The 144,179-nt window shown below is 45.4% G+C and overlaps 1 protein-coding gene across 3 annotated transcripts; it reads right to left on the bottom strand.

Moving 5' to 3' along the window:
- Positions 1 to 28,613: 28,613 nt before the first annotated feature.
- Positions 28,614 to 142,336, bottom strand: LOC134909375 (otolin-1-like). 3 transcript variants are annotated; one of them, XM_063916178.1, is made up of 5 exons: positions 134,590 to 134,849; positions 112,785 to 113,150; positions 50,701 to 50,790; positions 44,930 to 45,001; positions 28,614 to 29,811 (listed from the first exon to the last, which is right to left on the bottom strand). In XM_063916178.1, exons 1-5 carry the CDS (start codon positions 134,645 to 134,647, stop codon positions 28,910 to 28,912), a joined length of 1,488 nt encoding a protein of 495 aa, XP_063772248.1. In that variant the 5' UTR covers positions 134,648 to 134,849; the 3' UTR covers positions 28,614 to 28,909. The 3 variants fall into 3 exon arrangements, with proteins under 3 accessions (XP_063772248.1, XP_063772249.1, XP_063772250.1); XM_063916179.1 differs by lacking the exon at positions 134,590 to 134,849 and adding an exon at positions 142,276 to 142,336 and having other exon boundaries at positions 28,615 to 29,811; XM_063916180.1 differs by lacking the exon at positions 134,590 to 134,849 and adding an exon at positions 142,289 to 142,330 and having other exon boundaries at positions 28,615 to 29,811.
- Positions 142,337 to 144,179: the final 1,843 nt, after the last annotated feature.

The following is a 144,179-nucleotide window of genomic DNA, read 5'->3' as shown; positions in this document are numbered from 1 at the left end:
GTCCGTCATTATATAATATATACCTGTCCGGCTGCAGTAGTGATATTTATATATTTTATATCTCATTATCATCCAGTCTATATTAGCAGCAGACGCAGTACGGTAGTCTACGGCTGTAGCTACCTCTGTGTCGGCAGTCGCTCATCTATCCATAATTGTATACCACCTACCTGTGGTGTTTTTTTTTTTCTATCTTCTTGATACTACTAGTAGCTTACTTTAGGAGTCTGCAGTGCTGAGCTGACAGTGTCCAGCAGGTCCGTCATTATATAATATATACCTGTCCGGCTGCAGTAGTGATATATATATATTTTATATCTCATTATCATCCAGTCTATATTAGCAGCAGACGCAGTACGGTAGTCCACGGCTGTAGCTACCTCTGTGTCGGCAGTCGCTCGTCCATCCATACTTGTATACCACCTACCCGTGGTGTTTTTTTTTTTTCTATCTTCTTGATACTAGTAGCTTACTTTAGGAGTCTGCAGTGCTGAGCTGACAGTGTCCAGCAGGTCCGTCATTATATAATATATACCTGTCCGGCTGCAGTAGTGATATATATATAAATTTTATATCATTATCATCCAGTCTATATTAGCAGCAGAGGCAGTACGGTAGTCCACGACTGTAGCTACCTCTGTGTCGGCAGTCGCTCGTCCATCCATAATTGTATACCACCTACCCGTGGTGTTTTGTTTTGTTTTCTATCTTCTTGATACTAGTAGCTTACTTTAGGAGTCTGCAGTGCTGAGCTGACAGTGTCCAGCAGGTCCGTCATTATATAATATATACCTGTCCGGCTGCAGTAGTGATATATATATATATATTATATCTCATTATCATCCAGTCTATATTAGCAGCAGACGCAGTACGGTAGTCCACGGCTGTAGCTACCTCTGTGTCGGCAGTCGCTCGTCCATCCATAATTGTATACCACCTACCCGAGGTGTTTTTTTTTTTTTTTTCTATCTTCTTGATACTAGTAGCTTACTTTAGGAGTCTGCAGTGCTGAGCTGACAGTGTCCAGCAGGTCCGTCATTATATAATATATACCTGTCCGGCTGCAGTAGTGATATATATATATAGTATATCTCATAATCATCCAGTCTATATTAGCAGCAGACGCAGTACGGTAGTCCACGGCTGTAGCTACCTCTGTGTCGGCAGTCGCTCGTCCATCCATAATTGTATACCAACTACCTGTGGTGTTTTTTTTTTCTATCTTCTTGATACTACTAGTAGCTTACTTTAGGAGTCTGCAGTGCTGAGCTGACAGTGTCCAGCAGGTCCGTCATTATATAATATATACCTGTCCGGCTGCAGTAGTGATATATATATATTTTATATCTCATTATCATCCAGTCTATATTAGCAGCAGATGCAGTACGGTAGTCCACGGCTGTAGCTACCTCTGTGTCGGCAGTCGCTCATCCATCCATAATTGTATACCACCTACCTGTGGTGTTTTTTTTTTTTCTCTCTTCTTGATACTACTAGTAGCTTACTTTAGGAGTCTGCAGTGCTGAGCTGACAGTGTCCAGCAGGTCCGTCATTATATAATATATACCTGTCCGGCTGCAGTAGTGATATATATATATTTTATATCTCATTATCATCCAGTCTATATTAGCAGCAGACGCAGTACGGTAGTCCACGGCTGTAGCTACCTCTGTGTCGGCAGTCGCTCGTCCATCCATAATTGTATACCACCTGCCTGTGGTGTTTTTTTTTTCTATCTTCTTGATACTACTAGTAGCTTACTTTAGGAGTCTGCAGTGCTGAGCTGACAGTGTCCAGCAGGTCCGTCATTATATAATATATACCTGTCCGGCTGCAATAGTGATATATATATATATTTTATATCTCATTATCATCCAGTCTATATTAGCAGCAGACGCAGTACGGTAGTCCACGGCTGTAGCTACCTCTGTGTCGGCAGTCGCTCATCTATCCATAATTGTATACCACCTACCTGTGGTGTTTTTTTTTTCTCTCTTCTTGATACTACTAGTAGCTTACTTTAGGAGTCTGCAGTGCTGAGCTGACAGTGTCCAGCAGGTCCGTCATTATATAATATATACCTGTCCGGCTGCAGTAATGATATTTATATATTTTATATCTCATTATCATCCAGTCTATATTAGCAGCAGACGCAGTACGGTAGTCCACGGCTGTAGCTACCTCTGTGTCGGCAGTCGCTCATCTATCCATAATTGTATACCACCTACCTGTGGTGTTTTTTTTTTCTCTCTTCTTGATACTACTAGTAGCTTACTTTAGGAGTCTGCAGTGCTGAGCTGACAGTGTCCAGCAGGTCCGTCATTATATAATATATACCTGTCCGGCTGCAGTAGTGATATATATATATTTTATATCTCATTATCATCCAGTCTATATTAGCAGCAGACGCAGTACGGTAGTCCACAGCTGTAGCTACCTCTGTGTCGGCAGTCGCTCGTCCATCCATAATTGTATACCACCTACCCGTGGTGTTTTTTTTTTTTTCTATCTTCTTGATACTAGTAGCTTACTTTAGGAGTCAGCAGTGCTGAGCTGACAGTGTCCAGCAGGTCCGTCATTATATAATATATACCTGTCCGGCTGCAGTAGTGATATATATATATTTTTTATATCATTATCATCCAGTCTATATTAGCAGCAGACGCAGTACAGTAGTCCACGGCTGTAGCTACCTCTGTGTCGGCAGTCGCTCGTCCATCCATAATTGTATACCACCTACCTGTGGTGTTTTTTTTTTTTTTCTATCTTCTTGATACTACTAGTAGCTTACTTTAGGAGTCTGCAGTGCTGAGCTGACAGTGTCCAGCAGGTCCGTCATTATATAATATATACCTGTCCGGCTGCAGTAGTGATATATATATATATTTTATATCTCATTATCATCCAGTCTATATTAGCAGCAGACGCAGTACGGTAGTCCACGGCTGTAGCTACCTCTGTGTCGGCAGTCGCTCGTCCATCCATAATTGTATACCACCTACCCGTGGTGTTTTTTTTTTTTTCTATCTTCTTGATACTAGTAGCTTACTTTAGGAGTCTGCAGTGCTGAGCTGACAGTGTCCAGCAGGTCCGTCATTATATAATATATACCTGTCCGGCTGCAGTAGTGATATATATATATTTTATATCTCATTATCATCCAGTCTATATTAGCAGCAGACGCAGTACGGTAGTCCACGGCTGTAGCTACCTCTGTGTCGGCAGTCGCTCGTCCATCCATAATTGTATACCACCTACCCGTGGTGTTTTTTTTTTTTTCTATCTTCTTGATACTAGTAGCTTACTTTAGGAGTCTGCAGTGCTGAGCTGACAGTGTCCAGCAGGTCCGTCATTATATAATATATACCTGTCCGGCTGCAGTAGTGATATATATATATTTTATATCTCATTATCATCCAGTCTATATTAGCAGCAGACGCAGTACGGTAGTCCACGGCTGAAGCTACCTCTGTGTCGGCAGTCGCTCGTCCATCCATAATTGTATACCACCTACCTGTGGTTTTTTTTTTTTTTCTATCTTCTTGATACTACTAGTAGCTTACTTTAGGAGTCTGCAGTGCTGAGCTGACAGTGTCCAGCAGGTCCGTCATTATATAATATATACCTGTCCGGCTGCAGTAGTGATATATGTATATTTTATATCTCATTATCATCCAGTCTATATTAGCAGCAGATGCAGTACGGTAGTCCACAGCTGTAGCTACCTCTGTGTCGGCAGTCGCTCGTCCATCCATAAGTATACTAGTATCCATCCATCTCCATTGTTTACCTGAGGTGCCTTTTAGTTGTGCCTATTAAAATATGGAGAACAAAAATGTTGAGGTTCCAAAAATAGGGAAAGATCAAGATCGACTTCCACCTCGTGCTTAAACTGCTGCCACTAGTCATGGCCGAGACGATGAAATGCCAGCAACGTCGTCTGCCAAGGCCGATGCCCAATGTCATAGTACAGAGCATGTAAAATCCAAAACACCAAATATCAGTAAAAAAAGGACTCAAAAATCTAAAATAAAATTGTCAGAGGAGAAGCGTAAACTTGCCAATATGCCATTTACCACACAGAGTGGCAAGGAACGGCTGAGGCCCTGGCCTATGTTCATGGCTAGTGGTTCAGCTTCACATGAGGATGGAAGCACTCAGCCTCTCGCTAGATAAATGAAAAGACTCAAGCTGGCAAAAGCACCGCAAAGAACTGTGCGTTCTTCGAAATCACAAATCCACAAGGAGAGTCCAATTGTGTCGTTTGCGATGCCTGACCTTCCCAACACTGGACGTGAAGAGCATGCGCCTTCCACCATTTGCACGCCCCCTGCAAGTGCTGGAAGGAGCACCCGCAGTCCAGTTCCTGATAGTCAGATTGAAGATGTCAGTGTTGAAGTACACCATGATGAGGAGGATATGGGTGTTGCTGGCGCTGGGGAGGAAATTGACCAGGAGGATTCTGATGGTGAGGTGGTTTGTTTAAGTCAGGCACCCGGGGAGACACCTGTTGTCCGTGGGAGGAATAGGGCCATTGACATGCCTGGTGAAAATACCAAAAAAATCAGCTCTTCGGTGTGGAAGTATTTCAACAGAAATGCGGACAACATTTGTCAAGCCGTGTGTTGCCTTTGTCAAGCTGTAATAAGTAGGGGTAAGGACGTTAACCACCTCGGAACATCCTCCCTTATACGTCACCTGCAGCGCATTCATCATAAGTCAGTGACAAGTTCAAAAACTTTGGGCGACAGCGGAAGCAGTCCACTGACCAGTAAATCCCTTCCTCTTGTAACCAAGCTCACGCAAACCACCCCACCAACTCCCTCAGTGTCAATTTCCTCCTTCCCCAGGAATGCCAATAGTCCTGCAGGCCATGTCACTGGCAATTCTGACGAGTCCTCTCCTGCCTGGGATTCCTCCGATGCATCCTTGCGTGTAACGCCTACTGCTGCTGGCGCTGCTGTTGTTGCTGCTGGGAGTCGATGGTCATCCCAGAGGGGAAGTCGTACTCGTAAGACCACTTTTACTACTTCCACCAAGCAATTGACTGTCCAACAGTCCTTTGCGAGGAAGATGAAATATCACAGCAGTCATCCTGCTGCAAAGCGGATAACTGAGGCCTTGGCATCCTGGGCGGTGAGAAACGTGGTTCCGGTATCCATCATTACTGCAGAGGCAACTAGAGACTTGTTGGAGGTACTGTGTCCCCGGTACCAAATACCATCTAGGTTCCATTTCTCTAGGCAGGCGATACCGAAAATGTACACAGACCTCAGAAAAAGACTCACCAGTGTCCTAAAAAATGCAGTTGTACCCAATGTCCACTTAACCACGGACATGTGGACAAGTGGACAAGTGGACCAGGGCAGACTCAGGACTTTATGACTGTGACAGCCCACTGGGTAGATGTATGGACTCCCGCCGCAAGAACAGCAGCGGCGGCACCAGTAGCAGCATCTCGCAAACGCCAACTCTTTCCTAGGCAGGCTACGCATTGTATCACCGCTTTCCAGAATACGCACACAGCTAAAAACCTCTTACGGCAACTGAGGAAGATCATCGCAGAATGGCTTACCCCAATTGGACTCTCCTGTGGATTTGTGGCATCGGACAACGCCAGCAATATTGTGTGTGCATTAAATATGGGCAAATTCCAGCACGTCCCATGTTTTGCACATACCTTGAATTTGGTGGTGCAGAATTATTTAAAAAACGAGAGGGGCGTGCAAGAGATGCTGTCGGTGGCCAGAAGAATTGCGGGACACTTTCGGCGTACAGGCACCACGTACAGAAGACTGGAGCACCACCAAAAACGCCTGAACCTGCCCTGCCATCATCTGAAGCAAGAAGTGGTAACGAGGTGGAATTCAACCCTCTATATGCTTCAGAGGTTGGAGGAGCAGCAAAAGGCCATTCAAGCCTATACAACTGACCACGATATAGGAGGTGGAATGCACCTGTCTCAAGCGCAGTGGAGAATGATTTCAACGTTGTGCAAGGTTCTGCAACCTTTTGAACTTGCCACACGTGAAGTCAGTTCAGACACTGCCAGCCTGAGTCAGGTTATTCCCCTCATCAGGCTTTTGCAGAAGAAGCTGGAGACATTGAAGGAGGAGCTAACACAGAGCGATTCCGCTAGGCATGTGGGACTTGTGGATGGAGCCCTTAATTCGCTTAACAAGGATTCACGGGTAGTCAATCTGTTGAAATCAGAGCACTACATTTTGGCCACCGTGCTCGATCCTAGATTTAAAACCTACCTTGGATCTCTCTTTCCGGCAGACACAAGTCTGCTGGGGTTCAAAGAACTGCTGGTGAGAAAATTGTCAAGTCAAGCGGAACGCGACCTGTCAACATCTCCTCCTTCACATTCTCCCGCAACTGGGGGTGCGAGGAAAAGGCTCAGAATTCCGAGCCCACCCGCTGGCGGTGATGCAAGGCAGTCTGGAGCGACTGCTGATGCTGACATCTGGTCCGGACTGAAGGACCTGACAACGATTACGAACATGTCGTCTACTGTCACTGCATATGATTCTCTCCCCATTGAAAGAATGGTGGAGGATTATATGAGTGACCGCATCCAAGTAGGCACGTCAGACAGTCCGTACTTATACTGGCAGGAAAAAGAGGCAATTTGGAGGCCCTTGCACAAACTGGCTTTATTCTACCTAAGTTGCCCTCCCACAAGTGTGTACTCCGAAAGAGTGTTTAGTGCCGCCGCTCACCTTGTCAGCAATCGGCGTACGAGGTTACATCCAGAAAATGTGGAGAAGATGATGTTCATCAAAATGAATTATAATCAATTCCTCCGTGGAGACATTGACCAGCAGCAATTGCCTCCACAAAGTACACAGGGAGCTGAGATGGTGGATTCCAGTGGGGACGAATTGATAATCTATGAGGAGGGGGATGTACACGGTGATATATCGGAGGATGATGATGAGGTGGACATCTTGCCTCTGTAGAGCCAGTTTGTGCAAGGAGAGATTAATTGCTTCTTTTTTGGTGGGGGTCCAAACCAACCCGTCATTTCAGTCACAGTCGTGTGGCAGACCCTGTCACTGAAATGATGGGTTGGTTAAAGTGTGCATGTCCTGTTTATACAACATAAGGGTGGGTGGGAGGGCCCAAGGACAATTCCATCTTGCACCTCTTTTTTCTTTCATTTTTCTTTGCGTCATGTGCTGTTTGGGGGGTGTTTTTTGGAAGGGCCATCCTGCGTGACACTGCAGTGCCACTCCTAGATGGGCCAGGTGTTTGTGTCGGCCACTAGGGTCGCTTAGCTTGCTCACACAGCTACCTCATTGCGCCTCTTTTTTTCTTTGCGTCATGTGCTGTTTGGGGAGTGTTTTTTGGAAGGGCCATCCTGCGTGACACTGCAGTGCCACTCCTAGATGGGCCAGGTGTTTGTGTCGGCCACTAGGGTCACTTAGCTTACTCACACAGCTACCTCATTGCGCCTCTTTTTTTCTTTGCGTCATGTGCTGTTTGGGGGTAGTTTTTTGGAAGGGCCATCTTGCGTGACACTGCAGTGCCACTCCTAGATGGGCTAGGTGTTTGTGTCGGCCACTAGGGTCGCTTATCTTAGTCACACAGCTACCTCATTGCGCCTCTTTTTTTTCTTCTTTGCGTCATGTGCTGCTGTTTGGGGAGTGTTTTTTGGAAGGGCCATCCTGCGTGACACTGCAGTGCCACTCCTAGATGGGCCAGGTGTTTGTGTCGGCCACTAGGGTCGCTTAGCTTACTCACACAGCTACCTCATTGCGCCTCTTTTTTTCTTTGCGTCATGTGCTGTTTGGGGAGTGTTTTTTGGAAGGGCCATCCTGCGTGACACTGCAGTGCCACTCCTAGATGGGCCAGGTGTTTGTGTCGGCCACTAGGGTCGCTTAGCTTACTCACACAGCTACCTCATTGCGCCTCTTTTTTTCTTTGCGTCATGTGCTGTTTGGGGAGTGTTTTTTGGAAGGGCCATCCTGCGTGACACTGCAGTGCCACTCCTAGATGGGCCAGGTGTTTGTGTCGGCCACTAGGGTCGCTTAGCTTACTCACACAGCTACCTCATTGCGCCTCTTTTTTTCTTTGCATCATGTGCTGTTTGGGGAGTGTTTTTTGGAAGGGCCATCCTGCGTGACACTGCAGTGCCACTCCTAGATGGGCCAGGTGTTTGTGTCGGCCACTAGGGTCGCTTAGCTTACTCACACAGCTACCTCATTACGCCTCTTTTTTTCTTTGCGTCATGTGCTGTTTGGGGAGTGTTTTTTGGAAGGGCCATCCTGCGTGACACTGCAGTGCCACTCCTAGATGGGCCAGGTGTTTGTGTCGGCCACTAGGGTCGCTTAGCTTACTCACACAGCTACCTCATTGCGCCTCTTTTTTTCTTTGCGTCATGTGCTGTTTGGGGAGTGTTTTTTGGAAGGGCCATCCTGCGTGACACTGCAGTGCCACTCCTAGATGGGCCAGGTGTTTGTGTTGGCCACTAGGGTCGCTTAGCTTCCTCACACAGCTACCTCATTGTGCCTCTTTTTTTCTTTGCGTCATGTGCTGTTTGGGGAGTGTTTTTTGGAAGGGCCATCCTGCGTGACACTGCAGTGCCACTCCTAGATGGGCCAGGTGTTTGTGTCGGCCACTAGGGTCGCTTAGCTTACTCACACAGCTACCTTATTGCGCCTCTTTTTTTCTTTGCATCATGTGCTGTTTGGGGAGTGTTTTTTGGAAGGGCCATCCTGCGTGACACTGCAGTGCCACTCCTAGATGGGCCAGGTGTTTGTGTCGGCCACTAGGGTCGCTTAGCTTACTCACACAGCTACCTCATTGCGCCTCTTTTTTTCTTTGCGTCATGTGCTGTTTGGGGAGTGTTTTTTGGAAGGGCCATCCAGCGTGACACTGCAGTGCCACTCCTAGATGGGCCAGGTGTTTGTGTCGGCCACTAGGGTCGCTTAGCTTACTCACACAGCTACCTCATTGCGCCTCTTTTTTTCTTTGCATCATGTGCTGTTTGGGGAGTGTTTTTTGGAAGGGCCATCCTGCGTGACACTGCAGTGCCACTCCTAGATGGGCCAGGTGTTTGTGTCGGCCACTAGGGTCGCTTAGCTTACTCACACAGCTACCTCATTGCGCCTCTTTTTTTCTTTGCGTCATGTGCTGTTTGGGGAGTGTTTTTTGGAAGGGCCATCCTGCGTGACACTGCAGTGCCACTCCTAGATGGGCCAGGTGTTTGTGTCGGCCACTAGGGTCGCTTAGCTTACTCACACAGCTACCTCATTGCGCCTCTTTTTTTCTTTGCGTCATGTGCTGTTTTGGGAGTGTTTTTTGGAAGGGCCATCCTGCGTGACACTGCAGTGCCACTCCTAGATGGGCCAGGTGTTTGTGTCGGCCACTTGGGTCGCTTAGCTTAGCCATCCAGCGACCTCGGTGCAAATTTTAGGACTAAAAATAATATTGTGAGGTGTGAGTTGTTCAGAATAGACTGAAAATGAGTGGAAATTATGGTTATTGAGGTTAATAATACTTTGGGATCAAAATGACCCCCAAATTCTATGATTTAAGCTGTTTTTTAGGGTTTTTTGAAAAAAACACCCGAATCCAAAACACACCCGAATCCGACAAAAAAAATTCGGTGAGGTTTTGCCAAAACGTGTTCGAACCCAAAACACGGCCGCGGAACCGAACCCAAAACCAAAACACAAAACCCGAAAAATTTCCGGTGCTCATCACTAATGCAAACGCATTGTCGCCGCCCACAGGGGAGTGTATTTTCTCTTTGCAGAAGTGCGAACGCTTGTGCAGCACAGCGCCTGCAAAATCATTTTGTGAAAAACAAGACCAGCCCTGTAGTTACTCTTCGTGTGCATTGATTCTAATGTCGGAGGGACGGCTTTTGATGTCACACACCCGCCCAGCGTTCGCCCAGCCACACCTGGGTTTTCCCCAACACGCCTGCGTTTTTCTAAGCACTCCCTGAAACTGGTTGGTTGACACCCAGAAACGCCCACTTCATGTCAATCTTCCTGCGTTCGCCGTGCGACTGAAAGCTTCGCTAGAACCTGTGCTAAACCACGATGCTCTTTGTACCCGTATGTTGTGCGTGTATTGCAGTGCATACGCATGCGCAGATTAGCCATTTTTTTCACTGATCGCTGCGCTGCGAACGGCAGCTAGCGATCAACTCGGAATGACCCCCATAATGTACAATGCATGAACAAGACTACTGTTTTTACAATACATGGTACAACATGAGCCAAAGGTGGTCATTCCGAGTTGTTCGCTAGCTGTTTTCGGTCACTGCGCAGTGATCAGGCAAAAAAATGGCACTTCTGCGCTTGCGTATGTGGCGCAGTGCGCACGCACGACGTACTTTCACAACTGCCGATGCCGTTTCACACAAGGTCTAGCGACGCTTTTCAATCGCACTGCTGGCCGCAGAGTGATTGACAGGAAGTGGGTGTTTCTAGGAGGTAACTGACCGTTTTCAGGGAGTGTGTGGAAAAACGCAGGCATGTCAGATACAAACGCAGGCGTGCCTGGGTAGACGCAGGCATGGCTGGCCAAATGCAGGGCGTGTTCGTGATGTCAAAACAGGAACTAAAGAGTCTGAAGTGACCGCAAACTAGGAGTAGGTCTCGAGCTGCTCAGAAACTGCACAATCTTTTTTTTGTAGCAGCGCTGCGATCCTTCGCACTTCAGCTTAGCTAAGATAAACTCCCAGAGGGCGGCGGCTTAGTGTTTGCACGGCTACTAAAAGCAGCTAGCGAGCGAACAACTCGGAATGAGGGCCAAAGTGCGTATTGGCTGCAAAAATGGTTGCCACAACACTAAGGGGTAAATTTACTAAGATGGGAGTTCTATTTAAGATGGGATGTTGCCCATAGCAACCAATCAGATTCTACTTCTCTTATCTAGCACCTTCTAGAAGATAATACCTGGAATCTGATTGGTTGCTATGGGCAACATCCCATATTAAATAGAACTCCCATCTTAGTAAATTTACCCTAAGTGAGGTATGATATTTCTGCTTCCTTGCTTACAGTGTGCGTATGTATGTATATGTATGTATGTATGTATGTATGTGTGTGTGTGTGTGTGTGTGTGTGTGTATATATATATATATATATATATATATATAATTTAACAGTATATACATGGGAAGTGTCCACCATACCGCTAGTCAGGATCCCGGATGTCGCAATGCCGATGCCGGAATCCCGACTAGCGGTGAAATAACAACGCCGGAATCTGAATGCCGCAGGATTTCCTCCCTTTATGGGTGTCCACGACAACCATAGAGGGAAATTACATCCTGTGGCGAGCGTAGCGAGCCACCGTGCCCGCAGCATGGCGAGCGCAGGCCCGCTGCCAGCAAACCGGTGGTCGGGATACCACTGTCTGTATACTGACGGCCGGGATCCCGCCCACCGGCTTCACATACCGATCCCATATACATATACTGTAGAGCAGGCATGTCAAACTCAAAATCCCAACTGGGCCAAATAATTAAGGTTAAGAGAGTGATTCAGACCTGATCATAGATGTGCTAAATTTAGCACATCTACGATCAGCTTCCCTGACATGAGTGGGGACGCCCAGCACAGGGCTAGCCCGCCCCGCATGTCAGGCCCTATCCCATCATACAAGTACAAATGCATCGCACAGCGGCAATGCTTTTGTACTGTAGGAGTAGCTCCCAGCCAGCACAGCTCGTGCGCACTGGCAGGGAGCTACCCGTCGCTGCCCAGGTCGCAGCGGCTGCGTGTGATGTCAAGCAGCCACACCTGCGTTGCCCGGACCACACCCCCTAAAGAGTGGCCAAACGCCGCTGGCCCGTCCCCTCCCGCCCAGCGACCATGTCACTCAGGCAGAGGCGATCGCAGGGCTAAGACAACCGTCGGCTGTCTGCCATGCGCCGGCGCACTGCGGTACCGGTGCATGCGCATTTCAGACCTGATCGCTGCTGTGCAAACACGCACAGCAGTGATCAGGTCTGAATTAGCCCCTAAGTCTTGTGTGGGCTGCAAGAAAAAGAAACAGTCTTATATTAATTTCTCAAAGGTTTTTTCTCTTGCATCCTAGAGGATACTGGGGATCCAGCTAGTACCATAGGGTATAGACGGATCCACTAGGAGCCATGGGCACTTTAAGAATTTGATAGTGTGGGCTGGCTCCTCCCTCTACGCCCCTCCTACTAGACTCAGTTTAGAAAATGTGCCCGGAGGAGCCGGTCACGCTTATGGAAGCTTCTGAACAGTTTTCTGCATTTATTTTTCTGTTTGTTATTTTCAGGCAGGACTGGATGGCACCAGCCTGCCTGCTTCATTGGACTTGGGGGGGGGGGGGGGGGCAACCTCTTGAAGGGTTCCGTTCCCCACTGACAGGACACTAGCTCCTGAGGGAACTATTCTCAAGCCCCACCACGGCGAGCGTACATTCCCGCAGCACGCTGACACCCCTAACAGAGCCAGAAGAAAGAGGAGTGGTGAGTACTAAGCCGGCGTCCAGGTTAGCAGGTCGCCGGCCTTTATGGAGGCATGAGGGTATGGAGACGCACGGCTTCTAACCGGAGCGGATTGCGTCTCCAGACTCAGTACACAACTGCGTCTAAGTACACCGTACACAGTACCAACACTGGCGAACAAAGCCTTAAAACGGTTCTCTTTCCATTTTAAGCACAAATGACCTCAGCCAGTACAAAAAAAAGTGGGAATACCACGCGCCATTGAAGGAGCAGGGCTTCACTATGAGTGGATCCAGCAGCTCACAGCACCATTTTCCCTTTACAGTGGACACAGACGCTGACTGGAAAGGACGCACAGCTCCTCCGGTGTGACTCCAGATTACCTCAGCGGTACCAGGGGGTCATAGCAGAGGGAGAGCGATTATTAGTGTACTAAGTCCCCAATCCGGGTACTTGGTCTGCGACCCGGCTAAGCTTAGCATTAGCAATAAGGACGCGGAGTGCTGGCTCCAGAATACCTCTGTGTCTCCCTGGAAGGGTTCTTTGTGGGTTAATTTTGCTTTTAACCTTTCCTGTGTGTGTGTGCTGTCACATTTACAATATGTCAGGCAAAGAGTGTGTTTCATGTACGGCAGAGTGTTCATCTTCCCCAGGGAGCTCACTACTATGTACTCAGTGTAGTGCACCTTCTCAGATTAGTGGGGCTGAACCAGCGTGGTTGGATGGTTGGATTCTATTAAAGGAATGATTTACAATATCTCTAATAAATTGTCCCGTAATGAAAAAGAGACACAATACTTAAGATAGTCTGTGGATGAGATTATTAATAGAGACTCAGTCCCCAAACAAGCGTCTCAGTTCCCTGCCATTTGTCCGCAAAAACAAACTCTGGCCCATATCCTGCAATCTGACTCTGACGCTGATGGGTCAGACATGGAGGAGGGTGAGGTGGATATGGAGGGGGGGGGGGAATGCTGCTCTGTCACAGGGAATAGAAGCTCTCATAGAAGCTATCAGAGATGTTTTAAAAAATCCCTGATAAGGTGGCAGAGGAGTGTGAGCAATCTTATTTTAATGTAAAAAAGAAGTCCTCATTCACTTTTCCTGTGTCAAAGGAATTGAATACCATGTTTGAACAACCGTGGGTTAATCCTGATAAGAAATTTCAAATCCCTACAAGGTTACTCTCATCTTTTCCTTTTCCTCCTGATAGGAACAAATGGGAAAGCCCACCGATAGTGGATGCATCAGTGTCCAGATTGTCACGAAAAACTGTATTACCTGTCCCTGGTACAGCATCCCTGAAAGACATGGCTGATCATAAAATTGAGACTAAACTCAAATCCTTGTACACAGCTGCTGGGGTGGCCCAGAGACCCACTATAGCATGTGCTGGGATTACTAAAGCCATTGCTAAATGGTCAAGTAACCTAATTGAGGGGTTGGATTCCTTATCTAGGGGGGCAGATCGTTTTACTCCTGCAACAAATACAGGACTCTGCGAACTTTGTGGTGGAAGCCATAAAAGAAGTAGGTTTCCTTAATGCACGCACCACTGCTGTGGCACTGTCAGCACGCAGGGGCTTATAGTTACACCAGTGGACTGCAGACGCGGAATCCAGGAAAGGACGTGGAAGGCCTACCCTTCACAGGAGAGGCCTTATTTGGAGACGAACTAGACAAATGGATCTCCAAAGCTACTACGGGTAAGTCCACATAGCTTCCTTCTGCAGCTCCTCCAACCAGGAAGACCTACTCAGGACCTACTATACAGTCCTTTTGGACTGCCAAGTTCAAGGGCAAAGTCAGAGGATCTTCTACAGCCAACAGAGGCGCTAGAGGTAAACCACGCAAACCAACAACTGCCGGTTCTCAGGAACAGAGCTCCAGCTCTGCTTCCTCAAAGCCTTCAGCATGACGGTGGACCGCGATGCCTGGAAGACTGGCAGGTGGGAGCCCGGCTAAAAAAATTCAGTCACATCTGGACGACATCATACCAGGATTCCTGGGTCATAAATCTTATTTCCCAGGGCTACAGACTAGAGTTTCAGGAGCTCTCACCTCACAGATTCTTCAAATCAGGCTTACCAGTTTCACAAAAGGCAAGTATAACCTTACAGGATGCCATTCAAAAACTGGTACAGACTCAGGTCATTGTTCCAGTTCCACCTCATCTCCAAAACAAGGGATATTATTCCAACTTGTTTGTGATACCGAAACCGGATGGTTCTGTAAGGCCGATTTTGAATCTAAAATCGTTGAACCCGTACTCACGAGTGTTCAAATTCAAGATGGAGTCTTTGAGAGCAGTGATCTCAGGTCTGGAGGAGGGGGAATTCCCAGATAGAGGTTGTTGAATAGTATTGGCCTCACAACCAAACTATTTCTGGATCAAAGGTGGATTCTAAATCTTACGAAATCTCACTTAGAGCCAACTCGGAGGCTCCCATTTCTGGGAATGATACTGGACACACAGTTGCAGAAAGTTTTTCTTCCGTTGGAGCATGGATTTTTTAATCCAGTCGATGGTTTGGGATTTCCTGAAGCCAACCTGGATATTGATGCATCTATGTATTCGCCTCCTGGGGAAAATGGTGGCCTCTTACGAGGCTCTTCAGTACGGAAGGTTTCATGCAAGACCCTTCCAGCTCGATCTGTTGGACAAATGGTCCGGATCACATATTCACATGCACCAGAGGATCTCTCTGTCACCAAAGGCCTGGATCTCCCTTCTGTGGTTGCTACAGACTTCTCACCTAATCGATGGCCGACAGTTCAGGATTCAAAATTGGATTCTGCTAACCACGGACGCAAGCCTCTGAGATGGGGGATCAGTCACTCAAGGGGTGCAGTTTCAAGGTAGATGGTCAAGTCAGGAAGTCATCCTTCTGATCAACATTCTGGAACTCAGGGCTATATACAACGCCCTTCTGCAGGCCTCACATCTTCTTCAAGATCGGTCCAGTCGGATTATGTAACGGCAATGACATACATAAATCGACAGGGCGGAACGAAAAGCAGAGCAGCAATGTCAGAGGTGTCAAGAATTCTCCTCTGGGCAGAAAAACACGCTACTGCGTTGTCAGCGGTCTTCATTCCTGGAGTAGACAACTGGGCACAACCTGCACCTGGGGGTGTGCAGGTGCTTTACACATCGATGGGGATGTCCACAAATCGACATGATGGCCTCTTGTCTCAACAAGAAGCTCAAGCGGTATTGTTCCAGGTCGAGAGACCCACAGGCAGTGGCAGTGGACGCTCTGACGACTCCATGGTTCTGTCAGACAGTGTACGTGTTTCCCCTACTTCCTCTAATCCCAAGAATTCTGAAAAGAATAAAAAGGGAAAAAGTTCATGTAAGTCTCATTGGTCCAGACTAGCCAAAAAGGACCTGGTACGCAGATCTTCTCGAGATGCTCCTGGAAGATCCATGGCCTCTACAGGAGGATCTTCTACAACAGGGCCCATTCGTCTATCAAGACTTACCACAGCTACGTTTGACGGCATGGAAGTTGAATGGCGGATTCTAGCCAGGAGAGGCATCCCTGACAAAGTCATCCCAACTATGATCCAAGCCAGGAAGGGAGTAACATCTAAACAGTCATACCGTATTTGGAAGAAATACGTTGCTTGGTGTGAGAGCAGAAAATATTCTGCGGTGGAATTTCATCTGGGACATTTCCTGCTTTTTCTGCAGTCGGGTGTGGATGTGGGCCTACATTTGAGCTCCATAAATGTCCAGATTTAAGCCTTGTCCATTTTCTTTCAGAAACAATTGGCTTCTCTTTCTGAGGCCCAGACATTCTTGAAAGGTGCTCTGCCCATCCAACCTCGCTTTGTGCATCCCACGGCACCTTGGGATCTCAATTTGGTGCTGCAGTACCTCCAATCAGAATGGTTTGTACCGTTACAGGAGGTAGATGTTAAATATCTTACGTGGAAGACCGTCACACTGTTGGCCTTGGCTTCAGCAAGACGTGTGTTGGAACTGGGGGCGTTGTCCTACAAGAGCCCCTATTTAATTTTCCATGAGGACAGAGCTGAACTCAGGATTTGTCAGCAATTTCTTTCTAAGGTGGTGTCTGCGTTTCATATCAACCAACTTATTGGGGTTTCGGTTGTTACTGTCGACCAATAGTGGTCGTCCTAGACACTGTCGACCTATTTACTATCTACCTTCCATACCACACCCCCTGCACTGTTACTTGGTTAAGTATTGTTGTTTGGTTCAGCTGTTGCTGTTCCTGTTTCAAGTTTGGTTAGCTTAGCTTTCCTCTTGTTTGTGTGTGCTGGTTCGGAATCTCACCACTATCCTTTTATAGCCTTCTCTCAAATATGTCCGTCTCCTCGGGAACAGTTTCCTAGACTGAGTATGGTAGGAGGGGCATAGAGGGAGGAGCCAGCCCACACTATCAAATTCTTAAAGTGCCCATGGCTCCTAGTGGACCCGTCTATACCCCATGGTACTAAATGGATCCCCAGTATCCTCTACGGACAATGAGAAAAGGATTTACCGGTAGGTTAAAATCCTATTTTTAGAAAAACCAACAAAGTATAATCAAAGAGATGTCAAGTATCGTGAAGAAAACATTTACTTTAATGCAGTAGTGCAAGTAGTAAAAATTTCTTAGTGGTACTGTGTGGGCGCATCGAAGGAACGTGCGCCAAAATAATGGGTGTGTGATACACACATGGGGGCCAGACACAAATATGACCTCAGTAGTGCAGTGCCAGATACATATATGCCACCAATCAGAGCCGGATTTAGACCTTATGGGGCCCTAGGCAAGATACCAGTTTGGGGCCCCCCTCATACCTATTTGATACCCCTTAAATTATTTTTACAATTATAGTAATGCCCCTTGCACATTATGCCACACACCGTAATGACCCTTACATATTATACACCACACAGTAATGCCCTTTACAGAATATGGCACACACCGTAATGCACCTTACACAATATGCCACATACCGTAATGCCCATTACACATGGGGCCTAAATAAGACCTGATTACACCTCTGCAAATTTGCAGAGGTTAGCGATCGGATAGTCGCCACCCAGACAGAGTGCAAATCCGCCCATGCAAGTCTGCGTACGCTGTGCTAAAAGCTTTGCAAACGCTGGCCAGCTGCAAATCCGTTTGCAACTCACTCACCATCAAATGTTTTTTCCAGTCTGTGCGTAGCCCACTGCAGTCTGTGTGTAGTTACAGTGCGATACAAACAGGTTGATCAGGGCCGGAACTGAGGTCACACACCCTCCCTGAAAATGCTTGGGCACGCCTGCGTTTTTTCTCGACACTCCCAGAAAACTGACAGTTACCACCCCCAAATGTCCGAATCCTGTCAATCAGCCTGCGTTTCCCCTAGCGATAAAAAAACCCGCAGGATTTTTTATTTTCCAAGTTAGCCTTGCGCCTGCGCTTAACAATCCATACGCATGCACAGTCATTCGATAATTGGCTGCTGTTCAGTTTTGCATAACAGCGATCAGGTCTGAATTAGGCCTATTATGCCACACACCATAATGCAGCTTACATAATATCCCACATACCATAATGCCGCTTACACATTATGCCCCACACAGTAATGCCCCTTACATGTTATGCATCACACTGTAATGTCCCTTACACGTTATGCATCACACCGCAATGCCCCTTACACGTTATGCATCACACCGTAATGCACATTACATATTATGCCAAACACTATCATGTCCCTTACACTTTATATCACACACCATAATGCCCCTTACACAATATGCCACACGCCGTAATGCCCATTACACATTATGCCATACACCGTAATGCCCATTACACATTATGTCACACACTATAATGTCCCTTACAATTTTATACCACACACCATAATGCCCCTTACACATAATGCCACACACCATAATGCCCATTAAACATTATTTCACACACGTTATACCCTTTACACATTTTGCCTCATAGTAATGCCTCTTACACATGGCAGCCTCATACTTACCAGGCTGGGAGGCTGCTTTTTATCTGGGTGCTCTTAGTTGCAGCTGCCCTGCTTGTACTGCTCGTTGTCAGGAGTTTTATGTACCCATACTTTTCCTGGCAAGTGGTACCGACACTTCCGTGCACTACTATATATACAAGTCTGAGACAGACTGAGGCGCCACAGCTGGGTCAAGAAGTCTAAATCCTGCTCTGATACACCCTGTGGCTATGAGGGCACGATGCTCACGGCCTGCCCACCACTGCTGTCGAATCTTTCTCTGTGCAGCTTGTGAAGATGTATATGGCATTATAGCGCTCGGCCCACTTACGGTCACTGCACACCAATGAGCATGGAAATCTGCTGCACTGTGAGGGCACCCATAACTCAAATTGCGTCACCATGACACCATAGACTTCCCGACCTACAACTGGCATAGGCAACACTGTAATAGCAGTTGTATCCTTATGAAACACTGGCAGCTTATTCCTATAGATTTATACTGGCCTCACATTTACAAGAGTGGTCAATTTACAAGAGTGGCCATTCCCCACCTACAGAATAACTATATAACAGGGCTGCTGCAGTATGTACATTAACAAATGAAAATAATGACCTCAAATGAAAGCACTGGGAATAAAATGGGCATAGATCTCACCAGTACAGAACACACCTCCCATGCTGTGGTTCCTGAGGTGCTTTTGGCATCATGTACATTTCCAGTACGTTTGCACTGCAGCAGCCCTGTTATATAGTTTCCCAGTGTCCCCTGATGGCACATGAGTGAGAGGTCAGGCACAGCATATTTGTTATAAAGACCTGCAGCTCTGCTCCCTGTCCCTCTACATGTCGGGAATCTCAGGACCACCGCATGACAGGGGACAGATCATACTTGCCAACTCTCCCAGAATGGCGGGAGGCTCCCAAAAATCGGGTGACCCTCCTGGCCCCCCAGAAGAGCAGGCACGTCTCACAATTTCTGGGGTCCCCCCTGCCTGGCCACCCGCTTAGCGAGTAAAGTGGGCAGTCCGGGCAGTCGATGATGTGATTCTTGTTGAATCGCGTCATCATAGTCACGCCCCTTGCAGTATAATGCCGGTAATAGTGGCATTACACAGTGGGGAGCGTGGCTTACATGATGCGATACATCAGCCACGCCCTTTTCTGCCTCCACCACACCCCCATCACACCTCTGGCCTGCTCCCCTCTGCACATCACTTCACTGCCTGCCCCCTGCTTAGCCGACCTGGCTGCTCTCTCTTGGAGAGAGCAGCCATAAAGTTGGCAAGTGTAGGACGGATACCAGCGGTGATTTCTACTTCCCGCCTCCCATGATGGTGCCCAGTGAGCTCAACACTTAGAATATGCGTCACCAGGGGGCAGGGTCCCAGTACACGTACTTCAGTGGCAGACTGGGGATCCCCGGATCCTCCTCTGCTGTTAGCAACCCGCAAATCTTTTCTGCAGACAGTAGCGTGATCGGGTCCGGATTTCGGGGGCCTTCGTACCGCCGTACCCTAGGCATGGACCTAGGTTGCCTTGCAGTAAATCTGCCTCTGCCACCAATAGTGCCAGATACACATATGCCACCAGTAGTTCAGTGCCAGATACACATATGCCCCCACATATGCCCCTAAAAGCTCCGGATACACATATACTCCCACAGTGCCAAATATACATATGCCCCCACAGTGCCAGATATACATATATGTCCCCACAGTGCCAGATAACATATGCCCCCACAGTGCCAGATACACATATGCCCACACTGTGCCAGAAAACATATGTCCCCACAGTGCCAGATATCCATATGCCCACACTGTGCCAGATACACATATGCCCACACGGTATCCGGACTCTAGGTCGACACAGTCTAGGTCAGCACACATTAAGTCGACACCTATTGGTCAACATTGGTTAGGTTGACACATGAAATAGGTCTACGTGACCATTGGGTCGACACGAACAAGGTTGAAATTAGTTTTTCAGGTTTTTTTTCAGTTTTTTAACTTTTTCATACTTTACGATCCACATGGACTACAATTGGGAATGGCAGCGGTAGCGGAGCGAGGCACCTTGCCCGAAGCATGTCGATTGAAGCGAGCCATGCGAGGGGACATGGTGCTCTAATTGGGGTTCCCCATCACTTTACGAAGAAAACGACACCAAAAAAACATGAAAAACTTTTCCCATGTCGACCTTGTTCATGTCAACCTAATGGTCATGTTGACCCATTTCCTGTGTTGATCTAGTCACTGTCGACCAATAGGTGTCAACCTAGACACTGTCAACCCTGAGTCCCATACCTGCCCGCACTGTGCCAGATACACATATGCCCACACTGTGCCAGATAACATTTGCCACCGCAGTGCCAAATAACATATGCCCCTAATGTGCTCACCGCCGCTGCTGCTTGGGATCTGCTGCCTGGCTGTGTGTGAGAATCAACAAAGAAAAGGGAATGGGGATATCTTCTGCACAAGTTGAAAGTCAATTATTCTTTTAAATGTAATAAATGCCCCAAAAATACATATACTATGGTTACAATACCTAATCATATGTTGGGGGTGCTGCCATAGACAATAAGATTGAGAACAAAAGAGAGGATAGAGAGGATTGTCTCTTGGTTGGCGCACGGAGAGAAGAAAAAATTATAATGTATCTAAAATATAACTTTTATTATCAACCAATTAAAATGATGTGAAATATATAAGGAAACATTTTTTAATGCAATAAAAGATACTGTAGCAATTAAAAATTGTATTCACTGTGTGTAATTTATTGTATTGCTGTATATAATATTATAAGTGTTTATGAAACCAGGATCAACACACAATAGTCTCACTATTGGCACTGGCACTGGCTGTGTGTGAGGACAGGAGAGCGCAGTCCAGTCTCGTGGGTATCTTAAATCAGGCGCTGGTTCGTGAACCAATCAAAGCTCGCGGACTGGCAGCTCCTGATTGGCTGCCGGTCTGCAAGCTCTGATTGGCTCATGAACCGGCACCTGATTTAAGATACCGGTGGCGCCGCCGGAGAAGGCAGTCGAGCCACAAAAGGACCCCTGTCTGAGGGCTGCAAAAGGATGCGGTAGGGGCCGAATGTGACCCGCGCACCGCGAGTTTGACACCCATGCTCTAGATAGTACTATATCCTAATCTGTAGGATAATAGGTAGCAGGAACATGGTAGCTGTACTTTACTGCAGCAGAGGGCTAGATAATACTGATAATAATGACCAGTAGGATAATATACAGCAGGGACATGGTAGCTATCCTTTACTGCAGCAGAGGGCTAGACAGTACTATAATATCCTGGGTTTGGGTAAAAAACTTAACAGTCCAGACCCCAGACAGCCTCCCTGTATATTCCAGACCGTTCTGGTTTTTACCCCATGCCCAGACCATACAGGGGGCTGTAATCTCTCTCTCCCCCTCTTCCCGGAGACTGCTATCACATACATTCCACTGTGCGGGACACCCCTCAGGGAGCCAGTCATGCATTCTGGGGTCCGGTTCCGTCCCGGTTTTTACCCAGGACCTAGTGTTAACTAGCCCTCTGCTGAAGAAAATGATAGTTACCATCCCCCTGCAGCACATTGTCTTGCTGTTGAGAACTTATGGCCTTCTTCAGAGATGTATGCAACCGCTGAGTTCGAATGCAGCAGATGCATCCATAGGGTCTGCGTACGCGCACCAGCCATAGTGCGCGTCCTTTCACCATGCAATTGTAACCCAGAAGGATACAATCGCATGGTGATTGACAGGTGACTGGCATCTGGGGGCAGTGAAGCGGCTTTGGGGATGGGATCGAGAAATGCAGGTGTGTCAGGGCTTTTTTCGGGGACAGCCTATAATGTCGCCTGAGTTTCCTGAGTATGGAAACATGGTAGCGGTTCCCCTGCATACCTAGCTAGGCTGCACAGGCAGGGGTGGACCTCTATTCGATTTGCGGGGGTGGCGCCACACATGCTTGATGGCCCCCAGGATGTAAGTATGTATAGTTGCAGATTTTGCTGCGAGAGCCAAATCTGCGACCAACTCTGTAGAGCCCCCATAGGGCCTTATTCAGGTTCAGTTGTACATTACCAAAATCTCAGATCGGCTGGATATTGGCTGTCTGCGCATGTGCTGCGAATGCATTGCATGTGTGCAACCCACGATTTGCAATTCTCTGTGATCACATCTTGCCGGGATGTGATCGCAGGTTTATTGACAGGCAGCGACCGTTCGTGGGTATACACATGGGGGTATGTTTACTAAAATTCACATTTCTGCCGATTTCAGCTGAGATCAATCAGTTTTTTATTTTATTCTTTTTTTAACCCTGTGGAGAAGAGGACCGATCTTCGCTGGATAATAGATGAGTATTTTGTTTGTTTTTTCTACAGGTACACCAAAGGATTCTACTTGACAAGGGGACCGATGGGCTCCATGGGACACTAGGTAAGTATGTGTGAGTGTGTAAGTGTGCATGTATGTGTAAATAAACTTGTACTTTCACGGTGTGTGTGTTGTTTTTATGGGGGTATTTCTTTTGTTATGGAACTACAGGTACCAACGGGCCCGTTAATTCCACGTATGCTGGTACTTGTGGTTCTTCAAGTACCAGCAAGCAGGGGGAGGCTTGCTGGGACTTGTAGTTCCACACCAAAAGACAAAGGGACAAATTCAGAGTTGATTGCAGCAGCAAATTTGTTAGCAGTTGGGCAAAACCATCTGCACTGCAGGGGGGGCTGATGTAACATGTGCAGAGGGAGTTACATTTGGGTGGGATGTGTTCAAACTGAAATCTTAATTGCAGGGTAAAAATAAAGCAGCCAGTATTTATCCTGCACAGAAACAAAATAACCCACCCAAATCTAACTCTCTTGTCAAATTTGCTGCTGTGATCAACTCTAAATTTCCCCCCAAATTCTTTTTTCTTTTTTATACTCAATTTTGGCTATCAGCCCCCAATCCACTGCCCAGGGATGGGGGGGACAACCTTGCGCTTCACTCCTGGCCCTTGGGTGCCTGGAGGGGTGGACCCCTTAATTTAAGGGGTCCCCACTCCCCCAGGGAACCTCGGCCAGGGGTGACTAGTTGGGGGGAATGATGCTTTGGCCGTAGGGACCTATATAAGTGTCCCCCAGCTGCGGCATCACCTCCCTGGCTAGTGGAGCCCGGTGCTGGTTTCAAAAATACGGGGGACCCCTACGTCTTTTGTCCGCCATATTTTTGGAACCAGGACCAGACCAAGAGCCCGGTGCTGGTTGTATAAATACTGGGGGACCCTATGCAATTTTTTCCTGGTATTTAGACAACCAGGACTGGCTCAAAGAGCCAGAGGCTGGTTATGCTTAGGAGGGGGGACCCCACGCAATTATAGTTTTTTGTACTTTTAACTATTTCTGACACTTTTACATAGAGAAGCATGCACAGATCTCACTGATCCGTGCATGACTATCAAAACACGCCAGCCAGAAGCAGGTCTATTTGAAAGCTCCATTTTTGTACGAATTCTATGCTTTCCCGGCAGTGTTTGGCTATTGTCGGCAGTGATTGTGAATACAAATTCTTAGTAAATTCACGTGTTGTATAAAACAACAGCCATGTTAGACAGAATCTTAGACTGTATCTCAATATGAATAGCCCCAACATTGCCGAGATTTGTGTTTAGTAAATTCCCGAGATGATACTTAGGGGGGAAAAAAAAAACTTGAATGGTTTTGGGAGCTTAGTAAATTTCCACCATGGCATTTGTGAGGAATGGTTGAGAAAATGCAGGCATGTCATGGCCATTTTCGGCACCCGGTTCATCTGCATTCTCATTATTCTGAGTAGCCATGGGTCAACCGCAACTATCGATGGTGCTTGATTTTTGTGATGCATTTGCAATTCTGCGGATGCATTCACAGAGTTGCAAACGCATCTATGGGTGGCTTTTCTGTGCAGGGCGGACTCTTAACATGCTGAGCGGCTCTTGCTGTGCGATTCTCAACAGTTGTAGTTCTGCTACAATCTCAGAACTGCAACTGAAGGTGAATAAGGTCCAAAGTACTATCTAGCAATCTGCTGAAGCAAAGGATAGCTATTTTGCCCATGCTGCTCATCATCTTACTGGTGAGGACATACAAATGTGTCCTCACCAGAGGCCCAATATTAGCTGGAAATCTTCTGAAATGAGAAAGTCTTCATGTTTTGGAAACAACAATGGAGTCTTTGGGTCTAATTTAAAATTGATCGCAGCAGCAAATTTGTTAGCAGTTGGGCAAAACCATGTGCACTGCAGGGGGGGGCAGATATAACATGTGCAGAGAGAGTTAGATTTGGGTGGGGTGTGTTCAAACTGAAATCTAAATTGCAGTGTAAAAATAAAGCAGCCAGTATTTACCCTGCACAGAAACAAAATAACCCACCCAAATCTAACTCTCTCTGCAAACGTTATATCTACCACACCTGCAGTGCACATGGGGGGTCATTCTGACTCGATTGCTCGCTGCAGTTTGTCGCAGCACAGCAGTCGGAACTGCGCATGCGCCGGCGCCGCAGTGCGCTGGCGCATGGCAGTCATCGGTGCGGACCGTTGGGGGGGCGTGCGGCGGTGGCTGCGTGACGTCTCACACAGCCACTGTGGCCAGCAGCAGCGACACACAACTCCCGGCCAGCCGCAGGAGCTGCGCTGGCCGGGAGTTACTCCACAGACACAAAGGCATCGCCTCTGTGTGATGCTTTTGTATTTGTGAGGGGGGGCCAGCACTGACATGCTGGGCGGACTAGCCCTGTGCTGGGCGTCCCCCCGCATGTCTGAGTTTAAGATCGTAGCTGTGCTAAATTTAGCACAGCTACGATCAACTCGGAATGACCCCCATGGTTTTGCCCAACTGCTAACAAATTTGGTGCTGCGATCAACTCTGAATTACCCCCTTTTACCACTTTTCCACCAAAAGCCGGGGTCTGACACGGTATTTACAATGTTCCAAGCTGGGTCAGATTCGGGATTTACCCTGTTTCCACAGCAGGAGGAGTGCCAGGAGTCCAGCGGCAAGTGGGTGGCGTTTTCCAAGTGCTGCAAAAAGCAGACCGGAGACCGACTGTGGGCGGCGTCGGGCAGCGGGGTGGGTGCTGAGCGTTCGAGAGGGATTTGAGCTAACCACCAGGCTGTAAACAGGTTATCCAGGTCAGGTGACCCATGTAACCAGTTTCCACTGCAGCTCCTACAGGAATGACTCGGTAAAAACCCTGCTTGTTACCAGGGTAAAAATCCCAGGTCACTTTTCCTTGGATTTTTGACTTGCAGCCTTTTCCACGGACAAAATTCGAGGGTTTGTGAGCGTTCTTATGCAAAAAAATGGGATTTTCATATCAGTGGAAAACGGGTATAAGATTTTGCTATTGACCCAATCCTGGTACATAAATGAGGGAAACTCAGATGTTCAATACAATGATCCTAGATGTGATTTAAAAAGGGTCATGAAAACTCGAAACCAGGCAACATTACCGCCACCCCTTTGTTTGTCTTAAACATGTCACCTTCTATTAAAACTAGAGATGAGCGGGTTCGGTTCGTTGAGATCCGAACCCCCCCGAACTTCACCTATTTTACACGGTTCCGAGGCAGCCTCTGCGCTCAGTGGCCCTCATTCCGAGTTGTTCGCTCGCTAGCTGCTTTTAGCAGCATTGCACATGCTAGGCCGCCACCCTCTGGGAGTGTATTTTAGCATAGCAAAATTGCGAATGAAAGATTAGCAGATTTGCGAATAGAAAATTCTTAGCAGTTTCTGAGTAGCTCCAGACTTACTCTTACATTGCGATCAGTTCAGTCAGTTTCGTTCCTGGTTTGACGTCACAAACACACCCAGCGTTCGCCCAGACACTCCCCCGTTTCTTCAGACACTCCCGCGTTTTTCCCAGAAACGCCAGCGTTTTTTCGCACACTCCCATAAAACGGCCAGTTTCCGCCCAAAAACACCCACTTCCTGTCAATCACACTCCGATCACCAGAACAATGAAAAATCCTTGTTATGCCGTGAGTAAAATACCTAACTTTTGATTAAAATAACAGCGCATGCGCTCTGCGAACCTTGCGCATGCGCAGTAAGCGACTAATCGCAATATAGCGAAACTCGGCAACGAGCGCACAACTCGGAATGAGGGCCGGTGTGCTGCAAATATCTGTGCTTAGTGTGCTGCAAATATCTACGTTCTCTGCCTGAAAACGCTCCATATCTGTGCTGCATTGTAGTATATAGTAGGAGGACAGTGCAGAATTTTGCTGACCACCAGTATATATATATAGCAGTACGGTACAGTAGTCCATTGCTCTACCTCTGTGTCATCAAGTATACTATCCATCCATATCTGTGCTGCATTGTAGTTGTGCGCAGTATATAGTAGGAGGACAGTGCAGAATTTTGCTGACCACCAGTATATATATATAGCAGTACGGTACAGTAGTCCATTGCTCTACCTCTGTGTCGTCAAGTATACTATCCATCCATATCTGTGCTGCATTGTAATTGTGCGCAGTATATAGTAGGAGGACAGTGCAGAATTTTGCTGACCACCAGTATATATATATATAGCAGTACGGTACAGTAGTCCATTGCTCTACCTCTGTGTCATCAAGTATACTATCCATCCATATCTTTGCTGCATTGTAGTTGTGCGCAGTATATAGTAGGAGGACAGTGCAGAATTTTGCTGACCACCAGTATATATATATATATATATATATATATATATATATATATATAGCAACAACACAATTACCAGCACTCAATAACTCACATGTGGGATGCCCAGGTGCCCTCCGTCACTTTCGTGTATATTAATCCAAATGTACAATGGCGGCACTCAGATGGAACTTGTACAGCAAATGAAAAAGGAAGAGACAAAGCTCTTATCCGTAGATAACGTTTCAGTTTTTATAACTTTCGTCAGACGAAAGTTATAAAAACTGAAATGTTAACTACGGATGAGAGCTTTGTCTCTTCCTTTTTCATTTGCTGTACAAGTCCCGGCTGAGTGCCGTCATTGTACATTTGGATTTATATATATGTTTGGGTACTATTTTTTTAAGTGCCATCCTGCCTGACACTGCAGTGCCACTCCTAGATGGGCCAGGTGTTTGTGTCGGCCACTTGGGTCGCTTAGCTTAGCCATCCAGAGACCTTGGTGCACCTCTTTTTTTCTTTGCATCATGTGCTGTTTGGGGACTATTTTTTGAAGTGCCATCCAGTCTGACACTGCAGTGCCACTCCTAGATGGGCCAGGTGTTTGTGTCGGCCACTTGGGTCGCTTAGCTTAGCCATCCAGCGACCTTGGTGCACCTCTTTTTTTCTTTGCATCATGTGCTGTTTGGGAACTATTTTTTTAAGCGCCATCCTGTCTGACACTGCAGTGCCACTCCTAGATGGGCAAGGTGTTTGTGTCGGCCACTTGGGTCGCTTAGCTTAGCCATCCAGCGACCTTGGTGCACCTCTTTTTTTCTTTGCATCATGTGCTGTTTGGGGACTATTTTTTTAAGTGCCATCCTGTCTGACACTGCAGTGCCACTCCTAGATGGGCCAGGTGTTTGTGCCGGGCACTTGGGTTGCTTTTCTTAGTCATCCAGCGACCTCGGTGCAAATTTTAGTACTAAAAATAATATTGTGAGGTGTAAGGTGTTCAGAATAGACTGGAAATGAGTGGAAATTATGGTTATTGAGGTTAATAATACTATGGGATCAAAATGACCTCCAAATTCTATGATTTAAGCTGTTTTTGAGGGGTTTTTGAAAAAAAACACCCAGATCCAAAACACACCCGAATCCGACCAAAAAATTTCAGAGAGGTTTTGCCAAAACGCGTCCGAATCCAAAACCAAAACACAAAACCCGAAAAATGTCCGGTGCACATCACTAATTAAAACATCTAATTGTCTTGCCATAAAGCAGATCTGTTTGAGAAATATCAGTCAGTAGTGCTTCATATATTCTGTTAGCAATGTGTGTGTCCACTACTCTAGTCATCTGCTTTTGTATAGGTACCGTATAACATGGTTACACAGAGCTGGGTCCAAGGCATGATCTTAACAGGAACTCAGGTTCTCTATTATGGAACATGAAAATGTTAATCTATTGTGTAGCAATGTAAGTTATCAGTATTGTTTATTATCAGTAACAAAAGATAAATGTACTTGTTGTTCATCCAAAATATTTATTGTTAAGGTTTATTTTTATTTTACATAGAACTGAGCAATCCTTGAGAATATATTAAAATCTATACATCACTGAAATAGTTGATATCAGATAATACAGCACATATAGTTACAGTATGTCATATATATGTGATTATTAGAAGCTTGTGATTAGTAGTTCTGGATGTTCATATCCTGAGTTTAATGATAGAATATTTATAATGATCTTATTAGAAGTTACTGGACATTCATAAACCAGCGTCTACTTTAACAATAATCTAGCATCATATTTCATACAATTTACCTAAACTATAGTAACAAATCATGGTTATATTAATTGTGTTTCAACTGTGTCATCCGGATATAAAAGAAATCCTGTAAATATGCTATCATCTTCGTTGCTAACATAAATCCCATTCCAGTCTCTTGAAACCTCCATCCAAACCAGGTCCCCAGCATTTAATTTCAAAACCAGCATTGCTGAAGCCTGGTCTATCTCTTGGCCATACAGGGTTTCACGGCTTTTAAATACCTTCTTATTTTGAGCGACAATACTTATGCGAGCTGGGCGGCCTCTGACTGTCACATGAAATGCAAACACATAGGTTCCTGCAATTGTGCAGTTAAACTTCCCTGTTGTAGGGTTGTAGTCTTCTTGTTCATTGTACAATAATTTGTCAAACTTTACAGGAGCATTAGGAGCAGGAAAAGGTTTTGATAGACCTACGGTGAAAGCAGATCTCAAGGGTTTGGGATTTTCCCCTTTAGATCCTTTAAGACCCCTAGAACCTTTTTTTCCAGGAATGCCTCTAACTCCTTTTATGCCATAATTGCCTTTTGGTCCCAGTGGACCTATTAAGCCAGGTAACCCAATCTCACCCTTATCCCCTTTAAGTCCTTGTTCTCCCTTCTCTCCTTGAACTCCTTCTAACCCAGTTATACCGTTCAGTCCTATGTCTCCCTTAATGCCCTTATCCCCCTTTATCCCTCTCTCTCCTGTTTCTCCTTGATCTCCTTTTTCTCCAATATCTCCATTATTGCCTTTGTCTCCTAAATCTCCCTTTTCACCTTTGTCTCCTTTTTCCCCATCTACACCTATTAAACCTTGCTCCCCTCTTTCACCCCTGTCCCCCTTTGTGCCATTTTCACATATATCTCCTTTGTTTCCTTTCTGTCCTTTTATACCAGCAAGTCCAAGATTTCCTTTTTCACCTTTTGGGCCGATCTCACCTGTAAGAGTAAAAAATCATTGATTGTTTTATAATGAAACATAATGTTCTGTGTTTTCATTAGATTTAGTAATGGCATCACTTTTACCCATGGAAATTACAGGTAGGAGGTCTGTTATCTGAAATCAGTTGGAATAAAATAAAATTCCCATAACTTAGAACAGTGATGGCTAACCTTGACACTCCAGCTGTTGTTGAACTACACATAATAACAAAACTGTAGAAGGGCATGCTGGGATATGTAGTTCAACAACAGCTGGAGTGTCAAGGTTAGCCATCACTGACTTAGAATATAATATAAAATATTTTTATCCTTAATAAGCAGTGTGTCCAAAACTTAGTCTAAAATATCCTACATTACATTTAAAAATGACATTGGTCACCTCATTAGTGCTGTTTAATGGTGTTCATCACCGAAACACTGCTTCTTTATATGCCAAACTTCATATGAACCAGTTCCAAAAATTAAATGGTCACTCTTTGTACAACAGAAAAATCTAATTTTTATAGTAGTTGTCAACATTTGAAAAAGATTTTATGGACAAGCAGGTGAGTCTAAACCCATCACGTGTTAGCCCTGTCTAGGTCAGCACTTCTCAAACTGTGGGCCTAATTCAGATCTGATCGCAGCAGCAAATTTGTTAGCTAATGGGCAAAACCATGTGCACTGCAGGGGGGGCCAGATATAACATGGGCAGAAAGAGTTAAATTTGGGTGGGGTGTGTTCAAACAGAAATCTAAATTGCAGCGTAAAAATAAAGCAGGCAGTATTTACCCTGCACAGAAACAAAATAACCCACCCAAATCTAACTCTCTCTGCAAATGTTATATCTGCCACACCTGCAGTGCACATGGTTTTGCCCATTAGCTAACAAATTTGCTGCTGCGATCAGATCTGAATAAGGCCCTTTGTTGCAACTGCTTAATGGGTCACAAGTTGGTACCTGGTGTGTCACACACAACAGTGGGGTTAAAAAAAAAAAAAAAACAGGCAGAGTCCCGCATAATGCACTCTACTCAATCAGCTGGCAAGAGGAGAAGCGTGTGCTTGCCCCTCTGCTCTAGGATATGCTCTGACCAATCAAGCAGGGCAAGAGGAGGAGAGTGTGCTTGTTCCTGTGCTCAAGGACACATTCTGGCCAATAAGCATGGCAAGAGGAGAAGAGTGTGCTTGCCCACCTGCTCTAGGACATGCTCTGGCCAATCAGCAGAGCAATGGGAAACTCTCACCCCTGGTCCATGGGTTTTCATGTGGGCTTGTGATAACAAAGTCCTGTATACCAGCAACCTTCTTCAGAATCAGCTGGGAGCATTGTGACATCTGTCATGGAAAGATGGCGGGAGCAGAAAGCAGTAGACTTAGTAGGATGAGAAATGAAGAGGAAAGGAGTCCTAAGGTAGGTAAACTACATAGGTTAAAGAGAATGGGGAAAGGGGTGGTTTGTAAATAACTATTGCGAGTGTGTGCTTTGGACACAATAAGGTTAATTTACATATAGTTTTATACCTTTAAAATTTTGTGTCACATACAAGGGGTGTGCAATAAGGGGGTCATTCCGATCTGGTTGCACGCAGGCTATTTTTTGTACTGCTGCGACCAGGTAATCGCTGCCTACAGGGGAGGGGGTAAATGCTGTGCAGGGCAGCGATCGGTAAAATGTTTGTGCAGTCTCTGCACAGCTCAGGACTTACCCGCTGCAATGATCCTTCCTGGAGCTGATACAGGATCCATCCCTGCAAACGGCCGGGCACGCCTGCGTTTTCTTCGACACTCCCAGAAAACGGTGAGTTGACACCCCCGGACGGCCCCTTTCTCTCAATCTTCTTGCGTTCGCCGATGCGAATGCTTTCTTCATTCTTCTCGTTGCTGCCCGGTGACGGTCGCCGCCAGGCAGTGACACACCTGCGCATTGCGGCCCGCATGCATGCACTGTTGTGACCCGAACGCACGGCTACAAAAAACTGCAGCGTGCGATCGGGTCGGAATGACCTCCTAAATTTCCAGATGTGCAGTGCACAGGTAAAGTAACACAATCTGACTGGTGGTGACCTGTAATCTCTGACTAAAGTTCTTGTGAAATTTCAAGGCACAGAACCGCATAAACTATAAAGTATAGCGGCCACCAGAGAGCCATAATCTTTAAGTACAATAGTAGTATGTGACAGCAGGAGTGCTTTGATTGACTGCAAAATGTTTTTGGGGAGGAAGCACCATTCCAAACCACTGTGTTTCAGTGGTTTGCAGAATTTTGACGCAGTGGATGGTCCCTGGAAGACAAAAAGCGTTGCAGCTGACCTGTGTCATCACCAAGGACAACCTTGCTGCAGAGCGGGTCATAGTTGAGGTGGGTGCTAGGCTGACCATGGCTCAGTTAGAGAAGCAGATAGGGATACATCTGCTTGGCCTGAACAAGTTTTCTGCACACTAGGTGCCCCATCAGCTGACTCGAGAGCAGAAAGAGGCTCTGGTGACTTGGTGCTACAACATGCTGGCCAAGAGTGATAAACTTTGGTAGATCATCAGTGGTGATGAATCCTGGATCTACAGTCGGCCCAGTGGACCCCAGTTGGAGGTGCAAAACCACAGAAGTACCACAGAATTTCCGAAGTTTGCGCAGTGTGACCAAACAGATGGTGACTGCTTTTGTGGCCCACTAGTCATGTAGCTGCAGTACTATTCGTGCAGCAGCACACCATCACTGAGGACTGGTACTCAATGCCTGCTACAAGACATTTCCAGGCGCCGTCCTAGAACTCGTGCTCATGATGCCCTTTTCTGGCCCATGAACACATCCAGGAGATTGGTCATACTCCATACAGTCCAAGCCTGGCCTCATTGTTCCCACAAATAAAGCACAAGATGTGTGGGATTCGTGTTTAGTTACCAGAAGCTGCATTGGAGACCTTCATCCAGCATGTAGAAGACATACCATACCTGCTTCAGACTGGTCCAGCTGCTTCACTAAGTGGTTTGAGCACATGCAACTTTGCATAGACTCCTCTGGCAAATACTTTGAAAAAATGTAATGTTCACTTTTTTGTAAATATAATACTGGAAACTTCTTTCACACCACAAATGTCTTTGCTCAGTGATAAATGCCCCACCCGGGACCTTTTCCTGTAGTCAGTGGGGGTCATTCCAACCCATTCGCACGCAGCGGTTCTTCGCTGCGGTGAAACAGGTTGGAAATGCGCATGCGCGGCGGTCACATTGCGCATGCGCGGTGTTGCCTGGTGCCGATTGTCGGCGGGCAACGCCTCCGCCAGTGACAAATGTGATCGCAGCGGCGATCGCAAGAAGATGGTCAGGCGGAAGGTGTTCCGGGGGTGATACTCACCGTTTTCCAGGTATGGTGAGTTCAACACAGGCGTGGCGAGGCGTTTGGAGGGCGGATGTCTGACGTCAGGATAGGGGACCTTCATCGCTGGATCCGTCACACAGGGAAAGTAACTCTTACCCTGGTCTTGTTTTGCAGGAAACTTTTTTAGCATAGCAGGGCTGCACAAGCGTTCGCAGCCCTGCTATGCTAAAATACCCTCCCCCATAGGTGGAGATTAGTTGATTGCACCAGCAGCAAAAAGTTGCTTGGTGCGATTAACTCTGAATGAGGGCCCGTGTGGAGGGATCTGCTTTATGAGGTATGAGTAAGCTGATGGTGAGTAAGGGGATGGCAAATGGAGCATGGTTAATAGACAGGAATCTTTTTCAGTCTTCTTTTAAATGTAATTGAAGATAAGGAAATCTGTATACAAAGCACAACGGAACTTTCCATTAAAAAAAAGCCATTGACGCTGCATCGTAGCACTTCGTATACAGATGAGGATTCAGTCGCACACAGATATACAAGTGTCACATATCAAATTGATTGTGTATTCATATAAAGCAGTTTTTTTGCATTGCATTTCAACTAAGCCGGATATTAGCATACATGAGGAAGAACAACACTTGCAGCAAATCGGAAGGGCTGCTGGATTGGGGGACATCCTAGTGATTAGGGATTTAAATTATCCTGATATAAATTGGAGTAACGATTCAAGTGTTAAAGCTAGGGGCAACAGGTTCTTAAATATGTTAAAGGATCACTACTTGTCTCATTTAGTCAAGGACCCAACTAGGGGCAACACTACTCTGGATCTAGTAATTACTAATAATGTGGACATAATAACAAACACTAACGTTGGGGAGACTTTGGGTAACAGTGATCACTATATGATCACATTCGACATCAGTTTCAGGAAACATAGCTATAAGGGTTCAACCAAAACATTTAACTTTAGGAAGGCTAATTTCAGTATGCTGAGATGTGCACTTAACGACATTGAGTGGGAAGTTTTGATTAATAGCAAGAACACTTCGGAAATGTGGTATGCTTTAAAAGGGTTGCTAGATCGCAATATTCACAAATTTATTCCCATGGGCAATAAAAGCAGGAGTACTAAACTCAAACTGATGTGGCTTAACAAGAAGGTCAAGGCAGAAGTGAATAAAAAGAATGGTGTTTTTAAAACATTTAAATCTAATGGAAAGGAGGAGTCATTCCAGTATTACACGGAATGCAATTAAAAAAATGCAAAAAAGCAATAAGAGCAGCTAAAATGGAAAATGAAAAGCAAATCGCTATAGAGAGTAAAACGAGTCCTAAAAAGTTTTTTAAATACATAAACAGTAAAAGGTTAAAAATGGAGAACATAGGTCCAATAAAAGATGAATTTGGAGTATTGATAAATGATGATGAAATAAAAGCGGTAATACTGAACATTTTTTTTAAATCAGTGTTCACCAGAGAAGAACTGATGGTGGGAGTAGTGCATAACGATAGTGACAGTAAAGATTCATGTTTAGATACTTGTTTAAGTGAAGAAGTAGTCCGGGAGAGACTAAGCAAAATTAAGATGAATAAATCACCTGGTCCTGATGGACTTCACCCGAGGGTTCTTATGGAGATAGTATGGTCACAACTAGCAAGACCCCTATACTTGATTTTCAATAGTTCAATTAGATCAGGCATGGTAACGAAGGATTGGGGTATAGCTGAGGTAGTGCCATTATTTAAAAAGGTATCAAAAATCATCCGGGTAACTACAGACCAGATAGTTTGACATCTAAGGGATAGCATACAGGAGTATCTACAGACCGCTAAGATTATTAGCAAGAACCAGCTTTGGTTTGTGAGGGACAGATCATGTCAAATTAACTTATTTAGCTTCTATGAGGTAGTGAGCGACTGTCAGGAATCGGCGTTCAGTGGCATCTCACTTACTAGCGCACTGGTGTGCAGGCCTCCAGAGGTCATGGCCCCAGTTTGCGGCTGCACTAATTCTTTGTCCACGGGCGCGTTGCCCATTGTCTTCGTGTACCCCTAAAGTCCATCTAGTGTGTACCCACCATCTGTGCAGCATGGGTGCCACCATGACACTTGCGGTCAGCTGACCTGTAAACACCCAATCCTGCACTGTGTCTGCACACATGATTCAAGCATCCAATGCCTGCTGACCAAGGGGTATAAATCCAGAACATCGGCTCAGTCTCATCACCTTGAACAACGCATCACATCCAGTGTACAGCATCTGCTGGCTCCAGTCTTCTGTCTCCAGTGATTTCCTTGCTCCGGTGTCTCCGTGGAACTACAGGCTCCAGCCTTCCAGCTCTGCTACAACTCCTTCCACAGTCAGCTTCCACCTCTGCATGCAGTAAGAGACTCTCTCCAGGTGCTACTTACCATTCTCACCTGTGTGTTGTTTATCTGCGTTCAGCACTGTGCTATTCCATCTGGCACTTAAAACAACCAGCTTGCAATTTACAAACTGTCTCCTGCTTTGGCCTTGCTTGGCTTTGTGGACTTGTGCATATATACAGACTGTGTGAATCTACTGCTGTTGGTTTCCAGAACAATTACCAGAGTTACTATTGCCTGTGTTCCCTGTCATCAGTTGCATTATCATCATCTGCAAATTTGATCCTGTTACCATCGACTTCCAAGTCGACCATCGATGTTTGCCATTGGCTTCCAGGCCGGTCATCACTGTTGTTCATTTAACTGGTTTACAGATTATCACCTGTGACTGTTGTCATACCTCTGTCAGCTTCCTTGCTCAAACCATCGGTATTGTTATTGTGCTACAGTGACTGTCATACTTCTGTCTGCTAAATAAATATCATTGCGCACATGCGCAAAGATCTTCTACAGCCTCCTCGTTTCCTCCACCGCACCACCACTGACCCAGTTACAAACCTGACAGTTTGTTCAAGGCCCATGGACCCGGACGGCGGTCAGAGTGTGGGGGCAGGAGCTCTTCAAAGTTTAGTGTCATGACTCGATGGTCAAGAGGCTGCACAACAGCAGATTATACAATTCCTGCAAGTGATGTCTTCCCGACTGGACACTGGTCTCTTCCAAGTTCTGTTACTCCAGCTTTAGCTCCAGCTCCAGTTTCCAGTTCCACAGCTTCAGATCCTCCAGATGCTACCTATCCCGGGTCTCGTCTCCATCTTCCTACACCTAGTAAGTTTGATGGCAATCCCAAAATGTGTTGTGGATTCCTGAATCAGTGTGAAGTCCACTTTGAATTGCTGCCGCACAACTTCCCAGCACCTAGGACAAAGGTTGCATGCATTGTGTCCCTCCTGACTGGTCCTGCCTTGAATTGGGTCTCCCCGTTATGGGAGCGAGCGCACTCCTTTCTAAACAACTATACAGAATTTCTTGTTGCATTCTGACTAATCTTTGATGAACCTGGGCGTACAATATCTGCCTCTTCTGACATTCTCCAGATTCGCAAGTGAACACGTACCGTGGGACAATATGTCATCCAGTTCCAGAAATTGACATCAGAGGTTAAATGGCATAATCAAGCGTTGGTTGCTGCGTTCTAGCATAGACTGTCCGACCATATAAAAGATGAGTTGGCAACCCGAGATCTCCCAGAGCAACTGGAAGCTTTAATTTCCCTGTGTGTGAAATTGGACCTGCGTTTACGCAAAAGAGCCAGTGAACATTCTCAAAGTGACTCTCGCAAGCATTGGGCTATGCCTCAAGTACAGTCCCTACCCACTACTTCTGATGAGCCTGTTCAAGTGAATAGGTCCCGTTAAACCCCTGAGGAGCAGTCAAGAAGGTTACGGGAGAGACTGTGTCTATATTGTGCTGCTGGTTGTCATGTCATTGGTTCCTGTCCTTCTCGTTCGGGACACGCCAGATCCTAACTTGCAAAGGATGAGTCAAGTTAGGAATTTCAGCCAAAGCTCCTTCTTCTCGAGACCTCATTCTCCCTGTCACATTGGAAACACAGAGAGAATTACATACCTTTTCTGCTTTAGTAGATTGTGGTGCTGCTGGGAACTTTATTACACAAGATGCAGTTGATAAGATCCATCTTCCTGTTTTAAAGTTGTCTTGCCCAGTATACCTCACTGCCGTGGATTGTAGTCATATTGCCGAGGGTTCCATCAACCAGCAGACTAAGCCAGTGGTCCTGGGAGTGGGCTTACTCCATTGCGAGTTCATTGAACTGTTGGTCATCCCTAAAGCCACTCATGAGATCATACTGGGCATGCCCTGGTTTCAAATACATAATCCACAAATCAACTGGTCCACACTACAGCTCACAGCATGGAGTCCTTCCTGTTTCCATACCTGTTTGGCTCAAATCTGTCCCGTGAGATCTTCAGGGTTAAAACCCCAGTCTGAACTTCCTGAGGCCTACAAAGATTTTGCTGACGTCTTTAGTGAAAAGGCCGCTGCGTTCTGCCTCCCCATCGAGAATGGGATTGTCCCATTGATCTCCTAGCAGGGAAAATCCCACCCAAATCCCACCCAAAGGACGTACATATCCTCTCTCCGTTCCTGAGACCCTTGCTATGAGTGAGTACATAAGAGAAAATCTACAGAAATGGTTCATCCGTCCTTCCTCATCTCCAGCAGAAGCGGGGGTTTTCTTCCTCAAGAAAAAAGATGGATGATTACGCCCCTGCATCGATTACCGAGGTCTAAATGGCATCACTATTAAGAACAGCTACCCTCTGCTGTTATTCACGGAACTATTCAACAGAGTCAAAGGTGCCAGTATCTTCACCAAACTAGATCTCCGGTGGGCATATAATCTCATCAGGATCTGAAGTGGCGATGAGTGGAAAACCGCCTTCAACACTCGTGATGGCCACTATGAATATCTAGTGATGCCCTTCGGCCTAAGTAATGCCCCAGCAGAATTCCAGAACTTTGTCAATGAGATATTCCAAGACATCTTATACAAGTATGTGGTAGTCTACCTCGATGACATCTTGATCTTTTCCCATGACTTGGCCTCCCATCACCAACAAGTGAAAGAGGTTCTTCGACGTCTTCGACAGAATCGTTTTTATGGTAAACTGTCCAAGTGTACCTTTGAAACTTCTTCAATGCCCTTTCTTGGATACATAATATCCGGTTCCGATCTTCAAATGGATCCAGCCAAGTTGGAAGCCATAGAGAACTGGTATCTTCCCACTACACTCAAGTCGATTCAGTGTTTCATTGGCTTTGCCAACTATTATAGAAAATTTATCAAAGTATTCTCCACATTGATAGCTCCCATTACTTGCCTCACTCGGAAAGGGGCAAGTCCTTCCCAATGGTCTGAAGAAGCACTGTCTGCCTTTCAAAAAATTAAACAAGCTTTTGTTTCAGCTCCTGTGTTACAGCAGCCAGATGTCAACAGGGCTTTCATGTTAGAGGTGTCGATGGTTGGCATTGCTGCAGTCTTGTCCCAAGCTGGCACCGATGGTAAGACTCACCCTTGTTGGTTCTTCTCCCATAGATTCTCACCTGCTGAGATGAACTACTGCATCAGAGACCAGGAGCTGCTAGCAATTAAACTGGCCCTCGAAGAATCGAGGTATCTGTTAGAGGGCGCCAAGTTTCCCATTACCATCTATACCGACCGCATAAACCTCCTTAACCTGAAGGCAGCACAGTGTCTGATTCCTCGACAAACAAGGTGGGCCTTATTCTTTTTCCATTTTAATTTCAAGTTGCAGTTTCGTCCTGGCTCTCAGAATGTTAAAGCGGACGCTTTATCACGCTCCATGAGTGCGAGTGAAGAATCTTCAGAACAAGTCTCACATCCAGTTCTCAATCCTGTGGTTTTTGCTTCCACTAATGTGTCTCCAGCTTCGCCTCCTGGCAAGATGTTCATTTCACCTGAGCTTTGTCTGAGTCTCCTGTCTTGGGCTCACACTTCCAAGTTCACTGATAATCCTGGGATTCTTAAAACTTATAAGTTCTTGTTGCAAACCTACTGGTGGCCGCATATGAAAGCCGATATCCAAGAATTTGTAGCTTCATGTCCCAAATGCGCCCAGCATAAAGTTCCTCGTCAAGCTCCTGCTGGTCAACTGTTGCCAAATTCCATACCAAGTCGTCCCTGGTCTCATCTGTCGATGGATTTTATTTCAGATCTACCTCCCTCCAAAGGGTACGATACAATCTGGGTAGTGGTCGACAGGTTCTCTAAGATGGCATGTTTTGTTCCTCTCATTGGCTTGCCCTCTGCTCCAAAACTTGCACAATTATTTTTACGTGGAATCTTTAGATTACATGCACTTCCTACCGAGATTATTTACGACCGTGGAGTTCAATTTGTGGCAATATTCTGGAGGGCCTTATGTTCTGCCTTGCAAGTCAAACTCAAGTTTTCCACAGCATACCATCTGCAAACGAATGGGCAGACAGAGAGAGTAAACCAGGAGCTTGAGACCTTTCTAGGACTCTACAACTCTTCCTCGCAAGATGACTGGGTGGATTTGTTGTCCTGGGCCGAATTTGCTCACAACTTCCGTTATCATTCAGCCACCGATACTACTCCTTTCTTTGCAGTTTATGGTCAACATCCCAGAGTTCCAGATTTTCAAGATCTTCCTAGTGTTGATGTACCCACTGCTTCTTCAGTTCTTCAGCAGTTCACTCAGATTTGGAAAAAGATTCACCTTTATCTCAAGAAAGCATGTAACCAGTACAAAGTCTTCGCAGATCGGAAAAGGCGACCAGTTCCAAGTTTAAAGCCAGGTGATAAAGTCTGGTTATCTACCCGTAACCTCCATCTCAGAGTTCCTTCTATGAAGTTTGCTCCATGGTTCATTGGTCCATTTCCTGTTGAACGTGTCATTAATCCAGTGGCATACAAGTTGAAGTTACCTCCTTATTTAAAAATCCTGAACTAATTTCATATTTCGATCCTCAGAACTTTGATTCTTAACTGTTTCCAGAAAGCTCTTCCAGCGGCTCCAAAGGTTCAAACTCATCAGGGCGTAGAGTATGAGGTTGAGAAGATCTTGGATTCCCGACATCGGTATGGTCGTCTACAATATCTGATTAATTGGTCCGGGTATGGTCCTGAAGAGAGGAGTTGGGTCAACGCCACTGATGTACATGCTCCACGGTTAGTCCAAGCCTTTCATAGACTTTTTCCTTCCAAGCCTCGTGGGTGTTTGGTGCCCACCCATAAAGGGGGGGTACTGTCAGGAATCGGCATTCAGTGGCATCTCACTTACCAGCGCACTGGTGTGCAGGCCTCCGGAGATCATGGCCCCAGTTTGCAGCTGCATGAATGCTCTGTCCGCAGACGCAGTGCCCATTGTCTTCGTGTACCCCTGAAGTCCATCTAGTGTGTACCCACCATCTGTGCTGCATGGGCGCCGCCATGACACTTGCGGTCAGCTGACCTGTAAACACCCAATCCTGCACTGTGTCTGCACACATGATTCAAGCATCCAATGCCTGCTGACCAAGGGGTATAAATCCAGAACATCGGCTCAGTCTCATCACCATGAACAACGCGTCACATCCAGTGTACAGCGTCTCCTGGCTCCAGTCTTCTGTCTCCAGTGATTTCCTTGCTCCGGTGTCTCCATGGAACTACAGGCTCCAGCCATCCAGCTCTGCTACAACTCCTTCCACAGTCAGCTTCCACCTCTGCATGCAGCAAGAGACTCTCTCCAGGTGCTACTTACCATTCTCACCTGTGTGTTTTTTATCTGCATTCAGCACTGTGCTATTCCAGCTGGCACTTAAAACCAGCTTGCAATTTATAAACTGTCTCCTGCTTTGGCCTTGCTTGGCTTTGTGGACTTGTGCATATATACAGACTGTGTGAATCTACTGCTGTTGGTTTCCAGACCAATTACCGGAGTTACTATTGCCTATGTTCACTGTCATCAGTTGCATTATCATCATCTGCATATTTGATCCTGTTACCATTGACTTCCAAGTCGACCATCGATGTTTGCCATCGGCTTCCAGGCCAGTCATCACTGTTGTTCATTTAACTGGTTCACAGATTATCACCTGTGACTGTTGTTATACCTCTGTCAACTTCCTTGCTCAAACCATCGGTATTGTTATTGTGCTTCAGTGACTGTGTGCTAAATAAATATAATTGTGCACATGCGTAGGAATCTTCTACAGTCTCCTCGTTTCCTCCACCGCACCACCACTGACCCACTAGTGCCCCCTCAGGGAACAGACACAGTTACAGACCTGACAGTGACAATCTTGACCAGGGAAAAGCAGTGGATGTGGTCTACTTAGATTTTGCAAAAGCCTTCGATACAGTGCCTCACAGGAGACTGATCATCAAATTAAAGGAGCTTCACCTAGGAAAAACTGTTTGTACATGGATAAGTAACTGGCTGGCTAACAGGGTACAGCGAGTAGTGGTCAACGGGAAGTCCTCATGCTGGACACCAGTAGTCAGTGGAATACTGCAAGGGTCCGTACTCGGGCTATTACTGTTCAACATATTTAAAAATCACCTAGAAATAGGCCTGGAAAGCACAGTGTCAATCTTTACAGATGATATTAAACTGTGTAGGGTAATTAATTCGAAAATAGATGTGGAGTCTCTGCAGAATGATTTATCTAAACTTGAAATCTGGGCGTCTAAATGGAGAATGAGGTTCAATATAGAAAAATGCAAGGTTATGCATTTCGGAACAAAAAACAAACTTGCATCCCACATATTAAATGTGGAAAGTCTAGGGGTAACAGTATTGGCAAAAGATTTGGGGGTACTCATTGATAATAGGCTTAATAACCGTATACAGTGTCAAAGCACAGTAAAGAAGGCAAGTAAGGTGCTAGCATGCATAAAACGGGGAATTGAGATAAGGGACGAGGATGTAATCCTGCCGCTGTACAAATCATTGGTACATCCGTACCTGGAATATTGTGTTCAGTTTTGGGCACCACTGTATAAAAAAGATATCGGTGAACTCGAAAGGGTTCAAAGGTGAGCTACTAAATTGATTAAAGGGCTAGAGGGACTGGATTACGAGGAAAGGCTTACTAGGTTTAATATGTATACACTGGAAAAGAGGCGTCTAAGAGGAGACATTATTAACATCTTCAAATATGTATGTAAAGGGTCATTACAAAGAGTTATCAGAGGAATTATTTATTAAAAGAACTCTGTTTAGGACACATGGGCACTTGCTGAGGCTGGAGGAGAGAAAATTCCGTACGCAACGGAGGAAAGGGTTCTTCACTGTTAGGGCAATAAGGATTTGGAATTCCATGCCAGGGAAGGTGGTAATGGCAGACTATGTAAATGCATTTTATACATTTCTGATTGAAAATGATATCCAAGTTATAACATTTAAAATATTGACGTTGATAATCCAGGTGTACATTATAATCAATTCAATTTAATAAAGAATACAGGTTGAACACGATGGGCATTTTGCCTCTATTCAACCTCAATTACTTTGTTATTATGTTACTATGTTAGCCACTCCCTGCCTTTTGTGCTGCCTAATCTGGCTTCTATGGGCTGCAGCTGATACAGTACATAGAAGCTGGTGTTTCACATCTGCGCCAGTCCCGGCACCTGCCAGATTAATTGTGCAGGTGCCGGGATCTGGCTGACAGGGTTCAGCTCTCCTCTTCTCCTCTCCGGGCAGTAGCAGCCACCTACCCCAGGCAGGTTGGAGCCACTGCTGAAAGCAACCAAAAGGAGACTAAAACCACAGTAGAGTGTGCAAGAAGAATGCAGGAGGAGGATGCCGTGAACAGTACCAGAAACACAAGGTACTACTGACAGGAGATATAGCAGTCAGGAACAGAGCACTTGGTAATGCGGGAAAGAGATACTGCAGTCAGGAATAGAGCATTTGGTAATGCTAGTAGCAGTCAGGAGCAGAGCACTTGATAATGCTGATAGGAGATACTGCAGTCAGGAACAGAGCACTTGGTAATACTGCAACAGGATTGGGGGCAGGAGCCCTTCACCTAAAACACAAGAGTTGTTCTGACAATGTGCAACCAGTAACCAGTAGTTCCTGGTTTAAGCAGGGTGACCTGTGTCTGGAGTTGCTGGAGACTGGATTGTCAGAATGGTTCATGTGATGCAATCAAAGATGGCCAACACTCAGGAGGCAGAACAGCAGGGAGTGTTTGTTTACAGATAGTGGCAAATGACTCATGAGTACAAGTGGCATCCAAGAGGGGCATGGATGACCATGGGGGGCGACACTGCTGGACAAGGTAAGTTGGGCTAAGACTGCAATGTGTGACAGGAAGAAAGCAAGCCAGCAGAGGAAGTCTGATGCTCTGGGCAATGTACTGCTGGGAAACCTTGGGTCCTGGCATTCATGTGGATGTTACATTGACACATACTAGCTACCTAAACATTTTACAGATCAAGTACACCCCTTCATGACAAAAGTATTCACTGTTGGCAGTGGACTCTTTTAGCAGTGTAATGTGCATCTTCACACTGCAAAAAATGTTCAGGAATGCTTTGAGGAACATGACAAAGAGATTAAAGTGTTGACTGGCCTCTATGGTGTCTATTTACTAAGCCTTGGATGGAGATAAATTGGATGGAGATAAAGTATCAGCTCCTAACTGTCATTTTTCAAACACAGCCGGTGGCATGGCAGTTAGGAGCCGATTGGCTTACTAAATAGACCCCTAAATCCCCAGATCTCAATCCGATTGAGTATCTGTGGGCCATGGAGGTCCCACCTCACAACTTACAGATGGATCTGCTGCTAGCATCTTGTATCAGATACCAGAGGACACCTTCAGAGGTCTTGTGGAGACCATGCCTCAATTGGTCAGAGCTGTTTTGGTGGCATGAAGAGGACCTACACAATATTATGCAAGTGGTTTTATGGCTGATGGGTGTATGTTCTGTATGAGCTGTATTCACCAGGCAATAGAACGGAAAAGAGTACATTTGTAAGAGCCTTAACTCCTGTAAAAAGCATTTGTACAAACTACACAGAATTTAGAAAATAGACAATTTGATGCTCCTAAATAATCATAAAATATTTATGTCAACAAAGTACCATCACCATACATTATATAGTTAAGGCAAATAGGATTACAAATACAGAGCAGAGCACTGTGCCATACTGTATGTAAAATAGGTGAAGTTGGATGGCATTAGCATATAGTGATGCCATGACCTATAATAACTGAGCAGTGAGATGATGCCTTCAGTATTCATCAGGAACACGTATATATTATACAGTATATGACAGAATCTACACCTTCCTGCAGGTTATGAGTATTTTTTTTTTTTTTTAAATTTCCTCCTAGCAACGTCATATAATTAATCATTCCCTTAATTCACCATAACATTCCCAAATTAGAATACTACAATTATCAGTGAAGCATATGCATTAAGTGTGTACAGTTCTTCAGTGATGAATCTACACATTCTGCAATGCTGCTGTAATTAAAATGTATTTAAATACCACAAAATGTAGCAACTGACTCTAGTAACATTTATGTTTCTATAATTGCTATACAGTTATCAAGAACACATATCACATTCCTTGCCGGAGGGAACTACTAGAGTAACAATTTGTTAAAGGCTTTCCCCTGGCACCAAATGGGTTAAATCAATTATTTAAACATTATTCCTTAAGCAGAAGCACATGTTTGCTCTCCAGCCACACAGGCGGGTTTCAATGTATGCCTGTCTGCTACCTGCAGTATGTATCTGTCAGATCTCTCAGGGCATTGTTTCTCCTTCAACAGAATCAATTTGAACAGAGGTCACTGGAGCAGTTTCATTGCAAGGGAGGCAGAATGAAAAAGAGACAAGCATAACTGTATATCATTCATTATCATTACCTGCTTCTCCTAGCCTTCCTGGTATTCCGGCAATCCCACTAGCTCCCTGTTCACCGTGCTCACCTTTCTCACCTACATATAAACAAACATCTGCATTAACATTAGCACTCATTAAGGAAGAAAAGTCCCCAAACACTAAAGTAAGGGGACATGTAGCTATGTCATTTCTTAAAAATCTTTTGCATTGAAGAAAACAATCCAAAACCAACACAGGAACAGTGAGATGGGTTTTTGGGCTGTTCGTGCTGCTGTGTATCAAAGTGTTTCTACTACTTTTTTTAAGCTCCATGCTGTTAAAGAAAATAACGTACTGTATTATGATTATACACTGGCATGTCCCAAAGGGAACTTCATTACCTCCCACACTTTCCAATTCTGGCAAGATAGTGCTGACGGGATGCGGTCAAGATCCCGCCGGACGGGATCACGGTGGTCGGAATACCAACACCAGGATCCCGACCGGCATGTAGAAACGGTCCCTCTCTCTGTGGTCAAGATGTTTGTCCCAAATGGTGGGTGGATGGGGGAGGTATTCCCCTGCTGCAGGCATATGAGGCAGGAACCATGAACAGCATGAAGCCGCTATTGAATGCTTTTTGCAAAAAATTTTTGTCATGTAGTCTCTTCTATGGCAAGGCTCTTCCCTTTACTCTCATGTCCATCATTAATGGGCAACAACAGTTTTCCATCAGTGGTACAGTAGCTTGTTGGAGACCATCAATGGTAGACACATCGATGGACAACCCTTGACTTTAGGGCAGAGGTTCTCAAACTCGGTCCTCGGGGGCCCACACAGTGCATGTTTTGCAGGTAACCCAGCAGGTGCACAGGTGTATTAATTACTCACTGACACATTTTAAAAGGTCCACAGGTGGAGCTAATTATTTCACTAGCGATTCTGTGAGGAGACCTGCAAAACATGCACTGTGTGGGCCCCCGAGGACCGAGTTTGAGAACCTCTGCTTTAGGGCATGAGGCAATAATATGGCATATATTTGTAATAAGGAGTTGAGGCCATGCCCAACAGAGGTGTCACCATGCCTTCTCTGAAGTGGTTAAACCCTAATATACAGTACCACTCGCCCCAACTTGAAAGTCTCAGATATTGGGAGGTTTGCATGATATATTGCAGTTGCTGTCTACAACACTTTTCTCCAACAGACTACAACAGTACCTGCATTTACTTAGCATGTAATACAACTGTTGCATCATGTAGAAGAGTTATGGGTATAGGCAGCATCATTGCTCATGCAGTAGAATTTGGTTACATTTAGCTCAGAATCAGGAATTATTATAATATAAATGTAAAACTTTGGGCCTAATTCAGACCTGATCGCAGTAGCAAATTTGTTCTCTAATGGGCAGTGCAGGCGGGGCAGATATAACATGTGCAGAGAGAGTTAGATTTGGGTGGGTTGTATTGTTTCTGTGCTGGGTAAATACTGGCTGCTTTATTTTTACACTGCAATTTACATTTCAGTTTGAACACACCCCACCCAAATCTAACTCTCTCTGCACATGTTATATCTGTCCCCCCTCCCCCTGCATTGCACATGGTTTTGCCCATTAGAAAATACATTTGTTGCTATGGGGTGTATATTCAATAACTGTCGGAAGCTGCCATCTTCTCGGACAGACAGCAGCTTCCGACAGAAATAGGTCGGAAGGGGCTCCAACCTATTCAATAGGGGCAGATTTTTTCCGACAAGTCGGGAATTCCCGACTTGTCGTAAAACGCATGGATCGGCAGAATAGGCGCCGATCTGCATGCTTCTGTTGGAAATGGGGCGAAATCCGTTTTGGCCCACTTTCCAACAAACTCAATCCGACTTGAAAACAAGTCGGATTGAGGTGAGGAGACGAGTGGTGCTGCAGGCAGCTGGGAGAGCTGAGATCGGCGGCCGGCGGAAGGAGCTGGCTGCGGGGGACATGTCTGCAGCAGTGGGGGGAAGTGCTGCAGGGACAGAGGTGCCTGGCTGTCCCCCAGCCAGGCACCTCTCTCCCCGCAGTGCCTCCCCACGCCGCCGCAGACATGTCCCCCTGCAGCCAGCTCCTCCCACTGTCCGCCGATCTCTGCTCCCCCCGCCGCCATCCCACTCACGCCTGCCGCCATTAATCCCCCCGCTGGCCACCACCATCTGCACCCCTGGCCGCTGCTGTCAGCGCATCTGCAGCCGCTGACAGCAGCAGCACAGGACCCTGTGTACGGCCAAATCCAACAGTCGGATTTGGTCGTTCCATTGAATAGGGGTTGTCGGATCCATTCCGACAACTGCATGTCGGAATGCATGTCGAAATGGATCCGACTCTTATTGAATATACCCCTTAGTCTGCCTTTGTTTTATATCTAGACTATATAGATTGAAAAATGTGAGACACTAACAAAAATTATAAAAAGTTTTACCTACAGTTTCCTCAAGACACAAGAAACAGCAGTAGTTGCACTTTGTATCAATACAATGCTTTTATACTATGAAAAAGGTGTCAGTACAGGGGGCAAAAGGGACATTTGACCCCCTTGGAAGTTGACTGTTACCCCACCAGTCCCCTCCAACAAGCCTGGGCCCGGCTAATTAGTACCTACTCCACCCCTTCTCCTCACCCCTGCATGTACTCATCTAAAGTTACAAGTTAAGCCAAGGTTTATAGGAGCTTCCTCACTCTGGTTATTCATTTTTTAAATGAGTTCACTGATTTATTTCTATTTCTTGAACTATTTAAATAATTAGACCAAAAAAAAGTTATGTACTCCTGAGTACCAGCACAAAAAGAGCACTGTATCAATACTGCAACTCAATGTCCCCAGTGACCATGGTAGATTTTGGAGTGTTTTTTTTATTTCAGGTACTCTCAATTGAGTACCCTTGATGTTATAATGAATCATTTCATTGTAATTTTGATTGGACTTATCAATACACATTTTAAGAACATTGTCGGTTGTTAATCTGGGATGGCAGCGCATTACAAAACTAAAAAAGGGAAGCCACACCAATTGCTGGCAGGGAGTAAGCAGGAAGCCACCAGGGTTCAGGTGGGTGCAGCAACAGACAAGCCAGCCTCCAAGACTCCAGTGCCAACCAGCTCCCATTGGCTAGCTATCTGCTCGGCCCTCAGAGTCCTGATACAAGGTTTTCTGAATCATATCATACAGTATAAAGCAATCCTGCTAAATGCATTTTTTATATGTTCAGTTCTAAAAGGCCATCCTAACAAGCCTATTATGCACAGTCAAATAGACTTATAAACAATATTAACGACAGGTAGTTCCTTTGTGTCTTTATGAGCACTGTCTTGGAAGTAAAAAGGGTAACTTTTAGTCTACCATATTCTTCCATTACTATATAACTTACTACGCAAATATATTAAGTATTGAAAAATGTAGCTGAATTATTGATAACCTTTTATAATTGGTAGATCTATTATGGAAAACTATGCAATAAAATATGCAATCACTGCTGATAGATGTACTGTAGAGTGTGGTCACATGTGCTACTTACTAAACAATAATTACTTCTGGAAGAGTTATAGCTGTATTTCAATAATTATAACAGACACATGTACTGCAACTTCCAAATGATACCAGGCCCAGTCTATCAGTGACATCATTACATTCATTATATACTATTTTTCTTAATTTGACACAAATCAGTGTCTCTCAGGTGTATATTCTATATACAGTAGCTATAATTATGAATCTAGATGCTTCAAACAAAACATAAGTAGTTCCCCAACAAATGTAATTAATAGCTAGTGTATTAAAGAACATCCAGAGAAATAGAATGTTATACCAAGTGCATTAACTATAAATGATGCATATTTTCTTAACTCAATCATTAGGACCCCAAACAGTGCATGTTTTCCAGGTCTCCTCGCCGAATCACAAGTTAAATAACTAGCTCCACCTATGGTTTTTAAAATGTGTCAGTGACTACACCTGTGCACCTGCTAGGTCCTTTGTAAAATGTGAGCTGTTTCAAGTCCTGAGGACCGAGTTTAAGAACCACTGGACTAATGCATAGGGATAATTATTACTTTTAATGGAGTGGGCCTTTTAACACCCTTTTCACATTATTTTAGTATCACAAATGTACTAGTGGGCAATTGGAGACTTCACAAAATTCTCCTCCAAGTCCTTAAATTTGCATACGTTTAGTAATCAGATTGCATTTCCCATAATTGTAATTGGAAATATGATCTGGTCACATTTACTAAAACAAAATTGTAAAAAACAAATAAAGCAGGGAGCCTTGTGAAAATAACACTATCTTCACATGGCATTATTCAGACCCCTCCTATTTTTTACCAACTACTGTTCTGGTCTGACACGCCTGTGATCAGCCATGTGTGTCTAAATAGACTACAGGCTGATCACAGTTAAAACAAATAGTACAAAAAAAACTCATCTCCATTCAGTGATTGGTGATCCAGTGAAGTACAGCCAGTCAGCTGATCACCGTGCTCCTTCTGTACCCCCAGTCATCTGATCTGCTGTGAACTGAGATGCTGTGAAGTTCCAGCTACAGTGCCAATGCAAGGAATCTTGGCACTCTAGGCAAACATTCAGCCTACTGCCCCCCACCACCACCTCCAATACCCACTTCCCAGCCCTTCAGATGAAAGTGTGACTTATAAAGTTACACAGTGGCACGACTTGCATTAAGTTTCTTTCAGAAAAGGAAGACTCAGTGATGCCCCCCATATCCTGGTGCCCTGGGCAGCTACCTAATGCTGCCTAATGGTAGAACCAGCCTTGCCTGGCCGTCATCTCCGTTTACAGCAATGATCATATGACCGTGGTCACAGAGCAAGTGCCCAGTGATGAGATGAGCTCACCAGATCACCTGAACAGAGGTAAGTATAAGTTTATTGAAGAATAGGGTGTGGTATGGAGGGTAGCCAGAAGCGCATGCACAGTCTCTGGGTATTTTTTTTCAAAACAATTCCCTGAGAAGTGCAGGGGGAGAGATTCTCAGGGACAGAGCTTCCTCACAAGCTCTGTCTCTGCATGTGCTATTTGGTACGTTCTTGCAATGTATTCAGATATCGTAAAGCAATTTTTTCACATCTCATCCACATCTGATATGGGGTGTGTGATAAAAATGCCCCAAAATCTATAGCACACAATATTTATGTGTCTATCATTTAAAGTCCCCAAATAATACCTTTTATTTTAATTGTGTGCACCAAAGCTGTTTATCTTTTTGATGCCAGAAGGGCCAATGGGCTGCTGGGCCTGTCCAGGCACACAGAGAGACCGGCTGGCCAAGCAGTTCTGCCTACCGGTGCTCTGCTCAGCTGCCCAGCATAGACGGGGCCTGCCAGAAGGCCAGGACCCTGCGACTCATGACATGCCCCTATGAGCAGTAACCATACCCCTTTTTCAGGCAAAAGCACGCGCAATTTCATGCCAGGGCTATATTACAGTCCCAGTCAGTCCCTGGGCTGTGTTATTTGTTCTTTAGTTTGATAGGTACTTATTATTATTTTAGTCCATAGACATGCAACCTTTGGCAAGTCTAGTATATACTAGGTTACACCTCCCGTGATGCTCAGGTATCACTGAGACAATTAGGACCACATAGTTTAGAAAAAGTAAAAGGTTTCGCTTCACTGAGAGAAATGGTGTGACAGAAACACTGGACCTCTGTGCATGTATAAGGTGCAATGGCGCACTGTAAAGCTACTTTGTCCGATATCATTTGTCCTATTTTCTATTTCCATTATGCTGTATACACTGGAACTGAAATCAATACACAGTCACTCATACGCACCTTTGTTCCCTTTGTAGCCTTTTGGACCTGGGGGGCCAATAGTTCCATGTGGACCTGGCAAGCCAATGTCCCCAGTATCTCCTTTGGGACCTGCAAAAGGAATGTGTTAAATACTGTATGTTTTTTCAGCAAACAAAGAGCAATTTATTTTCTCGACACCATCAATGCAATCAAGTACCAGTCTAGATCAACATTAACATAGTGGTTTTCAATGATAGAAAATCCTTTGACAGCTCACAAGCCCTATTAAAGTTATTTGGTCCAGAGGAATGGAATCGATATATAGTCAAAATCACCTTTCATGAAACAAATGCTAGTCACCTTGAAGCTTAGCTTGAAAGCAGTTTCACTATTTATTCAAGAAGTGCTTTTATGGAAAAAATAAATACACATTTAGTAAATGGGTCACCTTTATGTCAGAGAAAACTATTGTTTATGATCTTCTTGACTTATCTGTAATTTGCCATTTCAACCAATTGGAAAGATTACAATCCTATGCTTTGTAGCACAAAACTAACTTTTTACAGTTCCTCCCATTATACTGTTGTTGATGTGAGATTAGAAAGAATAAAATATCTTTACATATTTAATCAGTAATGTAAAAACCCTTTAGTAGAGATTTAAAGAGATTTCTACACATCTGATGCTAAGAGGAACACAACTCGACTGTAGATACTCCTACATTGGGGTAAATTTACTAACCAATCAGATTCCACTTCTTATTTATCTAAGATAATACCTGGAATCTGATTGGTTGCTATGGGTAACATCCCATTTTAAATAGAAAACTCATTGTGTGAATGAGGATAAATGCATATACTGTATATTCACCCATACAGTATATATATACACAGATAGATAGATAGATAGATATTGTCAAAGTCGAAAAATATCGTGATTCACAATGCCTTGTACTAACCCCAATGCACATGCCCGCTGCTCGTGCACCCACTACCCCGTGCGTACGCATCCCCTCAGGTTGCGTAAGGGACGCTCCGACGTCTCCTGCGCATGGAGATGTGTATTTACGGCGGAGTTTGTGAGCATCTAGCGAGCGACTCGATCGCTACATATTTAACCTAAATAGTGTGCTTTATAGATAGTATTTCCCTTAACAATGTCAGAAAGTATGTTTAGTGTAAATGGTTCTTGGACAGAGAAATTCCTCTTTGCATGATATGAAAGGTCAGACAAAGGTAGAACGGTGATGTCTAGTATCCAGCTGTAGAGTATTTTAAATGTAACATTTCGGTGTTGGTTAGGAAGAGATTGTTCGCTCCTGCGTATAGTTATGTTTAAAAGTAGTTTCTAGACATTTACTGTATTTACTGTTCATTATCCATGCGGCGGGAATCCTGAGGATACCTCCCACCTGAGCAGTTGGAAATAGACACAGCCCACCTGTTCGAACCCACCTATGACCTTTTGTTATAATGCAGAGACACATTCCTGTGTCCAATGAACAATGAGATTGTAGGGACCATTGTATCGTACTGTATGCTGTGTATATAAAGGCCACCATTCCTGGACCAGCACTCACTCTCTCTACAAAGGTTTTCACACTGAAGGCTAAGGGCTGGTCCAGGACGCGCTTGCGAATCATTCCCACGTGTGTAAGTTTCTCTGTAGCCATTTTGTTATTCTTTATGTACGCCATTCGTTCTCATTTTGTTATCCTTTAAGTGTTTGCCATTTTATTCTCTTTGTGTTTATTCTGTTTGCTATCGTTTGCTATTGTTCACATTTATTTCTTGTTATTCTGTTTAGATAATGATGTTAGGTCTGTAGTGTATAAGTTGTAACTGTTTTTCCCCTTTTTATACTAAAGTATCTTCTACGAAGGTGTTGGAACCTTACCAGGTCTTGTGTGTTTCACCAGTTATTGTATAGGGTTTCTGAGCATCTCAATCGCTCAAACAGCTTTCATATTATCAAGGTCAATAAGCGTTACTTTGTGGTAATATTACAGTACTAAGGTTTACAGTATAAGCATACCCTTACAGTGTGTTGTTAAACAAGGTTTACAGTGTGTCATTCAGTGTGCGTCAGCGCCGCTCGTGTCTCACTCTCACGGCACAGCGTCCGCTACGCCAACAGCGTAGCAGTACGGTACTCGGGCCACCTATAGCGTGCTCGATACCAAGCGTAAGCCCGTGAGCGTACGTGCCGTCACACCCACGGTTTAGCATCTGCTACGCTAAGTGCGTACCCTTACGGTACTCCGTGCGCCGATTGCGTACTAGTCCATAATAAGTATATAGCTTATGTTTAAAGGTAAATAATTGACTTTATCAATTGGGGGCATCATCCAGTCCTCCTCATACCCACAGTCAAGCGGAACCAGGCAGACTTTTATCCATCAGCAAAGGGCGGGAAGGTAGTATCCCATGTATCCGTGTTTATGGTTGGGGATACGGTAGTGCTGATCAGATAAGCGTCTGCTCCGCTTGGTTTGTAGGGATGCTGGAGGGATCCGGAACCGAAAGGTAAGAACGTTAAGCTATTGTCTTTTTAAACTGTTTTAATTTCTGTTTGGTGCAAATTGCATACGCAACACACACACACACACCTGTATTTTCACTTGTGTATTTTCACATATCTACTTTCCTGTTTGCCATTTGCATTGATAACGTGCTGAGAAAATTTGTTGCTATTTTAGTTAAAAGTAAAGAGTAATACTTAAGGGAGTAATTGTAAAAACACGCACGCAGCATAGAAGATACTGTGTGGTGTTTGGTAAGCATTTATAGTGAAATATCGCTTACATTTATAGAAGCGTGTTATTTGTGTTACTGCGGACGTATCCGGCCTGTGTACACGTGTCTCTCACCGAGTGCGAGTCAAGCATACGCGAAGCAAAGGCCTACACACGTGGCGTAAATTACGCAACGTGCGTACAGATACGCCCACTAGATACAAATCACACGATAGCATTGTTTTAGTAAGACGATACGGAAGCCACAAGATAATAGCACAATTTTTTTCAGTGTTCTAAAACTAGTTAAAGGAAAAAGATCCTCCTCTTGCTGCATCTCCTCTAGGATTAACCTGTGTTACCTGAATGAAAGTAATTTTCTGTACAGAAAAATCAAAGTATATTTGAAGTGAAAGAAGCGTGTGTATGCAAGTGAATTTTTCTTTGGGTGAACCTTGAGAAAAATCGGGATCTCGTAGAAGTACACCCGTGAAGTGAAGCACGTGGTGGCGTGGGAGGCATCTCACGTTAACAGTGAAATAAGGTAAAAGGAGCAAGTAGTGTTACAGCAGACCAGAAGGTCGCTAAAATCAGAAATCCGTTAAAAGTACCTATACGAAGTTCTGAAGACCCTGACTTAAGAAAAGTCAGAGGTAAGTGAGCGCAACCCAGAGGGGGGTTGGCGCAAAACCCATATAGGCCCGTGTTGAGAATACGCTCCGGCTGAAGGTTTCGCAGCCTAAACAACCGATTCTGCTGGTCGTAAGGTGGATAAGTAATAGTTACTTATATGAAGTGCGACTGTACCGCACGTAATTGTGTGCATTAGTTGGTTACCTTGATACCCATTCAGTTTTTGTGGGATCATAAACGCTATTTGTACATTCTAACGTGATTTGTGTAGGTTTTTTTATTTTAAAGGAGGTTCGCTGTTCACTCAGGAATTCTTCAACGGCCAATACTTACTGGGGAGGGTAGCATACTCCCACACGCCCCAGTAAATAGCGGTTCATAGGGGCCCTAGGTTGAGTACAGCAGCGCTAATGCAGTTTCTGGGTGTATTGGTCAACGTGGGCGAGAGGGAGTGAAGGCACTCGTTGAGCTTTCACCGTCGCCTTACCTCAGGCAACTTGGTTTTTTGTAGGAATTCTCAAAGAAGGCAATACCTGCAAATAATGGGGGCCAGTTGCTCAAGTAAGGGACGATCAACCAAGGTTCAGGTTGATTTAGTACCACGACCAGTTGGGTCGGCGAGGTATATAATGTGTGAAAAATATGGATCACACACAGAGGTTTTATGCAATGAGTGGGAACATATGACTGTGAACGATGGAGAACAGTTCTCCAGGGTGGGCAGTTTTGATCCTGAGGTGTTGCAAAATTTAAGGAGAAGGATAGGTCTCATAAAATACGGAAAGCAACGGAATAGACATTATAATTGTTTATATTTATGGCAACAGGAAAGTGAGATACAAAGGGAATTAACTTACACAGCTTGTTCTCACTTTAGCAGGAAACACATGGCAACTGGAGAAACAATGGCTACAGAGAATGGCATACTGGGATATGATGATAATAATGCACTTAGTAACTGTATTAACGATGATAAGAGTAAATGTAATAAATGTAATAAATGTAATAATGATAGAAGGAAAACTGATAAATGTACAAATTCTAACCCATGCAAGTTGCACCCCATATTAAACTTCCCTCAGGATTACAAGCAAGAAAGTGAGCCCAGCACGATGTCGGCACCTTTTCCAGCAGCCATCATACGAGACACCCAGGTGGGCACGGCCCAATCGGTATAGGCAGTAGTCAAGCCCCCTAACGGAGGGTCAGGTGAGGTCGTGTCCACAGGTAAGTACGGTATTGTATATCATGCACAGACAATTGCACCTCACATTGTAGAGTCAACACAAGATGGTGTAATTGAACTAAATTCTGTCAAGGTGATCACAGTCCCCAATGGGAGGACTGACGCTCAGGGAGTCACTCCCGTCAGAGACATTGCTATGCATTGTCCCTGGTCCCGGACAGAATTGAGGACAATTATGTCTGAATTTCCCGATCCCAGGAAAGATCTAGCTGCATGCCAAAGTTTCATTAAAGAACTAGGTAACGCCACTGAACCCACTACCAAAGGTTGGCGAACAGTACTGCGGGCATGTTTCCCCTCTACTATTGACCCCTTGAAATTCATTTCTGATTGTAAGTTAGACGAAGAGAGACCTCTCACTGATGCATACAATCAGGAACATGTTAAGCAGATAAACATTCAATTAGGAGTATACTTCCCAACTGTTGTCAAGTGGAACAAAATCTTCTCCATAAGACAAAAAGAATGTGAAACTGCTTCTAATTATTTCAATCGAGCACTGCAAGTAATGGCTAGATACACTGGGATCGCGGACATTGAGGAAAATGTACACCATAGAAAAGTAGCAGTTTATGTATTGATGGAAGGTTTAACAAAAGCGTTGAGAACAAGAGTACAGACCACTAAACCTAACTGGAGAAGTATCTCGGTGGCTGCGTTAAGAAAGTCTGCTGTTGGGCACGAGCGGAACATCAGCAAACATAGTGAGACACAGGGCGGTAAGCAGATGACCATAAGTAAGCTACCTCAGTCAAAACCCCAGACCCCTGTGGGTAAGTCAAATGTGATAAGATGTTATAGTTGCCAAAGGGAAGGTCATTTTGCACGAGATTGTATGTTTAAAGATGCACATAAGGTATATAAACCCCCTAGACAACAGCATGACTGTAATATCCAAAGAACCAGGAAAGTACAGGGAGAGCGGTTGATGGTGATGAGCATCCAAGCACCAGAGGAGGCATCAAATCGACCAAAACCCCAGGCCACTGGCACATGGAGGAAGCCGAGGGTTTGTTTTCTTTGTAAAAGGAAAGGGCATTATGCCAGCAACTGTAACAGCCCACAAAAAGTCAGACCCCCTATACAAGAACACGAGCAAAGTTATGACACACGTAATTATAATCAGGGATCATATATGAAGAATTTTGGGCCGCACCTGTAATTTGCAGCCAGTAAAGTTGATCATTAGCCTTGATAGTAAGCCTGAGGTTACAGTCAATGTAATTGGGAGGTCAGTTCCTTGTAGACACAGGGACGGCCGGGTAAACTTTGTAATTTATCTTTAAATGTTTTCTTCTCATCTCTAACATTCACCAACGGAACTCAAACGTCACATGACTACTTGGTCTTTTCAGAGGTCTACCCAACCCCAGTATATCTTACCAGCATCGTTGTGTTTGGCCAGACACAAAGGGTGGAGAGTGGAGATACTGGTGGGGGAGACTGTGCAGAGATACCGGTGGACATGTTGATGCGACAGCCTGTTGATGAATCTGACAATGTTTTTCTTTTCTATTTGTTCTCTCTCTCTTTTTGTTCTTTCATGTTGTACGGATAGTATGTCACACCTCAGTTAGACAAATGGTAATGCAAGATTTATGCTCCTTACAGAAAGATCGCTGATTTGGAAAGAATATTGTATCACCGGAGTGTTCGTTTTGGGAAGACTGAGAGACAGCACCTTTGAGATGACAGCCGAGCAAGAAGAACAACAAGACTAGAGGACAAATTATCGTAACAAGTTTCTTTCCCCTTCAATTATTTTCTGTACCCCATTACAACTTTCCCTTTCTCCTCCTGTAAGATGGACTCGCCTCAAGAGACTGCAGTCCGTGTTTTCCTGTTGACCCTGATGTTGACCAGAGCAGTCTGTTTCGGTGAGAGTACCAGTGAGGTCGAGAAAGGATCTGGAATGGGTTCTGATGATCAGGATGGATTCGTAGAATTCCAAGAGCAACACAATCACTGAGTAAAGGCGAGTATCAGAAAACAATCTGGTAGCCATGACATTAATAGACATTGTGAAGGATTGTTAGCTGAAGAGAATTGTATCTGTAGGAATTGTGACAACATAGTTGAGGACGGGTGCATCCAGAGATGTCAGTCCAGCATTAATATCAATATGGACCATCATCCATTGAGTGACTATCACTCATTAGTGGGTAAGGTTTTAAACCAAACTGAATGCTGGGTGTGCTCACAAGTACCTCAAGGTCATAGAAAGTCAGGACTAGTGCCATACTCTTTAACGATAGATGAGGTACTTGAATTAAGGGATGGGAGACCGGTGGACAAGAAATTTAATATTTCTAGGCCTCCTAGTTTGAAGCTCCACCAATACCATGTGGATAGGTCCCTAATATGTTTTAACATTTCCAATCCCCGAAAGCCGGGAAATTGGGAAGTGACATGGAACAACCGAACCATGACATTCTCACACAGAGCCGATAGAATGCCCATCGACTCAGAACTTATACGCCAAATAACCAATATAGGTACACTCTAGGAAGTAGGCCCATGCGAGTTGGAGAAGTATCACCAGGATACTGTGCGCATATCATACAACCTGATACGTGTACTAGTCAGATGAGAGAGATAGGAATAGGAGTTTTCACCTGGAAGGTTTGTAATATGGTGATGTCATATTCTGTCCTATATGTCCTCCACGATGACTCATATTTCATATGTGGGAGGAAGGCGTATAGGTTCCTTGCCCCAAACTCAGAGGGATTGTGTTACATTGGAAAAGTGTTGCCTGAAGTGAATTTATGACCCAACGATTGAGACAATGTTGTGATAAGATGTGATTCCACGGACTGTTTCTTTCACCCGTTTCTCCTTTGGTTTTCTCAAATGTACAAAGACCTCCACTTGGAAGAAGAATTTGACGACCTTTTATACAGACCACTGATGAACTGTGTCACCGACACCTGATGGACCCTTAGAGACTGTAATTTTATAAACACCTGATGAGCTTTTAGAGACTGTAATTTTTTATGGACACTTGAAGAAGCTTTGCTTGCCAATTACCGCAAAGCTACAGTAAAGATACGACAACCAGACAAGACATCAGACAAGACATCAGACAAGACATCAACAAGACTCCAATCGGCGACCACATACATAATCATATGAATGCATTTATGACGCATGTTTCTTATCTTCATCTCTACTATCTTCAGGTAGTGACACACATAGTCGACAGGCAATATAGGCACATATATTAGCACTCACATTTTTTCCCCTTTCATGTATCATCAACTAATGTGCACCCCATTTGTTGTAACCAAAAGCCGAAAAGAGCTCGGTAGAGTTTGACAGCCCATCCACAGACCCTTAATACGGGATAAGAAGGATTCAATGTATACTTCGCAATACCTCGAAGCTTGATTTAGAACACGTACGGCACGATGATACATGACCCCTCAGACATGGATTTCATACACACATGCTATTACTATCTCACTAGGTCATACATTTCCCACCTCCTCCTCTCCTCCCTACTCCCAATCATAATGAGGTATTTCATGATAACATATATTTTTCTGTTTGATTATTTAGATAGTGTCAGTTATTGGTGACTGCCAAAGGGTGAACTGTCAAAGTCGAAAAATATCGTGATTCACAATGCCTTGTACTAACCCCAATGCACATGCCCGCTGCTCGTGCACCTACTCCCCCGTGCGTACGCATCCCCTCAGGTTGCGTAAGGGACGCTCCGACGTCTCCTGCGCATGGAGATGTGTATTTATGGCGGAGTTTGTGAGCGTCCAGCTGTAGAGTATTTTAAATGTAACATTTTGGTGTTGGTTAGGAAGAGATTGTTCGCTCCTGCGTATAGTTATGTTTAAAAGTAGTTTCTAGACATTTACTGTATTTACTGTTCATTATCCATGCGGTGGGAATCCTGAGGATACCTCCCACCTGAGCAGTTGGAAATAGACACAGCCCACCTGTTCGAACCCACCTATGACCTTTTGTTATAATGCAGAGACACATTCCTATGTCCAATGAACAATGAGATTGTAGGGACCATTGTATCGTACATCATTTCCACGTGTTTTAAGTTTCTCTGTAGCCATTTTGTTATTCTTTATGTACGCCATTCGTTCTCATTTTGTTATCCTTTAAGTGTTTGCCATTTTATTCTCTTTGTGTTTATTCTGTTTGCTATCGTTCGCTATTGTTCACATTTATTTCTTGTTATTCTGTTTAGATATTGATGTTAGGTCTGTAGTGTATAAGCTGTAACTGTTTTTCCCCTTTTTATACTAAAGTATCTTCTACGAAGGTGTTGGAACCTTACCAGGTCTTGTGTGTTTCACCAGTTATTGTATAGGGTTTCTGAGCATCTCAATCGCTCAAACAGCTTTCATATTATCAAGGTCAATAAGCGTTACTTTGTGGTAATATTACAGTACTAAGGTTTACAGTATAAGCATACCCTTACAGTGTGTTGTTAAACAAGGTTTACAGTGTGTCATTCAGTGAGCGTCAGCGCCGCTCGTGTCTCACTCTCACGGCACAGCATCCGCTACGCCAACAGCGTAGCAGTACGGTACTCGGGCCGCCTATAGCGTGCTCGATACCAAGTGTAAGCCCGTGAGCGTACGTGCTGCTCGTGTGTCGCGCCCACAGTTTAGCGTCTGCTACGCTAAGTGCGTACCCTTACGCCAATTGCGTACTTGTCCATAATAAGTATATAGCTTATGTTCAAAGGTAAATAACTGACTTTATCAATATATATATATATATATATACACACAGATATATATATATACAGATATATAGAAAAAAGGGCAGAGACAGCACTCAAAGCCACAAACAAAAATATTGAGGGAGGTGCAAGGCAGCAAAATAATATACAGGCACTCACTTGATCCAGTAAAGGAAAAAGCAGAACAAGCCTGCACTCACGGTTTTGATGAAAAGAAAACAAAGATTTATTCCATGTTGAAACAATGAGTGTACATACAGGCACAGCCCGACAGCTGTTTCGACCAACTCTGGTCTTATTCAGAATAAATAAAAAAAGGAGATTTATGGTAAGACTTACCATGGTTAAATCTCTTTCTGCGAGGTACACTGGATTCCACAGGGAATAACACCGGGGTGTAGAGTTGGATCTTGATCCGAGGCACCAACAGGCTAAAGCTTTGACTGTTCTCTAGATGCACTGCACCGCCTCCTCTATATCCCCGCCTCCAGGCACTGGAGCTTAGTTTTTTTAACCAGTCCAATGCAGTAGCAGGTAAAAGAGATGGTAGATGTTAGCCACATAGAACCACATTCTCACAACAGGAGAAGGTACCAGCGGCTAATGCCATACAAACCCAAAGAAGCTAACTGCGTCAGGGTGGGCGCCCTGTGGAATCCAGTGTACCTCGCATAAAGAGATTTAACCATGGTAAGTCTTACCATAAATCTCCTTTTCTGCAGCGGGGTACACTGGGATTCCATAGGGAATAACATCGGGGATGTCCTAAAGCAGTTCCTCATGGGAGGGGACGCACTGTAGCGGGCACAAGAACCCGACATCTAAAGGAGGCATCCTGGGAGGCGGAGGTATCAAAGGCATAGAACCTGATAAACGTGTTCACTGAGGACCACGTAACCGCCTTGCACAATTGTTCTAGTGACGCGCCACGTTGGGCCGCCCAAGAAGGTCCAACCGACCGAGTAGACTGGGCCTTGATAGCAGCAGGAGCTGGAAGTCCAGCCTGCGAATAAGCTTGTGCAATCACCATTCTAATCCATCTGGCCAAAGTTTGCTTATTCGCAGGCCAGCCACGTTTGTGAAAACCAAAAAGGACAAAGAGGGAATTAGATCTCCCAAGGGAGGCGGTTCTCTTCACATAGATACGGAGAGCCCGTACCACATCCAAAGACCGCTCTTTGGAGGACAAACCAGGAGAGATAAAGGCCGGAACCACAATCTCTTGGTTAAGGTGGAAAGATGACACCACCTTAGGTAGATAACCAGGGCGAGTTCTAAGAACTGCACAGTCACGGTGAGAAATCAGAAAGGGTGACCAACATGATAAGGCACCCAAGTCTGAAACCCATTGAGCAGAGGCAATAGCCAGCAAAAATAAGACCTTAAGTGTAAGCTATTTAAGGTCGACAGACTCAAGAGGCTCAAATGGAGACTCTTGCAGGGCATGACAAATCCCATGGAGCCACAGGAGGGACATAGGGAGGTTAAATCCATAAAACACCCTGAGTAAAAGTGTGAACATCAGGAAGAGATGCAATCTTTCTCTGAAACCACACCAACAAGGCAGATATATGAACCATGAGGGAGGACAGATGAAGGCCTAAGTCCAGGCCTTGTTGCAGAAAAAGCCAAAAGTTTGGCAGTTCTGAACTTGTATACATCGTAATTCTTAGCTGCACACCAAGTGAAGTAAGAATACCAGACCCTATAATAAATCCGAGCCAAAGCTGGTTTACGGGCTTTCAACATAGTTTGAATGACCGCCTCAGAAAATCCTTTGGCCCTCAGGAGTGAAGCTTTAAGAGCCACGCCATCAAAGCCAGTCAGGCCAGATCCTGGTAGACACAAGAGCCCTGAACAAGGAGGTCTGGGCATTGCAGAAGCAGAAGAGGACGCTCTATCGAGAGACCCTGCAGGTCTGAGAACCAATGCCGTCTGGGCCGCGCTGGAGCGATTAGAAGTAGTATTCCTCCTTCTTGCTTTAACTTCCTTATTACCCTGAGCAGGAGTGACACCAGAGGGAACACGTACGGCAGCCAAAAGTTCCATGGAATTGCCAGTGCATCCACGAACGCTGCTTGAGGATCCCTTGTTCCTGCTCCGAAGACCGGAACCTTGTGATTGTGTCGAGACGCCATCAGGTCTACATCTGGTAGGCCCCACTTGTCCACTAGGAGTTGAAATACTTCTGGATGAAGGCTCCACTCTCCGGCATGTACGTCCTGATGACTGAGGAAGTCCACTTCCCAGTTGAGGACCCCCGGAATGAACACTGCCGATATGGCTGGCAGATGGCGTTCCACCCATTGAAGATTCTTTGACACTTCCAACATTGCCATACAGCTTCGCGTGTGCCTTGATGATTTATGTACTCCACTGTGGTGACATTGTCCGACAGGCCTGTTCTGTACCAGATTCTCCTGATGAAGCTGATGGAGATATAACCAGTGAAACGCGTTGAACCAATACCACCTCTCTTTCCTGCAATTATCACCACTCATTTCCATTAATTCAACTTCTGCAACCACCTTGGCACTATTTGGATGTTTGCTCCAGCATTAGATCAGCAGCACAGCACTCTATCCGGTATTCCCTCCAGCCACGCATGGAACCTTCCTAGGCTGAGACTTCTACAAGGGACTCCTGTACACCACTATCCAGTAAACAATCTGCATCACAGTGACTGTAGAGAATTGGAAAAATGTCCTAGCCAAGGTATTGGAACTATCCACAATAAATATAGAGTGGACATTTCTTACAGAAATTATTCAGAGGGGTGGTCTTATTGCAATACTGCACACGTACATTCTTTTAACCTAATTTTTATTTATGTTTTATTTTCATTGTATGCAATAAATTGTGCATATATATTTTAAGAAAACAAACCGTCCTATTGTGAATAATTATTCTTGACAGTCAGCGCTGGTTTACCTATTTATTGTTTCTGTTCTGTACCAGAGGCAGAGCAAGTTTCAGAGCATTGAACACTGCCCGCAACTCCAGAATATTTATCGGGAGGAGAGATTTCAACACTGCGCCCCAACCCCACAGACTGGCATCTGTCGTTAGGAGGACCCAGATGGACATCCAGAAGGGACGACCCCTGCTCAATTTTTGGTCCTGTAGCCACCAGCTCAGTGACAGATAAACCTCCGGAGTCAAGGAGATCATGTGAGAGAGATCTAATCTGGTGAGGCAGGCCATCCCACCTGGCAAGGATTAGCTTCTGCAGAGGGAGAGAGTGAAATTGAGTGTACTCTACCATGTCGAAAGCCAACACCATGAGGCCTAGTACTTGCATCGCCGAGTGTATCGACACTCATGGGCGAGAGAGGAAGCATCTATCCTGTCCTGAAGCTTCAGGACCTTCTCTGGAGACAAAAACAAATGTTGGTTGTGTATGTCCAGTAATGCCCCCAGGTGCACCATGCTCTGAGCAAGGACCAGTGAGGATGTCTTCCAATTGATGAGCCACCCGTGTGCTTGTAGAAATTGGACCGTCAGTTCCAGATGATGTGTGAGAACCTCTGGGGAGTACATCAGGATCAGCAAGTCGTCCAGATACAGCAGGATCCTGATACCTTGCCAACGGAGAATGGCCGTCATGGCTGCCATGACCTTGGTGAAAATCAGAGGAGCTGTAGTCAGTCCAAAGGGCAAGGCTTGGAATTGATAATGTAGGTTGCCAATAGCAAACCGCAGATACTGCTGATGCGATACGGCAATAGGTATGTGTAGGTAAGCATCCTGTATGTCTAGGGATACCATATAATCCTTGGGCTCCAAAGCCAGAACAATAGAGTGAAGAGTTTCCAAACGGAATTTGGATACCTTCACAAATTTGTTCAAAGATTTGAAATGAGTATGGGCCGGGAGGATCCATTCAGCTTCGGGACTAGGAACAGCATTGAATAGTACCCCCTGCCCCTCTGAGACAGAGGCACCGGCACTATCACTCCTGTGTCCAGGAGTGATTGCACCACTAAATGTAGAGTTTTTGCCTTTAATGGATCTGAAGGGATAACCGTTGAGCAAAAACTGTGAGGGGGACGTGTCTTGAAAGAGATTGCGTATCCGCGAGTGACGACTTCTCTCACCCAGGCATCTGAAGTGGTCTGTAACTATACCTGGGTGAACCGCAGAAGTCGGCCTCCCACCCTGGGATCCCCCAGGGGGAGGCCCACTCCATCATGCAGCAGGCTTATCTGGTTTGGAAGCAGGCTGACGAGCAGCCCAAGAACATCTAGGTATCTGCTTAGATGTTTTGGACGTGTGAGCCTGTTTCGGGTACGCCTGGCCCTTTGCTTTACTTGGAGGTCAAAAGGAACAAAAGGAGGTACTTTTAGCCTTCGGAGCTGAAGGATTAGTACTTGGTAGACATGCAGTTTTAGCACATGCTAAATCAGCAATAATCTTGTTCAAATCTTCCCCGAATAGGATGTCTCCCTTAAAAGGGATCACCTCCAAGGTCTTTTTAGAGTCCAGGTCTACCGACCAGGACCGCAACCACAGAATCCGGTTAGCCAGAAGGGACATAGTAGATGCTTTGGCCGCCAGAACATCGGCCTCAGAGGCTGCTTCCTGAATGTAATGAGAGGCTGTGGTAAGATATGAAAGACACTGTCTGGCATTATCAGAAAAATCCACAGGTAGCTCTGCCTCAACAGCTTGAACCCAGGCTTCAATACCTTTTGCAGCCCAGGAAGCAGCTATAGTGGGTCTATGTACAGCACCCGCAAGAGTGTAAATAGACTTCAAACAACCCTCCACGCGCTTATCCATCGGTTCTTTCAGAGAGGTGACGGTAGTGACAGGCAGAGTAGAAGACACCACAAGATGAGCTACATGTGAGTCCACCGGCGGTGGTGTTTCCCAATTCTTACTTAACTCTTCAGAGAGGGGATAACGAGCTAGCATCTTTTTAGATAGGGGGAATTTCTTCCCTGGTAACTCCCAGGATTCCTGATGTATGTCAACCAAATGGTCAGAATGTGGCAAAACTAATTTAGTAACCTTCTGATGTTTAAACTTATCAGATTTCTTAGACTTATCTGGAGGATCAGTTTCAGCCTCAATCTGAAGAATCACTTTGATAGCCTCCAAGCGGTCAGGAACATCAACCTGCATTGTAGATTCCTCATCAGAAGCATCTGCATCAGTGTCTAATGGGTCAGTATATACCCCATCTTCATTGGATGAAGTATCCGAAACATGAGTGGATTGTGAGGAAGAAATGGCCCGCTTAGAAGACACCTTGGTCCTAGGAGGGCGTGGGTTAGGATTTTGTTTAACCAAAGACTGATTTAATTGCTGTAACTGAGTAGACAGAGTATCCGCCCATGGCGTATTAACTACAGGGACAATATGTGGCTGTAATGGCACAGGAGGTCCCACAGGGGGGCGTAAGTCTCGTTATTAGCGTAGTCAGTAAATTAGAAAAAGCAGCCCAAGGTGGTCTTGGTGTGCCACCGGTGCTGCAGACTGACTGAGGGGTACAGAGCCCCCGTTACCTGGACCCTCAGCTGGAATATTTTCCTCAGATAAATCCACGGCATTAGCACTGCATGATGCAGGTTCAGCCCTGGTTCTCCCGCCCTGTGTATCAGACATGATATGGAGATGTAGCCTTAGGGCGTAACAGTACAATATAGCCAAACACAGTACCTGACATAAAAACCCTGTGGAGTGTGATTGCGAATACAGAACACAAACAGAGGATTTAAGTGGAGAAAAATACAAAAAAACAGTATATCCTGTGAAACACTATATATATATATATATATATATATATATATATATATATTGTAACACTGTAGGGGTGCAAGGCGCCTTTTCCTGGGGAATATGGCAGCATGCAGCAGCTGAGGAACAACACAAGTCCAGTTTCTGGTACAACTGACCCCGGCCAGTTTTAATGAAACAGAAAATAAAACAAACCCCAAAATAAAAATACCTTGCCTGTCCGGCACTAACTAAACATAAGATATTCCTAACTGTCACTAAACAAAACACAGAGTTCTTCAGTACATACTGTACAGCTCACTTGCATCAGAAAGCATGTCTCTCACACACAGATCCTGCAGCCTTCCCAGGCAGTCTGCCCATACTAATCAGGTTAGAAGCACTATATCACTCTTACACAGCTGAAACCCTGATTAGCCCTCTGTGAGGCCAAAGACCCGAACTGGGCCCAATGTCTAGAACTCGCCTTATCTCTCTCTCAGAGCCTTTACCCAGCTTTTACAGCAAACTGAAAAGGTTCAGACAAAACAAAAAGCATTTTTCCTAGAAGTTAACATTTTCTAAAACATGTAAGACAAGAACCTGGGACAAATATACCTGCCCTCAAACACTATCCCAGTGTTCTTGTCACATATCCCCCTCCCCTGTTTCGACCTAGGGGCCGGAACACTTGTAGCCCCCAAACAGAAGATGCGAGACAATGCATCTGCGTTGGCCAATTGTGTTCCCGGTCTATGTTCGACAGTAAACTTAAAGTCCTGCAACGCTAGAAACCATCTAGTTACACGAGCATTCTTGCCTCTATTTACATACATCCATTTTAAAGGGGCATGGTCTGTCACTAGTCTGAATTGTCTACCCAAGAGGTAATATCTCAAGGTATCTAGTGCCCACTTAATGGCCAAAGCCTCCTTTTCCACAATGGCATACCTTTTTTCATGCTCATTGAGTTTCCTACTCAAATAAATGATAGGGTGTTCGTCCCCATCTCTGGTTTGGGACAGCACAGCACCTATCCCTACCTCTGCGGCATCTGTCTGTACCACAAATTCTTTTGAAAAATCTGGTGTTATCAACACCGGTTGTGAACACAAAGCCACTTTTAACGCTTGGAACGCCTTTTCTGCATCAGGGTTCCATTTCACCACATTTGACTGCTTCCCTTTGGTAAGGTCTGACAACGGCACCGCTGTGGTCGCAAAATTAGGAATAAACCGTCTATAGTACCCAGTAATTCCCAAAAAAGCCCTTACCTGTTTTTTATTCACTGGACGAGGCCAGTTTTGAATAGCATCAACTTTATTCAATTGGGGCCTAATCAGACCTCTGCCTATGGTGAAGCCCAAGTATTTGACCTCCTCCATTGCGAGGCAGCACTTCTTTGGGTTAGCAGTTAACCCTGCCTCTCTGATTGAGTCCAGTACTGCTTGTACTTTAACCAAATGGGACCCCCAGTCTGTACTGTGAATTACCACATCATCCAAATAGGCAGCTGCATATTTTCTATGGGGCCTCAAAATTTTATCCATCGCCCGTTGAAAGGTTGCTGGAGCCCCATGCAACCCAAAGGGTAACACCTTATACTGGTACAGCCCCTCCGGAACCGAAAAGGCTGTTTTTTCTTTGGCGCTATCAGATAAAGGTATTTGCCAGTAACCTTTGGTCAGGTCCAATGTGGTGAGAAACCTGGCTGTTCCCAGCCTTTCTACAAGCTCATCCACACGGGGCATGGGGTATGCGTCAAACTTGGACACCTCATTTAACTTACGAAAGTCATTACAGAAGCGTATGCTACCGTCGGGCTTCGGGATGAGCACTATGGGACTGGACCACTCACTGTTAGACTCCTCTATGACTCCAAGTTCTAACATGGTTTTAACTTCCTTAGAAATAGCTTCTCGCTGAGCTTCAGGAATCCTATATGGCTTTAAATGAACCCTGACCCCTGGTTCTGTGACAATGTCATGTTTTATTATGGTCGTTCGGCCAGGCAGCTCTGAAAATACCTCCCTATTTTGGATGAGAAATTCTTTAACCTGATTGTTCTGATCAGCTGATAATGTCTCTGACACCTTCACTGCGGGAAGCAACCGGGGTGAAGACACCGAAGGGCAAGGCTCCGCTGACAGAGACAACCTATCTTTCCAGGGTTTGATTAAGTTAACATGGTAGATCTGTTCGGGTTTTCTCTTTCCCGGCTGGTATACTTTGTAATTAACCTCATTCACTTTTTCCCTAATCTCAAATGGACCCTGCCATTTAGCTAGGAATTTGCTTTCCACAGTGGGTACCAAAACAAGAACTCTATCTCCAGGAGCAAATTCCCGTATCTTGGCACTCCGGTTATAGACCCTCTGTTGAGCACTTTGGGCCTGTTCCATGTGCTCTCTGACAACAGGTACCACGGCTGCAATCCTATCCTGCATTTGTGTTACATGCTCAATAACGCTTCTATAAGGAGTGGGCTGTCCTTCCCACGTCTCTTTGGCAATATCCAACAGCCCTCTGGGGTGTCTACCATACAACAAATCAAATGGAGAAAACCCCGTAGAGGACTGAGGGACTTCTCTGATGGCCATTAACAAGTAGGGCAACAAACAATCCCAGTTTTTCCCATCTCTCTCAACAACCTTTTTTAACATACTTTTTAATGTTTTATTAAACCTTTCCACCAACCCGTCAGTTTGGGGATGGTAGATGGACGTCCTGAGGTGAGTGACCTTAAATAACTTGTACAATTCTTTCATGATCCTTGACATAAATGGAGTACCTTGGTCAGTCAAAATTTCTTTTGGTATTCCCACTCTACTAAATACCTGCACCAGCTCCCTAGCTATCGCCTTGGTTGTGATAGTGCGTAAAGGGACAGCCTCAGGATATCGAGTGGCATAGTCCATAATTACCAGGATATACTGATGGCCCCGAGCAGACTTTAACAAGGGCCCCACGAGATCCATGGCTATTCTGTCAAACGGGACCTCTATAATAGGCATGGGAACTAGTGGGCTCCTGAAATGGGGTCTAGGGGCATGATACTGGCATTCAGGACAGGAAGAACAATATTCAGACACTTCTTTATAAACCCCTGGCCAAAAGAACCTTTGTAAAACTCTTTCAGTGGTTTTTTCTGCCCCTAAATGTCCTGCGGTAACGTGACTATGAGCTAAATCTAGTACCGTTCTCCGATAAGGCTGGGGAACTACCAGCTGTTCCACCACATCCTCACCCCTTTTGACAATGTGGTACAAGAGCTCATTACAGATGGCCATGTGGGGATACGTAACCCTGTCACCTGGTACCACAGGTTCCCCATTAACAATCTTAACATTCTCTCTAGCCTTTATTAAGGTAGGATCCTTTAACTGTTCAGACGCAAACAGATCCTTCTTTACCTCCAGGTCAGGCACGCTTTCAGTTCTAACTACTATGTCTCTGTTCCCGGCAAGAGGGTCCTCACTGGACTCCCCATCTGTCACTTCCCCAGCCAAACTAGCAAAAGGCAAAGGGACAGAAAGTTCCGAAGACCCACGTACATCCATAAAATCACCGGTATTATCAACTGGGTTTTTACTTCTCACATCTGTTGATAACCGTGATTCCCACAGTTTCCAAAAATGAGGAAAATCCCTCCCTATTATGGCCTCATGCACCAAGGTAGGGACCAGTCCCACTTTAACCATTGCTGACCCACAACAAGTTTCTATATTCACCTCAGCAGTGGCATAATGTTGGGTATCCCCATGTATGCAAGTTACCCCAATAGGTACTTGCTGGACCTTTAAGGGGTTCACTAACCCAGCTTTCACGAGGGTAACTAAACTTCCTGAATCTAGCAAGGCCTCTACCCGGTTACCCTCTAAGAACACATCGCACATTTGTTTTTCCAGCTCAGGTGAAGGTACCACAGTACAGGCTAACCTAGCAAAGAAAGACATTCTGCGACATTCAAAGGCAGCATCACATTGCATGGGTTCTTGCGTGACTGGGCAATTGGCAATAACATGACCTGGCATACCACACCTAAAACATTTAACCACACGATTATCAACCCATTTGGGCAGCATAGACCGTTCTAGCCCCATTGGCCTGTTTCCAGGGCCAGTGTTTACAGTCTCTCCAGCCTTGCGTTCTCTTAACCGCCCAGCAACGTTTTCCCACGGAACAGTCTTACCAGTCTTTACTGAAGGGCGCTGTCGAGGATCTATGGGTTGCTGGGTGGTCATCAGTAGTTCCTCTGCTGCCAAATACCTCTCTACCATGTCCACTAATTGGTCAGCAGTACCCGGGTTTCCATGGCTCACCCACTTGCGCAGGACCATGGGCAAAGATCTCAAGTAGCGGTCCATGACGACTCTTTCCACCATCTGGGGACCAGTTAATGTCTCTGGCTGTAGCCATTTTTTTGTTAGCTGAATAAGGTCGTGCATCTGGGAGCGCGGAGGCTTCTCCATGGCGTACAGCCAACGGTGCACCCGTTGTGCTCGTACTGACAGCGTGACTCCCAGGCGGGTCAGGATCTCAGTCTTTAGTTTATCATAGTCCCGAGCCTCAGCAGGGCTTAAATCAAAGTAAGCTTTTTGGGGCTCACCTGACAGGAAAGGTGCCAGCAGACTGGCCCACTGTGCTTTCGGCCAGTTCTCACGCTCGGCAGTCCTTTCAAACGTGGTCAGATAGGCCTCCACATCATCAGCCTCTGTCATTTTCTGCAGGAAGTGACTGGCCCGTATAGAACTAGAGCTGGTTGGAGCACTGACGGCCACATCTCCAACCCGAGCTGCAAGTCTCTGCACCACTTCTGCTAAGGCCTCTCTATCCTGACGCTGTTGCCTGTAAAGTTCATCAACAACTGCCTGCTGTTGTCTCTTATTTTCCTCCATTGCCACCTGCTGCTGTCTGTTGGCCTCCTGCTGTAGTCTCCAATTTTCCTCCATTGCCACCTGCTGCTGTCGGTTGGCCTCCTGCTGAGCCGCTGTAGCTTGCAGCAAGGCTTTAAGCAGATCCTCCATGTCGACAGATTTTTCAGGCGGCTTTGTAGCTGCTTTCACCCAGGACATATATCAAACCTTCAGGGGTGAGTCTCAGTAACTTCACACTGGGCTGTATCTGCATAAACCACCGTTTTCTGCAGGCTTCACCAAGCTGCTGCTTTCACTTATGCGCAGAACGGTGTGCTCGCATTCTCCACCAAGTTGTAACACTGTAGGGGTGCAAGGCGCCTTTTCCTGGGGAATATGGCAGCATGCAGCAGCTGAGGAACAACACAAGTCCAGTTTCTGGTACAACTGACCCCGGCCAGTTTTAATGAAACAGAAAATAAAACAAACCCCAAAATAAAAATACCTTGCCTGTCCGGCACTAACTAAACATAAGATATTCCTAACTGTCACTAAACAAAACACAGAGTTCTTCAGTACATACTGTACAGCTCACTTGCATCAGAAAGCATGTCTCTCACACACAGATCCTGCAGCCTTCCCAGGCAGTCTGCCCATACTAATCAGGTTAGAAGCACTATATCACTCTTACACAGCTGAAACCCTGATTAGCCCTCTGTGAGGCCAAAGACCCGAACTGGGCCCAATGTCTAGAACTCGCCTTATCTCTCTCTCAGAGCCTTTACCCAGCTTTTACAGCAAACTGAAAAGGTTCAGACAAAACAAAAAGCATTTTTCCTAGAAGTTAACATTTTCTAAAACATGTAAGACAAGAACCTGGGACAAATATACCTGCCCTCAAACACTATCCCAGTGTTCTTGTCACAATATATATATAACACTGATGCACTTAGCAAGACGTGATCCACGGAATGGAAACCACACGGCAGCTATAGGCACACACAGTCACATGTACAATGCAGAAATTATTACACACAACAATAAGACTGCACTGGACTAGTAATACTGCATAAAACTATGTATGTATACAGATAGAACAAAGCACAGTAAACACTGGATGTATATCACAGTAATACTTGTACTAAATATTCCTGTAGTTATGCACTTGTTCTTAACTAACACTGTCTAAACAACATGCAGAATACGTAAGTGTCCTGTAAATGCACAGCGCTGGTGAGGCAGGTGGCTCTACAGAGGGGACAGTGCCCAGCAGTCCCAGAATCAGCACAGCTCTGTGTAATGGCACCCAAACACTAACAGGGAGTGAGGGAGCAATGCAGCTCCAGGGCGGGAACATCTACTGTAGATTGCGATGGGGGTTGGGGGAGGGGCTACAGGTCAGCGCCTAACCCCCCTGCTTTGCTTCACCACTGGGGACTATGGAGCCTGTAATAAATGGATTTTAGTAAATCCGACCTGTGCTCCTTGCCCTGGTGGATATAGTGGGATCCATGCATGGCCACAGTGTCCATGCCAGCGGCGTGGTCCATCTCCTGGGACCGCGTCCGGGTCGCGGTTTCAGCGGGTCCCACCTGGGGTACCCTCTAACCTCCTCCCTGTAAGTGCGGCCATGCGATCCAGGAAAGCAGCAGCGGTGATGTGTGCCTGATGAGACCAAAGTGCCTCCACCACTGTAAGTACCCGGCAACCAGGGTGCGGGAGTATACAGTGCCACTGGGGGAGGTGATGGAGCCACGGCATGTGTCAGTATACCATATAGCATCTAGTGCCTGTGCTGCAGCCCTTGAAGTCTTCTTTCTTCTCAAAAAAGCTTTTTTCAGGGCTGCCTAACGCAGCCCTCCATGTTAGCTGCCTGCACTGCAGGCACCAACTTACAAACTGAGCTCCAGTGCCTGGAGGCGGGGATATAGAGGAGGCGGTGCAGTGTATCTTGGGAACAGTCAAAGCTTTAGCCTGTTGGTGCCTCGGGTCAAGATCCAACTCTACACCCCGATGTTATTCCCTGTGGAATCCCAGTGTACCACGCTGCAGAAATATACAGTGTCAGACTGAGGCATGGAGGGCCCACCGGGGCAATCCAGTGATAGGGGCCCATACTTATGGGAGTGGCCAGCCTACAAAGGGGGTGTAGATAGCCTCCACAGAGGCTTGAAATACACAATTGTCTTTTGCAGTGTAATACAACATATCTACCATGTATAATACAAGGGCACAGTCTGGAACCTGATCCCTAGAGGAAGGAGTGGGCCCTAAGGCAGTGGGGCCCACCAGTGGTTTCCCTTGTACCCCTGTGGGCCAGTCCGACCCTGGAAATATATATACAGTATATACACTGTATATGTATGTATCGTCTCAGTACACAAGCCCACTATTAGTAAACTTAGTTTGATACTCATCATCATCACCATCGCAACTGTCCTATACTTGGTACAAATTATCCATCCTGATGCAGTATATTTTCACTTATGTCCAAATTTGCATAGCCTGCTGTTCTGCAGAAACTTCCTCACTAACCTTTGTCTGTGTGAGCCCAGAAATATGTCTTCAGTTGATGGAATAGGTGTGTACAAGTGGCGGTGGTATGGCAGAGTGTAGGTACACACCAGCAGATGCCCTGAGACAATGAAAAGACCAGTACTTAGCCAGTGAGGTTGTTTATTCAGCAGTAATGTGAATGGTACAGCCGTACCTACAGTTATGCTTATACAGACAGTATGCGGTCAGCATAACGCTTGTCGGGATCTCGGCAGTCTCAACACCGATGTCAGTATCCCGACTGGGTTACCATACCACTGCCAGTACACCGGTGAGGTAGGTGATTCCCCTCCATGACACCCATAAAGGGAGAATAGAACCTGTGTCGAGCGTAGCTCGCCTCTGAGCCTGCAGCGTGGGAAGCTCAACTAGCCCGCAAGGGGCTTTGTTGCACTCGCCCCCCTGCCGGCATTCCACCACTCAGGATGCTGATGTCGGTATACTGACATTCGGCATCCCGAGCGGCAGTATAACATACCAATCCCATACAGACACTTGGCATGGAGCATACAGGATAGCGGCAATCACAGGGTCTCAATGAGAGAAGTGGAAGACAAGTGTCTATCACAGTGGTGCTCTGGCACAGTGACAAAAGGGAGCTGCGCATGGGCAGAAGTAAGGTTGGTGGCTTTCTTGCTCAGGGATTGAAACCTCCCTGAAGGAAACAATATAGAGTATGCGCACTAGTGCTGCACAGCTTCAACATCAGTCACAAGCAGAAAGGCAGTTGAAATGTGTTTGACTCTGCATTGTCTATATTTGGATATGCCTGGTTCTGGAGACAATGGGGTCTATTTACTAAGCCTTGGATGGAGGCAAAGTGGATGGAGATAAAGTACCAGCTAATCAGCTCCCAACTGTCATTTCGCAGGCTGGGTTTGAAAAATGACAGTTAGGAGCTGGTTGTTTGGTACATTATCTCTCCGTCCACTTTATCTCCATCCAAGGTTTTGTAAATAGACCCCTAGGTCAAAGTTGATTAGTTAATTTTGAAGCCGTAAAGCCCAAACTGGGATTATTTTGGGTATGTGTTCCTGTTTTCTCCTTCCACTTTGAACCTGCAAACATGTGAATATACAGTTGTTAACTAAACTGAAGTATCCTGGGCTACGATAATAATCTTATGCTCTGGTGATGAGTTGCTTTACCATATATACAGACAAACACACATATATATAAATTTGAATGTTCTGTCATGTTTAGTGGGAGTCGGAGCGCACGCCTATACTGCATGAAGCCCTTGTCTACACTGTGTAAAGGTCACCTGCTAATGTCTCCATCTACTGTGATGAGAAGGAGTAATACTGTAGATGCCCAATCAATATGTCCGATTTCACAACGCCAGTCTATGGCTCTGTGAGAAACCAGTGTTGCCCAATTCTCCCATACAGTACACGCCAAACCTTCTCCTCTTCCTAATGGATTCCTGTGTACTCCCTCTCACAGGGATCAGGAAGCTCCATTGTCCATCTGAAGATCCTTGACTGTGCTTTTTGCATCCCAGTGTTACTGTGTGTAACCAGAACCAGTCCCTTGGGCCACTCTCATTGCCTTTCCTGGCAGTGCAGCACTTATAAGGAGCAGAGCCAGGGAGACAAACTCAACTAGCCCAGCTCAAAGTCTGCTGGATCACTTAGCTGGAAACAGGTGACAGGTGCTTCATGAGTAGAGAGGGAGAGCTAGGTTAGAAAGGCAGAGAGAGATAGGAGGGAGAGAGAGAGAGAGGTAGGGGAGAGAGAGACAGTGAGAGAGAGATAGGGGGAGAGACAGAAAGAGAGGGAGAGTGAAAGAGACAGAGAGAGAGGAAAAGAGAGACAGAGAAAGAGAGAGAGAAAGAGAAACAAACCAATAAGAGTATAAAGATGTACAAATAAAGAAAAATATGACATCATTAGATTCTTTTGGGGTTTTCTTGATATTATTTGATTATTCATAGAGAACTGAATGTGTCTGTTTCCATATATGCATTACGAAGGAACTATAAAGGACTAAACATAAATTGGGAATTAATTATTCCACAGTTACATTTCACTGACTCGCTGGTTTTTAATTAAAAGAACAGTTTTCTTTTCCAATTTGTAGAATATTATACAAAATCCCTCTTATTGTCACTTCATTCGAAGATTAATCCTTAGATAAATACACTGATCTGATGCATTGTATCTCCTTTATCATTTCTTTTTGCAGTCATACCTATATTAATATTTATGAACTGTATCAAGTGGAACACTTCTACATGCATTGCAAACAGAAGGGTGTTAGCACCACTCAGAAGATAGATCTATAAAAAATGATACAAGTGTATTCAATTTTCATAGGATTTCCTCACAGTGGCTGATTCTAAGTCATATGCAATGCCAATATTCATGCATAATTGCATATTCTACATTTTTTATAACTGCAGATGCATCTAAGTCACTCAGAAGTTGCACAGCACCTGCATCCCACGGTGTGAGCGCACAGAGTTGTAGGACCAGTTGAGATCACTGTCTCAGAAATGTATTAGAAATGTATTGGGCGTTACTGGGCGGTGACTGAGAGGTGGCTATTCAGATGTATGGGCATGTTATGGGAGTGTTGTCGGTGTGTCACATACTGTAAGTGATTGCTAACTCAGATGCTTAATCACTGATATTGGAGGCCATACAGATGGGTCCACGGTTATCTTGACTAGTTTTCTGCGCCTAGGCACAACATGATTTATTAGCATAAACCCTTCATCTATTGTTCTCAGCTGCAATACAATACAGAGAACAATACAGCAGGGGATTAAGTCATTACAGCAGGGGATTAAGTCCGACTGGCCAGTCTCAGTTAATCCTATTAAAGGCCAAGATAAACATCTGTACTTTAATGGAGATTCTGCACCTAGCATAGAGCTGGTAAAAATTTCCATGGTGTGTCCGATGAATGCTTCTAAAGATGCACAGTGTCGGTGTTGCAGTCCTTGCACAGTCAGATGCAAGGGTGTACACAGAGAAGAGCCGCTATCAGTTATCTGCTATATAAAAGTGAAAATTTGTCTCTCTGTCTTGCTATACAAATCCACCGTTTACAAGTGAAGATCGTGAAATTTGACATACAAGCGTATTAAAACACAGCGGAGGCAACTAAAAAGAATAGAAATCCCTAGCACCCCTAGGAGGGGGGAGGGAGACAGCAGCACAGAGTGTATCAGGAGACAGCATAACGCCGGAATTGGTGGAGCCATGTACTCACAAATTGGTAAACATATGCCTCACAGTCTGGGAACAAACACTGTGGGGGAAAACACCCCTAGCACCCCTAGGGATGAGGCAGCAGCACTGAGTATTTCAGCAGACAGCATAACTCTGGAATGCTTGCAGCAATTTACACCAAACTTGGTACACATATGACACTCTGGGAACAAACGCTGTGGGGGAAAACACCCCTAGCACCCCTAGGGGCGAGGCAGCAGCACTGAGTATTTCAGCAGACAGCATAACTCTGGAATGCCTGGAGCAATTTACACCAAACTTGGTACACATATGACACTCTGGGAACAAACACTGTGGTGGTCAGACACCCCTAGGGGGGGGGGACAGCAGCACAGAGTACTGTATGTCATCAGACAGCATAACTGTGGAAGGCCTGGAACACTTTACACCAAACTTGGTACACATCTGACTTACAATCCAGTGACAAACTCTGTGGGGGTTAGACACCCAGGGCCGGCGCTACCACTAGACAGCTTTAGGCAGCTGCCTATGGGCGGCGACCACTGGAGGGCGGCACCGCACAGGGAATAAAAGAGAGAACGCTTCAGCTCAGCTAAACTCCTATTCTTTAAGAGACGAGGAGCAGCTCGTGGGCACCCACCAAGTCTGTCTTCAACGTGAGTTCATTACTGCAACCCTGCCGTCATCCCCCCCCCACACACACACTTGTGCTCAGTAAGCAGTTAGCCGCTGGGGCGCTCTGCTGCCGCATCCTGTTACCCGATCCGCCCCCCCCCCCCCCAAGTTTGGGCTGAAGGATCAGTCACCCGCTCCGACGCTCTCCCTCTCGCCCCCCCACGATCGGCTCCTGCAACTTGTCCGCGCTCCTCCCTCTCCATGAGATCCCGCATTCTATCACCATACCTGCTGCCTCACCGAGTCCGTCCCCCCCCCCTCCTGTATCTTGTCACCTGCTCCCCACACGGCTATTCGGCTCCCGCTGCCTTTCCCCCCCCCCTCCTGCATCTCGTCACCGACCTGCTACCCCCCCCCCCGCGCGGCTATTCGGCACCCGCTCCCGCTGCCTCCCCTTCCCCCTCCTGTATCTCGTCACCGACCTGCTCCCCCCCCCGCGCGGCCATTCGGCACCCGCAAACAGCTGCCCCCCCCCCCTCCTGCATCTCGTCACCGACCTGCTCCCTCCCCCCCCCCCCCCTGCGGCTATTCGGCACCCGCTCCCGCTGCCTCCCGCCCTCCTGCATCTCGTCACCGACCTGCTCCCCCCATGGCTATTTGGCTCCCGCTGCCCCCCCCCCCCTCCTGCATCTCGTCACCGACCTGCTCCCTCCCCCGTGGCTATTCGGCACCCGCTCCCGCTGCATTTTGTGGGGCCACATATAAAAGCTAGCGCAGATTCCAGGTTTTGTGACGGGTTTGCAGCAGGACAGGGATTTAGAAACAATGTGAACAAAAAGGGACACTGTCTGCCGTAATGTCTAATAAGGGGGACGTTGTCTGCTGTAATATGACGCTGTCTGCCGTAATGTGTAATAAGGGGGACGTTGTCTGCTGTAATATGACGCTGTCTGCCGTAATGTGTAATAAGGGGGACGTTGTCTGCTGTAATGTGTAATAAGGGGGACACTGTCTGCCGTAATGTGTAATAAGGGGGACGTTGTCTGACGTAATGTGTAATAAGGGGGACGTTGTCTGCTGTAATGTGTAATATGGGGGACACTGTCTGCCGTAATGTGTAATAAGGGGGGCGTTGTCTGCTGTAATATGACGTTGTCTGCTGTAACGTGTAATAAGGGGGACGCTGTCTGCCATAATGTGTAATAAGGGGGACACTGTCTGCCGTAATGTGTAATAAGGGGGACGTTGTCTGCCGTAATGTGTAATAAGGGGGACGTTGTCTGCTGTAATGTGTAATAAGGGGGACACTGTCTGCCGTAATGTGTAATAAGGGGGATGTTGTCTGCCGTAATGTGTAATAAGGGGGACGTTGTCTGTCGTAATGTGTAATAAGGGGGACATTGTCTGCTGTAATGTGTAATAAGGGGGACGTTGTCTGCCGTAATGTGTAATAAGGGGGACGTTGTCTGCTGTAATGTGTAAAAAGGGGGACGTTGTCTGCTGTAATGTGTAATAAGGGGGACTGTCTGCCGTAATGTGTAAAATGGGGGACGCTGTCTGCCGTAATGTGTAATAAGGGGGACGCTGTCTGCCGTAATGTGTAAAACGGGGGACGCTGTCTGCCGTAATGTGTAATAAGGGGATGCTGTCTGCTGTAATGTGTAATAAGGGGGACGCTGTCTGCCGTAATGTGTAAAAAGGGGACGCTGTCTGCCGTAATGTGTAATAAGGGGGATGCTGTCTGCTGTAATGTGTAATAAGGGGACACTGTCTGCCATAATGTGTAAAAAGGGGGACGCTGTCTGCCGTAATGTGTAAAAAGGGCGACGCTGTCTGCCGTAATGTGTAAAAAGGCACGCCGTCTGCCGTAATGTGTAAAAAGGGGACGCTGTCTGCCGTAATGTGTAATAAGGGGGATGCTGTCTGCTGTAATGTGTAATAAGGGGACGCTGTCTGCCGTAATGTGTAAAAAAGGGACGCTGTCTGCCATAATGTGTAAAAAGGGGGACGCTGTCTGCCGTAATGTGTAAAAAGGGGGATGCTGTCTGCCGTAATGTGTAAAAAGGCACGCCGTCTGCCGTAATGTGTAAAAAGGGGCTCTACCTGGTGTAGTGGCGCTACTGTGCAGCGTAATTTGAATAATGGAGACTACTATGCACCGTAGTATGAATTGGCATTATTTTGTGGCCACGTCCCTTCCCCATGAAGCCACGCCCCTATATATTTTTGGCGCGCCTGCAGCGCGCACTTCTCCTATCTTACGTGGGGGGGCCAATATTGTGCATAGTGGTTTATTTGTATTTTTGGGGGAGGGATTGTTTCCCTATTTGACAATGGCAGCTGTGAAATGTCTAAGAAGCCACTCTGATATCCAGGGGAGCTGGAAAGTGGGTATTGGTATGTGTGTGTGTGTGTTTAGGAAGGGGGGGGTAGGCAGAAGGTTTGCCTAGGGTGCTGATAAACCTTGCACTGGCCCTGTAGACACCCCTAGTACCCCTAGGGGTGGGCCTGCAGCACAGAGTATTTCAGAATGCAGCATAACTCACGAATGCCTAGACCAATTTTAAACAAACTTGCTACACATATGAATTACAATCTGGGAATAAACACTGTGAGGGTAACACACCCCTAGCACCTCTAAAGGTGGGGCAGCAGCACAGAGTTTTTCAGCAGACAGCATAACTCTGCAATGCCTGGAGCAATTTACACCAAACTTGGTTTACATATGACTTACACTCTGGTAAAAAAAACACTGTGGGGTAAACACACCACTAGCACCCCTAGGGGTGACCCAGCAGTACAGACTATTGCAGGACATGCATAATATGTCAGTGATGATTTACAAAATGTTCTATTGTTTTGAAGTCAAAAAAAATAAAATGCCACCAAAGAAAACAACTACAAATGGTGGAAATAAAAACAATTCCATGAGGAATAAAATGTTAGCGGCAACCTGTGTGTTTAATCTCTACATTGATTTTTGTAAACAAACATTCTTAAAATCCTGGGCAATGCCGGGTACCCTAGCTAGTATTTATTTAGTATAAAACCGCAGTTGGGACTGCAGCAAAAGACACACACAACACTGATGTGTCTGTCTCCACCACAGTGTATCCAACCAGTCAGAACCTGCTCTGCAAAGAAGCAACTTCCTGTCTGGTAAGTAAGTCATCTTCTACCTGTTAATGGAAACAGTGATGCAGCCAGCCACTGATCCAGTGCAGGGATGCACCCAGAGACTGTCCCATCACAATTTGTTATTCACTCACAGTGGCGGAGGCGCCGCCGTCACCGCCACTGATTGTGCTGTTTTGGGAAGGACACGGAGGGCACAATGCGTGCCTCTCCTGTGTGTCCCTCCTGGGTCTCTGGCAGCAGCGCGTGTCTGTTAAATGAACTGCCGGATCATGAGCTCTGATTGGCTCATGATCCGGTAGTTCATTTAACAGACACGCTGCTGCTGCCGGAGACCCAGGAGGGACACACAGGAGAGGCGTGCACTGTGCCTTCCTGTGTCCTTCCTCCTTTTGTATCAAGGGCATTGCAGTGTTTAGCATAATGTATCAAGGGCATTGCAGTGTGTAGCATAATGTATAATGGGCATTGCGATGGGTGTCATAATGTGTCCCAGGCATTACGGTGTGTGGCATAATGTGTCGGGGGCATTATGGTGTGTGGCATATTGTGTCATGGGCATTATTGTGTGTGGCATAATGTCTAAGGGCCATTGCAGTATGTGGCATAATGTATACTGGGCATTACTATAAGGAGGAAAAATGACAAATAATGTAAGGGGCATGAATCAGGATAATTTTTTTTCCTGTGGTGGCCAACTTCTGGGCGTGCAGGTTGCAAAACTGGGGTATAAGGTAGTCTTTCCTGCAATGACACGCCCCTTTCTGCAAAGCTATGCCCATTTCAGCAAGGGCACGCCCCTTTCTTGTGGCGCGCACCGCAGGCGCCCGCAGATTCATCGCTTTGCTAGTGCCAATTATGGGGGGGGGGGGGGGCGCCAGAGAATGTTTTGGCTTGGGGGAGAAAAATGTCTAGTTACGCCCCTGTTCACTCATATTCTCACAAGTCCTAGGTGTGGTATATTAAGTTGACAGTTCCCATGTCGACATGCATTATGTTAACATGAAAATGTCAACATGGTCAAAATGTTGACATGCTTAGCATATCAACAGTGACCATGTCGACATTCATCATCCCTACACAAGTAAACATGATAGAATGTCTGTCTTATGTCCATGTTGGCCCAGTGGTTACCTGATACCGGTGGCAGTAGCATTTCCATATCTTCTTCTGGGTCCCACTGATCATGTGACCATCAGCTACAGCAGAGTGATCTGGTGCACATAGTCCCTAACACTCCCTCTAGTTCCTAACTTTAACTCTAACCTTACTAATGGGGACATTACCACTGGAGGAACTACTACAGGGGGCATTACTACTAGGGGCACTATTACCACTGGGGGCTTTACTACTGGGGGCACTATTACAGGGTGCATTACTACTGGGGGCACTACTAATGGAGGCATTGCATAGGGGACACTGCGTAAGGGGCATCACTCCTGAGGGCATAGGGGTCACTACTACTGGGGGTACTGCATAAGGGGCACCATTACTATAGGCTCTGCGTAAGGGGCACTACTACTCTGGGCATTGTGCGAAAGGGACACTGCTGTGTGTCATAGCATGAATAAGGAACACTACTATGTGGTGTAATGTGAATAAGATTGTGCTACTGTGCAGCGTAACTTGGATTGGGGATACTATTGTGTGCCCATGCCCCTTTCTGTTTGAGACCATGCCCATTTTGAGAGCACACCCCTTTTGTGACGCGCACAGTCCCTTTATTAAATAAACGCTGGGGGGTGAGTTCCACCACTTTTCTCGGACCACTTTAAGCACTGCCTTTGTATGTAAGTAACTCTCTATTTATTTCTTCTTGAGCTTCAAATCCAGACATGCAGTATATCCCTAAAGGTGCGTACACACTGGGCAACAAACAGATGACATCACTCATTTTCCACCTTCTGAGTGTTATCGTTTGTAATATCGCCCAGTGTATGTTACGGGCGATGAACGATGCGTGGCCCCACGCATCATTATTGTCCCCCACTGTCGGCTGTGCATGCAGCTCAATCTGGACATATCGCTCAGTGTGTACACACAGTGTTAGTAGCCCGGGTCAGGAGGAGAAACGCTATAAGGTATCACTCACAGAGTAAATCGTAAAGTGTGTATGCACCTTAAGACATGCCCACTTACTAGATCCACACCCTTACAAGTGCAATATAGAGCCGAACATCAATTTGAAGTCAGCTATGACTAAGCTGGCAGTGGATCAGTGCATACTGATTAGGGAATGGAATCAGTACAGAGAATGGCAAGGAACATGATCAGTGAGAGGTGGCAAAATAGTCAGTGCATGGAGGACTAGCTGTAAGGATGGTGCCAAGAGGATTGACAATGGCAGCCAGAGCCGGCCATAGGCATATGCAAACTAGGCAATTGCCTAGGGCATTTGATATGCCTAGGGGCATCAGCAGCTTCTGCTGATTAAAATGATATGCGGCATGCCTATATTCTGTATGTAGCATTTCATATGCAGATACAGCCACAGCCGCACACAGTATATAGGCATGCTGCATATCAGTTTAATCAACAGAAGCTGCTTGTGTATCCTAGCCACATAACAATGCAAATAAGATGCATTTTCATTAAAAAAAAGGTTCCAGATGTTAGCATTGATGCAAGATTTCTGAGGACACATATGTATCCAAACAGAGGCAGAGGTCACAGTGTTAGTGGCAGTGTGAGTGCTGTGTGCATGTGAGTGGGTTGGTGGTGCAGTAATGTTCGGAATATGTGTAAGGAGCATTATGTGTGTCATGTAAAAATGCATTAATAATGTGCAACATATGTGTAAAGGGCATTATGTGTGTCATTATGTGTATAAGGGCATTAATAATGTGCGGCATATGTGTAACAGGGTACTACTGTATGTGTGTCATTATGTGTATAGGGGCACTAATAATGTGCAGCAAATGTGTAGGGGGCACTATGTGTGTCATTATGTGTATAAGGGCATTAATAATGTGCGCCATATGTGTAAGGGACATTATGTATAAAAGGGCATTAATAAAGGGGGTTCAGTATGGTATGCCGGCGGTCGGGCTCCCGGCGACCAGCATACCGGTGCCGGGAGCCCGACTGCTGGCTTACCGACAGTGTGGTGAGCGCAAATGAGCCCCTTGCGGGCTCTCTGCGCTTGCCACCCTATTTTATTCTCCCTCCAGGAGGGTCGTGGACCCCCACGAGGGAGAATAAGTGTCGGTATGCCGGCTGTCGGGATTCCGGCGCCAGTATACTGTGCGCCGGGATCCCGTCAGTCGGCATACTGAAGACCACCCAATAAAGGTTGTCATAATGTGTAAGGCGCATTATGTTTATAAGGACATTAATGTGTCTCATATGTGTAAGGGGCATTACTGTGTGGAATTGTGTATAAATGCATTACTAATGTGTGGCATTATGTGTATAAGGTGCTCTACTATGTGGCGTTGCATATAGAAAGAGCACTACTGTGTCGTCTAATGTGAATAAATAGCAATAAGGTGTGGTGTAATGTGAATAAGGAGCAATTCAGTGTGATGTAATGTGAATAAGGGGCTCTACTGTGAGGAGTAACGTTTATAAGGTAAAGTGATACTACTGTGGGACGTAATATGAATTATGGACACTATCGCAAGATAAAATGTGAATAAAGTTGCAGTACTGTGTGGTATTATTGGAATTGGGGTTACTATTGTGTGGCCATGCCCCTTCCCAGAAAGAAGATGCCCCTTTTTGGGCTGTGCATCAAATGTGCGAACTGTTCCTATTTAAAATATAGGGGGTACAAGGACTGCTATGGGTGAGGGGTGATGGTGCTGTGAAAGAGGTGCAAGGTCAGAGGCAGAACCAGCGGTGGTGCTAGGGGGCACCAGCCAAAATCTTGCCTAGGGCATCATATTGGTTAGGGCCGGCTCTGATGGCAGCACAAAGTGTTTCCTACTCTCTACATGCAGAAACTGTCTGGAAACTTTTAATCTGGGGGAGAAATGCAAAACAAGTGGCCCTGGCTTATCTACCAATGCACAACAGTGCCAATTTAACAAGTCAGCTGGATGGCCACCCATGGTGTACCATACACATACAGTAGCTACATTACAAACAAGAGGGCAATGTGACAGTTCAACTAAATTATAACCGCCTCAACCAAAGTAATGACAAATTTTACTATATTATAAATAATGATGGAAACAGTGTATATGTATACTGTATAAATTTACAATGATTACATATTAGCAGAAAATGGTGTCACGGCATCCTCATACAGACAGCCCCAGACTGCTCACTGCTTGGCGTCTAACGTCACACAGTCCAGACTGCCCACTGCTTGGCGTCTAACGTCACACAGTCTCTCTCTGCAAACCGGCACATGCAAAGTATACCCACACTACTTCCCCTACCCTGTATGCTTTGCTACACTACATCTCCACCTAAACATTGCACAATGGGGGGTCATTCCGACCCGATCGGTCGCTGCTGTTTGTCGCAGCGCAGCGATCGGGTCGGAACTACGCATGCACCGGCACCACAGTGAGCCGGTGCATTGCAGCTTTCGTTACCTAGCGATCGCCTCTGAGACAGAGGCAGTTGCTGGGCGGGAGGGGGCTGAACGGCGGCGTTAAGCCGCCGTTTAGAGGGAGCGGTTCAGCAGGCGTGGGACTGACGTGCGGGGTGCACTAGCCCTGTGCTGGGCGTCCCCCCGCATGTCAGGGAACATGATCGTAGCTGTGCTAAATTTAGCACAGCTACAATCAACTCGGAATGACCCCCAACATCTGTTCACTACATGACCTAACTATACACTACAGCACTTAGATAAACTACACTCCAAAACTACTTTCCTCTATGTAAAAGCTGCACTATATCTATAAACTACTCTACCCCCTTATACGTTACACTACACCACATCTCCACCTATACTCTGCAGAATAATTGTACACCACACCCCCTCATATGCTACTCTACACCACTACAAACACCCCACTTAAAGCTGCACTACATCACCACTTTACATTGCTCTATATCAGTACACTACTGTACACTACTGTACTTCCCTTTCCGTAAATGTTGCACTACACCATTACACTACACCCCTCCCCACTACATCCCTTTATCTATACGCTGCACATTACACATCCCCACCCCTATACACAACATCCCCATTACACAACATCCCCACCCCTATATACTGCACAACACTACATCCCAACCTATACAATGCACAAAATGACTACACCACATGCCATCCCTATACACTACACCACCTATATAAACTATGCTACAACACGAGTTCCTCAATCCTAAACACTGCTTTATATCAGTACACTACAACCACCCCACCCTATGCACTGCTCTACAAGGTCCTACATTACCAGCATTAACATAAGAACACCCCGCTGTCTCCCATCGGTATCCGGTTGATAGATAGACAGTATCTAGTTAGACAGTCAATAGATAGACACCATATGTTAGACAGATATTAGGTCAACAGGGTCAAAAGGTCGACAGGGTAAAAAAGTAGACAGTACAAAAGGTTGGCAAGGTCAAAAGGTCGACATGAAAATGGTCGACATAAGAAAGATAGACAATTTTTTTTAACATTTAACATGCTTTTGGACTATTTTATACCTTCTCTATCCATGTCGGCATAGAGTCGGTTATAATAAACCTTGAAGCATGCGAGCGAAGCATGGCGAGCGAAGCGAGCCCCGCTAGGGTCTGCCTTTTTACAATTTGGGGTCCCAGATGACAAAACTATCCACACAAACCACAAAAATGCAAAAAACATGGTGTCTATCTTTTTTATGTCATCCATTTTCCTGTTGACCTTTTGACCCTGTCCACCTTTTGTACTGTCCACCTTTTTCATGTCGACCTTTTGACCCTGTCGACCTAATGTCTGTCTAACATATGGTGTCTATCTATTGACTGTCTAACTAGACACTGTCTATCTATTATACCACACCCCTCCCATCACAAGAATTTGTCAGAATAAAACATGAACCTACCAAGATTGTTGTGGCACTCAGAACAATGTGGAGCCCCCCACCAAAAAAAAACTAAATAAACAAAAAAAAAATAGGAGTTCAAGTTTAAACATATAAAAAATTATTAAAATCATTGGTGGAAACCATGACACTTACCTCGGATAGTAGCTTAGAATTTGACAGCAGATAAAAACCACTTGGCACATCTAGTCTGCCCTAACCACATGTACTGTTCACGCACATTCACACTAGGGATAATTTTGTTGGATGCCAGTTAATTTACCAGTATATTTTTGGATTGTGGGAGGAAAACCAGAGTACCCAGTGGAAACCCATCAGAATCAGAATCAATTTTATTGGCCAAGTATACTCTGTACACCTGGAATTTATCTCCGGTTTACTGCACGCCAAGAAACTCACATAAATAAACATCTTACATTTCAATCGCAATTCACAAAACAGTACATACTGTAGATAATAAAAAGAGCCTATTACAAAAAGAAGAATAGTACAAAACTAAGCAGACACTTCCATCAATTGTTCAGCAAGCGAACTGCCTGAGGGAAAAATTATTTTGATGTCTGGAGGTTTTTACAGACAGAGCCTGCCTGATGGACACAGTTGGAACAGGGAACAACCAGGGTGTGACTGATCCCTTACAATATTACTTGCCGGCTTCCTCACAAGTACAGCTCCTGAACAGTTAGCAGATCGGCCCGTGAGCTTTGATTGGCTCACAAGCCGGCGCTATATTTCAAATGGCCGCCGGAGACAGGGAATCAGTGAAGTAAGGCGCTGCGCTCTCTCCCCCTCAGCATCAGAGACGGGAATTGGCGGCACTAGCAGCAGGAGGGTAAGCACTACTGGGACTGGGGGCATTTGTATCTGGCACCACTGGGGGCATTTGTATCTGGCACCACTGGGGGCATTTGTATCTGGCACCACTGGGAGCATTTGTATCTGGCACCACTGGGGGCATTTGTATCTGGCACCACTGGGAGCATTTGTATCTGGCACCACTGGAGGCATTTGTATCTGGCACCACTGGGGGCATTTGTATCTGGCACCACTGGGGGCATTTGTATCTGGCACCACTGGGAGCATTTGTATCTGGCACCACTGGGAGCATTTGTATCTGGCACCACTGGAGGCATTTGTATCTGGCACCACTGGGGGCATTTGTATCTGGCACCACTGGGGGCATTTGTATCTGGCACCACTGGGAGCATTTGTATCTGGCACCACTGGGAGCATTTGTATCTGGCACCACTGGAGGCATTTGTATCTGGCACCACTGGGGGCATTTGTATCTGGCACCACTGGAGGCATTTGTATCTGGCACCACTGGGGGCATTTGTATCTGGCACCACTGGGAGCATTTGTATCTGGCACCACTGGGGGCTTTTGTATCTGGCACCACTGGGGGCATTTGTATCTGACACCGCTGGGGGCATTTGTGTATTTGGCACCGCTGGGGGCATTTGTGTATCTGGCACCGCTGGGGTCATGTGTATCTGGCACCGCTTGGGGCATTTGTGTATCTGGCACCGCAGGTGGCATTTGAGTATCTGGCACCGCTGGGGGCATTTGTGGATCTGATGTGAATTTCGGCTCATTCTGTGTGCTATAATGTGAATTTCGGCTCATTCAGTGTGCTATAATGTGAATTTCGGCTCATTCTGTGTGGTATAATGAGAATTTCGGCTCATTCTGTGTGTTATAATGTGAATTTCGGCTCATACTGTGTGCTATAATGTGAATTTCGGCTCATTCTGTGTGCTATAATGTGAATTTCGGCTCATACTGTGTGCTATGCAGGAATGGCGATTCGGCAGTCTGTATCACCAGTGCGCAGAGTTCTCTCCACTAACTGGCAACATTTTATTAGTAATGGCAACAATAGGACATTTTAGAAATGAACGGGAAGGACATTTCTAAGTGGGAGGAGCTATGATTAGGGGGAAGAGTCATAATTCTTAAACCGCCCCCCCTAAAACTTAAGTCTAGATCCGCCACTGCCGGGAAGGACCCGTTTCCAATTCTCGGGTGGGATCTGGCATTGGCAGTGTGTAAGGGGTATAAGTGTGATCAAAGAATAGCTAAATTCTCCTTACTCTTCTGGCAAACTTAGTATTTAAGGTTGCATTACAATTCATAACATTGATCCTACTCAGGACAGGGCTAATAAACCGAGCCAGAAATAAAGCACCTCAGTACTTGCGGATATTTCTAACTATTTTTACCGCTTTCAGATCGCAAGCCCAGGAGCCCAGGTCAGACCTGGCTTTTGAACCCAGGTCCGACCCGCCTCAGACCCTTTCATATTGCAGTTTCGACCTGGGTTATTCCCAGGTTGGTGCATTTCACACTGAACCCGGGTCACCCATGGTAAACACTGTGATGTGATTTAAAATGGACTTTTCTGGCTCACATTGATGAGGTTTCAAAGGAAATAAAAAAAGAGGCTGGGGACTACTCTGAGCAGACACAGAAACAGCCAATCAGCACCTTTTTCTGAATCCCGAGTTGAATATCCCGGGTCACAGACTTTCACACTGCACAAGGGGGTAATTTAGATCTGATCGTAGATGTGCTACATTTAGCACATCTCCGATCATTTACTCTGACATGCGGGGGGACGGGACGCCAGCACAGGGCTATTCTGCCCCGCATGTCAGGCCCTACCCCACCCCTCCCCCGCATAGGTGCAAAAGCATTGCGCTTTTACACCTGGCGAGTAGCTCCCTGCCAGAGCAGCTCCTGCACGCTTGCAGACCACTATCCGCCGTGTCCCATGGTCCAGACATGCCTGCGTTGTCCAGACTGCACCTCGCCAGCGGCATTCTAACACGATTGGCATGCCCCCTCCTGCCCTGCGACCGCCTCTGCCTGTCAATCAAGCAGAGGTGATTGCAGCCCAGAGATGCTGTTAGCATCTCACTGGGCTCCCGGGGTGCGCAAGCACACTCCACATAGGGATTCAGACTGCAATCGCTGCAACTGCAGCGATCCAGTCTGAATTAGGCCCAATAAGCCGGGTCCGACACTTGTTTAACCCTTCTTTTAACCCGGATTGACATGCCGTGTTGCTCGACCTGGGTCAATCCAGCGATGCAAAAGGGGTATTAATGATAAACACAATAACAGTATACTGTATTAGGCCATGCTTCACTACTCTGAAATGCCAGATAGGAGGTACAGCCATGAGTTACAGGGGTGAGTTGCATCATCGCCGCCCTGCCCACCATGAAGTAATACAGCAAATCACAGCATTACAACAGTGTGTGGGGGGGGGGGGGAGTGGGATCATGATGATTTCACAGCTAATTGTATCATCCAAGGGAATAGGCAAGAATGTATTAGACATATCTTATTAAACACCAATTTCTGTATATTACAGACTCAAACACTACAGATCCTCTTCCTCTAACTGTTCAGCTGTCAAGGTTTGCCACTACCGATATTCTGAACCTCTTCCTTACCTATACCAGTTTACCTTATAACATTCAATGCCACCTCATATCTGAAACCATCCCTGACTACATAAGTATTAAGCCAGGGGAGAGGATCAGATTGCTTTTGCTGGTTTCTTATAAAAAAAAATAAAAAAAAAAGATTTACAGTAAGCAGGCCCAGAGCTACCCACTCAGCAAAAGGATGCAAAGCAGGGAGGCGTCATGCTGGAGAGGAGCTCTCCCTGCTCTCCATCCCTGTGCATATGTCCCCTGCTGCTGCCAGCTGCCACTGCGCCTGTCAAAGTGGCAGTGTTGTGGATATGAAAAGGGGGCTGAGCTAAATTGAACAGAGGGGGCAGGGCTACACTGGAAGAAGGAGAGGAGACTGCTACAGATCCAGCCAGCCAGACTTAGGTAAGTGTGAGGAAAGAGAGTGAGTGAGTGAGTGAGTGAGTGACAGAAAGTAAGTGTGTGGGGGGGGATTATGGACCCTATTCAGGTTGAGTAGCAGATTTTGCTAAAAAGTAGAATCTGCTTCTCAGTACGATCGCATACCGTGGACCACCCAGCACAGGACAAGGCCATCCAGTATGCCATATCTTGTCCAGTATTGAGATCGCAATCCAATCACTTCCCTGCAACACTGCCCCCTCAACGGCCGCCGCTATCAATCAAAATTAAATGCAAACACAGTTTGTACTCCTGCACATGTGCATTCACAGTGCTGCGCATTCGCACATGGACGATAATTAGCCGATCTGCATTTTTGCAGCATTGCATGCAATGCTGAATGACGGCCTATGTGTACAAGTGGCACTACTACTGGGGGCATTATGTATAAGGATGCTACTACTGGGGGCACTATGTGTATAAGCAGTGCTACTACTGGGAGCACTATGTGTATAAACTTCGATACTACTGGGGGTACTATGTGTATAAGTGGCACTACTACTGGGGACATTATATGTATAAGCAGCGCTACTACTGGGGGCACTATGTGTATAAGTGGTGATACTACTGGGGTACTATGTGTATAAGCGGCACTACTACTTGGGGCATTATGTGTTTTAGCAGTGCTACTGCTTGGGCATTATGTGTATAAGTGGCACCACTGTGGGCAATGGGCATTATATATAAGGGGTGCTATTGTGGGCATTATGTGTATAAGTGGCATACTGTGAGCATTATCTATAGGCAGCACTAAAACTGTGGGCAGTATGTGTATAAGCGGCATACTGTGGGCATTATATTTAAGTGGTACTACTACTGGGGTCATTATGTGTATAAGCAGCATACTGTGGGCATTACGTATAAAGGGCGCTACTACTGGGGGCATTATGTGTATAAGTGGCACTACTACGGGGGACATTATGTATAATGGGCGCTACTACTATGGGCATTATGTATAAGCGCCACTACTCCTGGGGGAATTATGTGTATAAGCAGCACTACTATGCGCAGTAAAATGGGAATAAGATTTTGCTACTGTGTGGCGTAATTTGAAATGGGGGTACTATTGCATGGCCATGACCCTTCCTTCTTAGACAACTGTCGAAGTCGAAAATATTTCAGAACACACATCACATACAAACTACACACAGATGGCTTCCGTGCGCGTACTTGTTCTGCCGTGCATGCGCATACTCGCAGGTTGCGTATGATCGCTCCCGCGGTACTGCGTATTAGTGCGTGGTATGAGTAATTCCGGTAGTATTTGTAATCGCATGGAAGAGCCATAAAAACATATCACATATTTAATCCACATAGTGCACAATTTTCACATAGTCTACATGCACCACACCAGCGAGTTACACTTGCTTAAAGGGTATGATAACAAAGGGATTCACCTTTACAGGATAGGAGGGGACAGAATTAGGTTAAGAGGTAGTGTTTGGTATGCTGCTGTAGGGTATTTTTAGAGCAATATTCGGGAGTTAGTTTGCAGAAGATCGCACGCTCCTGCAAATAGTTATGCGCAGGAACAGAATATTAATATCAACTGTATTTACTGTACTCCTGATATTCGGCGGGAACCCAGTGGAGAACATCTGCAAGTGCACCTGGACCAGACATCGCCCACCTATTCAAACCGACCTATGACCTCTCCTGTACTGTAATTGACCATCCCAGTGTCCAATAGACAAAGAGATTACAGGTTCCATTGTGTTAGGTTTTGGACAAATGTATAAAAAGCCAGCTGCAGGCCCGGTCACACACAAATCTCTGAAGATCATCTACCTTGATGATTGAGGACCGGACCAGGAAGCGCAGGCGAACAAACGTATGTACCATTGACTGTAGCCTTTTTCTCTTATTGTACTGTATTACTCTTATAACCCCCTGCTAGTAAAATAACCGTTGGTGGGTTGGACCCCAACATAGTTTTGAAATACAATTGGTGTCGTGTCCCATTTCCTTGCTAAGATTTAAAGTGTATTTACAGCCACTCGGGCTGCTGCATTGTGATAACCGAGTGTAGGCCTGTGTGCTCAAATTGTAGTTACTATGCCCGTTCGGCGTAAGTATGCAGAGTGTGCACACGGTACGATCTTGTGTATGTAAAGAGTGTAAACAGTACAAAGGTGAAAGGTTAAATACAGCGGCCGCAGCGGCTTGAACTTTGGTGAAATAAGGTAAAGCTTTCTGTCCTGTAAGATAATCAGCATTCACACCACACACCCAAGTAATGGATGTGGATGAGAGATGTAGATCTTGTGAAGAGCGGAGTGGTCGGGTTGGGAGATATTTTGAGATGAGCGAAGATATGTACATTGGTGTAGTATGGTTAATGGCCTTATGTGTGAGTAAAAGTATTTTATATTGAATACGGTAGAATACAGGTAACCAATGGAGGGACTGACAGAGTGGATCTGCAGACAATGAATGTCTAGCAAGGAAGATTAGCCTTGCAGCTGCATTCAGAATGGATTGTAGTGGTGAGAGTCTCTTTTTGGTAAGACCAGTAAGAAGACTATCGCAATAATCAATGCGGAAGATAATGAGAGCATGGATTCGAGTTTTAGCAGTGTCTTGTGTAAGGTATGATCGTATTTTAAATATGTTTTGTAGATGCATGTAACATTTTGAGACAGATTGAATGTGGGGAGCAAAGGACAGTTCTGAGTCAAGTATGACACCTAGGCAGCGAGCTTGTGGAGTAGGATTGATTGTTGAGCTCCCAACAGTGATAGAGATATCAGGTTGGTAACTACTATTGGCCGGTGGAAAAATAAGTAGCTCTGTTTTAGAAATATTAAGTTTGAGGTGGTGAGATGACATCCAAGATGAAACAGCAGAAAGGCATTCAGTGACCCTGACCAATACAGATGGTGACAAATCTGGGGAGGATAGGTAGATTTGAGTAACATCTGCGTACAGATGATACTGAAATCCAAAAGAGCTGATTAGTTTACCAAGAGATGAGGTATAGATTGAGAAAAGCAGAGGACCTGAGACCAAGACTTGTGGTACTCCAACTGAAAGAGGTAACAAAGAGGAGGTGGATTCAGAGAAGCAAACACTGAAGGAGCGATTAGATAGGTAGGATAGGACCCAAGAGAGGACTGTGTCTTTAAGACTTAGGAATTGTAGTGTTTGTATGACAAGAAAATGGTCAACTGTGTCAAAAGAAGCAGAGAAATCTAGAAGAATAAGAAGTTAGTAATGGCCTTTGTACTTTGCAGTGACTAGATCATTCACTACTTTAGTCAGTGCTGTGGAATGTTGGGAAAGAAAGCCTGACTGAAGTGGGTCAAATAAATTGTGTGATTCAAGAAAGTGTGTGAGGCGAGTGTAGGCAAGTCTCTCAAGTAGCTTGGAGAGGCATGGCAGCAGAGAGATGGGACGGTAGTTTGAGAGAGTGTTTGGGTCAGAATTTAGTTTTTTCAGAATGGGAGTAATCAGTGCATGCTTGAACAGTGAAGGAAAGATACCAGTAGAGAGAGATTACAGATGTTAGTTAAGGTTGGGATGAGCACAGGAGACAGAGATTTACTTACTTGTGAGGATATAGGCTCAAGAGGAGAGGTAGTAAAGTAGCAGGCTGAGAAGAGTGTTGACACTTCATCTACACTTGTGCGATCAAATGAGAGAGTGCCAAAGGGTTCAGGTAGAGAATTGAGCAGGTCACTGGCTGTGCAAGAGCATACCATTTAATCTCGGATCTCATCAATCTTGTCCTTGAAGTAGGAAGCAAGATCTTGCGCCTTGATAGTGGCTGGTGGGTTGGGTGAGGGAGGGTTCAGAAGTGATTTAAATGTATAAAAAAGTCAGTTGGGGTTAAAGGCTTGAGCAGAGATGAGAGTTTGGAAATACGTTTGTTTAGCAGAGTCCAGGGCATTACGATAAGGGTGGTAGACAGTCTTATATGTGAGAAAGTCGCTAGGAATACGTTTTTGTAGGTGTCTTGTTAATTTAGAGTGCCACGGTTGACATCTTGACCTACGTGGAATGTGATGGGTAGCTTGAGCCACTTGGTCAAGGGCTATTTCTAGAGTCTGGTTCAGGTGTGATACAGCAGTCTCAGGAGAAGTAAATGCAGAAACAGGTGAGAGCAGTTGTTGCAGAGAGGTGGACAGTTCTTGAAGATTAATAGAGTTAATATTTCTGCGGGTTTGAGGAGGATTAGAGGACTTCAGTTTGAAGTAATGGTGGAGAGCATGCAGGTGATAAGGTTGTGATCTGAGAGAGGGAAAGGGGTGTTAGTGAATTCAGAAACTAAGCATAGTCTGGTGAATACTAGATCAAGGCAGTGGCCCTCCTGATGAGTAGAGGAGTCAGTCAATTGGGAGAGGCCAAGAGAGGAGGTTAGAGAGAGTAGTTTGGAGGCATGAGCAGCAGATTTTGGACAATCAATAGCAATATTGAAATCACCCATGATGATGGTTGAGATGTCAGAGGTTAGGAAGTGAGGAAGCCAGGCAGAAAAATCTGTGGCATGGCAGTTAGATGCTGATTGGCTGATACTTTATCCACTTTATCTCCATGAAAAGCTTAGTAAATAGACCCTATGGTCTGCAACATGACAGGAGCTGATTGGATGGTACTGTACTTTTTCTTCATCCACTTTATCTCTCTCCAAGTTTAAGTACATAGACCCCAAAGTCTATTTCAGATCTGAGCAACTAACCCAAAGAAATAGTGTATAAAACTACCCTGTAATAAAATTGCTCATATGATATGAATAGTTCCTTAACCTTCTGCAAAACATAAGAACATCCTGAACGGCTTGTATATTAGGTCATAAATAGTTCACAACCTAGGATGTAATGAACTATAAAACTGTTGACAAAACAAATTAGCAACTGGTAATTTTCTATGAACTGAAACAAAAGAGTCATTCTTTTTATTAGACTGTCATATAGTTTACTGTGCAGAAGATTTTAGCTCTTGCTAGATTTGAAAACTGTGTTTCAGACGCTGGTTTCGGCAAGTGATTTGTTGAGTCAATAAAATCGGAGTCTTTTTTCCTTCACTAGTTTCAGCACTGATGCAGTAATGGAGAGCAAAATACAAGATGAATTATTAGTGAATACACAATGGAATAAAGTGCAGCGTGATTAACAATGTGTAATCACAAAAAAAAGTTAATCTACAAACGCACCAAGTCTGAAACAGATTTTTGAACTTTCATTTTAATATATTTACTGGAAGATTCTTTTATAGGATTTTATTTAGATAACAGAAAATATTGTGTCACTTCTTTATGACTGTGAATGGAGGAAAGTGTACATCTTTATGTGTACAGCATTTGACAGTATGTACCCCTTGTTATTCATGGTATACTAAACATTTACTTTCTGGCATACCATACAAGTATTACCAAGGTTAGCATACAGTGTAATGGTTAGAATTGCGGCCAAAAAGCACTGAGGTCAGAATCAGAATCAGCTTTACTGGCCAGGTATACTTGCGTATACTAGGAATTTGTCTTCGGTTTGCTATACAACAGCCAAGTAGATAACAGATAAGTAAGTGGGGGGGCAGGGGGGGGGGAGTAAAGTCATACAGATAGGAATACTGTAGGGACACATCCCTGGCAGGGATGGTCCTGTTACGTCTGCCTGAAGGAAGCAAGTTAAACATGCTGTGGCCGGGGTGTAGCTGGTCCTTTACTATCTTTGTTGCCCGCTTTTTAGCTCTGGACAGGCACAGGTCCTGGACTGAGGGAAGGGCGGCCCCGATGATCTTCTCAGCGGTTCTGACCACGTTTTGGAGCCTGCATCTGAACCGTACCAAACCAGTATTGAGGAGCACAGTACCGACTCCACAATCGCAGAGTAGAAGAGGAGCAGAAGCTTCTGTGGGATGTTGAACTTCCTTAGTTGCCTGAGGAAGAACAACCTCTGCTGCACTTTCCCGACAGTGGCATCAGCGTTGGGTGTCGTCTGCGAATTTGAAGATCTTTACTGATTGCGCCTCTAAGGTGCAGATGTTTGTGTACAGGGAGAAAAGCAGGGATGAGAGGACACAGCCCTGAGGGGCCCCCTTGTACTAATGGACCGCTCTTGAGAGGTGAATTCCCCCGCTTTCACAACCTGTGTCCTATCTGTCAGGAAGTCTACTATCCAGGAACAGGGACCATTAGGCGAAGTAATTTGGGGTGGAGGATGCTGGGGACAATTGTATTGGAGACCAAGCTGAAATCGACAAACAGGACCCTCGCGTAGGTACCGGGAATGTCTAGGTGCTGTAGAATGTAGTGCAGGCCCAGGTTGACTGCATCCTTGACACACACCGATTTGATCGATAGGTGAACTGTAGGGGGTCCAGTTGGGGGCCAGTCACAGTTCTCAGGTGATTCAAAACCAGACGCTTGAACGTTTGCATGACCACAGACATCAGTGCTATCGGCCTGTAGTTGTTCAGGTTCATGATAGAGGGTTTCTTGGGGACCGGGATGATAGTTGACCTTTTGAGGCAGGAAGGGACTTTCTGTAGCTCCAGCGATTTGTTGAAGATCTTGGTGAATATGGGGGCGAGCTGACCCACACATGCTCTCAGGGCAGATGGTGACACTCCGTCAGGACCCATAGCTTTCCTGGGTTTGGCCCTTTTGAACAGAGCCTCCACCTCTTCTTGGGCGACTTGCAGTGCCTGGAGTTGGCCATCGGGATTTGGGGCATCGTAGAGGTGATTGTTTGGGCCGCAGGGAACTTCTTTTGCGAACCTGCAATAAAAGTGGTTCAGCTCATCTGCTAGGTCTTGGTGCATGGTGATGGACTTCGATGTTTTCTTCTAGTTGGTTATGGATTGCATTCCTTTCCATACAGATACAGGGTCATCGGTGGAGAGATCGTTTGTCAGCTTGTCCGAGAACCGCTTTTTTGCTAGCCTGATTTCTTTAGTCAGAGAGTTCCTAGTTTGGTTGTATAGTGCTCTGTCACCACTGCTATAGGCCTCCTCTTTGGCCTGCCGAAGTTGCCTGAGCTGGGTGTTGAACCAGGGCTTGTTGTTGTTGTAAATGTGGTAAGTCTTGGTAGGTACACACATGTCCTCACAGTAGCTGATGTAGGATGTGACAGTGTCTGTCAGGTTGTTCAGGTCAGTTGCCAAGGCTTCGTAGACCTCCCATTCCGTGCAGACGAAGCAGGCCTGGAGATTCATCTTAGCCTTGTTGGTCCATTTCTTAGCAGTCTTGATGACAGGCTGAACAGCTCTCAGCTTCTGTGTATAGGTATGGAGTAGGTGGATGAGGCAGTGGTCAAATAGTCCAAGTGCAGCTAGCAGGATAGACCGGAAGGTAGATTTGAGGGTAGTGTTGCAGTGGTCAAGGGCGCCTTTACCTAGTGGGACACGGGACTTGTTGTTTGTAATTAGGTAGCTCCTTGCTAGGTTAGTTCTGTTGAAGTCGCCCAGCACTATAAGCAGAGAGTCTGGGTATTTTTGTTCTATGTTAGACATGCATAGGGCCAGGTGGTGCAGGGGTTGGTTCGCGCAGGTGAGGGGAGAGATGTACTCTCACACAAGTACAATTGAGGCAAATTCCCGGGGGGAATGGAAGGAGTTGCAGTTGATACTTAGCATCTCCAGGTGAAGGCTACATGATTTCTAGAAACAGATGCCACCACCTTTCGTTTTTCCTAAGAGAACCTTGGAGCGATCGGCCCTGAAGAGTCCGACGCCCGGCAGAGACATCGGCTTGTCCACAATATAGTCGTCCAGCCATGTCTCCGTAAAGCAGAGGATGGATGACCCTATAATGCCTGACCCTGCGCTTCACAGAAGGCGGGATGGTTCTTCAAACTTGTTTGCCAATGAGTGCACGTTCAAGAGCAGGATTGCGGGAAGTCTCTCCTCTGAGCCCAGGTCCTTCTACTATGGCCGACATGTGGGCCTCCGTCATTCTCTTTCCGGGGCCGCCAATCCACCTGCCAGTCACTGCCCGGGCTGCGGGGGGCCGTGACCGCTCGGTCAATCCACTTCAGCGTCCACGATGTCTGCATCCCTGCCACACAGGGCAGCGAGGGCAAAAAGGGATGCAACGGCCGCTGATCCGCCCACAGATGGACCTGAACGTGGGGTAAGCACCGCGGGAGCGCTCCAATTTAGGAGGACTTCCCTGCTGTATTTGGTCACCGGTGGGGTAGACAAGGGCAGGGAAAACCATGTCCCTAACTGAGATTGTATATTTTTCCTCTGTGTACTCCAGTTTCCTCCCACAGTCCAAAAATATACTGGTAGGTTAATTAGCTCTCAACAAAATGAACCCTAGTGTGTATGTGTGTGCCTGTACATGTGGTAGGGAATATAGATTGTAAGCTCTATTGGGGCAGGGACTGATGTGAATGGCCAAATATTCTCTGTAAAGTGCTGCAGAATATGTGTGCGCTATATACATAACTGGTAATATTATATACAGTTTGTGCTAACTAGGCAAGAATAATATAGTTCCACATGAAGTTAATGTGGAATATCAGGATTTCCCAAGTTAGCAGAGCATCAGCAGCAGGACTGAAGTGTCCAGTCCAGGTTTTGCCTCAATCAGTTGGCAGCCAGAAGCTAGGCTAATTATTTAACAGCGCCTGTAATCTTTAAATATGTGTTCAGTGAACAGAGACATTGCTTCTGATGGCAGTTAGTGCCCAGGCAATAGGTGAGAGTGTGGGGTTACGTTAGGAACCATTTGGAACATACTCTGCTTGTGACTACCAGTATCTGGACAGTTATCTGCTGTTGTGAGAACTACCTGTAAACCTGACCTGCAAATCCTGCATAATGTATGAAGCTGTATGATGCCTGAGGTGAAAATAAAAGTGTGTTGGACTTTACCACGTCTATGTGATTTCTGTCACAATATATATTAGAGATGAGCGGATTCGGTTCTCAGAGAACACCCCTGAACTTAGGGGATCTGAGGCAATCCCAGTCACAGCTGAGATCTCCCTGCCTGCCCCAGATCCCCAATCAAGGCAAAACCTCAGAATCCCACTGTTGGATCCTGAGGTTTGGCTCAAAAAGCAAAGTACCCATTATATTAATAGGAGACAGCTGATTGGCTGAGAGAGCCACCTGTCACAGCTCTCAGCCAATCAGCTTGTCCCCATTGATTATAGTGGGGCTAGATGGATGCCCCCACTGCGTGCGCAGCTGCCCGCACTGCCGACACCGCCACCCGCACCCCTTCACTGCAGACACTGCCGGCACCCCTGCGCTGAGGACACTGTCGGCACTGATGCACTTAGAACACCTTCGACAACCCTGCACTGCTGACACTGCCGACACCACCACACCGAGGACACAGCTGGCACCCTTGCACTGCCGACTCTGTCAGCACCACTACAATGAGGACACCGCTAACACCCCTGCACTGTAGACACTTCCAGCACCACCGCACTGAGGACACCACTGACACCCCTGCACTGCCGACACTGCTAGCACCACCACATTGAGGACACCACTGACACTCCTGCACTGCCGATACTGCTGGCACCACCGCACTGAGGACAGCGCTGGCACCCCTGCAATGCCCACACCACCACATAAAGGACACCACTGACACTACTGCACTGCCGACACTGCTTGCACCACCGCATTGAGGACACCCCTGACACCCCCCTGCACTGCGAACACTGCCAGCACCACCGCATTGAGGTCACCACTGACACCCCTGCACTGCCAACACTGCTGGCACCATCGCACTGAGGACACCGCTGGCACCCCTGCGCTGCCCACACCACCACATAAAGGACACCGCTGACACCCCTGCACTGCTGACACTGCTTGCACCACCGCATTGAGGACACCCCTGACACCCCCTGCACTGCCAACATTGCCGGCACCACCGCATTGAGGACACCACTGACACCCCTGCACTGCCAACACTGCTGGCACCATCGTACTGAGGACACCGCTGGCACCCCTGCACTGCCCACACCACCACATAAAGGACACCGTTGACACCCCTGCACTGCTGACACTGCTTGCGCCACCGCATTGAGGACACCCCTGACACCCCCCTGCACTGCCAACATTGCCGGCACCACCGCATTGAGGACACCACTGACACCCCTGCACTGCAAACACTGCTGGCACCATCGCACTGAGGACACCGCTGGCACCCCTGCATTGCCCACACCACCACATAAAGGACACAGCTGACACCCCTGCACTGCTGACACTGCTGGCACCACCGCATTGAGGACACCACTGGCACCCATACACTGCCGACACCACCGCATTGAGGACACCGCTGACACCCCTGCACTGCCGACACTACTGGCACCACCGTACTGAGGACACCGCTGCCATCCCTGCACTGCCAAAAACTGCCGGCACCACCGTACTGAGGACACCGCTGGCATCCCTGTACTGAGGACCCTCTGTCACAGTAAGTGCACTATTGGTGTATCTAACCTGCACTGTATCTGACCTGCACTGTAACCCATGCTGTATCTGACCCACACTGTATCCGACTCACATTGCATTTGACCTACACTAAAACACGCACTGTATCCTACACACACTGTATCCAACCCGCTTTGTATTTGACCCGCACTGTATCCAACCCACACTGTATTTGACCTGCGCTGTATCAAACCCACACTGTATCTGACCTGTGCTGTATCCAACCCACACTGTATTTGACCTGCGCTGTATCAAACCCACACTGTATCTGACCTGCGCTGTATCCAACCCACACTGTATTTGACCAGCACTGTAACCTGCACTTTATCCAGCCCACACTGTATCTGACCCACAATATATACAACTCACAGTATATGCGACCCGTACTGTATCTGACCTTGCACTGTAGCCAACTCTCATTCTATGCGACACGCACTGTATCCAATCTGCACTGTAGCCTACACTGTATCCATCCCACACTGTATCCAACCCGCACTCTGACCTTCACTGTGTTTGACCCAAACTGTATCCCGCACTGTATCTGACCTGCACTGTATCTCGCAATGTATCCGACCTTGCACTGTAGCCAACGCGCACTATATCCAACCCGCACTCTGACCTGCACTGTATCCAACCCACATTGTATCCGACCCAAACTGTGTCCAACCCACACTGTATCCGACCCACACTGAATGCGATCTGCAAAATATACAAACCCGCAATGAATTCCACCTACACTGATCCGACCTGCCCTGTATCTACTTGCACTGTATCTGACCCACACTGTAACCTGCATTGTATCCGACCTGCTTTGTATCCAACCTGCACTGTAACCCGCACTGTGTCTGGCCTGTACTGTATCCGACCAGCACTGTAACCTGGTCAATATTTACCTGTGTGTCCCAAAGTATTCTACACTGTACTACACAGGTACGGAATGCTGTTTTTTGTGATTGGGGACATTTGGGGTATGCTGCTCAACAAAAAGGCTGATTGATCGGGGCTTTACATGGGCACAGAGTGCCAGTCATCAGCGACCCAGGGCCCCCAGGAGGGAGGTACAGACTGGGCACTGAGAATAGGCATATGTTGGGGGCATGTGCACTTGTGTAGAGGGCATCAATGTCTTCTGTTGCTATTTTACACATGGTTTCGGGGGGGGTTTTCTTTGCTGTTTGGTAACTACTTTAAAGCAATGATATTGTACATACGATTCTCAGAAAATGTCTGTGTTGGATTGTTTTATATTGAGGGTACTTGTGAGTTGGTTTGATTGGTTATTGCAGAAATAATTGCTGTGTGCTGTGCCGCTGCTCTGCTGCTTAGTTTAGCCAGCCAGGCTTTGGCCTATGTTGGTGAACAATATTGTGAGGTGTGAGGTGGTCAAAATTGACTGGAAATGAGTGGAAATGAATGTTATAGAGGTGAATAATATTGTAGTAACAAAAACACCCCCAAGTTCTGTTATATTAGCTGTTTTGATAAAAAAAAATAATTAAATAATCCAGATCCAAAACCAACAAGGGTGGTTTTGGCAAAACCAATCAGGATCCAAAACGTGAAGGAGATCCAGATCCAAAACCGAAACACAAAATCCGAAAATTTGGCCCGGTGCACACCCCTAATATATATACTGTTTTGTATTGACTTCATTTGGAAATACTCCACCCTTTTACTTCTTGAACCAGAATGCTAAAGTGATAACTATATGTTTAATCATGTTTTGACATCAGTTCATCCTTCTAATATTTATCCGATTGTACTGCAGTACTAGAACTCCCTAAAATAAAACTCACATCAACATTTACATGTGTTTGAAAAACAGCATACAGTATTATAAAAATGTTTTTATGACAGGTGATATTCCTATGTTATAAGCATCTGACAATGCAGTGCAATCAAGGACACTGGTTTTTTGCTCATTATTTTCTAAGTAGCATTTTGGCACCTGCTGTTCTGTAGTCAGAAACAGAGGAGCCACAGGAAAAACTGTTAAGTGCTTAGATCCCAAGGCTCTACAAAGTTGAAGGAGCAGAGCTGTGAAAATGTAATATGGAACCAGGAATGCAGCTTAAGCAAAGCGGATTCTGCAGGATAGTTGCAATGAAAATATAACAGTGTACCAGTTAAAGTCATAGTGCAATTTAAAAAGCAAATAGGAGTTTCAGAAATGTGTTTTCTTCACCAATGATAAAGGAGCTGAACGTTTAAGCAGGTCACTTGTGAAATTGAATTTCTGACAGTTGAACTGTTAAAATAGACACCGGTGTATCAAGATTTCCCTTACATAAATTCTATTTGATTTATATTAATCAAAACCAAATGCCTAGTTAGACAGTTGATAATTTAGCCAATATGTGTACAAGTCGTGAGAGTGTTGTGTACAATTAGTAAGAGTGTGTAGAACAATTTCCTCTTTCTACAACACACATAATATATGTGATGCCAACATTTACATGTCATGTTAACATATGTATAATTCATTACCTGTTTATTTTTACAGTATACATGGTCAAGGATGCCTTCAGAGACTGGAAATTAGAGATGAGCGGGTTCGGTTCCTCGGAATCCGAACCCGCCCGAACTTCATGTTTTTTTTCACGGGTCCGAGCGACTCGGATCTTCCCGCCTTGCTCGGTTAACCCGAGCGCGCCCGAACGTCATCATGACGCTGTCGGATTCTCGCGAGACTCGGATTCTATATAAGGAGCCACGCGTCGCCGCCATTTTCACACGTGCATTGAGATTGATAGGGAGAGGACGTGGCTGGCGTCCTCTCCATTTAGATTGGAAGAGAGAGAGTGAGATTGATTTGAGACAGAGACACTTGATTTACTGGAGCTTAGGAGTACTGTAGAGAGTGCAGAGTTTAGTAGTGACTGACCACAGTGACCACCAGACAGTGCAGTTTTATTTAATATAATCCGTTCTCTGCCTGAAAAAAACGATACACAGTGACTCAGTCACATACCATATCTGTGTGCACTGCTCAGCCCAGTGTGCTGCATCATCTATGTATATATCTGACTGTGCTCACACAGCTTATAATTGTGGGGGAGACTGGGGAGCAGTGCCAGTTATAGGTTATAGCAGGAGCCAGGAGTACATATTATTAAAATTAAACAGTGCACACTTTTGCTGCAGGAGTGCCACTGCCAGTGTGACTGACCAGTGACCTGACCACACTGACCACCAGTATAGTTAGTAGTATACTATATTGTGATTGCCTGAAAAAGTTAAACACTCGTCGTGTGACTTGTGTGGTGTTTTTTTTTTTATTCTATAAAAAACTCATTCTGCTGACAGACAGTGTCCAGCAGGTCCGTCATTATATAATATATACCTGTCCGGCTGCAGTAGTGATATATATATATTTTTTATATCATTATTTATCATCCAGTCGCAGCAGACACAGTACGGTAGTTCACGGCTGTAGCTACCTCTGTGTCGGCACTCGGCAGTCCATCCATAATTGTATACCACCTACCCGTGGTTTTTTTTTCTTTCTTCTTTATACATACATACTACATCTCTTTATCAACCAGTCTATATTAGCAGCAGACACAGTACAGTAGTCCACGGCTGTAGCTACCTCTGTGTCGGCACTCGGCAGTCCATCCATAATTGTATAACACCTACCCGTGGTTTTTTTTTCTTTCTTCTTTATACATACATACTACATCTCTTTATCAACCAGTCTATATTAGCAGCAGACACAGTACAGTACGGTAGTCCACGGCTGTAGCTACCTCTGTGTCGGCACTCGGCAGTCCGTCCATAATTGTATACCACCTACCCGTGGTTTTTTTTTCTTTCTTCTTTATACATACATACTACATCTCTTTATCAACCAGTCTATATTAGCAGCAGACACAGTACAGTAGTCCACGGCTGTAGCTACCTCTGTGTCGGCACTCGGCAGTCCATCCATAATTGTATACCACCTACCCGTGGTTTTTTTTTCTTTCTTCTTTATACATACATACTACATCTCTTTATCAACCAGTCTATATTAGCAGCAGACACAGTACAGTACGGTAGTCCACGGCTGTAGCTACCTCTGTGTCGGCACTCGGCAGTCCGTCCATAATTGTATACCACCTACCCGTGGTTTTTTTTTCTTTCTTCTTTATACATACATACTACATCTCTTTATCAACCAGTCTATATTAGCAGCAGACACAGTACAGTAGTCCACGGCTGTAGCTACCTCTGTGTCGGCACTCGGCAGTCCATCCATAATTGTATACCACCTACCCGTGGTTTTTTTTTCTTTCTTCTTTATACATACATACTACATCTCTTTATCAACCAGTCTATATTAGCAGCAGACACAGTACAGTACGGTAGACCACGGCTGTAGCTACCTCTGTGTCGGCACTCGGCAGTCCGTCCATAATTGTATACCACCTACCCGTGGTTTTTTTTTCTTTCTTCTTTATACATACATACTACATCTCTTTATCAACCAGTCTATATTAGCAGCAGACACAGTACAGTAGTCCACGGCTGTAGCTACCTCTGTGTCGGCACTCGGCAGTCCATCCATAATTGTATACCACCTACCCGTGGTTTTTTTTTTCTTTCTTCTTTATACATACTACATCTCATTATCAACCAGTCTATATTAGCAGCAGACACAGTATGGTAGTCCACGGCTGTAGCTACCTCTGTGTCGGCACTCGGCAGTCCGTCCATAATTGTATACCACCTACCCGTGGTTTTTTTTTCTTTCTTCTTTATACATACTACATCTCATTATCAACCAGTCTATATTAGCAGCAGACACAGTACGGTAGTCCACGGCTGTAGCTACCTCTGTGTCGGCACTCGGCAGTCCATCCATAATTGTATACCACCTACCCGTGGTTTTTTTTTCTTTCTTCTTTATACATACTACATCTCATTATCATCCAGTCTATATTAGCAGCAGACACAGTACAGTACGGTAGTCCACGGCTGTAGCTACCTCTGTGTCGGCACTCGGCAGTCCGTCCATAATTGTATACCACCTACCCGTGGTTTTTTTTTCTTTCTTCTTTATACATACTACATCTCATTATCAACCAGTCTATATTAGCAGCAGACACAGTACGGTAGTCCACGGCTGTAGCTACCTCTGTGTCGGCACTCGGCAGTCCATCCATAATTGTATACCACCTACCCGTGGTTTTTTTTTCTTTCTTCTTTATACATACATACTACATCTCTTTATCAACCAGTCTATATTAGCAGCAGACTCAGTACAGTAGTCCACGGCTGTAGCTACCTCTGTGTCGGCACTCGGCAGTCCATCCATAATTGTATACCACCTACCCGTGGTTTTTTTTTCTTTCTTCTTTATACATACATACTACATCTCATTATCATCCAGTCTATATTAGCAGCAGACACAGTACAGTACAATAGTACACGGCTGTAGCTACCTCTGTGTCGGCACTCGGCAGTCCATCCATAATTGTATACTAGTATCCATCCATCTCCATTGTTTACCTGAGGTGCCTTTTAGTTGTGCCTATTAAAATATGGAGAACAAAAATGTTGAGGTTCCAAAATTAGGGAAAGATCAAGATCCACTTCCACCTCGTGCTGAAGCTGCTGCCACTAGTCATGGCCGAGACGATGAAATGCCAGCAACGTCGTCTGCCAAGGCCGATGCCCAATGTCATAGTACAGAGCATGTCAAATCCAAAACACCAAATATCAGTAAAAAAAAGGACTCCAAAACCTAAAATAAAATTGTCGGAGGAGAAGCGTAAACTTGCCAATATGCCATTTACCACACGGAGTGGCAAGGAACGGCTGAGGCCCTGGCCTATGTTCATGGCTAGTGGTTCAGCTTCACATGAGGATGGAAGCACTCAGCCTCTCGCTAGAAAACTGAAAAGACTCAAGCTGGCAAAAGCACCGCAAAGAACTGTGCGTTCTTCGAAATCCCAAATCCACAAGGAGAGTCCAATTGTGTCGGTTGCGATGCCTGACCTTCCCAACACTGGACGTGAAGAGCATGCGCCTTCCACAATTTGCACACCCCCTGCAAGTGCTGGAAGGAGCACCCGCAGTCCAGTTCCTGATAGTCAGATTGAAGATGTCAGTGTTGAAGTACACCAGGATGAGGAGGATATGGGTGTTGCTGGCGCTGGGGAGGAAATTGACCAGGAGGATTCTGATGGTGAGGTGGTTTGTTTAAGTCAGGCACCCGGGGAGACACCTGTTGTCCGTGGGAGGAATATGGCCGTTGACATGCCTGGTGAAAATACCAAAAAAATCAGCTTTTCGGTGTGGAAGTATTTCACCAGAAATGCGGACAACATTTGTCAAGCCGTGTGTTCCCTTTGTCAAGCTGTAATAAGTAGGGGTAAGGACGTTAACCACCTCGGAACATCCTCCCTTATACGTCACCTGCAGCGCATTCATAATAAGTCAGTGACAAGTTCAAAAACTTTGGGCGACAGCGGAAGCAGTCCACTGACCAGTAAATCCCTTCCTCTTGTAACCAAGCTCACGCAAACCACCCCACCAACTCCCTCAGTGTCAATTTCCTCCTTCCCCAGGAATGCCAATAGTCCTGCAGGCCATGTCACTGGCAATTCTGACGAGTCCTCTCCTGCCTGGGATTCCTCCGATGCATCCTTGCGTGTAACGCCTACTGCTGCTGGCGCTGCTGTTGTTGCTGCTGGGAGTCGATGGTCATCCCAGAGGGGAAGTCGTAAGCCCACTTGTACTACTTCCAGTAAGCAATTGACTGTCCAACAGTCCTTTGCGAGGAAGATGAAATATCACAGCAGTCATCCTGCTGCAAAGCGGATAACTGAGGCCTTGACAACTATGTTGGTGTTAGACGTGCGTCCGGTATCCGCCGTTAGTTCACAGGGAACTAGACAATTTATTGAGGCAGTGTGCCCCCGTTACCAAATACCATCTAGGTTCCACTTCTGTAGGCAGGCGATACCGAGAATGTACACGGACGTCAGAAAAAGACTCACCAGTGTCCTAAAAAATGAAGTTGTACCCAATGTCCACTTAACCACGGACATGTGGACAAGTGGAGCAGGGCAGGGTCAGGACTATATGACTGTGACAGCCCACTGGGTAGATGTATGGACTCCCGCCGCAAGAACAGCAGCGGCGGCACCAGTAGCAGCATCTCGCAAACGCCAACTCTTTCCTAGGCAGGCTACGCTTTGTATCACCGCTTTCCAGAATACGCACACAGCTAAAAACCTCTTACGGCAACTGAGGAAGATCATCGCAGAATGGCTTACCCCAATTGGACTCTCCTGTGGATTTGTGGCATCGGACAACGCCAGCAATATTGTGTGTGCATTAAATATGGGCAAATTCCAGCACGTCCCATGTTTTGCACATACCTTGAATTTGGTGGTGCAGAATTTTTTAAAAAACGACAGGGGCGTGCAAGAGATGCTGTCGGTGGCCAGAAGAATTGCGGGACACTTTCGGCGTACAGGCACCACGTACAGAAGACTGGAGCACCACCAAAAACTACTGAACCTGCCCTGCCATCATCTGAAGCAAGAAGTGGTAACGAGGTGGAATTCAACCCTCTATATGCTTCAGAGGTTGGAGGAGCAGCAAAAGGCCATTCAAGCCTATACAATTGAGCACGATATAGGAGGTGGAATGCACCTGTCTCAAGTGCAGTGGAGAATGATTTCAACGTTGTGCAAGGTTCTGATGCCCTTTGAACTTGCCACACGTGAAGTCAGTTCAGACACTGCCAGCCTGAGTCAGGTCATTCCCCTCATCAGGCTTTTGCAGAAGAAGCTGGAGACATTGAAGGAGGAGCTAACACGGAGCGATTCCGCTAGGCATGTGGGACTTGTGGATGGAGCCCTTAATTCGCTTAACAAGGATTCACGGGTGGTCAATCTGTTGAAATCAGAGCACTACATTTTGGCCACCGTGCTCGATCCTAGATTTAAAACCTACCTTGGATCTCTCTTTCCGGCAGACACAAGTCTGCTGGGGTTCAAAGACCTGCTGGTGAGAAAATTGTCAAGTCAAGCGGAACGCGACCTGTCAACATCTCCTCCTTCACATTCTCCCGCAACTGGGGGTGCGAGGAAAAGGCTCAGAATTCCGAGCCCACCCGCTGGCGGTGATGCAGGGCAGTCTGGAGCGACTGCTGATGCTGACATCTGGTCCGGACTGAAGGACCTGACAACGATTACGGACATGTCGTCTACTGTCACTGCATATGATTCTCTCAACATTGAAAGAATGGTGGAGGATTATATGAGTGACCGCATCCAAGTAGGCACGTCACACAGTCCGTACTTATACTGGCAGGAAAAAGAGGCAATTTGGAGGCCCTTGCACAAACTAGCTTTATTCTACCTAAGTTGCCCTCCCACAAGTGTGTACTCCGAAAGAGTGTTTAGTGCCGCCGCTCACCTTGTCAGCAATCGGCGTACGAGGTTACATCCAGAAAATGTGGAGAAGATGATGTTCATTAAAATGAATTATAATCAATTCCTCCGCGGAGACATTGACCAGCAGCAATTGCCTCCACAAAGTACACAGGGAGCTGAGATGGTGGATTCCAGTGGGGACGAATTGATAATCTGTGAGGAGGGGGATGTACACGGTGATATATCGGAGGATGATGATGCGGTGGACATCTTGCCTCTGTAGAGCCAGTTTGTGCAAGGAGAGATTAATTGCTTCTTTTTGGGGGGGGTCCAAACCAACCCGTCATATCAGTCACAGTCGTGTGGCAGACCCTGTCACTGAAATGATGGGTTGGTTAAAGTGTGCATGTCCTGTTTATACAACATAAGGGTGGGTGGGAGGGCCCAAGGACAATTCCATCTTGCACCTCTTTTTTCTTTTATTTTTCTTTGCGTCATGTGCTGTTTGGGGAGGGTTTTTTGGAAGGGCCATCCTGCGTGACACTGCAGTGCCACTCCTAGATGGGCCCGGTGTTTGTGTCGGCCACTAGGGTCGCTTATCTTACTCACACAGTCAGCTACCTCATTGCGCCTCTTTTTTTCTTTGCGTCATGTGCTGTTTGGGGAGGGTTTTTTGGAAGGGCCATCCTGCGTGACACTGCAGTGCCACTCCTAGATGGGCCCGGTGTTTGTGTCGGCCACTAGGGTCGCTTATCTTACTCACACAGTCAGCTACCTCATTGCGCCTCTTTTTTTCTTTGCGTCATGTGCTGTTTGGGGAGGGTTTTTTGGAAGGGCCATCCTGCGTGACACTGCAGTGCCACTCCTAGATGGGCCCGGTGTTTGTGTCGGCCACTAGGGTCGCTTATCTTACTCACACAGTCAGCTACCTCATTGCGCCTCTTTTTTTCTTTGCGTCATGTGCTGTTTGGGGAGTGTTTTTTGGAAGGGCCATCCTGCGTGACACTGCAGTGCCACTCCTAGATGGGCCCGGTGTTTGTGTCGGCCACTAGGGTCGCTTATCTTACTCACACAGTCAGCTACCTCATTGCGCCTCTTTTTTTCTTTGCGTCATGTGCTGTTTGGGGAGGGTTTTTTGGAAGGGCCATCCTGCGTGACACTGCAGTGCCACTCCTAGATGGGCCCGGTGTTTGTGTCGGCCACTAGGGTCGCTTATCTTACTCACACAGTCAGCTACCTCATTGCGCCTCTTTTTTTCTTTGCGTCATGTGCTGTTTGGGGAGGGTTTTTTGGAAGGGCCATCCTGCGTGACACTGCAGTGCCACTCCTAGATGGGCCCGGTGTTTGTGTCGGCCACTAGGGTCGCTTATCTTACTCACACAGTCAGCTACCTCATTGCGCCTCTTTTTTTCTTTGCCTCATGTGCTGTTTGGGGATGGTTTTTTGGAAGGGCCATCCTGCGTGACACTGCAGTGCCACTCCTAGATGGGCCCGGTGTTTGTGTCGGCCACTAGGGTCGCTTATCTTACTCACACAGTCAGCTACCTCATTGCGCCTCTTTTTTTCTTTGCGTCATGTGCTGTTTGGGGAGGGTTTTTTGGAAGGGACATCCTGCGTGACACTGCAGTGCCACTCCTAGATGGGCCCGGTGTTTGTGTCGGCCACTAGGGTCGCTTATCTTACTCACACAGCTACCTCATTGCGCCTCTTTTTTTCTTTGCGTCATGTGCTGTTTGGGGAGGGTTTTTTGGAAGGGACATCCTGCGTGACACTGCAGTGCCACTCCTAGATGGGCCCGGTGTTTGTGTCGGCCACTAGGGTCGCTTATCTTACTCACACAGCGACCTCGGTGCAAATTTTAGGACTAAAAATAATATTGTGAGGTGTGAGGTATTCAGAATAGACTGAAAATGAGTGTAAATTATGGTTTTTGAGGTTAATAATACTTTGGGATCAAAATGACCCCCAAATTCTATGATTTAAGCTGTTTTTTAGTGTTTTTTGTAAAAAAACACCCGAATCCAAAACACACCCGAATCCGACAAAAAAAATTCGGTGAGGTTTTGCCAAAACGCGGTCGAACCCAAAACACGGCCGCGGAACCGAACCCAAAACCAAAACACAAAACCCGAAAAATTTCCGGCGCTCATCTCTACGGAAATATCATAACAGTTGAAGGATAGTGTCATAAAGAGATTTTATCTTTCATATGGAAAAGTTTTCCATTTAGTTGCTGTAATGTGACACTTCACAGAAAATGTTTGGCTTGGTGGCTGTGGAACTTTTTATGGGAAAGACTTGGTCTGTTTGTCTCCAGCTTAATATACTGCTACTTAACTAAGGTGATGATTGTGGAAATGTTTAACAAAAGCTTTGCACAGAGCAAGGCGCACCAGAACAATCTGCTGGCAGGGGTGTAGCAAGGGTGGCTCCGGTGGAGCATGAGCTCCGAGCGCTGGAAAAGATAGAGGGTGTGCCAGCGCCTGCCCCACCTCTCTCTGCCCTCTATACAGCGGGTCACTGTACAGGCAGTGGCAGAGCAGGAGGAGGAGAAGCAGAGCGACGCACACTGACTTAAATTCAGAAACTAGGTAGGGAACAGGGCAGGCCAGAGGCGACAGCAGGAAACACTGACAGCCAGCACATGACGGAGCTCTGCTGCCCTCTTTATATATCTTACTTTCTGCTTGTAGCTGTGCAGCAGGGTTACTTCTGTCCTGCTACACCACTCTCTGCCCCAGCAGGTTCAGCACCTCTTTCTGCTCTGGCTGCTGCAGCACCTCTCTCTATCACAGCTACTGCAGCACCTCTTTCTGCCCCAGCTGCTGCAGCACCTCTCTCTGCCCTTGCTGGTGCAGCACCTCTCTCTATCCCAGCTGCTGCAGCACCTCTTTCTGCCCCAGCTGCTGCAGCACCTATCTCTGCCCCGGCTGCTGCAGCACATCCTTCTGCCCTGGTTTCTGCAGCACCTCTCTCTGCTCCAGCTGCTACAGCACCTCTCTCTACATTGATGCTGCAGCACCTCTCTCTGTCCCATCCACTGCTACAGCACCTCTCTCTGTCCCGGCCACTGCTACAGCACCTCTCTCTGTCCAGGCCACTGCTGCAGCACCTCTCTCTGCATTAGAAGCTGCAGAGTAACATGTATACATGGCTCTTCTGTGGTGTAATGTGTATAAACAGCTCTACTGTGGTGTAACGTGTATAAGCGGCTCAACTGTGGCATAACATGCATGTAATGTGTATAAGGTGCTCTAGTGTGTGGCGTAATGTGTATAAGAGGCTCTACTGTGTGGCGTAACGTGAATAACGGACACTACAGTGGTGTAATGTGAATAACGGACAATACTGTGGGGTGTAATCTGAATTGGTACTATTCTGTGACCATGCCCGTTTCCCATGAAGCCACACCCCCATATTTTTGTCGCACGCCACTGTCACTAATTTAAACATGGGGGCACCAAAATTAAACTTATGCCCGAGATCCACAAGGTCTACAACCGGCCATGGCCAATTTAGGATTTTTAAATATTTTGTCTTGTAACATGCACCTAATTCAGTAGAGGAGAGGGGGCTCCGAAACATACACTTGCTCTGGGCACCATGGCACTCAGATGTGTATACATACACCTTTTCTATTTTACTCAATTTGGCACGCCATGCATAGCACGAATAAGCTCTTTTCTATGAGTAGCGAGTGAATGAATTTTAACATTTTTTGTTTGCAATAACAGAATATGTATAAAGTAAAAGTAACACATTAAAGAAGCAAATTAAGAAAAATCACAAATCATGCCAAAATTATGTCTATGGCATTCCAAGCCGTGCCATACATGGCAGGAAAATGGAAAGGTGTATGTGGACACATCTGTAGCTACATCTCTGCCTGCTAGCTATGGCAATTTTCTAAACTGTACTACAACATTGCATGCCTGAACTTAAGCGGCTACTAAATACCACAACATCTTTATCCTGTGCACAATTTTCATAAATGTCCACAGTTTTATATGATAGATCTATTCTATAGTGGAACAAATAGTTCCCTCTATTAGCAGACTTGATTTACCTAGTGGTCCCATAGGTCCTGGATCGCCCTTTGGCCCCGGGAGAGGGGTACAGCAGTCGCAGCAGTTAAAGAAAAAATCAGCTGTTTCAAGAGTGAAATTGTCAAAAGGGTAAAGGGTAGTGGCAGTTCTGAAATCAGGGCTTAAAGTGGCAGGCTCAGTGGTGGTGTCACTTGTTTCAGCTAAGTCAGTGAAAACAGTCTCCTCTGTTGGTGGAGCAACTGAAGTCTGGAAAGCATTCCCGATCTCCATGTTATACACTTTCTTAGTGTACTTTATCGGCTGAGTCGTTTTTGCTTCCAAGTAAACGGTAGCAACAACAGTTATAAAAGTAGCTGTGGGCCAAGATAAGGTTCCCATTCTTGTATCTGTGGAAAAAAGAAATGAATGCATTATTCATGCCAAGCTTCTATATTTCACTGGGTTTCCTGTTAACAATATGGTATTATGGAAACTAGATTTAAAATGTGTATACAATATGCAAGGTCTTTGTGCCAATCCTGTCTGTGATCTCCTGCCTGACACTTCCATCTAGACCGCTTATTGTGCGACGGGATTTATAGTGCTGAGAAGCGAGGCCAATGTAGGCAAATGTGTCAATTTAGAATTACAGTAATGCTGAAAATGTACCCGACTCTACCATTAAACCTCTGACTGAAAGACTGCTTTTAAATCTAAACACTACATACACACTAAAACTTACATCACAGGAAAGAAACAGGTTCACAGTTTACAAACACCTTTAGTAAGCAGTAATATTTTAACTCTTGGTGCTGCTTTAGTTTATAAACCGTAAGGATAGATTCATCTAATCAGCGAAAACAACATTTAAAAGAAAAGTATAGTATTTTGCTACTTGTTAAGCCTAAAGCTGCATACACACCGTGCGATTTTCCATGCAATATGGACTATACAGTCCATATCGCAGGAAAATATAGTGCATATCGCACCGTGTGTATACAGCTTGCGATGCCGATGCGTGGTCCCGCAGGGTCAGCATCGCAAGAAAAAATAGACTGTGCAGCAGCCCAACATTAACTGTATCTGTGGTGCTGGGCTCCGGCCACATCGCATACCTCCCAACATTTGAGTATGGAGAAGCGGGACTCCTGCGCTCGCATAGCGCGTGCCTGGAAAAGGGTGTGTGCTAAATGAAAGGGCGTGGCCTCACGGCAGTGCCGCAATTGCAAGTCACACGCCCTTTTACCGTCACTAAAGGGGGTATAAGCCGCTAGCATGCCCCCAGTCCATCTGTCTTCAGTGAATAGACGCTGTGTGAGTGTGCGCACAGCATCTGATCACCGCTGCTCTGCTAAGCAGAGTTGCGAGTGCAGGAGCCTCCCAACTGCCCCCCCCCCCCCACACACACACACACACACACTACAGGACACTGCGGCCCGTAGGTGGGACAGTCCCAAAAAACGGGATTGTCCTGCGAAAATCGGGACAGTTGGAAGGTATGACATTGCATAGTCAATGTCAGGTGCTATAGACATCGCACCGTGTGTATGCACCTTTAGTTATATTCCACCAGGATTATGGAGTCAATCAGGGCTCTGTTGGATGGTAACATCTACCATTTATAAAGTACTAGTGTTGAATAAATAAATATTATTATTATTATTATTATTATTATTATTATTATTATAATATTGCTGTAAGTGTAGTTTTACTGGGTGGAATGTAATAGGTTGTGAGAATCAGGAAGTGAGAGATTTTGTGAGAGTTGTCCTGTTTTGTTTTTTTTAAGTGGCAATCAGTTACATGTCAAAACCAGGTTGATTTTGCCATGTAAATGGTTGCCAAAACACAGGACAACTCTCACAAAATCTCTCACTTCCTGATTCTCACACCCTATTATGTTCACCCTATGGTACTGTTCTAAACAAGTTTGCAGTATAGAAGCAAGGCTCAGGCTTCTTTCCATGTTATGTATGCTTTCTCTGTCAACCTGGAGATCAAAGTTATTCCCATGAGGGATCCACATAGAAAGACGGACAGGAATATTTTAACTCTGATGACATTTTCCAAGAACTAGTGAAACAAGAAACTATAGAGCAAAAACTGTATACCCTACTAGAAAATAAAAAGGTTGTCAAGTTTCTGATGACTAAAATTTATTGGGTGCTCATTTCATCAGGCAACTTTTACAACATTCTTTGATTTACTGTAGTTTTCTAACTTATGTGCCTTTAGTTATAGTATGCATATAAATCATTAAGTAGAGGTGTTTATTTTTGTTGACCACTTTGCTGTGATCTCTGTATTGTATTCAGTTCAGCCTTATGTCACATTCCAGGCAACGGAAATAACCACCTCCATCTGCTGATTTAAATGAAAAGCACATTAGGAAGCTAAAAATAAAATACTCATACAAGACAACAAATTAAAGTCATCTTAATTAAACATTTTTAAAACATTTTGTCTAAGTGCTGGATCACCAGTAGGATACCCTCTGTCATGAGCAGTCCATGCTTTTAGCAATACTGTCTAGAACCCGTCCTCTTTCCATGAGCTTCCTATTCAGGTGAAGGGTAATGTCATAGACCTTGCCAATGCTGTTGGGAGTTTAAAAAAAAAGTCTACCTAAGCAGGAGAGAGGATGTCCTGTTGTCATCATGCAATGCAGTTCCCACCATGCAGTAAACAGAAGCATGGGGCAGAGTCCTTACTGACAATCAGAGATGAGCGGGTATGGTTCCCTGAGAACCGGACCCACCTGAACTTCATGATCTGAGTCCGAATCCAAGTTCAGCCCAGGGTTTCCAATCTAAGTCGGATCCCAAAGCTAGGCAAAATGTCATTATCCCGCTATCAGATTCTTATGGGGTTTTGGATTCTATAAAGGTCCTGGTGATCTCCGCCATTTTGATGGTTTGTGGGGCTGTTGGCTGCTGTAGGGCTAGTGTATCAGTTCGGGGGTGCTCTTTCTGTCGTCTGGTGGTGTATCTGACAAGGGGTGATCTGTCCATAATCCATATACATCCAGGGGCTCTGTCCCAGTATACTGTGTGTACACCCAAGGGCTGGTGTATCCTATCAGTCCAGGGGTGCTCTGCCTGTCGTCTGGTGTATCTGACAAGTGATGATCTGTTCATATACATCCAGGGGCTCTGCCCCAGTGTTAAAACCCAGTATACTGTGTGTACATCCATGGGCTGGTGTGTCTTATCAGTATCAATCCAGGGGTGCACTGTCTGTCGTCTGGTGTATCTGACAAGGGGTGCTCTCTCCACCTAGGGGTGATCTGTCCATCCATCCCGAGGCTCCGGCCCCAGTGTAAAATTAAAATAATAAAAGCTAAAAAGCCTAAAATATAATTTTAAATAGAATGTTTTTGTTTGTGCTGTACCCCAGTGTACTATACAATTTTTTATTGTATTTTCATAAGTACTGTGACACTGCTGGGCAGACCACAGTATATTATTGTTTCCTACTCATACATGTATTGTGCAACACTGTTGGTGAAATTAAACCGCAGCATTTGATTACTATTCCTGACTCAAATACGTATTGTGCAACACTGTGGGTGAAGGTGGTACCACAGTAATATATGTTCATACTCATACACGTATTGTGGGACACTGTCGGTGAAATTAAACCACAGTGTTTGATTACTATTTCTGACTCATACACGTATTGTGCGACACTGCCAATGAAGGTGGTACCACAGTAATATATTGTCATACTCATACACGTATTGTGCAACACTGTGGGTGAAGGTGGTATCACAGTAATATATTTTTGTACTCATCTCAAACACGTATTGTGCGACTCTGTTGGTGGAATTAAACTGCAGCGTTTGATTACTATTCCTGACTCATTCACATATTGTGCTACACTGTGGGTGAAGGTGGTACCACAGTATATATTTTTGTACTCATCTCAATATGTATTGTGCAACACTGTTGGTGAAATTAACCTGCAGCGTTGGATGACTATTCCTGACTCAAATACGTATTGTGCGACACTGTGGGTGAAGGTGGTACCACAGTGCACTAATCTTTATGTCTCATACATGTATTGTGGGACACTGTTGATGAAATTGAACCACAACATTTGATTACTATTCCTGACTAATACACGTATTGTGTGATACTGTGGGTGAAGGTGGTACCACAGTAATATATTTTTGTACTCATCTCATACAAATATTGTGCCACACTGTTGGTTAAATTAAACTGCAGTGTTTGATTACTATTCCTGAGCCATACACGTATTGTGACACTGAAGGTGGTACATATTTTGTACAAATTGTGGTGTGTGCTGTACCCCACTTGGTTTGTGTTTGTTGATAGATATGGAGGATGAACAATTGAGAGGAGAGGCATAGACGGCTTAAGTCAGGGCATGTAAAATCAAAGAAAAAGTAAAAGTTGGATTAGTAAAAGTCAGATTAGTAAAATAATATAACCAATAAAAATTGTTGTCTATGCAATAAAGATCATCACCAATGCCCCCAATGATTAATTTACATTTTTAAAATCAAACAAATGAAATGAAATTACTAATCAATACTTTGCTCCACTACATGCATACTCTACCTCCCTTGGGGCCCCTGATCTAGTTACAGATAAAGACTTGTGTAATACCATTTTTGCTGATGTTGGTTTCATATTTGAAAAAAACATTTTTTTACAAAAACTGCTAAAATCACATGATTTGGCCTTTTTTTGTTCCTAGAGTGTTATTAACCCCAATAACATTCATTTCGAGGTCATTTTGACCACTGTACAAACAATGAAAAATATATATTGTACAATATATATTTTTAGATGCTGTAATCATCTGTACAGATTGTTTTCAGCCTCAATGTAGGATCAGTTCCTGAAAGATATTTTCAGCCTTGAGTAGGTAATCGCTTCATCCAGCTTTATGCAAGGTACAGTATGTAGAACCATGTAAATGTTTTTGACCAATATACAGGAAGGGGGGAGGGGGTGTTACGCACCACCGAGGAGGGTTAGGGCTAGGCTGCAGGGGTGAAGGGTTAGGGTCAGGCTGCTGAACAGGAGTCTTAGGGTTAGGGAGGTTAGGGATCAGGGATAGAATACTTACCTATTAGGTGTCGGGATCCTAAGGTTTGAGATGTCGGTATTATGACTACCTGCATCCCAAGCGCTGGGATACCGATACCATCCCATATATAATACCTCTATGACCTCAGGGGTACTGTATAGGACACTGGGCCATGCAGTTCTGTTATTTTGAGGGGAGAACAGTCTACAATATTAAATAACAGTATGGTTGAACATTTCCTTTTAGGCCTATAGCTTTTCGGCATAAACTGCAATTTATAAAAGCTGATTTATGAATATATTTTACAGTATTTGAAACAAATGATATATTTTTATATTTAATGTACTGAGTCTTGCAAAGACGGGTGAAGAGTCCTGAGGATCACATCCCATTTATTATAGTTCTACCATCCATTCATGGCATCTCTTTTTATTTTCATAATAAACCAAAACAAATCAGTTTCACTATGTTCATGTGAGATTAGTTCTTGCTTCTGTATCATTTGCTTTCCTTGCAGGTTCTTACACAAAATGTGCTATACAATTGAATTTATACTTGGCACACTCGGATCATGCATCATACATGATTCATTTTGTTTTATTAAGAATATTTAATAAAGCACAAACCACGTAAGATGCATAATCCAAGTACGGTAAATATATACAAAATGGAATGATGCTTACTGTAGGAAAATGTGAAGACGAATCTGTTGACCCTTGTGCGAGTGCTTTGGAGATGTTGTACTCATTCCAGTGAGAGCAGAAATAATCATTCTATTTCACATATCAAAACTGAAATACATTAGCTTCATATCAGAAACATGGGTGAAATGCAGCATGTTTCAGTATCAGTGTATTATGTGCCAGTAATTCCTGCCTTCAGCAAATGTTGCCTCTCATTTTATGGAGGAGTGTCAATCATCTCTTACTCCTCTCTGTAATAGATTACTTTCACTTTGATTTTCTGTCCTATCAGATATTGAAAAAATAATCAGGATCTCCTGACATCAGCTGTATTCTTTACATTAATAAAATGTGGGTCTCCATTAAAGGAGTATCATACTGAAAAAATGACCTGCAGGAAAAGGTAGTTTGTGGTGATCTGGACCTGATTTTATGTGGCATTCAAAGAGTTTGCCATTCAAAATGATGATGTTTGTTCCCTGGTTGTCAGAAGCCTTAGAGCCTTTTTATCACCTGATGAAAGATTTGTAGATTGTTGAACTCAGACCACAGTCTTCTTTCATGGGGACATATGGAAAAGTGCATTTGTACTGTAGGTGAATTTCAAACAATGTAAAACAAATATTGAACTGTATTACAGTATAATGACATATTTACTAAAATCAGTACTATTGTCATCATGATTTATTTAGGGCAGTGGTTCTCAAACTGGATGCGGCGAGACACACGCAGAGGTGTCCTAGGTTGGTGGTCCAGTACCAGATTTATTAAGCCTTGGAGAATGATAAATAGCACAGTGATAAAGTACCAACCAATCAGCTCCTAACTGTCATTTTTTTAAAACCCAGCCTGTAACATGGTAGTTAGGAGCTGGTTGGTTGGTACTTTATCACTATGCAATTTATCACTCTCAAAGGCTAGACAGAGGTTCCCAAACGCGGTCTTCTAGGCACCCCAATGGTCCTGGTTTTAAATGTTTCCATGCTTGGCCACAGGTGACTTAATTAGCATCTTAGTCAATTCGATTTAACCATCTGTGCTGAGCCATGGATATACCTAAAACCTGGACTGTTGGGGTGCCTTGAGGACCGCATTTGAGAACCTCTGGGCTAGATAAATGGGGGCATGTGTTTGAAAAATGACTGGAGCTGATTGGTTGGTACTTTTTCACGTGCAATATATCACTCTCTAAGGCTTGATAAATATGGGCCCAAATTATTTATGGTCAATGGGAAAGGCAAAACCAGTGACATTGGCTACCAATCATAAAATATGTGTGAGCAAACAGAACACAACCCTGTCCACCACCATCACATAACTGTACCTATGTGTGAAGTAATCATGTGTACTGGGGAGTAATGTGTGGAGTAATCATGTGTACTGGGGAGAAATGTGTGGCATAATCATGTGTACTGCAGAAGTAATGTGTGGCATATGCATGTGTACTGGGGTAGTAAAGTGTGGCATAATCATGTGTACTGGGGAGTAATGTGTTGAGTAATCATGTGTACTGTGGAGTAATGTGTGGTATAATCTAGTGATGAGCGGGTTCGGTTCCTCGGAATCCGAACCCGCCCGAACTTCAGCTTTTTTTACACGGGTCCGAGCAGGCTCGGATCCTCCCGCCTTGCTCGGTTAACCCGAGCGCGCCCGAACGTCATCATTCCGCTGTCGGATTCTCGCGAGGCTCGGATTCTATCGCGAGACTCGGATTCTATATAAGGAGCCGCGCGTCGCCGCCATTTTCACACGTGCATTGAGATTCATAGGGAGAGGACGTGGCTGGCGTCCTCTCCATTTAGATTAGAAGAGAGAGAGTGAGAGTGAGACACTTGATTTACTGGAGCTTAGGAGTACTCAGAGAGTGCAGAGTTTACTAGTGACTGACCAGTGACCACCAGTGCAGTTTTATTATATTATTATTTTATATAATCCGTTCTCTGCCTGAAAAAAAACGATACACAGTGACACAGTAACAGTATACCATATCTGTGCTCAGCCTCAGTGTGCTGCATCATCTATGTATATCTGACTGTGCTGAGTGCTCAGTGCTCACACAGCTTAATTGTGGGGGAGACTGGGGAGCAGTAGCAGGAGTACATATTATTTAACAGTGCACACTTTTGCTGCCAGAGTGCCACTGCCAGTGTGACTGACCAGTGACCACTGTCTGACCACCAGTATATTGTGATTGTCTGCCTGAAAAAGTTAAACACTCGTCGTGTGGTGTTTTTATTCTATAAACGCATTCTGCTGACAGTGTCCAGCAGGTCCGTCATTAATTATATAATATATACCTGTCCGGCTGCAGTAGTGATATATATATATATTTTTTATATCATTATCATCCAGTCTATATTTGCAGCAGACGCAGTACGGTAGTCCACGGCTGTAGCTACCTCTGTGTCGGCAGTCGCTCGTCCATCCATAATTGTATACCACCTACCTGTGGTTTTTTTTTTTCTATCTTCTTGATACTAGTAGCTTACTTTAGAAGTCTGCAGTGCTGACAGTGTCCAGCAGGTCCGTCATTATAATATATACCTGTCCGGCTGCAGTAGTGATATATATATATTTTTTATATCATTATCATCCAGTCTATATTAGCAGCAGACGCAGTACGGAAGTCCACGGCTGTAGCTACCTCTGTGTCGGCAGTCGCTCGTCCATCCATAATTGTATACCACCTACCTGTGGTGTTTTTTTTTTTTTTCTATCTTCTTGATACTACTAGTTAACTAGTAGCTTACTTTAGGAGTCTGCAGTGCTGCTGACAGTGTCCAGCAGGTCCGTCATTATATAATATATACCTGTCCGGCTGCAGTAGTGATATATATATATTTTTTATATCATTATCATCCAGTCTATATTAGCAGCAGACGCAGTACGGTAGTCCACGGCTGTAGCTACCTCTGTGTCGGCAGTCGCTCGTCCATCCATACCTACCTGTGGTGTTTTTTTTTTTTTCTATCTTCTTGATACTACTAGTTGCTTACTTTAGGAGTCTGCAGTGCTGCTGACAGTGTCCAGCAGGTCCGTCATTATATAATATATACCTGTCCGGCTGCAGTAGTGATATATATATATTTTTTATATCATTATCATCCAGTCTATATTAGCAGCAGACGCAGTACGGTAGTCCACGGCTGTAGCTACCTCTGTGTCGGCAGTCGCTCGTCCATCCATAATTGTATACCACCTACCTGTGGTGTTTTTTTTTTTTCTATCTTCTTGATACTACTAGTTAACTAGTAGCTTACTTTAGGAGTCTGCAGTGCTGCTGACAGTGTTCAGCAGGTCCGTCATTATATAATATATACCTGTCCGGCTGCAGTAGTGATATATATATATTTTTTATATCATTATCATCCAGTCTATATTAGCAGCAGACGCAGTACGGTAGTCCACGGCTGTAGCTACCTCTGTGTCGGCAGTCGCTCGTCCATCCATAAGTATACTAGTATCCATCCATCTCCATTGTTTACCTGAGGTGCCTTTTAGTTGTGCCTATTAAAATATGGAGAACAAAAATGTTGAGGTTCCAAAAATAGGGAAAGATCAAGATCGACTTCCACCTCGTGCTGAAGCTGCTGCCACTAGTCATGGCCGAGACGATGAAATGCCATCAACGTCGTCTGCCAAGGCCGATGCCCAATGTCATAGTACAGAGCATGTAAAATCCAAAACACCAAATATCAGTAAAAAAAGGACTCAAAAATCTAAAATAAAATTGTCGTCGGAGAAGCGTAAACTTGCAAATATGCCATTTACCACACGGAGTGGCAAGGAACGGCTGAGGCCCTGGCCTATGTTCATGGCTAGTGGTTCAGCTTCACATGAGGATGGAAGCACTCAGCCTCTCGCTAGAAAAATGAAAAGACTCAAGCTGGCAAAAGCACAGCAAAGAACTGTGCGTTCTTCGAAATCCCAAATCCACAAGGAGAGTCCAATTGTGTCGGTTGCGATGCCTGACCTTCCCAACACTGGACGTGAAGAGCATGCGCCTTACACCATTTGCACGCCCCCTGCAAGTGCTGGAAGGAGCACCCGCAGTCCAGTTCCTGATAGTCAGATTGAAGATGTCAGTGTTGAAGTACACCAGGATGAGGAGGATATGGGTGTTGCTGGCGCTGGGGAGGAAATTGACCAGGAGGATTCTGATGGTGAGGTGGTTTGTTTAAGTCAGGCACCCGGGGAGACACCTGTTGTCCGTGGGAGGAATATGGCCATTGACATGCCAGGTGAAAATACCAAAAAAATAAGCTCTTCGGTGTGGAAGTATTTCAACAGAAATGCGGACAACATTTGTCAAGCCGTGTGTTGCCTTTGTCAAGCTGTAATAAGTAGGGGTAAGGACGTTAACCACCTCGGAACATCCTCCCTTATACGTCACCTGCAGCGCATTCATCATAAGTCAGTGACAAGTTCTAAAACTTTGGGCGACAGCGGAAGCAGTCCACTGACCAGTAAATCCCTTCCTCTTGTAACCAAGCTCACGCAAACCACCCCACCAACTCCCTCAGTGTCAATTTCCTCCTTCCCCAGGAATGCCAATAGTCCTGCAGGCCATGTCACTGGCAATTCTGACGAGTCCTCTCCTGCCTGGGATTCCTCCGATGCATCCTTGCGTGTAACGCCTACTGCTGCTGGCGCTGCTGTTGTTGCTGCTGGGAGTCGATGGTCATCCCAGAGGGGAAGTCGTAAGACCACTTTTACTACTTCCACCAAGCAATTGACTGTCCAACAGTCCTTTGCGAGGAAGATGAAATATCACAGCAGTCATCCTGCTGCAAAGCGGATAACTGAGGCCTTGGCAGCCTGGGCAGTGAGAAACGTGGTTCCGGTATCCATCATTACTGCAGAGCCAACTATAGACTTGTTTGAGATACTGTGTCCCCGGTACCAAATACCATCTAGGTTCCATTTCTCTAGGCAGGCGATACCGAAAAAGACTCACCAGTGTCCTAAAAAATGCAGTTGTACCCAATGTCCACTTAACCACGGACATGTGGACAAGTGGAGCAGGGCAGACTCAGGACTATATGACTGTGACAGCCCACTGGGTAGATGTATTGACTCCCGCCGCAAGAACAGCAGCGGCGGCACCAGTAGCAGCATCTCGCAAACGCCAACTCGTTCCTAGGCAGGCTACGCTTTGTATCACCGCTTTCCAGAATACGCACACAGCTAAAAACCTCTTACGGCAACTGAGGAAGATCATCGCAGAATGGCTTACCCCAATTGGACTCTCCTGTGGATTTGTGGCATCGGACAACGCCAGCAATATTGTGTGTGCATTAAATCTGGGCAAATTCCAGCACGTCCCATGTTTTGCACATACCTTGAATTTGGTGGTGCAGAATTTTTTAAAAAACGACAGGGGCGTGCAAGAGATGCTGTCGGTGGCCAGAAGAATTGCGGGACACTTTCGGCGTACAGGCACCACGTACAGAAGACTGGAGCACCACCAAAAACGCCTGAACCTGCCCTGCCATCATCTGAAGCAAGAAGTGGTAACGAGGTGGAATTCAACCCTCTATATGCTTCAGAGGTTGGAGGAGCAGCAAAAGGCCATTCAAGCCTATACAACTGACCACGATATAAGAGGTGGAATGCACCTGTCTCAAGCGCAGTGGAGAATGATTTCAACGTTGTGCAAGGTTCTGCAACCTTTTGAACTTGCCACACGTGAAGTCAGTTCAGACACTGCCAGCCTGAGTCAGGTCATTCCCCTCATCAGGCTTTTGCAGAAGAAGCTGGAGACATTGAAGGAGGAGCTAACACAGAGCGATTCCGCTAGGCATGTGGGACTTGTGGATGGAGCCCTCAATTCGCTTAACAAGGATTCACGGGTGGTCAATCTGTTGAAATCAGAGCACTACATTTTGGCCACCGTGCTCGATCCTAGATTTAAAACCTACCTTGGATCTCTCTTTCCGGCAGACACAAGTCTGCTGGGGTTCAAAGAACTGCTGGTGAGAAAATTGTCAAGTCAAGTGGAACGCGACCTGTCAACATCTCCTCCTTCACATTCTCCCGCAACTGGGGGTGCGAGGAAAAGGCTCAGAATTCCGAGCCCACCCGCTGGCGGTGATGCAGGGCAGTCTGGAGCGACTGCTGATGCTGACATCTGGTCTGGACTGAAGGACCTGACAACGATTACGGACATGTCGTCTACTGTCACTGCATATGATTCTCTCCCCATTGAAAGAATGGTGGAGGATTATATGAGTGACCGCATCCAAGTAGGCACGTCAGACAGTCCGTACTTATACTGGCAGGAAAAAGAGGCAATTTGGAGGCCCTTGCACAAACTGGCTTTATTCTACCTAAGTTGCCCTCCCACAAGTGTGTACTCCGAAAGAGTGTTTAGTGCCGCCGCTCACCTTGTCAGCAATCGGCGTACGAGGTTACATCCAGAAAATGTGGAGAAGATGATGTTCATTAAAATGAATTATAATCAATTCCTCCGTGGAGACATTCACCAGCAGCGATTGCCTCCACAAAGTACACAGGGAGCTGAGATGGTGGATTCCAGTGGGGACGAATTGATAATCTGTGAGGAGGGGGATGTACACGGTGATATATCGGAGGATGATGATGAGGTGGACATCTTGCCTCTGTAGAGCCAGTTTGTGCAAGGAGAGATTAATTGCTTCTTTTTTGGTGGGGGTCCAAACCAACCCGTCATTTCAGTCACAGTCGTGTGGCAGACCCTGTGCCTGAAATGATGGGTTGGTTAAAGTGTGCATGTCCTGTTCATACAACATAAGGGTGGGTGGGAGGGCCCAAGGACAATTCCATCTTGCACCTCTTTTTTCTTTCATTTTTCTTTGCGTCATGTGCTGTTTGGGGGTGTTTTTTGGAAGGGCCATCCTGCGTGACACTGCAGTGACACTCCTAGATGGGCCAGCTGTTTGTGTCGGCCACTAGGGTCGCTTAGCTTAGTCACACATCTACCTCATTGCGCCTCTTTTTTCTTTGCGTCATGTGCTGTTTGGGGGGTGTTTTTTGGAAGGGCCATCCTGCGTGACACTGCAGTGCCACTCCTAGATGGGCCAGGTGTTTGTGTCGGCCACTAGGGTCGCTTAGCTTAGTCACACAGCTACCTCATTGCGCCTCTTTTTTTTCTTCTTTGCGTCATGTGCTGTTTGGGGAGTAGTTTTTTGAAGGGCCAGCCTGCGTGACACTGCAGTGCCACTCCTAGATGGGCCAGGTGTTTGTGTCGGCCACTTGGGTCGCTTATCTTACTCACACAGCTACCTCATTGCGCCTCTTTTTTTCTTTGCGTCATGTGCTGTTTGGGGAGTGTTTTTTGGAAGGGCCATCCTGCGTGACACTGCAGTGCCACTCCTAGATGGGCCAGGTGTTTGTGTCGGCCACTAGGGTCGCTTATCTTAGTCACACAGCTACCTCATTGCGCCTCTTTTTTTCTTTGCGTCATGTGCTGTTTGGGGAGTAGTTTTTTGAAGGGCCATCCTGCGTGACACTGCAGTGCCACTCCTAGATGGGCCAGGTGTTTGTGTCGGCCACTTGGGTCGCTTATCTTAGTCACACAGCTACCTCATTGCGCCTCTTTTTTTTCTTCTTTGCGTCATGTGCTGTTTGGGGAGTGTTTTTTGGAAGGGCCATCCTGTGTGACACTGCAGTGCCACTCCTAGATGGGCCAGGTGTTTGTGTCGGCCACTTGGGTCGCTTATCTTACTCACACAGCTACCTCATTGCGCCTCTTTTTTTCTTTGCGTCATGTGCTGTTTGGGGAGTGTATTTTGGAAGGGCCATCCTGCGTGACACTGCAGTGCCACTCCTAGATGGGCCAGGTGTTTGTGTCGGCCACTTGGGTCGCTGAGCTTAGTCATCCAGCGACCTCGGTGCAAATTTTAGGACTAAAAATAATATTGTGAGGTGTGAGGTGTTCAGAATAGACTGAAAATGAGTGGAAATTATGGTTATTGATTATGGTTATTGAGGTTAATAATACTTTGGGATCAAAATGACCCCCAAATTCTATGATTTAAGCAGTTTTTTAGGGTTTTTTGGAAAAAAAAACCGAATCCAAAACACACCCGAATCCGACAAAAAAAATTCGTTGAGGTTTTGCCAAAACGCGTTCGAACCCAAAACACGGCTGCGGAACCGAACCCAAAACCAAAACACAAAACCCGAAAAATTTCCGGTGCTCATCACTAGTATAATCACGTGTACTGGGGAAGGAATGTATGCAGTGTCGGCAGGGCCGAAACTAGGAGTTTTGGCACCCGGGGCAAGCCATTAACTTAGCGCCCCCCCTCGCATTCAAGTGTATATGTATATATATATATATATATAGAGATGAGCGCCTGAAATTTTTCGGGTTTTGTGTTTTGGTTTTGGGTTCGGTTCCGCGGCCGTGTTTTGGGTTCGAACGCGTTTTGGCAAAACCTCACCGAATTTTTTTTGTCGGATTCGGGTGTGTTTTGGATTCGGGTGTTTTTTTCAAAAAACACTAAAAAACAGCTTAAATCATAGAATTTGGGGGTCATTTTGATCCCAAAGTATTATTAACCTCAAAAACCATAATTTACACTCATTTTCAGTCTATTCTGAATACCTCACACCTCACAATATTATTTTTAGTCCTAAAATTTGCACCGAGGTCGCTGTGTGAGTAAGATAAGCGACCCTAGTGGCCGACACAAACACCGGGCCCATCTAGGAGTGGCACTGCAGTGTCACGCAGGATGTCCCTTCCAAAAAACCCTCCCCAAACAGCACATGACGCAAAGAAAAAAAGAGGCGCAATGAGGTAGCTGTGTGAGTAAGATTAGCGACCCTAGTGGCCGACACAAACACCGGGCCCATCTAGGAGTGGCACTGCAGTGTCACGCAGGATGGCCCTTCCAAAAAACCCTCCCCAAACAGCACATGACGCAAAGAAAAAAAGAGGCGCAATGAGGTAGCTGTGTGAGTAAGATTAGCGACCCTAGTGGCCGACACAAACACCGGGCCCATCTAGGAGTGGCACTGCAGTGTCACGCAGGATGTCCCTTCCAAAAAACCCTCCCCAAACAGCACATGACGCAAAGAAAAAAAGAGGCGCAATGAGGTAGCTGTGTGAGTAAGATTAGCGACCCTAGTGGCCGACACAAACACCGGGCCCATCTAGGAGTGGCACTGCAGTGTCACGCAGGATGTCCCTTCCAAAAAACCCTCCCCAAACAGCACATGACGCAAAGAAAAAAAGAGGCGCAATGAGGTAGCTGACTGTGTGAGTAAGATTAGCGACCCTAGTGGCCGACACAAACACCGGGCCCATCTAGGAGTGGCACTGCAGTGTCACGCAGGATGTCCCTTCCAAAAAACCCTCCCCAATCAGCACATGATGCAAAGAAAAAGAAAAGAAAAAAGAGGTGCAAGATGGAATTGTCCTTGGGCCCTCCCACCCACCCTTATGTTGTATAAACAAAACAGGACATGCACACTTTAACCAACCCATCATTTCAGTGACAGGGTCTGCCACACGACTGTGACTGATATGACGGGTTGGTTTGGACCCCCCCAAAAAAAGAAGCAATTAATCTCTCCTTGCACAAACTGGCTCTACAGAGGCAAGATGTCCACCTCATCTTCACCCTCCGATATATCACCGTGTACATCCCCCTCCTCACAGATTATCAATTCGTCCCCACTGGAATCCACCATCTCAGCTCCCTGTGTACTTTGTGGAGGCAATTGCTGCTGGTCAATGTCTCCGCGGAGGAATTGATTATAATTCATTTTAATGAACATCATCTTCTCCACATTTTCTGGATGTAACCTCGTACGCCGATTGCTGACAAGGTGAGCGGCGGCACTAAACACTCTTTCGGAGTACACACTTGTGGGAGGGCAACTTAGGTAGAATAAAGCCAGTTTGTGCAAGGGCCTCCAAATTGCCTCTTTTTCCTGCCAGTATAAGTACGGACTGTGTGACGTGCCTACTTGGATGTGGTCACTCATATAATCCTCCACCATTCTATCAATGTTGAGAGAATCATATGCAGTGACAGTAGACGACATGTCCGTAATCGTTGTCAGGTCCTTCAGTCCGGACCAGATGTCAGCATCAGCAGTCGCTCCAGACTGCCCTGCATCACCGCCAGCGGGTGGGCTCAGAATTCTGAGCCTTTTCCTCGCACCCCCAGTTGCGGGAGAATGTGAAGGAGGAGATGTTGACAGGTCGCGTTCCGCTTGACTTGACAATTTTGTCACCAGCAGGTCTTTCAACCCCAGCAGACTTGTGTCTGCCGGAAAGAGAGATCCAAGGTAGGCTTTAAATCTAGGATCGAGCACGGTGGCCAAAATGTAGTGCTCTGATTTCAACAGATTGACCACCCGTGAATCCTTGTTAAGCGAATTAAGGGCTGCATCCACAAGTCCCACATGCCTAGCGGAATCGCTCCCTTTTAGCTCCTTCTTCAATGCCTCCAGCTTCTTCTGCAAAAGCCTGATGAGGGGAATGACCTGACTCAGGCTGGCAGTGTCTGAACTGACTTCACGTGTGGCAAGTTCAAAGGGCATCAGAACCTTGCACAACGTTGAAATCATTCTCCACTGCACTTGAGACAGGTGCATTCCACCTCCTATATCGTGCTCAATTGTATAGGCTTGAATGGCCTTTTGCTGCTCCTCCAACCTCTGAAGCATATAGAGGGTTGAATTCCACCTCGTTACCACTTCTTGCTTCAGATGATGGCAGGGCAGTTTCAGTAGTTTTTGGTGGTGCTCCAGTCTTCTGTACGTGGTGCCTGTACGCCGAAAGTGTCCCGCAATTCTTCTGGCCACCGACAGCATCTCTTGCACGCCCCTGTCGTTTTTTAAAAAATTCTGCACCACCAAATTCAAGGTATGTGCAAAACATGGGACGTGCTGGAATTTGCCCATATTTAATGCACACACAATATTGCTGGCGTTGTCCGATGCCACAAATCCACAGGAGAGTCCAATTGGGGTAAGCCATTCCGCGATGATCTTCCTCAGTTGCCGTAAGAGGTTTTCAGCTGTGTGCGTATTCTGGAAAGCGGTGATACAAAGCGTAGCCTGCCTAGGAAAGAGTTGGCGTTTGCGAGATGCTGCTACTGGTGCCGCCGCTGCTGTTCTTGCGGCGGGAGTCCATACATCTACCCAGTGGGCTGTCACAGTCATATAGTCCTGACCCTGCCCTGCTCCACTTGTCCACATGTCCGTGGTTAAGTGGACATTGGGTACAACTGCATTTTTTAGGACACTGGTGAGTCTTTTTCTGACGTCCGTGTACATTCTCGGTATCGCCTGCCTAGAGAAGTGGAACCTAGATGGTATTTGGTAACGGGGGCACACTGCCTCAATAAATTGTCTAGTTCCCTGTGAACTAACGGCGGATACCGGACGCACGTCTAACACCAACATAGTTGTCAAGGCCTCAGTTATCCGCTTTGCAGTAGGATGACTGCTGTGATATTTCATCTTCCTCGCAAAGGACTGTTGAACAGTCAATTGCTTACTGGAAGTAGTACAAGTGGGCTTACGACTTCCCCTCTGGGATGACCATCGACTCCCAGCGGCAGCAACAGCAGCGCCAGCAGCAGTAGGCGTTACACGCAAGGATGCATCGGAGGAATCCCAGGCAGGAGAGGACTCGTCAGAATTGCCAGTGACATGGCCTGCAGGACTATTGGCATTCCTGGGGAAGGAGGAAATTGACACTGAGGGAGTTGGTGGGGTGGTTTGCGTGAGCTTGGTTACAAGAGGAAGGGATTTACTGGTCAGTGGACTGCTTCCGCTGTCACCCAAAGTTTTTGAACTTGTCACTGACTTATTATGAATGCGCTGCAGGTGACGTATAAGGGAGGATGTTCCGAGGTGGTTAACGTCCTTACCCCTACTTATTACAGCTTGACAAAGGGAACACACGGCTTGACACCTGTTGTCCGCATTTCTGGTGAAATACCTCCACACCGAAGAGCTGATTTTTTTGGTATTTTCACCTGGCATGTCAACGGCCATATTCCTCCCACGGACAACAGGTGTCTCCCCGGGTGCCTGACTTAAACAAACCACCTCACCATCAGAATCCTCCTGGTCAATTTCCTCCCCAGCGCCAGCAACACCCATATCCTCCTCATCCTGGTGTACTTCAACACTGACATCTTCAATCTGACTATCAGGAACTGGACTGCGGGTGCTCCTTCCAGCACTTGCAGGGGGCGTGCAAATGGTGGAAGGCGCATGCTCTTCACGTCCAGTGTTGGGAAGGTCAGGCATCGCAACCGACACAATTGGACTCTCCTTGTGGATTTGGGATTTCGAAGAATGCACAGTTCTTTGCTGTGCTGCTTTTGCCAGCTTGAGTCTTTTCATTTTTCTAGCGAGAGGCTGAGTGCTTCCATCCTCATGTGAAGCTGAACCACTAGCCATGAACATAGGCCAGGGCCTCAGCCATTCCTTGCCACTCCGTGTGGTAAATGGCATATTGGCAAGTTTACGCTTCTCCTCCGACAATTTTATTTTAGGTTTTGGAGTCCTTTTTTTTCTGATATTTGGTGTTTTGGATTTGACATGCTCTGTACTATGACATTGGGCATCGGCCTTGGCAGACGACGTTGCTGGCATTTCATCGTCTCGGCCATGACTAGTGGCAGCAGCTTCAGCACGAGGTGGAAGTGGATCTTGATCTTTCCCTAATTTTGGAACCTCAACATTTTTGTTCTCCATATTTTAATAGGCACAACTAAAAGGCACCTCAGGTAAACAATGGAGATGGATACTAGTATACAATTATGGACTGCCTGCCGACTGCAGACACAGAGGTAGCCACAGCCGTGAACTACCGTACTGTACTGTGTCTGCAGCTAATATAGACTGGTTGATAAAGAGAAGATGTCTATGTAACTATGTATGTATAAAGAAGACTGAAAAAAATCCACGGTTAGGTGGTATACAATTATGGACGGACTGCCTGCCGAGTGCAGACACAGAGGTAGCCACAGCCGTGAACTACCGTACTGTACTGTGTCTGCAGCTAATATAGACTGGTTGATAAAGAGAAGATGTCTATGTAACTATGTATGTATAAAGAAGAATGAAAAAAAACCACGGTTAGGTGGTATACAATTATGGACGGACTGCCTGCCGAGTGCAGACACAGAGGTAGCCACAGCCGTGAACTACCGTACTGTACTGTGTCTGCAGCTAATATAGACTGGTTGATAAAGAGAAGATGTCTATGTAACTATGTATGTATAAAGAAGAATGAAAAAAATCCACGGTTAGGTGGTATTACAATTATGGACGGACTGCCTGCCGAGTGCAGAGACACAGAGGTAGCCACAGCCGTGAACTACCGTACTGTGTCTGCTGCGACTGGATGATAAATGATATAAAAAATATATATATATCACTACTGCAGCCGGACAGGTATATATTATATATTATATAATGACGGACCTGCTGGACACTGTCTGTCAGCAGAATGAGTTTTATTTTTATAGAATAAAAAAAAAAAACACACAAGTGAAGTCACACGACGAGTGTTTAACTTTTTCAGGCAATCACAATATAAGTATACTACTAACTATACTGGTGGTCAGTGTGGTCAGGTCACTGGTCAGTCACACTGGCAGTGGCACTCCTGCAGCAAAAGTGTGCACTGTTTAATTTTAATATAATATGTACTCCTGGCTCCTGCTATAACCTATAACTGGCACTGCAGTAGTGCTCCCCAGTCTCCCCCACAATTATAAGCTGTGTGAGCTGAGCAGTCAGACAGATATATAATATATATAGATGATGCAGCACACTGGCCTGAGCCTGAGCAGTGCACACAGATATGGTATGTGACTGACTGAGTCACTGTGTGTATCGCTTTTTTCAGGCAGAGAACGGATATATTAAATAAACTGCACTGTGTGTCTGGTGGTCACTCACTATATAATATATTATGTACTCCTGGCTCCTGCTATAACCTATAACTGGCACTGCAGTAGTGCTCCCCAGTCTCCCCCACAATTATAAGCTGTGTGAGCTGAGCAGTCAGACAGATATATATAATATTAAATATAGATAATAGATGATGCAGCACACTGGCCTGAGCCTGAGCAGTGCACACAGATATGGTATGTGACTGACTGAGTCACTGTGTGTATCGCTTTTTTCAGGCAGAGAACGGATATATTAAATAAACTGCACTGTGTGTCTGGTGGTCACTCACTATATAATATATTATGTACTCCTGGCTCCTGCTATAACCTATAACTGGCACTGCAGTAGTGCTCCCCAGTCTACCCCACAATTATAAGCTGTGTGAGCTGAGCAGTCAGACAGATATATATAATATTATATATAGATAATAGATGATGCAGCACACTGGCCTGAGCCTGAGCAGTGCACACAGATATGGTATGTGACTGACTGAGTCACTGTGTGTATCGCTTTTTTCAGGCAGAGAACGGATATATTAAATAAACTGCACTGTGTGTCTGGTGGTCACTCACTATATAATATATTATGTACTCCTGGCTCCTGCTATAACCTATAACTGGCACTGCAGTAGTGCTCCCCAGTCTCCCCCACAATTATAAGCTGTGTGAGCTGAGCAGTCAGACAGATATATATAATATTAAATATAGATAATAGATGATGCAGCACACTGGCCTGAGCCTGAGCAGTGCACACAGATATGGTATGTGACTGACTGAGTCACTGTGTGTATCGCTTTTTTCAGGCAGAGAACGGATATATTAAATAAACTGCACTGTGTGTCTGGTGGTCACTCACTATATAATATATTATGTACTCCTGGCTCCTGCTATAACCTATAACTGGCACTGCAGTAGTGCTCCCCAGTCTCCCCCACAATTATAAGCTGTGTGAGCTGAGCAGTCAGACAGATATATATAATATTATATATAGATAATAGATGATGCAGCACACTGGCCTGAGCCTGAGCAGTGCACACAGATATGGTATGTGACTGACTGAGTCACTGTGTGTATCGCTTTTTTCAGGCAGAGAACGGATATATTAAATAAACTGCACTGTGTGTCTGGTGGTCACTCACTATATAATATATTATGTACTCCTGGCTCCTGCTATAACCTATAACTGGCACTGCAGTAGTGCTCCCCAGTCTCCCCCACAATTATAAGCTGTGTGAGCTGAGCAGTCAGACAGATATATATAATATTATATATAGATAGATAATAGATGATGCAGCACACTGGCCTGAGCCTGAGCAGTGCACACAGATATGGTATGTGACTGAGTCACTGTGTGCTGTGTATCGCTTTTTTCAGGCAGAGAACGGATTATAAAGTAAACTGCACTGTCCTCACTAGTAAACTCTCTCCACTCAGTCTCTACACTTCTACAGTAACAGTACTCCTCCTAGTCAGCTCCAGTAAATCTCTCTCAGTCTCTTATAATCTAAATGGAGAGGACGCCAGCCACGTCCTCTCCCTATCAATCTCAATGCACGTGTGAAAATGGCGGCGACGCGCGGCTCCTTATATAGAATCCGAGTCTCGCAATAGAATCCGAGCCTCGCGAGAATCCGACAGCGTCATGATGACGTTCGGGCGCGCTCGGGTTAACCGAGCAAGGCGGGAAGATCCGAGTCGCTCGGACCCGTGAAAAAAAACATGAAGTTCTGGCGGGTTCGGATTCAGAGAAACCGAACCCGCTCATCTCTAATATATATGTATATATATATATAGCAGCAAAAGATGCGGCACTGAAGCTGATTCTCCGTAATTAAGAGACACACACGGTCCTGCATTTGAAACGCAGGACCGTGTGTGTCTCTTAATTACAGAGAACCAGCTTCAGTGCCGCATCTTTTACTTCTGTATCTACTTACACCTGCATGCTGACCAACAGGGACCCTCCCCAGCGAGCCTGCAAAGGGGCTTGCTGCGCTCGCCACCCCCCCATCCCCCCGACGACATTCCGCTCCCGGGATACCAGCGTCGGTATGCCCGGTCACGCATACCACACCCATACAGATATGTAGTGACACACCTAATCACATACAATCACACACATGCACACATTCATACACACATATAGCAGTCAAAGAAACATACAGTGCCCTTCCCTGAGTTATACTCACTGTTAAGGCTGTGCTGCTCTTCTCCCCTCCTCTCTCCCACGCTGTTGCTGGCTGGCATGGTGGCACTGTGTGTGCAGTGCCGTTTAGCCCCGCCCCCTTTTTGGACCTAGAATTTCATGTTCACTGCAGCAGTGGCTGCAATGATTAAAGGCTCTAGCAGTGGGGTGAGGGGTGGGGGAGTAGTAATTTGTCCCCCATGCCCCCTCTTAGTGCTGCTCTGCTGTGCCGATCACAGCACGCTGCAGAGATGAAACTGAAAGTAAAGTACAGCTCCCGGCAGCAAAGGCTGCTGGGAGATGTAGTTTATTTTCAGTGTCATCTCTGCGATGCGCTGCGATGCGGTGTGTGTGCCTGCCTGGCTAGGCGCGAGCTCCGCCGGCTGTAACAAGGTATCGCTGCCGCAAAGGGAAGGGGGCGTTAGGGGGGGTTAAAGTGACAGTCTCTGCGCCCCCTCCAGTCTGGCGACCAGGTCACATGCCCCCCTAGCCCCCGCCTAGTTTCGGCTCTGGTGTCGGACTGGAGCATGAAGGGCCCACTGTGGGAATGCAGTAGTAGGGACCCATGTTCAGGAGTGTGGCCAGTCTCTACTTTGTGTGCATGGTCTGGGCTGTTTGATAAATATATATATATAGTAAATACTGCTAGTGCATGCATGAAAATATACCAGACAGACCCCAGAAATGCACTGTAAAAAAAGACACCATAGTCATATGCAGCATAAGGTAACAATGTATAATTCACAGTCCGGAACCTGATCCCTAGAAGAGGAGGTGGGCCTCCAGGCAGTAGGGCCCACTGGAGGGTTTCCCCTGTACCCCTGTGGGCCAGTCCGACCCTGGATGTGTGACATACTCATGCGTACTGGGGAGTAATGTGTGGCATAATCATGTGTACTGGGGAGTAATGTGTGACATAATCATGTGTACTAGAAAGTAATGTGTGACATACTCATGCGTACTGGGGAGTAATATGTGACATAATCATGTGTACTAGAAAGTAATGTGTGACATACTCATGCGTACTGGGGAGTAATGTGTGGCATAATCATGTGTACTGGGGAGTAATGTGTGGCATATTCATGTGTACTAGGGAGTAATATGTGACATAATCATGTGTACTAGAAAGTAATGTGTGACATACTCATGCGTACTGGGGAGTAATGTGTGGCATAATCATGTGTACTGGGGAGTAATGTGTGGCATATTCATGTGTACTAGGGAGTAATGTGTGACATAATCATGTGTACTAGAAAGTAATGTGTGACATACTCATGCGTACTGGGGAGTAATGTGTGGCATAATCATGTGTACTGGGGAGTAATGTGTGACATAATCATGTGTACTAGAAAGTAATGTGTGACATACTCATGCGTACTGGGGAGTAATATGTGACATAATCATGTGTACTAGAAAGTAATGTGTGACATACTCATGCGTACTGGGGAGTAATGTGTGGCATAATCATGTGTACTGGGGAGTAATGTGTGGCATATTCATGTGTACTAGGGAGTAATGTGTGACATAATCATGTGTACTAGAAAGTAATGAGTGACATACTCATGCGTACTGGGGAGTAATGTGTGGCATAATCATGTGTACTGGGGAGTAATGTGTGGCATATTCATGTGTACTAGGGAGTAATGTGTGACATAATCATGTGTACTAGAAAGTAATGTGTGACATACTCATGCGTACTGGGGAGTAATGTGTGGCATAATCATGTGTACTGGGGAGTAATGTGTGGCATATTCATGTGTACTAGGGAGTAATGTGTGACATAATCATGTGTACTGGGGTTGTAATGTGTGACATACAGGATTCATGTGTACTGGGGAGTAATTTCTGACATAATCATGTGTACTGGGGAGTAATGTGTGACATAATCATGTGTACTGGGGCAGTAATGTGTGACATATTCATGCGTACTGGGGAGTAATGTGTGGCATAATCATGTGTACTGGGGAGTAATGTGTGGCATATTCATGTGTACTAGGGAGTAATGTGTGACATACATGTGTACTGGGGAGTACTGGGGAGTAATGTGTGACATACATGTGTACTGGGGAGTAATGTGTGACATACAGTATTCATATGTACTGGGGAGTAATGTGTGACATATTCATGTGTACTGGGGAGTGATGTGTGACATATTCATGTGTACTAGGGAGTAATATGTGACATAATCATGTGTGCTAGGAAGTAATGTGTGGCATAATCATGTGTACTGGGGCAGTAATGTGTGACATATTCATGCGTACTGGGGAGTAATGTGTGGCATAATCATGTGTACTGGGGCAGTAATGTGTGACATATTCATGTGTACTGGGGAGTGATGTGTGACATATTCATGTGTACTAGGGAGTAATATGTGACATAATCATGTGTGCTAGGAAGTAATGTGTGGCATAATCATGTGTACTGGGGCAGTAATGTGTGACATATTCATGTGTACTGGGGAGTAATGTGTGGCATAATCATGTGTACTGGGGAGTAATGTGTGACATATTTATGTGTACTGGGGAGTAATGTGTGACATATTCATGCGTACTGGGGAGTAATGTGTGACATATTCATGTGTACTGGGGAGTAATGTGTGACATATTCATGCAGGGGCGTTTCTACAGAGGAGGGGGCCCGTGTGCACCTCCGGGTGGGCCCCCTCCTCTGCACGGTGCTGCAGACGGCGTAGTAGACTCCGGCACTGTGCCGGAGTCTACTGCGCATGCTCAGATCTCCGGAAACATGGCGCCCGCCATGATCCGGAGACCAATTTGGCTACCGCGCATGCGCGGCGGCCATTTTGGCGGTGACTTTCACCGCGTTTGCCGCTCCCGGCGCTGGACTCCGGAAAGGTAAGTATTAAAATGGGTGCAATGGGTGCGGTGTGGGCCCCCATGGACCCAGGGGCCCGTGTGCACCACACCCATTGCACACATTATAGAAACGCCAGTGTATTCATGTGTACTGGGGAGTAATGTGTGACATATTCATGCGTACTGGGGAGTAATGTATGGCATAATCATGTGTACTGGGGAGTAATGTGTGGCATAATCATGTGTACTGGGGAGTAATGTGTGGCATAATCATGTGTACTGGGGAGTAATGTGTGGCATAATCATGTGTACTGGGGAGTAATGTGTGGCATAATCATGTGTACTGGGGAGTAATCTGTGGCATATTCAAGTGTACTAGGGAGTGATGTGTGATATAATCATGTGTACTGGGGTAGTAATGTTTGACATACAGGATTCATGTGTACTGGGGAGTAATTTCTGACATAATCATGTGTACTGGGGAGTAATGTGTGACATAATCATGTGTACTGTGGAGTAATGTGTGGCATAATCATGTGTACTGGGGAGTAATGTGTGGCATAATCATGTGTACTGGGGAGTAATCTGTGGCATATTCAAGTGTACTAGGGAGTGATGTGTGACATAATCATGTGTACTGGGGTAGTAATGTGCGACATACAGGATTCATGTGTACTGGGGAGTAATTTCTGACATAATCATGTGTACTGGGGAGTAATGTGTGGCATAATCATGTGTACTGGGGAGTAATCTGTGGCATATTCAAGTGTACTAGGGAGTGATGTGTGACATAATCATGTGTACTGGGGTAGTAATGTGTGACATACAGTATTCATGTGTACTGGGGAGTAATGTGTGGCATATTCATGTGTACTAGGGAGTAATGTGCGGCATAATCATGTGTACTGGGGTAGTAATGTGTGACATATTCATGTGTAATGGGGAGTAATGTGTGACATATTCATGTGTACTGGTGGGGTAGTAATGTGTGATATAATCATGTGTACTGGGGAGTAATGTGTGACATATTCATGTGTAATGGGGAGTAATGTGTGGCATATTCATGTGTACTAGGGAGTAATGTGAGATATAATCATGTGTACTGCGGAGTAATGTGTGACATATTCATGTGTATTGGGAAGTAATGTGTGACATAATCATGGGTACCGGGGAGTAATGTGTGGTATATAATCAGTTCCTTATTATTTATATTTATTATTTATTAACATTTAATTATAAAGCATATTTATATTTCTGCGTTTATTTTCTTAAAATGTATATTATAGTTATTCTGGTTTTGTGCTTTTAACACTGGTTTATTTAAAAATAAAAAAAGACATATAGTTAAAGTTAAGTATATGAACTCAATTGTTATTGGTGGTACTGGCTGCATTAAGGGGCACCAGCTAAATTCTTGTCTATGGCACCAAATTGGTCAGTGCCAGTTCTGAAATTGATTTCTTACATCTGAATTTATGGGATTATTTTATTCAGCACCCACAAAAACATATGGGAGGATATTCCAGCTTTGGTAGACTTCAGATCTAATGTAGGTCTTTGATTTTAAATGTGATTCACACCAATATTCTACTGTTTACAAAATGCCATTTCATTAAAGAAAACTTTCACCAGAAATAGAAATGACTTCTAATGAGTAGAATTTTGTTTCCATTACTTCAAAGCGTTCAGAGACCCGAAAACATACTGTATGCTTCCCACAAAGGAAAACATCTCTCTTTGGTAATGTTAAAGTGTTTATAAAATCCTTTGTTTTGCTTATAAAGAAAGCCTAACAGTGATTGTACAGTATTGCTCGAAGCGCAATAGACTCCATGAATACGACACTCTTGAACTTCAGCCTTTTCTGAGGCACACAATGTTCCTTCATCTGCATGAGCAAATGAAGGTGGTTTACACGATCAATATTACAGGGGGGAACTTGCTGTGATAAGCCAGTGCCAATAACTCCTCCAGAGATCACAGTACCTCAGAAGTCCGTCTGGATCTGAGAACAGTTCAGGAGAGTCTCAATCTCTAAGAGTCAGAGAACCAGATGGAGCACGAAATGAAACCTGTCCCATTGACTTTTCTTTGCTGAAGCCATTTGCTTTCTTTCTAAATCCCTGAATGCCAGAGAACAATCTCTGCCATTGTAAATGATGTGCTACTTTGACAATTACCAGGGTTATGAACTCTGTGGCGCAGTACGGCTGAGTATCAGTTGGAAAGACTACAGAAACTAAGAACAGCGGCTCCATTACCAAAAGAATAGACACATGCCAGAAGAAAATGGAGTATACTATAATAGTGTGTAGGTCACATGTGCCATATTACATGCTTGTTAACTCGTATACAACTATACAATACAACTCAGCTAAATAATAGCATAGTACAATCCTCAAAGTTCAAGAAAATTCTTACATTTATTCATGATGATGATTCTGCTATAAACATTGTATAAGGTGATATGGAAATATGTGTTTGATCCTGATATGAATGTCCACTCCAATATTTCAGTACAAAGCAAATTATGCAATATTCTCTCACCAATTTCGGGTAAACTTTTTATCCTGCAAGTAAACTGGACTAGTTTTAACCAGCTATTAGTTAATGATACACACAGGTTGAGTATCTCTTATCCAAAATGCTTGGGACCAGAGGTATTTTGGATATCGGATTTTTCCGTATTTTGGAATAATTGCATACCATACTGAGATATCATGGTGATGGGAGCCAAGTCTAAGCACAGAATGCATTTATGTTACATATACACCTTATACACACAGCCTGAAGGTAATTTTAGCCAATATTTTTTGTAACTTTGTGCATTGAACAAAGTGTATCTACATTCACACAATTCATTTATGTTTCATTTACACCTTATACACACAGCCTGAAGGTCATTTAATACAATATTTTTTATAACTTTGTGTATTAAACAAAGTTTGTGTACATTGAGCCATCAAAAACCAAAGGTTTCACTATCTCACTCTCACTCAAAAAAGTCCATATTTCGAAATATTCCGTATTTCGGAATATTTGGATATGGGATACTCAACCTGTATTAGTGTTCCTACAGTATTTATTTTACTTTATCAAATCCCAAGTTAGAACCCCTTTTTCCTTCCACAGCAAAGGCTTAAATGATTATACAACAATAATACAGCAACCTACAGTACAGTATTGAAAGAATAATGGGGGTAATTCCAAGTTGATCGCAATAGCAAATTTCTTAGCAGTTGGGCAAAACCATGTGCACTGCAGGGGGGACAGATATAACATTTGCAGAGAGAGATAGATTTGGGTGGGTTATTTTGTTTTTGTGCAGGGTAAATACTGTCTGCTTTATTTTTACAGTGCAATTTAGATTTCAGTTTGAACACACCCCACCCAAATCTAACTGTCTCTGCACATGTTATATCTGCCACACCTGCAGTGCAAATGGTTTTGCCCAACTGCTAACAGATTTGCTGCTGTGATCAACTTGGAATTACCCCCAATGTCAGTATAAACATTTAACACTTGCTTCTCTTTTCTGTTTTCTGTTAGTAATATTTCTTCATTTTTTTTTTCTTTTTCAGTTTCTTAATGTCTATTTAATGTCTATTTTAAAAATGCCATATTAGTTTTCCATTTGTTACAGGCATGCTCCCATTTGCTCATTAACTTTGTTAATGTTTATTTAAACATAAGTGCATTTTTGCATTCAATTGTAGAATTAATGTTACTTGCATATACTGAGCGGGAGTTTTATTAAAGAGTAATTAGATGGTAATGTACAGTATATGAATTAGTAAACTGCATTCAGATCCGTCTGTTATGTAACGCACCACATGACTTCTGCACAAGAAAGAGAGTCTGATCCATCTTGCAGTAAGCTGGGGCCTTGGAGAATAGGCAGATGTTACGCTCTCACTGCTTGTTAGTGACCTAGAGGTTGGTGGTTCTGAGTAAAAGGCGTTGCAGTTATACAGGTAAGGAAGGAACAATACAGATAAGTAGGAATTATTCAGAAAGTGAAAGACAGGGAGCTCTGTGTCTGATTACTGTGGTTACAGCAATAATTATTTAAACAAAACCCTTAGAGAACTTTGTGCATGAAACTTTAATAAAAACAAATAATAATAACTAGATAAAAGTATATGGTTCAGTGAAAAAGGATCATGTTTGTTTTGTTTGATACTCTACAGGGCCATCTGTATTCTAAAACAATGAGTATATTGTTTTATTTTAGCATGGATTGGCCATATGTATCAAAAGGGTGACTGTTATCCAGGTATATCAGAACCTGTGTGATGCATTCGCATTACACCTAGTCCTTTAGCTGAGCAGGAATGCTCTTACTGAACAGTGGGGGTAATTCTGAGTTGATCGCAGCAGGAAATTTTTTAGCAGTTGGGCAAAACCATGTGCACTGCAGGGGAGGCAGATATAACATGTGCAGGGAGAGATAGATTTGGGTGTGGTGAGTTAAATCTGCAATCTAAATTGCAGTGTAAAAGTAAAGCAGCCAGTATTTACCCTGCACAGAAACAAAATAACCCACCCAAATCTAACTCTCTCTGCAAATGTTATATCTCCCCCCTGCAGTGCACATGGTTTTGCCCAACTGCTAAAAAATTTCCTGCTGCAATCAACTTGGAATTACCCCCAGTGTGCTCAGACTTGCTGGTCACGGATTGTGTTTTGCTGTAAAATAAAGATATTTCAATTGCAGCAACAGTGCCGGCAAATTACTCTGTGCAATTGCAGTTTTCAAAACAACTGCTCACAAAATGCTGATCAGCCTACCAAATACATAAGCCAAATGCTTTATTCTCACATTGCAAATGAAAACTAATGACAAAATAGGCAGCATCATTATTATTTCTTACCTTATGTTCTTACCTTTGGCTTTTTATCATGGATACAGTTCTTGGAAGGAACATTGAAACATCCATCATGAAAACAAATCTATTTAATTGCTTTCGTCATTCCTGTCTTAGCCAATAGAATTGGGAAGGGCAGCAGTCAACCCCCAGTGATTTGATAAGTCTGTAAAAGTAATACACATTAAGGTGAAATCTGAGGCAATGCAAATGTACTGCCCCCTGCTCTGTTATACACTCTGCTGCATCTTTGCAATGCCACAAACAGGGTGCCAGACAAAACATAAGGTTACTAGGTTTACAGCACTCACTGTGGATGTGAATTGGTATGAATGGTGAGGTGACAATGCTGGAACTGTTCTTTTCCCTGAAGTTCTAAAGAGTGAAAAAAAATCTAAATTTATTACTTTTAATAACATTACAAGTACAATACATGCTGTACCTCTATGAAAGAGGATTCTAAAAGATTTGCAATTATCTGATATTATACTGTATAAACCTTTAAAAGAATGTACAAAAAAGGTCATATAGTCAATGAGATTTCTACAGTGTTCTCGCCCAAGTTCTTTTCAGTTTTAATCACACATAGCTTTGTAAAGTTAGTTTTAACTGGCCCAGATATGTTTCAGGCTAGGGGAAAAAAAGACAGAAAGAATTCCCACACTCTCCAGTATAATAATATTCTGTTTGCTGGGTGAAAGGTTTGTTATATTTAGAAGGAAAAAAGAGTGAGAGACTGAAAATAATAAAAAAAAAAGGGTAAGGTACTGTAAGTGTTAAGAAGCAGGACACCTTGTCCCTGTCTCCCAGGAGAGTGATCATACTCCTTAGGGTGTGTACACACGGTGAGATTTGGACTTAACCGATTCTCACTGTGCGACAGGGGCCGGGTCGGCACTTAGCCAGTATCGCAAGCACATATAGAGATAGTCAAGATTGACTTGCCTGCACAGTCTATTTTTTCTGCCGATGCCGACCGCGCGGGGCCGCGCATCGGCATCGAATCGGGATCGCAAGGTGACTGTCACCTTGCGATCTGCACTATCTTTTCTTCCGATTCTGACTATATAGCGGAGGTGAGGGGGTCCGCTCGTGGCGGCGGGACGCTGCTACAGCGGGTCGCTCTTGCTGAACCGTTGCTTGGAGACCAGGGGCAGTGAGCAATGTGGCTTTGCAAAAGGTCTGCATTACTGGGCGCCGCCATGTTGGAGACCAAGTTTTAAGCATAGTTCCTGTTTCTTCCAGCCAATCCAGGGGATGCTCTCCCTATAAAAGGGGGCTGGTTTAGGACAGGGATGCCAGTGCTTCAAGTTACAACCCTGTTGTAGGTGCTTTAGCCTGTGCTCCCAGGATTCCTGCTGTATCTTGGTTCCTCCTGATCCTGCTTGGTCGGTTCTCTGTTGCTGCTGCAGCCCTGCCGTTTCTTGCCTGCTACTGCCTGTGGAAGCGCTCCTGGAAAACCCGGTCCAGTAAGACTCTTTGGGCACAGTCGGCCCCGGGTCTTCTGCCTCGTCTTTCAAGCCACACTCCACAGATCTCCTTCACCAGCCACGCCTTTGTACCACTGACCACAGCCTGCAGATTATTATCTTCAAGCCTCGTTTTCCAAACCACAGTCCACAGTCCTTGTCTCCAGCCACGTTTTCAACTACCATCCACAGTTCCACAGTTCATCATCTACAGTCTCGTCTTTCAAATCACAGTCCGCAGTTCTTCACCTAAGATTAAAGGTTCCTACAAAAAAGTTTGCTCCCAGATTTATTGGGCCTTACCCAATCGAAAGAGTGTTGAATCCTGTGGCTCATAAAGTGAAATTACCTCCGCAGTTAAGAATTCCTAATGCATTTCATATTTCTCTCTTAAAACCACTGGTACTTAATCGGTTCAGAGCCGCTCTGCCTAAATCACCC

Source organism: Pseudophryne corroboree, chromosome 4 (genome assembly GCF_028390025.1).
Source record: "Pseudophryne corroboree isolate aPseCor3 chromosome 4, aPseCor3.hap2, whole genome shotgun sequence".
NCBI lineage: Eukaryota > Metazoa > Chordata > Amphibia > Anura > Myobatrachidae > Pseudophryne > Pseudophryne corroboree.
Note: the sequence above shows the minus strand (reverse complement) of the source record. Positions and strands in the feature narration are given on the sequence as shown.

Coding starts and splice junctions, on each gene's coding strand:
- LOC134909375 (XM_063916178.1), bottom strand. CDS start 134,647: ATGCCAGCCAGCAACAGCGTGGGAGAGAGGAGGGGAGAAGAGCAGCAC. Junction 113,151..134,589: donor AGAGCAGCACAGCCTTAACA/GTGAGTATAACT, acceptor TTTTTTCCACAG/ATACAAGAATGGGAACCTTA. Junction 29,812..44,929: donor AGGAAGGCTAGGAGAAGCAG/GTAATGATAATG, acceptor TTACTCTTACAG/GTGAGATCGGCCCAAAAGGT.